General features: G+C 50.4%; 1 protein-coding gene, 1 long non-coding RNA gene and 1 pseudogene across 3 annotated transcripts; 1 reads left to right on the top strand and 2 right to left on the bottom strand.

The window, feature by feature from the left end:
- The first annotated feature begins 10,634 nt into the window (after window positions 1–10,634).
- On the top strand, window positions 10,635–10,698 carry LOC134486899 (U4 spliceosomal RNA; annotated as a pseudogene).
- A 24,955-nt stretch (window positions 10,699–35,653) lies between these two features.
- LOC147994968 (uncharacterized) lies at window positions 35,654–49,678 on the bottom strand. The gene is made up of 4 exons (XR_015687251.1): window positions 49,396–49,678; window positions 47,287–49,257; window positions 47,085–47,204; window positions 35,654–36,247 (listed from the first exon to the last, which is right to left on the bottom strand). It is a non-coding gene; the product is annotated as an uncharacterized LOC147994968 (long non-coding RNA).
- Window positions 49,679–72,020: 22,342 nt separating this feature from the next.
- Window positions 72,021–131,208, bottom strand: Fbln2 (fibulin 2). 2 transcript variants are annotated; one of them, NM_001100490.1, is given in 18 exon segments: window positions 72,021–72,937; window positions 74,472–74,595; window positions 75,627–75,755; window positions 76,155–76,271; window positions 78,202–78,327; window positions 78,556–78,684; window positions 78,797–78,940; window positions 79,865–80,002; window positions 80,667–80,801; window positions 84,355–84,495; window positions 86,395–86,496; window positions 87,042–87,155; window positions 87,644–87,853; window positions 89,654–89,834; window positions 92,013–92,142; window positions 93,712–93,823; window positions 110,035–111,326; window positions 131,131–131,208. In NM_001100490.1, coding segments are annotated over 17 exon segments (3,666 nt in total). In that variant the 5' UTR covers window positions 111,311–111,326; window positions 131,131–131,208; the 3' UTR covers window positions 72,021–72,579.
- Window positions 131,209–143,598: the final 12,390 nt, after the last annotated feature.

The raw sequence follows: 143,598 nt of genomic DNA, 5'->3' as shown, positions 1-143,598 counted from the left end.
CAGGATCCTAAAGACAAGGGAGATAATGAACCAGCTAACTGGGGGAAGAGTTCCCAGACAGAGGAACAGCCTAAGTCAGCAGCTAAAGCACCATGACCAAGAGAAGAGGCCAGAGACACACTGACCAGTCAGCTCTGCAGCCATTGGAGAAACCTTGGCTCTTCCTGAGAGGATGTTAACAGGTAGCAAGGCCCCAGCCTGGCTTGGGTTTTAAGGAAAGTGCACATTGTCACAGCATAGACATTTATTCTAGACTGTAGTAGTATTCTTGAGTGTGTAGCCTTAATTTTGCTATTCACCTGGTGTGACTTTAAGGACAACAGTAATTTACACAACCATGTCATGTCTACCACAGAACACATGGTCAGCCTCTTAAATGAAAGTTAACCAATGGAAATTGGGCAGCACCTAAGACAGGCCAGTGTAGGACTGCATGGGCTGTCCCAGGGCAGCCAGAGAAGGAAGAGAGGTAATAGAGGGAGGGGAGAGAGAAGGAAGGGAGGGAGGTAGGGGGGAGGGAAGGAGGGGACTCACCTGTCACAGCCTAGTGCCAAGTCCTGGTTTCTCTGCTGTGGAGAATGGGTTGCTGCCTTCTGCTACTGGTGGTTTCTCACCACCCTCTAGCTTGGACCTCTCTCTCCACATTCCACAGATAGCTGCAGGAGATGGATAGCCCCATAGAGGTTGCCTTCAGGCATCTTACTTGGCAGTTTCCACTTCCCTTGACCATGCAAGGAGTGCTGCTGGGAGGGGCCTTCTGACCCTACTAGGAAGCCCTCGGCCAGGCAATCTGCCCCCACTTGAGTCCCATACCAGCCCGGCCTCTCATATGGGACCATGTGCAAGGCTTCCTGCTCTCTATCCATAGTTCTCCTTCTCCCTCTGAATGTACTCACTCAGCCATTCAGCAAACATGTAGATGAAGTTGTCTTCCCCTCTGGGGCCATTTCCAATTTGGTGACAGGGGAAACTTAGTATCCCTCAAGGCCTTATTTTGTGGGTTATCCAGAACTTGTCTTCTGAGAGGATGCCAGGGAAGAACCTGTTTTCTACCCTCAGGATGGCAGTGGCTCAGGACTTCTACCCACTTTGGAGGGCGTGGCCTATCGTGAACCTCATTACAAAAAAGGGATTTGTGCTAAAGTCAGGGAGAACTTACCGATCTCTTGTGAAGGATAAACTCTGAAACTGGAAAAGATAGAAAATACTCTGTTATTAAGAATAAGAAAGGAGGAAAGGCGGAGGGAGATTGATGTGATAGGCAGCCCCATTTGGGAACAGCCTTACATCTTGGGGAAGGGGTGGAACCACGTAATAATGTTTTTTTGTTGCTCAGCCTACGAGTAAGTGCCACACACGTAAGGCTTTGGAAAGGAAAAGTCAAAAAGGGCTACACTCCCCTCTCACATTTTAAAACCTGGCACCCCTCAGAAGTCCCTGGTGAGTAGAGACTGCCCTAAAGTTGGGATGGTGACCAAAGGAGGGAGTTGAGTTTATGGGAAGAGAAAGCCCACGAGATAGAGCAGTCTGCAGAGGGGGCAAGGCCAGCAGCCCAGGGCTTCAGCTGGTCTTCAGGCACAGGGGTAACACTGCTGGTGAGAGGAATGGGGTACGGTTTGGAAATGACATTGAGGTATCTCCAGAGTACCCTCTCACTCTCCTTTATGACAGGAAGACATTATGGCAGGACAAGTCTTTGCTGCCTGGGAATCCTCAGTCTTCTCTTAAAGGTAGGATGGCTCAGTAGCTGCAGACGAGAGCCCACCAGTCCAGGTATAGACCCAGCTCTAAACCATGCCAGTGATACACGGATGCTCGGGCCCATCCTAAAACTGAACTTGGTCATAAAAGACTGCCTCAGGTGGTTGAGAGCACCGACTGGGTTAACTGTCGAGTGTCTGAAACACAGCAAGTGCACAGCACATGGTAGCTTTGCCTCCACCCCTGCCAGCACGTTTAATGCCCTGGATTAACTTCACACCTCCTCAGGAGTATAGACAGCTTGGACCTTGCCTGCTGAACAGATGCTGCCAGTCTGTAATCCCAAGGAGTAAACAGTGAGCCATTTCGGCTCCCCATAGGGGACAGATCCACAACGCCTCAACCACCTTACGCCAGGCCTTGCACAGAGTCATGAGCAACCCCATGACAGAGCTACACCATCGCTGCCTCTACCTGTCCTTTCCCCTCTTCAGAAGCCCTGGCAGCAGCTGCTACTTCCGTTTCACAGAGCCAAGAGCCTGGCTCAGACCAAGCTAGCCATCTGAGCTAGGCTCAAACCTAGCATGGCCATTCTGTCAAAGGACCCTACAGTGTCTCTCAAGGCCGATCAATCTTTCTAGGCAAAAGAGATCCAACTAAAGAGTGTAGGGCCCAAGTTGGAATGAGAGAGAGGGAGAGCGAGAGCTCTAGTTTCCCTGGATGCTGCAGCTGAGGAGCAGTAGAGATGGGGCACCCTGGCAGAAGCCCAACCCCCTCCCCCTCCCCCTTCAGTGGGGGGCCCATGAGTGCTCACCTGGAGCCATAAACAAGATGGTTCTGAGCCCCACCTGTTGCCTGGCATGTATGCCAAGACCTGCGGGGGTGGGGTCCCCAAAAAGGAAGCATCATCCCTCCTGATGTGCCTATGCCAAACTTTTGAAGCCCTGTGAAAGCTTCCAGACCATAGCTCTGCCAAACCTCACCTGCATGCCAGGCAGCTACCCTCCTCCAGCCCAGCTGGGGCTGAAGCAGAAAGCCCAGCTAGCTCTCAGCAAGCCAAAGCCAGCTTCTGCAGCTTCGGTTTCTGCCTCGGGCAAGGGCAGGGGGCATTCTGGGGCACCTCAAAGGATAGCCTGGGGATCTGAGGAGAAGCCTCTGAGCCACCATGCGGTCTCCCTGGGGCCTGGTGATAAGCACAAGGACTTTCTTAGGGTGCGGGAAGTTGGCATGCTCTCCACCCAAGGCTCTCAGCTGTTCTGAGGCTCTGAGCAGGAGTTTGCCCTGAAGCAGCAGGCAGCCTGATTGGGTGGTCCCCAGGGAGGCAGCTGAGTTCCCAGACCCAGACTCCAGGCCTGCCTCCACCTGAGCTGTGAGGACTGTCTACTCTGTCCATGGTGGAAGGAAAGGCTGTGAGCTTTGCCTGTTCATACATTCTGCTGAGACACTGGCTGCATGACTGGGCTGTAGCCAAGGGTTTCTAGCTAGACCCTCAGGTAGGTCTGAGGACCAAGGCCAGCACAAGAGGGGTCCCTTTTCTATAGGAGGCCAACAGACAGGACACAAATACCCTGTTTTTGAACAGTAGACAGAGGGCCTGGCTTCCAGAAGTTGGTTTTATTAGGTACCAGCTATGAGGTAGGATGGGTGTAGACTGTGCCCTGGAAAGGAAAGAAATGAAGGCTTGGATATTGACCTCCCCAGGAAAGGGCAAGCAAGCATTTTTTCTTCTCTACTTCCCTTCTCACAACCACTCCCTTTTTCTTTTTCTTTTTCTTTTTTTAAATCTTCAAAGTGATTTGAAGAACCCAGCTAATTAATTTCCCAAAGTGGTGGGGCCATCACCTGTCTCCCTCCTGAGTCCCGCCCCAGCCCCCAAGCATCTGGGGTAGGAGATGGCAGAGGGGATAACTCAGCTGGCAGAGGAGAGGGGAGGGCGGGCCGGCCTGCAGCAGCCCAGATGCAGGGAGAGGAGATTAGAGAAGGCAGGAGGCCAGTGGGCAGGCCTCCACCTGCCCTCCCAGGAGCAAGCTACAGCCCAGCTCTGCAGTCAGCACTGTCCCTGCAGCAGCCACTGCGCCAGCATCACCAGGACCATGCTCTCCATGGAGAGAGCCTCCTGGCCTCCTCTGCCCAGGGTTCGGTATGTGAGCACATGTGTTCATCCACCTACTCGTCCACACCCCCTCTCATTTAACTATCCAAGACCAAGGTTAACCTTGCTCTCAGCCCTCTATCCCTGGATTAGGAACAAGAGATGAGACACAGGCCTCGGATTAAAGAACCCGATGGCTGACATGACAGACTACCAGACACTGGGATGAGTCATGGGCAGGACCAGAGACGCACAACTTCCCTGCACAGGCATTTGGTCTCACGCTGTGGTTTGGTGGTAAAAAAGTGTTGGCCAGGGAGGAATGTGTTAGTAGACAGGACAGAGAGGATGCCAATCACAGAACAAATAGGTAGAGGAGTCTAGGGAATTGAGTTCCTGATGACTAAGGGAAGGCAATGAAAATTCAAGACTGTACACAGGAAAGACATGGGCTTGTAGGGTCTCAGGAAGTTCCCTGGCCTTTATTCACCCCTTCCTGGTGTACAGAGATGACGGTAGAGTGGGCTCCTGTGGGAAACAGAAGGGACTGAGTGAACTAGAGGCTATCTACCAGGGGTCCAGCCACCTGGTCCTTCTAGCTGTCTGAGGGGATTAATGCTCAGGACCTGGAAACTGGGTTTCATTGGCATATAGGAGATTTTGCCTAAAACATTAGGGTTGCTGCTCTAATTTCACCTCTGTTGCCATGATAAAACACCCTGATTAACATCAGCTCTGGGGAGAAAAGGGTTTATTTCAGTCTACATACAGGTCAGGAAACCACACAGGAGCCTGAAACAAAAATCATAGAGGAATGTTGCTGCTGGCCTACCTCAGGCTCACACTTGGCCAGCTTTTTTATACCTGCCTAGGGATTGGTGCCACCCACAGTGGACTGTACTATCATACATCCATTAAAAAAAATCAAGATAATTCCCCACAGACATGTCTATAGGCCAATCTGATCTAGGCAATCCCTCAATTGAAACTCCTTTCTCAGGTGACTCAGGCTATTGTCACGTTGACAATGAAAGTTAACTAGCAACAGAACAAGAAGTTTGGAGGTCATGTAGGTAATACTTTGAGCTGGCTGAAAGGCTCAGACATGTCACTCTTCACATGCTGTAATCTCTCCCTTCACAGTCACAGACAGCTATCCTCATTCCAATACCATACCCAGTCATGGTAACAGTCGAGCAAAGATAAAGGGAAGGTCTTGCTCAGCGAATATCCCTTTCTAGGGAGAACCACACCCAGGAGCCCCCAGCAGTCTTTCCCTTAAATCCTCTAGGCCAAATGAAGTCACACATCCTTCCCTGGGCCAGGCCTGGTCAAGGAGAGTAAGGCTACTTAAATTAGCCAAGTTCAATCCAAACCTATCTCCTGAATTAAACACCACACTCTCTGTCACACTGAGGAGTCTGGGTTCTTTAAATAGGAAAGACCAAACAGAATCTATCTAGTGTTAACATTCTAAATGCATTTAAAAAAAAAAAAAAACACCAACCCCCCTTCCTCACATTGTATTGCTGACCTTGAGGCATTTTTCTTAGCAGCTCTGAACCGCAGCAGTCAGCTTGTTTTCAAGAGAATTAGCTAGATGGAACCAAGCCACTCCACTCAGGCATGTGTATATGAGCCCCATCTGTACAGCTGGGTATCTGGCAGGTGACCCCAGGGAGGGATGGGTGGGGATTGTCACCCTGAACCCATAGTCGGTGGTTCTAAGTCACCAAAGGCCATAGCCCCATCAGGAGGCAGGTACCATCATAGCCTCCACAGGGACTGGACCAGCAAGGTGGAGGAAGAGCTGGGGACCATTTTCTCTTGGCAAAAGAGAAGGTTGCTTTGGAAGGTAACTTGTAGCAGTGGGCCTCAGAGAGGCCAGACCCTGCCTCAGACAGCATCATGGAGAAGAGCCATCCTTCTAGACCAAGCAGCAGCGCTCAGAAACAGAGCGTGAGCTCAGACAACACCAGAGTGATAAGCGAGGCAGGTGGTGCTGTGCTAGACCCCTCACTGCAGATTCTCAATTCTGAGGTGAAGAAGCAAGAAAGCACATGATACACACGTGCCCACACACAGAGGCTGAGAGGCTGGCTTTGGAGAATAGGCTCAAGTTCAATTCTGGCTCAGCTGCCTGCTGCCTGTGCCATGACCTGAAACACGGAGACAGGCTGTCTACCCCTTAGTCCCTGTCTCTAGGTTGGGAGCCCTAGAAGTAGACGCACGAGGATCGTGGTGAGGTTTATATGTTTGTGGCATTTCACACACAAGGACTCTTGATGCAGGGCAACAGGCGTCAATTGGTCTTCAATCCTAGTCAAATGTCCTCAGATGCATCCATGTGCTAAGTCCTGTGCCAGGGCTGTGAGGTCAGAGAGAAATCTCTCTCTTCCCTTAAGCCTCTACACATCACACCTTTGTCCAGGTACTAGGAGCTCCTTGATATGAGCCTGAGCCAAACAAGTGTAATGAAGCGATTTATTGGAAAAAAATCAAGAAGTGCTAAGAAGCTAGAAGGAGCCAGGACCTGGACATCTTAAGGGAACCCAAGCAGAATACCTTCCCTCTTTCTTTGTCTTGCTTGGAGCAGAGGCACTCAGGGCTTAAGTTCCCGGATCTGCCCCGGTTCTGCCGCTGGCTGCTGGGTGTCTGAATAGCTCATCTGTCTCTCCTGGCTTCAGAGTCCTTCCTAAGCACCCAATGGGACCACAGTGAAAATGCAAAGACCACAGGAGAATGGAATGAGCCCTGGGGTGGTGTAAGAATGATGGGGTCGAGCGGAGGACCAGGAGTTCTGCAAGGCATAGCCCCGCCCTCCTCCTGTCAGGCGCTAGCTCTTGATTGGTAGTTTTGTTTCTTGCCTAGGATAGAAGGTTATGTCTCCCCACTCCGTCGAGCAGGCCTGTAGATCTGCAGCCCCTAAAATCTAAGCATTAAGCGCTTCAAAATCCTCAGGATGGAGTCTGTCTCAAGTGAAAACACAAAGCCGCGCCCTCCAACAGTGCATGGCAGCGGCTCACCAGTAACTGTCCCCAACAACCATTACTGGGAGAAACGAGTGTCTTACAGCATACCTGCTGCCTAGCACGCTACAGTCCCACCTCTGCCCCAGTAAAGACGAGCTTTGGCAGCTACTAAACTCAATCCTGCTGATGAGGGTCAGCGGACACAGAAGAGGACGTTGCAGGCCACAGCAGAGAATCTGGAGATGAGAGTGCAGGTGATCTCACAGGCAGGCATGCATCTTACTTAACTGGTATTTCCTTTGGCCCTCTTCCTTCTCCCTGCCTCCAAATTCACAGAATCAGAGGAATTTTAACCCTTGGTTGTATCCCCTCTGGGGATACAAATAAAATAAAATAAATAAATGACTTGCAGATACATTACTAAACTCAACCCAAGAAATGAGAAAAATTACTGACAAGATGCTGATTATAGACAATCACATTACACTGTATGTGAACAAAGGCCACCCTGAAAGATTATCTTCTAAGACCATCATAATGCCAAGAAAATATGAAAATACAGATTACCTAGGAATTCACAGACAATGTCAGCCCCAGAGAACTAAGTATACTGTCAGATCAGAAACGTTAACAATGGCCCAGTGTGGAAACAGTTCATAGTCATGGGTAGGGACATTTAAAGTAGCAAAAGAATGTGTTCAATCCTAAACACAATTTAAAACAAAATCCCAACGAATTTACCTGGTGATTCTGATGGATTAATTTTAAATTCTATTTGTTTTTTTTTTTAAGAATAAGAAAATTAGAGCTAATATAGTTAAGGAAAGCTATTTTGAAAAAAAGCTCAGCACATAATACTCAGCCGTGCTCTTACACACAGCAGCAAGCAACAGGAGCTCTGGGGCTCCAGCACTGGACACCAACCACACTTTCCTAGAACACTCCAGAGTTGGATTCCAAGCCCAAACTTTCCCCTCCCCTTCAAAAACACAGGCAGTCTAGAGACAATTCCACTTATAAAAACCAAAAAGAGTAAGCCACAAAAGGAATAAGTCATGCAGGATACCAGGAACAGAAGGTGTTGAAGCTTACATCTGGGAACTGCAAACCACTGTCAAACAGGACTAGGAAAAGACAGCCCGTGGCCATAATGCAACAATGGTGCAGTCACCATGGCAACAAAGCCAGCTGCTCTATACTTTCAATGCAATCCAGATAAAAATATCTAGTTGCGTCTTTTGCAGAAATTGACGAGCTGGTTCTAAAATGTATCCGGAAACGCAAGGGACCGAGTGCCTAGTGCGATCATGAAATGGAACTGGTCTGCAAAGTTTCAAGACATATCCGCAGTGATAGGTGCACATGGGCCAGCACAGTGGTGCAGGGCAGAATAGGAAAGTTCTGCACAATGGGCTTCTAACAAGGACACCAAGATAGTCTGGTGACAAAGGAGCTTACCCACAGCTGCTATCCACACTGAAAAAGGACAGATGTGGAACCAACTTCTTATAACATTTGAAAAGGAACTAACTCAGAATGGGGCAAAGCCATAAATGTGCAGGTTATATAAAAACCCTAAGAACATTCAAGAGAAGGGTTGTAGTCTTGGGTTAGGCAACAGTTCCTTTAGCACAGGTTACCCAAAGGAGATGCCAATGAATTAGACTTGATCAAAATTACAAACGTGTACCTCAAAGGCTATTTGAGTCACAGCATTTACCTGATGGAGGGCTAGCATCCAAAAACTCTCACAGCAAAACAAAACAAAAAGCAAACAAACAAAAGCAAAAATAAAATGTAAAAACAGTTTGAATAAGACTTCTCAAAAAAAAAAGACCCCATAAACAAAAGATTCGAAACATCAACCAGAAGAGAACCATTAGTTCAAAGCACAGCACACTCACAAGGGTGATTGTCATCCCTGGACAGACAGTAACATGTGCTGGCAAGGATGCAGGTGTTAGAGCCTCACACACTCCCTGTAGCAACATGACCCACATGGAAAGCTCATGCAGTTCTTCAAAGCATAAGAGTTAAAGTTGTCACATGACCTAGCAAATTCCCCTCCTTGCTGTTCACTTGAGAGAACTGAAGACCTTGGTTTACACAAAGGCTTGTACATACATGGTCAGCACACCATTATCCTCAGTACCCAAAATGTACAAGCAAGTCAAATATCCATCCACTGATGAATGGTTGGGTCACACGATGAAATATTATACAGGCATGAAAAGGCATTAAGTATGGCACATGCCAAAACAAAGAACCTTGGGAACACTAAGCTATATCAAAGTCTGGCACAAAGGCCGTGTGTGTGTGTGTGTGTGTGTGTGTGTGTGTGTGTGTGTGTGTGTGTGTGTATGATTTCATTTGCATGAAATGTTGGCAACAGACAAATTTATCAACACACAAAGAAGATCAGTGGTTGCTAGGGGCAACAAGGAGTACTGCTAATAGCAGGGTTACTTTCAGAGAGAATGTTCTCTGCCATGGCAGAATTGTACAGAAAAGGAACTGTACAATTTAAAGTAAGTTGGATGGAATGTAGAATGAATCATGATTTAAAAAAAGACAGAAAAAGATACAAACTATCTATGAATGAATGGAAGCCAAGGGCCAAGACATGCCAGAAGAGAAGCTAGGCTTGCCTTGCCAGCTGCCAACATGCCCTCTCTCACTCTAATCTCAAGATGGGACACCTGGCTCCTTGCTGGCTTGGTGCTGCTACAATGCTACTGTGTATATCTACATAGTTAGTGAGGGGCCCCCTTAAAAACACCACTGGTAACATTCCGTAGATGTTTGCAGGTATCTCCATCCCCTGACCTACAAGGTGATAAATCATTCTGTCAGAGCCACAGCAACATTAAAGCCCTGCCCCCCAGACATTTAACAGGCTAAGGACACCCAACATGCAAGGAAATAGGCTGGAGCTAGCTGGTCCCAGATCTGTCTCTCAGAAAGTGGTCCTTGGGCTTTCTGGGAGACACAGGGCACAGAGCAGTGCCCCAGCCCACTCTGAGTCCCTGTGACTTGGATCCCCCCTACGCGTTTCTGAAAAGTGCTAAGAAGCATTGCTGCAAAGGTTATCACGGGTGATTGGATAGTCAGGGCCACCCTAGATAGTACAGTTGACTCTTCTAGGGGAACCACTTAAGAAGAGGGGTGTACCTGGATGTCTTTAAGATGCAGAGCTCTTCATCCCGATAACATACTGAAGCCATGAGGGTTTACTCAACCTTCCCAATTATAAGAGAAGCTTACACTGACAGCCATGGGATAGGTACCCAGAGAAGAGGCCACTGAGGTTCTGCTGGAGTTGGTGACTGTCCCTAAGGGATGCCACCTTCCTGTCTGGAGGGAGTAAGAGAAACGCTGTTTTAATTCACTTCACACCTGACCAAATTGTCTGAAGGTTCTTGAATCAACAGATTCTGTCTGTCATCTGGGCCTGCTGGGGTGAGGTTCCTGTGGTTGATTTCCAGGATACTTTACACAGTGCATGCTGTTACAGAGACAACAGTGAGAATGCGGTGTTGTACTTTTACCGCTATCATAGTCACTCTGATGGCCCAATGGACCTTTCAGAGCAATTAAAACCCAGAGTGGCTCTGGCTAGCGACCCACTAGTCAGATGGTTTAGGCCTGGGGTTGGGGATTTAGCTCAGTGGTAGAGTGCTTGCCTAGCAAGCGCAAGGCCCTGGGTTTGGTCCCCAGCTCTGAAAAAAAAATTAAATTAAATTAAAGATGGTTTAGGCCTGATAAGTTGAACCCATGAAGAGCCTTGCGGCTGTGGTGCTCTATTGCATGACTTCATGGTCTTTGGCTGTCTGTGGAGTCCTTCTTTCGCTGTCCAGAAAGCCAGACGGGGCTCTGTGCAGTGGCAGTATCATAGCCAATGAGGTTTATCTGAGGCATGATTATTGCCAATTATTGCTGGTTACTGCTAATTGAAACAGAAAGCCAGATGGTCATAGGTTCTGACACCAGGACCGTGTGAAGGCAGAAGCCACCCCACTCCACTTCAGGTCAAGGCCCTAGGCACACATTTAGCAAGCTGCTTGGTGCCATTTTGTTCTGATCTTTCCTTTCTGACCCAAACTTAAGGTCATAGAAGAAATATGTCACGTATACTCAAACCACCAAGACTCAGAATGGTGTTGACAACAACCATCCTGCCAATCAGACCTCTCTGGGGCTGACCTCAGCTTTCAGCCTCAGACATGCCCCACCTGTCACCCTCCCCTGCACACCATGGGGATGGCTCTGGGCACAGGAATCATCTGCTCACTTTCTTTATACTGTTCACCCAGTGGACAGAGGCCTCAGCTCCTGGCATACGTCAGCCCTGGCAGGTGGCGGGGGTCTGCCTGGTGACAAGCTTGCTGGCCGGGCTTCCTCAGTGGCCACTTGCAGCAATGAGGGACCCAGGCTATGCTCTCATTGGCTGTTCTGCAGAGCCCTGAGCACTCAGGGTGACTGCTGCACCTGGCGAAACTCACCGCATCCCTCTGGCTCACTGACCTGAAATGATTCCACCAGTTCAGTGGCTGGGGTACAGCCTGGTGGCAGAACTTGTGCCTGGCATGTATAAAAGCCTCTGTTCAGGTCCTTGTGCCACAGGAAAAGAAATGAAAGGGAAAGAGAAAGGGAATGGCCTCTTCACCCATTGTAGAGGTGGCCATAGCACCTTGGTCTTGTAGATTGTCTCATCACGGCTGGTGACATTTGATTGCAGGCAGACCACTGATGACTTCTCACCTGACAGTCTACTTTCCCCATGCCTGAGCCATAAATATCCCCGGCCACCCTCAGGGGCTTCTGAGACCTGTTTTCCTACCTCCACACTCAGCCTTGCGACTACATTTTCCTTTTTGTGATGGGCTAACATCCTCACCCACACTTCACAAATGAGAAACCTATAGCTCAGAGCGATGTAGCAACTTCCTCAAGGACACACAGTTAGGGAAGACAAGGCAGCCCTCATCCACAGCTCCTGCCCTCACCTCAGTACCTGGGACATCAGCTCCCTGAGCACTGAGCCTCAGGAAAGGGATGTCAGTCCCAGAGTCTGTCAGGGATGTCACTGTGTGGAGGACCAACACATACGAATGCCCTTGTATTTCTCCTGTCCGTATATTCCATATACCCTACAAAGATAGATCTGCAGTGTTTATCACTGAGAAAGTAAATACGAACAAATTTTACAAATATAAACTAAAACTGTAGATGCTCTAAAAAAATGAATTGATTTCAGGAAGTGAAATTACATCTTAGCCGAGCATCTGTTGCTATGGCAAAGCACCGGAAGTGGGGTAATTTATAAAGGAGCTCACAGTTCTGAGGGTTGCAAGTCCTCTTGGTGTACGTGGCCACACCTGGTGGTGACCCTGTGCTATGTCATAACACAGCGAAAGCAGAAAAACAAACACCCTGAAAGGGGCAAAGCCCAATGGGCAGCCTCCTTTTAACACAATCCCCGATTGCAGGTACCAACCAAGTCCCATGAGAATGTCATTAATCTCTCCTAAGGGCCACCTCTCGAAGTCCCAACACCTCTCAACCGGCTTATGGCTGACTTCAAAGGGACAGATCACATTCAACCCAAGTATGCTACCAAGTTTTGGACCTCACTGGTTAAAGGAACTGCTGTGTGGAGTACAGTAGGGAAGCTGAGAGCAGTGCCTCTTGGGTCATTTGCAGATAGGCAGACTGGTGTGTGGGAGCTCAGCACGTGTCCTGGCCACCAGGCATTCTGGATTAAATTCAGGGCCTACTATTTATTGTCTTACCGCATTGCTCCTCAACACACCCTAGCCCTTTGCTTCCCCCTCATTTTCCTACTGGCACCCTAAGCCCAGGCAGTTCTTAGAGACCCAGAGGAGGACCACCCAGCCCCAGAGGAGTCCATGGTGACAGAGTCAGACATAGATGTATCTAGAAAAAGAAACTGTCTCCAACACAGCCTGTCAGGTGCACTGGATGGAGTCCTGGCTGGCTTCCTGGAGGCAAGGGCCTGGCAAGAGCCTTCTTTTTTTTTTTTTTTTTTTTTTTTTTTTTTTTTTTTTTAATTAACTTGAGTATTTCTTATATACATTTCGAGTGTTATTCCCTTTCCCGGTTTCCGGGCAAACATCTCCCTCCCCCCTCCCCTTCCTTATGGGTGTTCCCCTCCCAACCCTCCCCCCATTGCCGCCCTCCCCCCATAGTCTAGTTCACTGGGGGTTCAGTCTTAGCAGGACCCAGGGCTTCCCCTTCCACTGGTGCTCTTACTAGGATATTCATTGCTACCCATGGGGTCAGAGTCCAGGGTCAGTCCATGTATAGTCTTTAGGTAGTGGCTTAGTCCCTGGAAGCTCTGGTTGCTTGACATTGTTGTACATATGGGGTCTCGAGCCCCTTCAAGCTCTTCCAGTTCTTTCTCTGATTCCTTCAACAGGGGACCTATTCTCAGTTCAGTGGTTTGCTGCTGGCATTCGCCTCTGTATTTGCTGTATTCTGGCTGTGTCTCTCAGGAGCGATCTACATCCGGCTCCTGTTGGTCTGCACTTCTTTGCTTCATCCATCTTGTCTAATTGGGTGGCTGTATATGTATGGGCCACATGTGGGGCAGGCTCTGAATGGGTGTTCCTTCAGTCTCTGTTTTAATCTTTGCCTCTCCCTTCCCTGCCAAGGGTATTCTTTTTCCTCATTTAAAGAAGGAGTGAAGCATTCACATTTTGATCATCCGTCTTGAGTTTCGTTTGTTCTAGGGATCTAGGGTAATTCAAGCATTTGGGCTAATAGCCACTTATCAATGAGTGCATACCATGTATGTCTTTCTGTGATTGGGTTAGCTCACTCAGGATGATATTTTCCAGTTCCAACCATTTGCCTACGAATTTCATAAACTCGTTGTTTTTGATAGCTGAGTAATATTCCATTGTGTAGATGTACCACATTTTCTGTATCCATTCCTCTGTTGAAGGGCATCTGGGTTCTTTCCAGTTTCTGGCTATTATAAATAAGGCTGCAATGAACATAGTGGAGCACGTGTCTCTTTTATATGTTGAGGCATCTTTTGGGTATATGCCCAAGAGAGGTATAGCTGGATCCTCAGGCAGTTCAATGTCCAATTTTCTGAGGAACCTCCAGACTGATTTCCAGAATGGTTGTACCAGTCTGCAATCCCACCAACAATGGAGGAGTGTTCCTCTTTCTCCACATCCTCGCCAGCATCTGCTGTCACCTGAGTTTTTGATCTTAGCCATTCTCACTGGTGTGAGGTGAAATCTCAGGGTTGTTTTGATTTGCATTTCCCTTATGACTAAAGATGTTGAACATTTCTTTAGGTGTTTCTCAGCCATTCGGCATTCCTCAGCTGTGAATTCTTTGTTTAGCTCTGAACCCCATTTTTTAATAGGGTTATTTGTTTCCCTGCGGTCTAACTTCTTGAGTTCTTTGTATATTTTGGATATAAGGCCTCTATCTGTTGTAGGATTGGTAAAGATCTTTTCCCAATCTGTTGGTTGCCGTTTTGTCCTAACCACAGTGTCCTTTGCCTTACAGAAGCTTTGCAGTTTTATGAGATCCCATTTGTCGATTCTTGATCTTAGAGCGTAAGCCATTGGTGTTTTGTTCAGGAAATTTTTTCCAGTGCCCATGTGTTCCAGATGGTTCCCTAGTTTTTCTTCTATTTTTTGAGTGTGTCTGGTTTGATGTGGAGGTCCTTGATCCACTTGGACTTAAGCTTTGTACAGGGTGATAAGCATGGATCGAGCTGCATTCTTCTACATGTTGACCTCCAGTTGAACCAGCACCATTTGCTGAAAATGCTATCTTTTTTCCATTGGATGGTTTTGGCTCCTTTGTCAAAAATCAAGTGACCATAGGTGTGTGGGTTCATTTCTGGGTCTTCAATTCTATTCCCTTGGTCTATCTGTCTGTCTCTGTACCAATACCATGCAGTTTTTATCACTATTGCTCTGTAATACTGCTTGAGTTCAGGGATAGTGATTCCCCCTGAAGTCCTTTTATTGATGAGGATAGCTTTAGCTATCCTGGGTTTTTTGTCATTCCAGATGAATTTGCAAATTGTTCTGTCTAACTCTTTGAAGAATTGGATTGGTATTTTGATGGGGATTGCATTGAATCTGTAGATTGCTTTTGGTAAAATGGCCATTTTTACTATATTAATCCTGCCAATCCATGAGCATGGGAGATCTTTCCATCTTCTGAGGTCTTCTTCAATTTCTTTCCTCAGTGTCTTGAAGTTCTTATTGTACAGATCTTTTACTTGCTTGGTTAAAGTCACACCAAGGTACTTTATATTATTTGGGTCTATTATGAAGGGTGTCGTTTCCCTAATTTCTTTCTCGGCTTGTTTCTCTTTTGTATAGAGGAAGGCAACTGATTTATTTGAGTTAATTTTATACCCAGCCACTTTGCTGAAGTTGTTTATCAGCTTTAGTAGTTCTCTGGTGGAACTTTTGGGATCACTTAAATATACTATCATATCATCTGCAAATAGTGATATTTTGACCTCTTCTTTTCCGATCTGTATCCCCTTGATCTCCTTTTGTTGTCTGATTGCTCTGGCTAGAACTTCAAGAACTATATTGAATAAGTAGGGAGAGAGTGGGCAGCCTTGTCTAGTCCCTGATTTTAGTGGGATTGCTTCAAGTTTCTCTCCATTTAGTTTAATGTTAGCAACTGGTTTGCTGTATATGGCTTTTACTATGTTTAGGTATGGGCCTTGAATTCCTATTCTTTCCAGGACTTTTATCATGAAGGGGTGTTGAATTTTGTCAAATGCTTTCTCAGCATCTAATGAAATGATCATGTGTTTCTGTTCTTTCAGTTTGTTTATATAATGGATCACGTTGATGGTTTTCCGTATATTAAACCATCCCTGCATGCCTGGGATGAAGCCTACTTGATCATGGTGGATGATTGTTTTGATGTGCTCTTGAATTCGGTTTGCCAGAATTTTGTTGAGTATTTTTGCGTCGATATTCATAAGGGAAATTGGTCTGAAGTTCTCTTTCTTTGTTGTGTCTTTGTGTGGTTTAGGTATAAGAGTAATTGTGGCTTCGTAGAAGGTATTCGGTAGTGATCCATCTGTTTCAATTTTGTGGAATAGTTTGGATAATATTGGTATGAGGTCTTCTATGAAGGTTTGATAGAATTCTGCACTAAACCCGTCTGGACCTGGGCTCTTTTTGGTTGGGAGACCTTTAATGACTGCTTCTATTTCCTTAGGAGTTATGGGGTTGTTTAACTGGTTTATCTGTTCCTGATTTAACTTCGATACCTGGTATCTGTCTAGGAAATTGTCCATTTTCTGAAGATTTTCAAGTTTTGTTGAATATAGGTTTTTATAGTAAGATCTGATGATTTTTTGAATTTCCTCTGAATCTGTTGTTATGTCTCCCTTTTCATTTCTGATTTTGTTAATTTGGACGCACTCTCTGTGTCCTCTCGTTAGTCTGGCTAAGGGTTTATCTATCTTGTTGATTTTCTCAAAGAACCAACTTTTGGTTCTGTTGATTCTTTCTATGGTCCTTTTTGTTTCCACTTGGTTGATTTCAGCTCTGAGTTTGATTATTTCCTGCCTTCTACTCCTCCTGCGTGTATTTGCTTCTTTTTGTTCTAGAGCTTTTAGGTGTGCTGTCAAGCTGCTGACATATGCTCTTTCCTGTTTCTTTCTACAGGCACTCAGTGCTATGAGTTTTCCTCTTAGCACAGCTTTCATTGTGTCCCATAAGTTTGGGTATGTTGTACCTTCATTTTCATTAAATTCTAAAAAGTTTTTAATTTCTTTCTTTATTTCTTCCTTGACCAGGTTATCATTGAGTAGAGCATTGTTCAATTTCCACGTATATGTGGGCATTCTTCCCTTATTGTTATTGAAGACCAGTTTTAGGCCGTGGTGGTCCGATAGCACGCATGGGATTATTTCTATCTTTCTGTACCTGTTGAGGCCCGTTTTTTGACCAATTATATGGTCAATTTTGGAGAAAGTATCATGAGGAGCTGAGAAGAAGGTATATCCTTTTGCTTTCGGATAGAATGTTCTATAAATATCCGTTAAGTCCATTTGGCTCATGACTTCTCTTAGTCTGTCGACATCACTGTTTAATTTCTGTTTCCATGATCTGTCCATTGATGAGAGTGGGGTGTTGAAATCTCCCACTATTATTGTGTGAGGTGCAATGTGTGTTTTGAGCTTTAGTAAGGTTTCCTTTACGTATGTAGGTGCCCTTGTATTTGGGGCATAGATATTTAGGATTGAGAGTTCATCTTGGTGGATTTTTCCTTTGATGAATATGAAGTGTCCTTCCTTATCTTTTTTGATGACTTTCAGTCGGAGCAGGGAACCAGCAAGCGGTGAGGCAAGCCAGCTAGGTCACCAGTGTGTACCTACTGTGTGATGACCACTGTTTGAGGTAGTAGGGATACAAGCAGTGAACCAGCCAGAAGACACAGACTCTGGACTCATGAAGCTGAAAGCCTTGTAGGGTGGGGGAGACAGTAATTAGTAAAATATATGGTGGTTGAGAAGATGATGAGCTAACAAGGAAAACAAGATAAAGCAGGACAGGTGGGCAGCCAGCGCTGGGGGCTTTGGAGCGCATTCCCGAGAAGGGAGCGTCCACAGCAGGACTTAGGAGGCCAGGAAGTGGAGATACCAGGCAGAGTCACAGCCAGAGGGTGGGGTGGGACAGCATTCGTGCAAAGATCCTGGGTGAACATAGGGAAACAGAGGGAGGCCAGCAGGCGGGAGGACTCTTACAGGTCAAAGCTGAGGACGCTGGCCTGCGGGCTATCCTGAGTGCTTGTCTTGTCTCTCACAGAAGTGGGAGCAGTGGGGACGTAAAGCAAAGGAGGGGACACAATTCCAGTCTAGCTGCGTGTTTTCTGAATGTAAGGGACGGAGCAGGGAAGGTGGACGAAGAAGCCGTGTCAAATCTCAGGCAGAGCTGCAGGCTCAGACCAGAACAAGCCTCACCTCTTATGAGGCTCCTGTAGCTTGCCTCACCCTTCTCCAACCTTCCCTGCACCTGGGCCCAGGCAGCATTAACTCAACCCTGCCAGCTCCCCCCAGGAAAGGCCCAGGTTAGCGGAAAGAGACATTCAGAGCCTGCCCGCCAACCCTGCAATTAGTGATAAGATGGATTCTTCCCCCTGACAGGCATAGGAGAAGCAGGACCTGTTATTACCCAGTGTAATTACAGCGTCTAGGCTGAGGAGCACCCTGCGAGAGGAACAACCTCGGCCTGTGTAGTTCGTGTCCTCCTCCCTCCTGCTCTTCCGCAGAGGCAGAAGCATCCAATGGGCCTGGGGTCAGGACTCAGAATCTTCCAAGGGCTCCAAGGCTGTCTTAGCTTTATCCAGGGCTGGATTCAACTCCCTGCATCTGAAGTGGCACTGTGGGAAGGCTGAGTGGCTCTGTTTGTCCTTGCTGGGCCTCTGTCCCCCTGTTCCAAGCCAAGACTGAGTCCCTGTGACACCTAGTGCCAGTGAAAAACTGCCAGTTTATTGGCTCTCCCAAGCATACCTTGGTACTTGAGTGGATGGCATACATGCAGCCTCAGTTTCCCTGAGCTAAATGGGAATTCCCCAGGTAGGCAAAATGAAGAACCTGCCCACCTACTGTGTGTTGGTGCTGAGAAAAGACTAAACCCATGAACTGAGTGACTACTGTGTGTTTCATTCATGATAGGCACATGAATATCTTCTTATAACCCACCTGAGAAAGAGAACAGTGCTTGCCCTGTGTGTGTGTGTGTGTGTGTGTGTGTGTGTGTGTGTGTGTGTGTGTGTGTGCATGTGGTGTGACTCAGGTGTTAAATAATTTTGACACTACAGATAATCCTCTCTTCTGTCCTGATTATTACAAAGGAAATCACCCTTTAGTACTTGTCCATCTATGGTGCTCTCCATACTGGTCCTGTCACCCACCCACTAACCAAGAAGACAGAGGTGAGGCCCAGAAACAGAGGAACTGAGATCTGTTAGTGTTACCCCTCACTCACTGTACAGGTTGATGGGCATTAGCATGCAATTTCCCTGGGTGTGGTTTAAGATAGTTTATCAAATTTCCATTCGCTAAGAGGCAGATGTGCTTAGAAGACTAATTCCAAGGCAAGGAAGGATCAGTGCAGGCTAAGGACACATGGGTGGTGACACTCAGGCGATCTCCACAGCTCACAGCCTGATGATTTTTCCCCTGAACTGTCACCTGCTCCAGTTTCTGCCACTTAGGCTCATCGTGTCCCCTGGAGGCCCCCTCCTCTGCAAAGAGGAAAGCACTGGCCATAGTGGATGACTGTGGACCTGGGTCCTTGCCAGGTGTCATGCTGAGTGAGATGTCAGTGTGCTGTGGCTTCTGAGAGGCTGATGGGCTAATGAGGGGGCACCTGACAGCCCTGAAGACCTGACATGTCTATTCTCAGGGAGCACAACATCTGGTTCTTAGCCCGGCCTTCTCTGAACCATCTGCCCGCCCCCTCGATGGCCTAGCAGCGTCCACCTGACAGATCTCCCTCCTGATATCTTTATTATGGCTTTGAAAAGTCTCTGTGGGGGCTCCTGACCCCATCCCCTCCTAGAGAAATGCTCCCCAGGGCATTGAGATGTAGGTCGAGTTAGGGACTAGATACCACCTATGCTTCCTGGGTAGACTGCTCCCCTGTCACTGGGACTGCTCCATAAATAACAGCAGCCTCCCGGAGAGGTCCCGCTGGGCCAGGGAGGTGCAGATGCTCACAGGACATGCTCAAGGCGGCATTTCTACATTTCCTGACAGAGGTCAGCCTGAGATGAGCTTCAGGAAGTAACGACTTCCGAAAACAAGCCCTAAGTGAATTCGTGCCGCCTGGGCTGGGCCTACAGAGGTCTTCAGTAGTCTCTGACTCCATGTACTCATATTCTCAGAATGACCACATACAAGCTACCACACACTCGCTCCTTCATTCCTTGAGCATACATTGGTTTCTGGAAAAATAATCCCATTTGTTCAAGAAAACTACATCTTGAAAACAAGACTGGAGATGCATGTGTTAGAGAAAGGACAAGTGTTGGCTCTGTACCTGGATCAGGACGACAGCTGGCCTCAGCGAGAGCCACCCTTGCTACACAGGCACACCTGAGTGAGCACAGCATGGACCAAGGACTGGCATTTCTGTCACATTTTAAATGCCCTCATCTATAAAGTCCAGAATTACCCTGGCAAGATTCCAGCCTCTCCCCTGCTCCACACACCCAAAAGCACGAGTGTCCAACTGCCGTCGCTAGGAGAGAGGTGTGGACCATCATGGACTGGAGTGGCTGCACCAGCCCTGGCTATAAAACTTTGAGCATAGGGTACCCTACATATTCCAGGGTTTCCTGAGCAGTCATGGATGGAAAAGAAGCCTGAGAGAGCATGCGGATGCGCATGTGCATTATAAGCCCGCACTGAGCATGTGTGGACGTTTCTCCGTGTCATTATCTACACAATGCAGCATAACAGCTATTTAGCAGCATTTCTCCGTGTCATTATCGCTACACAATACCGGGAGCAGCATTCACCCTAGCGTGTATACTGCCGTGGCATTGTGAGCAGTCTGGCATGAACAAAGGGGCTGTGGGTACAAGCCCAAGCCATGCTATTTCACAGAAGTTGCAGTGTGGTAACTGGGCTTCATGGTGTGGTGGTAAAAACCCATTGACACCCAAAAGGTGCTCATTAACTGTCACTTCCTCAGCCCTCGGCATGCGGTCACCCCACAGCTTGCCTCTCCTTTGTGCAGATGAGGAGCCGAGTCCCAGAGGCACAGTGATGGTCTCAGGACCGGAGCCAGAGATAAGCTTCATCTTAGTCTTAGCAATTAAAGACCCCTCCCATATCCCACAGGAAGCTGGCACTCACCCTCCTACTGAAGGTTAGAAGGTCACAGGAGTAGCAGACTGGGCGTATGCCACAACATACTGCAGGTAGCTTGCTACAGGTAACTGCTATCCCCTTCACACTGCTCGTTATCATAGGCTAGACTTACAGGTTGTCATCCAATGGCACATCGAGCACACTCTGTGCACGCTAAGTTATATGATGCTATGTGACCCCGGTTCTGTATCTGCAACTCACCCACCTGCAGGTGAAACACTGTTTCAAAAACTGGTATCAGCTCTGAGCCTGTGAACCTCTTGTCAGCACTCCCTGAACAGAGAGTCACAATCTGCAAGCCCTTTACCTCACATTGCATGCTCCAAGCCAACTCTGGTTGCTTACAAGTGTGTGGGAGAACATTTAGAGTTTCTGTGCAAATACCTTACATTAGATGAGAAACGTGAGCAGCTACGGTGTTTGGAATCCATGGAGGATCCTGAAACCAACCCCTCACCGGTAGGGAGGAAAGATTATGTAATAAAAATGTAGAAGGGGAGCTGGAGAGGGTGCTCAGCAGTTAAGAGTGCTTGCTATTCTTCTAGAGAACCTGAGTCCAGTTCCTTATTGGGTAACTCACAACTGCCTGTAACCCCAGCTCCCAGCAATCAGATGCCCTCTCCTGGCCTCTGAGGGTACCCACATACATGCACACACACACACACACACACACACACACACACACACACACACACACCGAGAGAGAGAGAGAGAGAGAGAGAGAGAGAGAGAGAGAGAGAGAATTGAGAAATGGCTCAGCATTAAAAGCACTTGCTGTTCTCTACAGAGGACCCAGCTTCAGTTCCCAGCACCTACATGGTGGCTTTCACCTATCTATAGTTCCAATCCCAGGGACTCTGACACCCTCTCCTGACCTCTGCAGGGACCAGGCCCAGGTGTATGTGGCATACTTACACACAGGCAGGCAAAACAGTCAAACATTTTTTTAAAACTTTTTAAATTATTAAATAAAACAGCGTTTTTTAAATGAAGCAGGCTTTTATTTCTGTAATGTCAGAATGAATGAATGAATGAGTGAGTGAATGAATGAGTGAGTGACTATGATGCACACCATGTTATATTCATGTATTTGTATTACCTCAGGAGACACACCATTATTTTAAGCAACAGCTGCTGAACTTTTAGCCTGTCCCTGTGCGGTTCCTGCCTGAAGGAGCTGTTGGACTACATAAGATATTAAATTATATTCTATAATAGATCTGATAGAATGTAATTGAATAGCCTGCACAATCCAACAGGTGTGTATAGGATGTATAGTTTGTTGTACTAATTATTTAATCTTAATCGGGGGCTTCCGTCCCTCCCTACATCACTCAGTCCCCAGATGAAAGACACAAGCTTTTATATTTAAGATAAGCCTTAAAGCACTAGAGCTGGGAGATATCTACCCTCCGTGCTGTTAATAACCCCCAGATATGACTTGTATGATTTGTCTGGGCTGCACTTACTCCCACTGGGCAGCCCTTATGGCCAGTTCTCATGATCGATCGTTTACCCCATGATGTCTTCTCTCTCCACCTTCTCTTCTCCTCTCCCTCCTTGTTCTCCTCAGACCCCAAGCCCAGGAACCAAAACTCTGCCCACCTCTCTTCTGCCCAGCTATAGGCTATCAGCATCTTTATTCAACCAATAGTTTTAAATTAAGGAGCAAGATCACATAGCACTTTGTGTATGTGAGGATCTTGTCCCTGAGGCAACCAGGGCCTATATTCAGCATTGTTGTACATAGCAACAGACAAAGATTCAACAAGAGTTTAACCAAATCAGTAGAGAATTCAGTCAGGCTTGCTCACTCCTGGCTCATAAAACAAAACAAAACAAGCAAACGAGCAAGCACGCAAACAAACAAAAAACAGAATAGGGAGTTAGACAGGTCTGACTCTGCCCACACAATGTCCCTATCTGTCCCATCCTGGTCCTCAAGCTTCCATAAAGGCACTATGTGAAGGTGCTCTGAGGTGGTAGGCCTCCACACTCACTCATGGCTCCATCTGTGCTGTGTCCATGTGCTGTGGCATCATAGTACCTGTCCCACACGCCCCACGTGGTGAGAAGAGCACACTTTTCCTACACTGGCAGTCTCCTCTCACGGAGCATCAACATCACCAACAATCCAGAGGCAGGTGTGATGCAGAGCCAGGCAGACTCCTCTTAGACGGGGTGGTGGGGAAGACATCCTGAGCAGTTGGGGTGGGATGTGCTGTGTTTTGCATCTGAGTGTTCACAAAGGTCATGTGTTGAAAGTTTCATCCCCACCTTGGCACCACTGGAAAGTGGTCAGACTGTAAGAGGGACCCTAGTAGGAGAAGGTGAGGTCATAGGCTGTGCCCTTGCCCAGGAATAGGAGAACACTGGTGTCTTCCTCTCCTCTCCCCCCAATCCTATCCATCAGACAAATAACTTCCCCACCATACACTGTCACCACACTGTTAGATTAAAAGCAACTGGACCAACTGACCAGAAACTGGAAACTCTAAAATTGCCAACCAAAAGAATTTTCATCTTTTAAAATCGATTGCTTCAGGTATTTTTTATATTAATGGATAGCTAATTAATACAAGACTGTGACAGCCTATTAGAAAAGCATCCCAGGGGAAAGGCACTTGCTAAGGTCCCAAGAGAGACTGATATGGGAAGGGCTGAGTACAGAAGTGCCCGGGTGGGTGGGTGTTGGGATGGTGGGCATTGCTGGTCACTGAATGGCAAGTCAAGGTCCCTGTTTTGTGCTTTCCGTTCAAAAACTTTCTTTCTTACCTTATGTCTCCTCCTGCAGATCTCTTCCCAACTTCCAAGAAATCTCCCCGGCACCCTCAGGAGAGTGAGTCTTTTTTCATACCAAACTGGAAACCCTCTCTCTCTCTCTCTCTCTCTCTCTCTCTCTCTCTCTCTCTCTCTCTCTCTCTCTGTCTCTCTCTGTCTCTCTCTGTTTGTGTGTGTGTGTGTGTGTTTGTGTGTGTGTGTGTGTGTGTGTGTGTGTGTGTGTGTGTGTGTGCTCCTTAGGATTCATTCACCCAACACATCCTGGGCCTTCGCTTTCTTCTAAAGTGATACCACTGCCTGTTGAGTGCCACACAGCCCTACCCAACTTCTACAGTGTCACACAGTACTACCTCTGTTCTATGGTGTCACATAGCACTGTCTCTAAGCCTAAAGTACTACTGCCTTAGCTGTGTCTTTGGAAGAGAGACATGTGATGGCTTAGGCCATCCTTGCATCTTGACCAACTCCCAACCACCCCCCATCCTGACCCTCACCTCCACCCCTACCCTTGTCTAAGTGCAGTGTGTAAAAGACAAGAAAATAAACATTAGAAAGTAGTCAACGCTGAGGCCAACCTGAAGCATTCTGACTCCAAGTGCATTCTCTGCAGCCACTAACAGCAATAGCAGAATACAGTGTTCTGTACTCCAGAAAAACCTACACAATTACTGGACGAGAGGCTTTATTTACTAGTTATCCATTTATTTTTGAGACAGCCTTGCTATATAGCACAGGCTGGCCTCAAACTCATAACTTTCCTGTCTCAGCCTCCCAAATGCTGAGGCCAGAGCCTGTGTCATCACGCTTGCTTTTGCTGGATGACTTTTATGCCAACTGGACACAAGGATGATATCGCCATGACAAAGTGAACTGCTTTGCCTACCATGGGCCCCACTGTGATGTGCTAGCAAAAGTGAGGCACGGTGGGTGAGGCTGCAACTCGCAAAGCTTGAATTGTAAGGTGATATGCTCGGGAATCTTCTTTAATGACCTAAGCTGAATGGCTACACAAAGTTACTATATTATTTAAAATGTTTACCAACCTATAGGGCATGAAAAAATGATAACGTACAGTCCAGGTTCAGGAAGAAAAACAAACAAACAAACAAAAAAACAACTCAATAAAAATTGCTGGGTGCTTCTTGAATTCACTTACCTGAAAAAAAACTTCAAAGAAAAAAATAGAAACATATTCAAATACAGGATACTTAAAGAACTAAAAGGGGTATGACAATAATGAATCAATAGAAATAGATATTGATTAGGAGATATGAATTACTTCAAAAAAGAAACAAAATGAAGTTCTTAAGTGAGAAAATGCAATTACTGAAATAAAACAAAAGTTACTGGATGAGCTCACCAGCTGATCTGAGACCACAGGTAAAAGAATCAGCAAACATAGAGAGAAGCCAGGCAAGCCCTCCAGCTGAGGAACTGAACATGTATAAACTGAGGAGAAACGAGCAGCAACTCAACTCAACGACCAGCAAGGGTGTAACTAGAGGTCCAAACAACATAGACAAAAGATCAGAGAAAGGGAGGGCAAATGGCCCAAACACTCCAGATAACAGATACATTGTATATCCAAGGAGCTCAGCATCCCGGAAACATCCAAAGCAACACACAGAGAAATATCATGAAATTCTTGTGACATAGAGAAAAAAGAAGAAAATCTTAATGCAAGCAGAGGGGAGAAGAAAAGTCCTGTTCTGTAGTATGACAATGACTGGCTTCTCCTCAGAAACAGGAGGCCATGAGGAGAGGACCACAGCCAAGTGATGAAGGCAGAATCTCTCCAGTTAAGACTTCTATATCCAGCAAAACTATCCTCCAAATTTCAAGTCAAAATAGAAACATTCCCAAGTAAACAAAAATCGAGAGAGCACTTTGCTGGCTGTTTTGCCTTAAAATGTAACAAGTCTTTCAGGCTAAAAGGAAGTGACTCCAGAAGTTACTAAAACCCCCAGGAAGCAATAAGAAAACAGCAAAAATGGTAAACAAATGACTTACTCTAAAAATGTATTTCTCATTTTTTTTCAGCGCTGAGGGTAGAACCTGGGGTTTCTGCATGCTAGATGAGCACTGCCCGCATGTTAGTACTCAATTCCTCTTTAAGCACTGTCGAAGCATATACGACTGTATAAAGCAACACTAGGGCCAGTGAGACAGTGCTATGGGTAAGTGCCTACGTGCCACACGAGCCTGATGGCCTAGAACAGTGGAAGGAGAAAACCATCTTTACAAAGGTGGTCTCTGATCTCCACACACATGTGCTTATGCTCACACAAGTGCAACACACACACACACACACACACACACACACGCTGCTGCTGCTGCTGCTGCTGCTGCTGCTGCTGCTGCTGCTGCTGCTGCTGCTTATATAACGCTGTATTGTTTGGTTTAGAGGATACACCAAATTGTGAGTATAAAATGTAAAATATAGAGAAATCTTTACACAAATTATATGGAAATAATAATACAAAGGAGAGAGAAGAAACCAGCCTCCACCAGAACAATGTCTTATTAGTTTTAAGTCAGTCAATTGCATTGAAGTGAATTGTAGTTGTTTAAGAGGCATACTGAAATCCATTGAGCAACAATTAAGAAAATACTTTAAAGGGACTGGGGAGGTGATTCACTGGATACAATGTTTCTTACATGGACAATGACTGGAGTTTAGCTCCCTAGAACCCACATACAAACCAGGCAGGCATGTTAGCTACCGTAATCCTCAGGCTGGTTAGAGTAGCTGGAATTGGCCAGCTGTGGGGTCAGTAAGAGACCCAGGCTCAGTGGAAAGCAATGGAGCATGACACCTGACATCAGCTTCAGGCCTCCACACACGTGCTCCCATATACATGCAGATATGCAAACACACCAGACACACATCTGCATGCAAGAAAAGAAAAAAAGCTTAAAATAGGAAAACTTGATAGAGAAATTAAAATGGTGAACCAACAAAGCCAAATAAAATAAACTGCCTAACACAAATTAAAGCTGTCAAGAGAAAACAAGCAAAGGAAGACAGATGGGCCTGGAGAGACATCTCAGTGGGGAAGAACACTTATTCCTCTTGCAGAGGCTTGCAGCTTGGACGCTCAGCACTTACGAGGTGGCTCACAACCACTGGTCAACTCCACTTCCAGGGTCTCCAATGGCCTCTGCAGCTACTGTGTGTATGTGGCACATAGCTGCACATGCAGGCAAAATATTTGCAGACATAAAACATTTTTAACCCTGGGTTTGGTCCCCAGCTTCCGAAAAAAAGAACCAAAAAAAAAAACATTTTTAAAGTGGCAAACTTAACCCCAGATACACTGGTAATTACACAGAATGAGTGGTCTGAACACCCAGATACAAAGTATGTCAGACTGACAGAAAAGAAGAAGGCCAACGGAAGACAAACAGGCTTTGGGGAACAGAGAAAGGACCACACTGTAAGAGCTGGAACTACAAAGCAGAGAAGTCCCATCATTGTATCTGAAACAAACAAACAAACAAACAAACAAACTATGTCAAGAAATATTCCCAGAGCCAATGGTAGATGTATCAGGATTATACAATGCTCAACTACAGAAATTGCAAATGCATAGACACTAAGAAAATGCTTCAAGATACAAAAAGTAAAAAATTGCAGTCAGAAGAACAATAGACAACTTTACTATGATAGCTGGAGATGAGAACTTAGCTTTAGAAGCAAATAAGAACATTTTGTAGAGACAGATGAGTCCCTCTACCAGGAAGATGTAACAATTATAAACATAGTTGCTTCTAAGAGACCTAAATGGGAAATGGACACAAAAAGAGAAGGACAATTCAGTCATGGTATAAGAGAATAACACCATAAACAGAGACATACAGGGAGGGGCAGAAGACTCATCCAAACCCCAATGGAAGACTCATCTCAAGCTCAGAGGGAACATCCCTTAGGACAGAATTCCGCCAGGCTGTAAAACAAATCTCAAAACATTCTGAAAACTGAAGTCATTTCTTCTCTAACTGTGAAGAAATTAAATTGGAAATTAACAACAGAGAATTGAATTTGGGGAATCTCCAACCACTTGGAAATTAAGCAACATACTTCTCTATTTAGGGTCCGAAGACACATCTTTACGTCTCTCTATGAAAAGTCCAGCAGAGTGACCATCACAACGGTCAATGAAGTATGTGATTTAGAGGAAATATATGAATTACCATCGAAAAACAGTTACATAATGAAACTGGAGTAGCATACACCAAGCAACATCTGAGTCAATGTTACTAATGACTCAAGCAGGCACATCTAGCCCTTGACTAGATGTCAGCAATGTGATATCAGCAGTGCAATATTGTTGTCTACATCTATCTACAAAGTTAGCCTCAGGAACCCAGAAACTGAGTTACAGAAAAAAACAAAACAACAACAAACCCCAAAACAAAACAAAATCAAACAGACAAACAAAAACACCTCACAATGTTTTAAGTACTTTGCTGTGTTTCATTGAGACCAGCTTAGAGCTACCTTGGGGCATGTACAGCCCACAATCTATAGCTGGTAGGAGCTGTGGCTGTCCTGGTGTGCATAAACACCCACTATTACATCTGCATGATGAAGTTGAATGCAACTCTTGGCAAGGCTCCATCCTTGCAGGACAGAAATGAGCAGCAAAGGAACCAAGGAAGAGTAAAACTATTCACACAAAACAAAATGGAGAAAAATCATGGTCCATTCTACTCTCAAAGTGCAGGTGAACTGCTGCTTCATATATAAAACAGCATAAAGAGAGTGAAAGGTGAGAGAAAACACCCCAACTACAAACCTTATGATCCAAGAGACAGCATACCCCTGTGCTCTGTGGGTTTTCTTGTTGCTTCACCAATCTCAGGCTGATCCTGTTTTCTGTTGCTATGTTAAAACGTTCTGACAAAAAGCAACCTGCCAGGGGTGGGGGTGGGGGTACAGTTCATTTCAGCGTAAAGTTTACAGTTTATAATAGAGGAGAGCCAAGGCAAGAACTCAATGCCAGAGCCTAAAGCAGAAACACAGAAGAACCCTACTTGCTGGTTCATTTGTTGGCTCATTCAGCTTTCTTACATGTTTCAGGACCACATGCCCATCAATGATGCTGCCCATAGTGGGCCCTCTAGCATCAGTCAGCCTTACTTTAGAGGTAAGGTATAGAAGAAAACTATAATATTGTAGGATGACAGTTCTCAGTGAATAGGGATATTTAAGATGATTATTAGATAAACAATGGAGAATAGAAGAATTTTAAGAGGGACTAGAGAGTTGTCTCAGCAGCTAAGAGCACTTGATGCTCTTGCAGAGGACCTGGGTTCCGTTCCCAGCACTCACATGATGCTCACAAGTGTCTGCAATTCCAGGTCCAGGGGATTTGATATGCTTTTCTTCGCAGGCACCAGGCACATAGGTGATACACATACATACATACATACATACATACATACATACATACATACAGCAAAACATTCACATACATAAAAATAAGTGAATAAATAAAAATTTAAAAGAGTACAAAGAGATAAGATTTCAACATTAGTCAAAATACTCTTATATATTTGGTTGTGAGCCTAGCCTTTAACAACTGAGCCATCTCTCCAGGCCCAAAATACTCAAAATGGGAAGCATGAATACTAGCAGACTGCTAAGTTTTGTATGTACTTACTAGTACTTCACATCCTAGAGCAACCACATACACACAAAGTTCATATATATATATATATGTATATATATATATGTGTGTGTGTGTGTGCGTGTATGTATATATATGTGTATATATGTATATACGCATAATATACATATTAGATACAGAAAAACATATGCAAAGAAATAAAAATGGAATTCTAATAATTGTTCCATTGACCCAAAGGAATATAGGTTAAAAGAAATGAAAAAACAAACAAACAATGGAATAGACAGAAAATGAGATAGCAGATTGAGCCCTTTTCTATCAGTAAAATATTAACTTTAAATCATTTCATTAGATGTAAATAAAAAGACAGATTCCCACAATAGTTGCAAACACAGCACAACTGTATGCTTTCTACAAGAAACTCACTTCAACAGTAAGAGCACAGGTTGGCTTAATGTAAGAGAATGAGGGAAGTCCAGTACACAAACACTGATGGAAAGAAAGTATCAGGTAAATACTTACTACTAAGCTCTGCTAACTGAGACAATGATAGCCTGGTGACACACAGCATGCAGAACAAAGGAAGGAACAAAACAGAGCACTCCAAAATAACTCTGATTATGGATAACTTATCTTTGAGGAAAATGTAGATACATCACCCTGCCAACTAAATGCTAGACAGGACAAACTAGAGCTAATTTTGCCTCTTATACAAAACTCAATGCAAAGCAGGCTTAGGTTTTTTTTTAATATGTTATTTCAATTTTAGGAGATCCAAACTGGATAGCTTCTCTGATGAATTTTAGCAAACATCAGTCACTCTCCACCTTACTCTTTGAGACAGGGTCTCTCACTGAGCCTGGAGTTCACCTTTCAGCAAAACCATGTGTCCATTGAGCTCCAGGGATCTCCTGTCTCTGCTTCCCCACCGTAGGGATTACAGATGTGTCTCATCAAACCCAGTTTCTTATGTGAGTGCTAGGCGTTCAAACTGAGCTCCCTGTACTACTACTTTACTGGCAGAACCATAATCTAGACCCTCAACAAATCTTTAAAGGACTAATATGATGGTTCTCAGAGTATTCTGCAAACCTATTGTGTGAGGACAGTTAACTCTATTACCCAAACTGGAGGGCATAAAAAATTAACTAAAAAAACAAAGCTATAGACCAATATCCCTGATGAACAAAGACACAGAAATCCCCAGCAAAATACCAGTGGGTTAAACTCAGTGGCTCACCCAGAGGATCACCAATGATCCAGTGGGTTTCTTCTCAGGGATCAAACAGTGTTTCAACACAGCATGCCATCTTAACAGGAAGAATGACAAAAATGACTTGATCATCTGAACAAATATAGAAAGAGCATCTGGTGCATTCAGTATCCCTCTGTGGTAAAAGTCCTGAGCAGAGTAGATGTAGGTGGAACAGGCCTCAGCATAGCAAGGGGAGGCAAACCCACTGTAGTCCTCATGAGGTGCCTCAGCATAGCAAGACAAAAGCAAGACAGAGCCACTGCCATCACTGTGAGGGAAATGTTCAAGTGTTTCCTCCCACACCAGGAACAAGAGCAGAGTGGGCTTGCCCTGTTCTTCTGCAGAGTACTGCCCAGGGCAGTGAGACAAGGCTTACAAACCAGAGGGAGCAACCAAATTGCCCATGGCAGATCAGAAAACAGAGAGTAAGACTCAGGCAAGAAACCAAGCCTGGCTAGAATCTATAGGTCTGTTCTCCAGCAAACCACTTCCTCCAGAGCGGCCCCTCCTTCTAAGGGTTCCATGTCAATGCAGTGCCATCAGCTGGGAGCAAAGTGTTCAAACACTTGAGTCTGTTGTGAACATTTGACACCCCAGTCCTAACAGTAGGGTTTAGAAGAAGGGCTGGGGATGATGCAGAGAGATGGCTCAGTGGTTAAGAGCACTTGCTGCTCTTGCCATGGATCTGAGTTCAATTCCAAGTGCCCACATGAGACAGCTTACAACTGCTCATGACTCCACCTACAGGGGAATCCCATGCCGCTGGCCTCCATGGGCACCAGGATTTATGTATACATTCCCAGACACAAACACCACACATACACAGAGCTACAAAATATGATTCAAAAATTAAAAACAAAAAAAATTTATGGAGGTTAAAAATAAGTGTGTGTATGGGGGGGGGGAGTCAATTGATCCAATAATTGTGTGCTCACCTGAGCCCCAACTACATGACAGAAAAGCTGACAGACCTGAAGATGAGAGTGTGCAATTGAACCAAAACAACTGTAAATTACAACTTCCTGCTTTCGGTAATGTCTACAGCAACCAAGCCAAGGATCAAAAGGGAATCAGTGGGGTGGAGAGGGCTGCAAATCAAGTAGAACCCCATAACTCCGCAGAGCCCCACCCACTGGCGGAATGCACAGGGGACACTCTTCTAGAAAGGCTGTTTGTGGCAGGCCACAAGGCCTGCTCAAGACATCCGAACACAGAGAAACAAGGGTACGCTCTCCAGGAGCACGGGGTGAGCTTGCATTTCAGTGACAGAAGCTTTGGAAAGTCTCGGATGCGTGGCTCTTAAACAACACTTGCTGCGGAGAATCAGAGGGGAAATCGGACAATACTTTGAATGAGTGAAAACAGAGGTGTGATAGCCCAAAACTTCTTCTGGGATTCAGGACTAAAAAAAAGTACAAACTTGTTACACTCAGAAAACAGGAAAAGGAGGGGTACTACAAGCAGCTATGCAGCATCAAACTAGACAAGGTAGTCTGAGTGAGAATTTGAGCCAAGGAAGAAGCTGATCAGGCTTAGAGAGAGGAAAAAAGGCCATTTTTTTCTGTCCCCTGACTACAGACAAGTGCCAGGGAAACTAGGGCTTATCCAGGACCTGTCGCAGATAGATCATTTTAAGACATCTCTCCCTTTGAGCATCAGGTATCCCTTTAAATGCTGGGATGGTTGGATGATGGCTGGCTGTGCTGGTGGCCGAGCTTTGAGGACAGAAGCTCCTTCTTCCCCCAAGTCTATTCAGTACCCATGGTCTTCTCCCATCAATTCTTCCTGCAGTGCTTAGATCCTCCTAACATCCAGGAGATCTCCAAATGGGGAAGGACAAGCCTTGAGCTCAGGGCCAAGAGACCCCAGAGCAAGCTGGAAGCAGCAGCCGCACCTTGTCCCGGGTGCTATCACCCTCCCCGCCCCCACCCCCATTGAAAGGAAGTGGTGATATATTGTTCTCAGTTACACTTAGATGGAAAGCTGGCTAGGAGCAAGGTTAAGTGACAGAAGCCTGCTAGGTATGTTTACCACAACCAAGGGCCTTTACCTGGAACAAGATAGCCCCTACCTAAGGCTGTTACTTGCCGTTGTACAGTAAGTTGCCACGGCTCCGGAGAGCAGCCAGGTGGCAGGACACCAGCTGGAAGTGGACTTTACCCACACCTATTACACTTTTGATTTCTGAACCATGTGTTCATAGCTCAGATGCAAAAAAAAAAAAAAGAAATTAAATGAAAAATAAATTGAAAATTAAGACAAGCATGAAATAAATTAGAGCAGCGCCCACTCCTCCGGTAGAAGTCTCAGTTGTGGCGCCGGAGGGACGGAGGCTGAGCAATGGCCAGCCACCGACCTGACGCACTGGCTGTGGCAATGGACTGGATTCCTGGGCACTCAGCCCACTCCCCACCCTCCGCCACCAGCCTGTTCCCAGCAGGTGCCAGGTACAGCTCACTTAGTCCATGGGGTTCCCATCAGTGCACAAATTCCTTGCCCAGCCAAGTTATGTCTGCCCATTGTCAGATACACCTCCCAAGCCCCAGGGCCCATACCTGCTAGCTGACCACAGGTTTGAGCTAAGACTTAGGCTGGCTGGCTGGAGAGCTCACCCTGGTGATGAAGATTAGGGAGGATGGGGGGTTGACCAACTCAGCTGCCACCATGCCCAGACCCAGGGCTCTGAGTTGGCCTACCTCAAAATCTACATTATCAGTGAATGATAGGGACTCATTCTGTTAATCCCAAAACACAGGATCTCCATGACACAGGGCAGCAACTGTATGACAGAAAGGAGTCCCAGTGAGGATCCAATATTGATGCTGACACAGAAGCCAGAAACTTCGAACCAGACCAATGACTCATTGCAATGAACATTTGCAAGTGTGGACAGAGGGGTGTACTTCAGGACATACTGTGACACACTACAGCCTCCATGATGAGACATTCTCTATGCTTTGTCTTGTGTGTGTGTGTGTGTGTGTGTGTGTGTGTGTGTGTGTGTGTGTGCGTTTTATATTGATGGGAAGGTTGTAAGAGCAAGAGGCACATATAAGGGGACAGGGAGATAAGCTGAACAGGATTTGAATGCATGATATGAAACACAAAAGAATCAATAATAATCAATAAAAAGTTAAAAAAAAAACCCTTAGGCCTCAGGTACAGAGCTGCCTGAAGTTGGTAGACCCCATTGAAGGCTGACTGCCTCTCCCCTGGGAGTGTGTTCTCATAGTTACCCCTAAAAAGAATGGTGAACACCCACCATCCTCCTCTTGCCTGCACAGTCACAGACCTCTGCACACACCATGTCGGCTTCGTCTGCACAACAGCCCAGCGATGGGTTGAGCGCTTCACCTCCCATTCTGCCTCCTGGATGAACGCACTCAGAGGCAGGTGAAGCTGCTTGCCTCTAGAACACACTTGAGATGACTCCAGGCCCCACAGTGCAGAAGCCAGAGTTCCTCACTACATAGTCAGCTAAAGGGCCGGTGCCCCAAGGGGTCTTAGGCCTCAGCCCTGAAGCCCAGAGAAGACCTGTATGAATTCCCATGAGAGCACCAGGTGAGGGGGTCCTCAGAAAAGAACCTGCCTGCCAACTTGGCATCTTCCCTGCTGACTCTCTACCCAACCCCAGCCACTGCCTCTGTCCCAGCCACCAGGCCTTAAATGTTTCCCATTTCACCTAGAACATACGCATTCTTCTGTTGGAGACCTGCTTCTCTCCCTACAGACTCTCTCATGGATAGCGACTGCTGGAGACTGCTACAGATGTCGGATCTGGAATGTCTACTGTAAACCCCAAGTGTTGAAGACTTTGTTCCCAAACTAATAACACTCTGAGGTGGGAATGTAGGAAAGAGATTGGTTCATTTCTCTAACCTTCTCTAACTGATTAATCCCCAGATGGGCTCATCACCAGATGGGCTATTTACTGGGAGGTGGCAGATTCTGTAGGATCCAGGGCCTAGTTGGAAGAAGTTGGCACCAGAGAGAGGTTATATGTCTCTGACTCTGAAGCCCTACTCACCACATCTGTCTCTGCCCTTGCAATGGAGACAAGATGCTAACCAGCTCCTTCATCCAAGGATCTCTCGTTCCTTCTGTGCATCCCTAAAATATACCTCAGGGTCACACCTCTTTTCCTCTTCCTCTGCAGGCAGGGGTGGGGCAGATGTAGCTGTGCACAGAAAGACCTCCAGGAAGCACAGGGCTGGTAGCCAAGCCAGCCCCAGATGCTGTGTCACACACAAGCCCAGCAGCAGCACCCAGTAGTCTCATTTGCTTGTCTTACCAATTGGTAAGTTCAGTCCTGGCTCAGATGTGTCCTCTGCTTACCTCACTTGACTCAGGACATCCTTGGCCCAGGCTGTGATTAGTAAAGACTCTAGTGGTAATGGTGCACCAGGAGAAACCAGAGCTTCATGGGAGCACAGTGAGAAAACATGGAGGCATAAGCTAAGGAAGGGCCCAGTTTCAGAAAGGGAGCCCACAGCTATGTGAAGAGACAAGGAAGCCAGGCCAGAGGGGCCAGGACAGCATCAGGACACAGAATCTAAAGCCAGGAGCAAGGCAAGAGGTATGATGGAAAGGCATCCTAGAGGAAGAAGGCACAAACTTCCAAGAGTGTGTTAACCTGAGACAGGGAGGGAGAGTACCTATGATCCCAAGGTGCTCTGTCCTGACCCCCACCAGACAGACCATATGAGAGCAAGCAACGGTCAGCACAGCAGCCGGGAGCAACCATCACAGGCTCAGGAACTGTGTTCAAATCCTTCCCATTGACTCTCTACCTATGGGCACTGTCCTCTGCCTCAGTTTCTTCACCCACAAAAATGGAGCTAAAAGGAGGTAAAATATTAACATGGCACAGCACTGGGTCTGATACACACAGTTGGCTTCCAGGAAGTACATGTTGCTTCTTATTTGTGGAGTTCCATGTTCTAAGATTGAATGAACAATGTGGGATGGCTGGATGGGCTGAGACAAACCCCTCAGCAGATGGGGGGGGGCAGATTCCTGGGATTTCCTCAGGAATGGCCATTATAGTTGAATACCAAGCCCTCACCATATCCAATGAGGCATTGGGCCCACCCAAGCCTAGTGTAGATGATTCGGCTCGCGTTTGAACATGAAAAAGCAAAAAGGGAGTATGGTGGCATGTAAGCCAATGAGGCTAGGCCCTGTGCAGACACACATAGTGTGTGTATAGACCAGAATACAGAGATGTACATGAACATGGAATGCGTGCGCACGCACACAGACACACAGACACACACACACACACACACAAATTCCACCTTGCCTTCATGATTGTAGAGCCATATCCTTTAATATTTCAAATTACATAAATTTGGTCTGCCAGTTGGACATATGAAAATCTTTCCCCAAGCACTCTCAAGGCTAAGCCCTAACACCTCCCCTTATACTCCAGGAAGTGTTATCTGGAACACTGCTGTCTGGCTAGCTTCAGAGACTACATTTCCCAGACTCCCTTGCAGCTAATTAAGTTGCCCGAGGAAGGCAGGGAGGGCTAATGGGAAGAGAGTCAGAAATGAGTGCCACTTGCATTCCATGAGGGATGGGCATTCTCCCCTCTTGCCAATCTTCATTTACAGCTGGCTGGGGGAAGATGAGCCTGAACGCACAGGGCACTTCTGAGGACGCAGACTCACCTCCAAGTCCTAAAACACCTTAACGGATCATAAACTGGAAAAACTGTCAGTGCTCCCAAGTGCACTCAGTCTGTCTTGTTTAAGCTTCTGTATTTGGAGGACTCTTCGTTATAGCAGCCAAGCCCAGGTTCTGTAGGAGCCAGGAGATGAACAGGCCTCTGAGGAATGCAGCCTGAGGAGGGAAGGAACAGACTCTGTTCTGTCTCCATTCAGACACGAGCACTTGGAGCACCTGAGATGGTAGAGGAAGGAAGGCACCGATCAAAGCGGCCCCGCCCAGATCTCTTCATCCCAATGCCTGTGTGCTCCTCCCCACAACAACAACTCGTGCTCAGACTGCACCTCAGTCTTCACAGACCCTCCTTCTACCACAGCACTCCCATCCCAGCGCATGGCATTATAGCCACACGGGCACCAGGGCCATCCTACGTGATCACCCCGCTGTCCTGCATCTCCTCTGGTTCTCAAACCGCACCAAACTCTTCCTATCTCTAGTCTCAGCCACTCAGCAGCAAAAGGCATCGTTTAGACACATCAGAGGACATCTGCCCCAGGCTCCTTGCTTACACCTGGTAGCCTATGCTGCTCCTAGTCTCTCTCGCTGCTGGCTGCCTATCACATGACAGCTCTATTTTGCACACATTTCCACGATCTATGTGCAGTGGTGTGACCCAGCCAGTGGGCCTTTCAAAAGCTGGCACCAGGCTGTTTGAACTTACCCTCCAGAAGTATGACCTAGATAAATCTCCTTTCTTTATAAAGCATCCAAACTCTGATATTTCGTTATAGTAACAGATAATAGACTGATAGTATAGGGGATTTTTCCAATAGAAGGAACAGAATTGTGGGAGAAAACAGAAGGGGATAGCTTGAGAACAGGAAGCAAGCCAGTGTGATGCAAAAACAGAGACAAGAGACAAGAGAGAGGACCAGAGGCTAGCAGACAGAAGGCAGCCGTGTCAGTCCTACACATGCTCTTAGTCAAAACCAAGCAGCGATGCATGTCGGTCCTAACAGAAGGGTTTAGGACAGCGTTGCGAGAGATGGAATTAGCCACAAGTTTTCCTCAGAAAGCTAAAAATCTTTCAAATGCCATGATCCCTTGATGCTATGGCAAAGAAAACCCAGCAAAGCTTTGCTACAGTTCTGTGTAGCTGAATTTGAGTGCTGAAAAGAAATCAGTAACAACAATAAAATCTTTCTGAACACACAACTGCCAAAATTCAATTCAAAATCCAAAGCTTAACAAAGCCAAATGCTTCTGCTAGTGCTCACTGGGCCGCACAGCCTCTCCACAGCCTTGGTTCTGAGCACACATGCACACACCTCACTAGGCATCTGTTATTCTGACAACACTACCCAGCACTATCTGGAACCAGGGACATCACAGCTTCTCTGCACAAGGAAGCTCTCTGCTCTGACAGGAGCATAATGTCTGAATTACAGAAAACAAAGGCTCTGTATTTCCCTACTGTCATCCCTCAGAATATAAATGACAAAAAAGTTTGGACTGTATCATGAAATATTTTACTTTTAAAATTGAGCTGCTGACTTGAGTGCCCTTAAATGACTTTTTTTGGCTTGGAATTAGAGCAGAATTACCAACAACTTCTGAAATGACCCTAAACACACATGTGTGTTGTGTTGTTCTCAGCATTGATGACCATAAAATAAAAATATTGATCAACTCTGAAGACACTGAAGATGCCCTACATTTTTCCAGTATAAAAACATTCAGTCAATATTTAATCTTGATGCAAAGATTAAAAATCACAGCATCTCATTAGTGATCAAACCTGTTTTTTTCTTTAATATTTGGTAAAATCTTGTGTATCCTGAAGAAACATTTAAATTATCTTTATGATTTACTATCCGTAGATGCTTATCTGTTTTGTTTTTGTTTGTTTTGTTTGTTTGTTTGTTTGTTTTTGAGGCAGGGTTTCTCTATGTAACCCTGGCTGTCCTAGAACTCACTACATAGACCATGTTGTCCTCAAACTCATAGAGATCTGCCTGCCTCTGCCTCTCAAGTGCTAGGATTAAAGGCGTGTACCACCACCTCCCAGCTATTTTTATATCTCTATATACCTGAGGCCATGTGTGCAGTGTGTGGTGGCCCAGTTTCCCATGCTGTGTCACCACACACCAAAGCTTTCTTGAGAGAAAAGGATTACCAAGCAGAAAAGTTTAAGCATCCCCGTATTAAGGGAGCTAAGGGTTTTCTCTCTCCTGTCACTGCCTAGTGAAGCTTGTATGAGGTGGTCACATGCAGCATTCAGGAGACCAGGCTCCTCTCATCCCCCACGTTACACAGATGGCCACCAAGTTCTTGCCAACATCCAGCAGAATATGGAGAGGAGAATATAAGACCCCAAGCCGAGCCTGGAGCCAGTGTGAAGCATTCCTCTGCCCACACTCCTGTGGCCATGATTCATTCAGCTGATAAAGAACGGCCGGTGACACAGACATCACCATACGCTACTGTCTCCACAGTCCACCCCTCAGGCACCAAATATCTACAAGTGCCATCCATCCAGACACAGATAAGACAAAACCAGGCCACAGAGACAGACAGAGAACCCAAAGCCCCATGTGCATATGACATAGTCTGATGCCCTAGGTTATAGAGGCTATGTGTTTGTGGCCCCTTATACACATGGACGCTCTCTCTCTCTCTCTCTCTCTCTCTCTCTCTCTCTCTCTCTCACACACACACACACACACACACACACACACACACAGAGGGTGACAGAGGGGCAGGAGCAAGAAGCCCAGAGAAATACCCATTCAAGAAGCAAGTGGTCCACAGTACAGGGTGACCTCATGGGTACACCCTGGCAGCAAAGGCCACCCTCATGCTCTGATCTCTTGGAAAACTACAAGTACCTTTGAGTCTGCATCCATGGCTCTGTCTGTAAGGTTTTCTTTGTTATCTGTCACTCCATGGCCATGGCCAATGGAGTAGGGAATGCTGCTCTCGTGGGAGCTGTGGATTTCCTGCTGCCTGTCTTGGAGAATTGTGGGCCGACAGGATAGACAGTCTAAACTTGGGTCAGCGATTCTCTTTAGAGCAAAATCTCCATTTCTTTTCTGATACAACTCACAACTCATCTAAGTTTCCCGACTACTTGCCTCTGGTCCACTCTGTAAAACATATATGAACTTACTAGTCTTTCCTTGACTCTCAAGCCCTGCCTGTTTCTTTCCCACGTCCTTGCCTCCCTACCTCTTCCTCTCAACTTCTTCGTGACATTCATAAGGCCACATCGTGGAGGGAGATGTCACTTCTTCACTGCACACTGAGATTCTTCAACCTTACCTCAGATCCAGAAACAGCAAGTTTTTCTGTCCCTGCGAACCCCTTCCCTGCCCATTTTGATTTGACTTCAGACCAGCTGTTGCCATCCCTGGCTCTGCTCTTCCTGACACAGACAACAGCTCACTCCCCATCGGCCTTCCCTAGTGTGCAGGCTCCCTGCTCTGTGTTCTGCCTCCAGCCCTCTGAGGCAACACTCATCCCAGACTTGTTGCCACCTCCTAACACAGGCACAGCATTTCAAAGACTTTCGGTTTCCACACGGCCACTACATACCAAAGCTACCTTACACAGAGGCTCATGGGAGCTCTCACTTCTGCATAAACGAGAGGTAACAAACAGCTCCACATCTCACAGTCCTCACCACACAGGTCTAGTTCTTAATCTTGTCAGTTGGCAGAGGTTTGGCCAAAGAGTGCATTGGCATCAGCTCCATCCAATTGCCCTGGTTCCTCTTGCTTAGGTTACCTCAGCAACATCCAGCCAGCGATGGAGTCAGGCCACAGATGTGTGGGAGGACACCTTTCCAGGATGGACCCAGGAGCAGCTGGCAGAAGCACTGTTGTCTATGGTCATGCGGCTAGAGTTCTGTCCCTACCGTTTATGTTCCTAAGGGATACATCTCTCCAGAGAGGAGTTCAGATCTCAGGTTTAGGTCTAACCTCTGTCTCAGGAAACCTGCACACAGAGGATGAGAGTCCAGGCAAAACCAGCCTCCAAGGCTCTCTAGCCCATGTTTTTCTTCAACCAAGGCAGAAGTGACAAGTCTCTGGCCTGTGCCTGGTGCTGCCTCTTCCCAATGTTCCTCAGCTAGGACCAAGCATATCAGACCCATAGCCATGTGCCCAGTCTGATACAGCTCAGGGCAGAGTGTAGAAGAGGCTTTGACAGGAGTCTGTTCAGAGTGTGTGCTCGCCAGAACTTGGAGTTCCTGAAGCTAGCGGCTGTTTTTACACTTCTTACCTGCTTGGAAGATGTCCCAGGATCCACTTGTCTCCTATTTCTTATCCTTGCTTCAGCTATGACTCTCACAACCAACTCTATAATCGTAGAACCTAGAGTATCTCACACGACACTCCAACGTTGCCTCGTGGATGTGACACAGCAGACCTGAGCCATGCTGACTAGGACATGGGCAAATCTGAAAGGACTAAAAAGGTTGTTCAGTCTATGAACACTTACCCCAGGAGAAACGGGGTCCCTTCTGTTCTTGAGAAACAATCCTGAGTCATTCACCACACTTTTCTGAGGGACCCCAGAAGATACAAGTTCCCCACTTCACACAGTAGTGACTGGCTCAGGAGTACTCTCCTGGATTAGCCTCTTCCCCAGCCCTGCCTCACACTTATCTTCTACTTCTGGTCCCTGGGATTGTACCTCGAACAAATAGGCAGGTCTTAAGCACTTGCTGCAGGTGACACTTCCCAGAGTAGAAGCCTTGGGGGTCTCCTGAATTTGACCTGCTCACGAGAACTCACATGCAAGTCAAGCATCACTGCAAAGATCGTGGGGCTGCGGGTCCACAAAGCCTATGACCTGCTCCATCCTAACTTGATCTAGAGTCGTGGTTTGACATGTCCTTCCCATCCTGAAGCTGTTAACACTGGGCACGGGTCACATGTGACTACCAGATCCTCATCATTCAGTGCTCCAGACCCCAGCTCAGTCTCTACTTCCTCCTCCCCTCAGTGCCCCCACCAACACTCTAAGACAAGTTATACTAAGGTAGGCTGTGACAATCTAGCCTTCAAAGCCTTAGCTAAGACTAAGACTTTACTGGACTTATTTGAAGACAGGGGACTTTGAAGAGTGACTAAGTTAAGACAAGGTCATAGCATAGACCCTCATATGCCATTCAGTTGGTGTCTGAAGACACGGGAAGACAGCAGCCTCAAGCCATAGTGAGAAGCCGCAGAAGAACTGTCTTTGAGGGCATCTTGGTTTTCAACTCCTACCCTGTGGATCTACGAGGAGTGGGTCTCTGTGCTGTGATGTCATGATTGCCTGAGGAAATACCACACTCATCCCTTTGTCCCTACCTCTGGGCCAGGCACGCAGGCCCTGCCAAGCTCAGAAGCTCATCTCTCACGCCCCCAACCTGTGTGCCAGCTGTAAATCAAGTGCCCATCTCCTGTCCATAGATGAGAAGTACCACACTTCTTCACAGGAGAAGGTGAGGTAACATAGAGCCCACAATGGGCCAAAAAACAAAGGAATCCATCCTGACAACCCTGAATCCCAAAGAATGTTCTGACTGATGGAACTGGAATCCGCCCTCCCTGGCTGCCCAACCCCACATATCCAAACCTATGCAGGGCTTCTCAGAGACACCCCAGGCCAGCCTGTGCTCAGCAGCTGTGCTGCCCACACCTCACCAGTGTGGCTCAACTCAGACCCCTTTTTATCCTGTCTTGCAGATTAAGAGACAAGGCGCTCACTGTGTCAGCAGGCCTATTCTGGGAGAACCCAGAGAAACTTAATGAATATGCAAATTGATGCAAATGAGCCAGTGTGAAGCAAAGAGCTGTTCCCTTGACGCCTTTTGAGAGCTGTGCTAGTGAATAGGGGAAAATGCCTGTGAGTGGCAAGGCAATGGTCGGCATGGAAACAGGGCTGCCAAGGTGCCTAGGAGACTTCAGTCAACCCCAGAACCAACTATGTTAAGCATCCCCCTCAGCAATCCTGCTCACACTTGAGTCCCCACTTGAGCTGGAGAGTGCTCTGGACACCGGAGATAAGCTTCAACCCTGAGTCCAGAGAGTAGACTCAGGACATGTGAACCCCAGAAAGCAAAGCTAGGAGTCCTGTAGGTTGTGTCCTTCCCAGTCTGTAGAATGTCTAAATCACAGGGATTCAGCCCAAAGGCACTGACTGTCCTACCCATCCCTGGATGGGAACTGCAGGGCCAGAGACCCGATCCAAAAGAGCCCAGGTTAAGGCCAGCACAGAATAAATTCTCAACAAACATTCTGCACTTCCTGAGGAAGGACTCCCCTCCCGACTCAAACCGTGTAGCGTGGTGGGCTATTTTTATTTGTGTTCCGGGTGAAATAAAACAAGTTAAAGCAGAACATGAAACCTGAAGATTCCACCTTAAGGGGAAAAAAATTCCCCCTTTGCAGTAACAAATCCCTAGAGCTGGAGCACTGCAGAGTGGAGCCCTCCCCTCTGAGACAAGTCCCAACTCTTCAGCGTTAGGAAAACTCGGAGGGTTGCTATGCCACCGAAAATTTATGACCCCCAAATCATTCCTAAGAGACTGTGCACATTCCCCACCGAGGGCCACCCTCTGGTACAACCAGCTCCTCTCTCAGTGAGAGAACAGGGCCACAGCTGCCACGTCAGACACATTTGGGCCGCCTGAGGCATCTGTTCTATGGGGCCAAGAACATTTTGTCTGTGTGCATCTGCCTGGAGACAGCACCACAGCATCCTGAAAGGTCCCCTTCCGGCCCCTAGAAATGGCATTCTTCTCTACCCTCAAAGAAACAGAGAATCTCAGTTCTTCCCCACCTTCCAGTGAGGAGTTGAGGTGACTACCCTCACACCCTCCTCTGGGAACTGCTTTCACCTTTGAAGATGATGAGCTGGGACACACATAGGCTGAACTTCTAAGGCAGATGGCTCCTGAGCTTTGGGGATGATGTGGAAAGCAAATGGGGGTGGCAGTGCAGGAAAACCCCTTGGCCCACACAGGAGTGGAACCCTAGTCTTTGGGAATCCAGAGCCATGGCTCTCACACAGCAGGTATAGTAAGGCATGCTGGGAGGAGACAGGAATTTGAATCTACAGACTCAGGTCCAACCTCCTCTAGCACTGGATTGCCCCTGACCAGGAACATATTTGAGATGACATTTCTGCCAACCCAATGCCATTACAGCAAGTGTGTCCTTTTGTGCCATAGTAGCTTCAGAGACCCAGTTTTCCTGCCCTCTGTCCCTATACCCCTACCTCATCCCCCTCCCGGATCAGCAGTGGGCTGACGATGCTTCTCTTTCTCTCCCTTTGGAAGGGACCGTTGTCACGCTGCCCCTGTTTCTGGTCCCAGCAGGTCCTCTTAGGGTCAAGTTATCCCTTCATATTTCCCCAAAGTAATAGCTACACACCAGACACTTCCCTGCAGGAGCTTCCAAGACGCCACAATCACCTGTCATGAGGCTTAAAGTAGTAATACCCAACAAAAACAGTGTCAGAGAGGTCACACAGCCGAGTGGCAAAGTGCCAACATTAGGAATCTCCCCTGGCTCTGTCTGACTTACCGGCAGCAGCAGCCGCCCTCCCCCTGTCCCCTGCCTCCATTTGGCAAGCATGAGGGTAGGTCCTGAGCTTACCAGGCTCAGATGCAGATAACTGTGGCATTCCCTAACAGACAGTATGCCAAGGCCTGTGCAAAGCCCTCTCCATTCACACTCTCTAATCCACTCTAAGGCTCAGAGATGCTACATAACTTGCCCGAGGCCACACAGTAGGTAAGAAAAGGACTCTGATGCTGGTTAGTTCAGGTGAATTAGAGGTCACAATCTAGGCAACTCAGAGGCCTGTGGAGGGCCCCAGCAGGGGAACGGGTGCACAGAATGTGTCCTCTATGTAAGAGGACCACTCCTCTCTCAAGTCTACAGATAGAGACACTGGGATGATCGCACTTTCTGATTCTTCAAGAGAAGGTAGAGAGGTTGGGGCACGGCTCTGTGATTGAGCGCTTCCGGTAGCCAGGAAGTTCCAGGCTCCAGCACCAGTATCAAAACAGAAGGTCTAAAGCTAGACCTTTGTGTGGAAAGCCACATACAGGAAAGAAAAAAACAAGTCATCAGGTTGACTGGGCACTAAGCTGCCTGCTACATGGGACTTGGGACTCTTCCAGTGTGAGAGGGTGAGTGTGCAGGCCCCCACAGATGAGGAAACTGAGGCCTGGATGGGACTGTCGTAGTATTTATACCATTCCTGGCAGAGCCTGGGCCAGCTGGACCCTCAGAAAAAGCACATGAAAATGGCAAATGCACCTGACATTGTCCCTAGCCCAGGTACACAGGCTGCGGGGTAGCTCCAGAGGAAGAGCAAAGGCTCAGGCTGCAGCCCTCTCAGGGTGGCTGAGACACACTAATGTTTCAATGTCTCCATTTGCAACATGAAGAAGAGCAGAAATGTGAAGGGCTCCTTGTGGAGGCAATGAAGGATGATGGGTGTGAAGCAATAAACACCCCTAAAAGTATGAGAGTGTCTCTCCTTTACTGAACAGAGCTGGCTGGGCTGCAGAGCTGTAAGGGACCCCTTGTCACAGCCCTCAACTCTCAAATGTGCCACAGGGCTTGATCATGTATGATCCTTTCAGGGGCTGGCACTGGGAACACTTGCTACAGGTGAGAGGGTAGAGCTAAACAGGCTTCACCAGTGGCCGGAGACCCAGGGCCAGTGGCATCTCAGACTGTACACTGCCAGCCCCCAAGTCTCTGGGCTGTCACCGCAGCACAAGCTCACTCCCTGTCCCTTTGAAGTTCAAAGAATAGGCCTCACCCCTCCAAAGCAGGCAGTAAATCAAACAGGAGAAAGGAACCCATCCATCCCGACTGAGTTATGGCAGCCACGGCGAGACAGCCCTCACCCTCTAGGCTGGGCAGCTCCACCCTCACCTGCCCCTTCTGCCCCTTTCCTGGACCTGACTAGCTTCTCCATCTCCTGCCAGCCCAGGACCCCAGAGCACCTGACTAACGGCCCCACAGGGCCCTTTCTCTGACCCCATCTTTTACCCGATGGGTTGTGGGCCTCTTTATTTTCTATCAAGGGGTAGTAAGTCAGCACTTGAATGCACACCACTGGTGTTTGGGGGCTCACTCCTATACCCAGCTAGTTCTGTGAGAGAACTTACAAACGACTTCCTGTGGCTTTCCCATTTCCCTCTGGGTCACAGGTTCTCCATCCCAAGATGGCTGTGTAGAGATAGGGAGAGGGCAGCAATTGTGACCTCTGGGCAGCTCTCTGTGTCTCAGGGATACCTAAGGAGGTAAAAGGCACCCTGCCACCGGGATGGAAGGGTTTACTGGTGTGGATGCACACGTGTGGTTTATACATAGGAACAGTGAGCAGGTCTGGAACATGAGTGTGTGAACCAGGGGAGATGAGGAGTATGTTTGCCTGTGATCTCAGGGCAGAGGCAGAACTTTTGAGCAGCCTGTGAGGGGGTGGAGGGAGGGAAGGGAGCAACTAGGGGTACACACACATGTGGATGGTGTTAGTGTGTGGGAGGTTGGAGACTATGATGGCTCAGGGTGTTGGGGTTATAGGTGTGCTACAGAAAGGAGGCAGAAATGTAAGAGAGTGAGGAATGGGGAGAAAGTCAAAGTACTTACTTGCTATACAAACAGTAAGCCCTGAGGTCAGATCCCCAGCATCTACCTCAGGCATGGGGTGCAAACCTGCAACCCTAGTGCTATGGTGGGGTGAAGGGGACAGGTCTCCAGAGCTTGCTGTCCACCAGTCTAGCCAACTGATGAGCTCTGAGTTCAGTAATAGACTCAAAAATGGTAAGGTTTAAAAAGTCAATAGAAGAAGACACAGGACCTCAACCTTTGGTCTCCATGTGCAAACACACACACACACATACACACACACACACACACACACATTGCATGTACACACTCAAACAGGACACACAGAGAGCATGAGATGAAATGAGGGTTGTGAGAGTGTAGGTGTATCAAGAGCTGTAAGATAGTGTGACAGTGTGTGAGGGTGTGTATGCACGAGCTGTGTGAGGGTGAGCGTCTCTTGAGATCCTGACTGTGAGGCCATTTTGTGTCAGGGCGTGAGCGCACGTACATATGTGTGTGTGTGTGTGTGTGTGTGTGTGTGTGTGTGTGTGTGTGTGGCAAGAGTTGCCAAAAAATAGGGAAGAAGGGTGACGGATAGGCCAGCAGCATGTCCCGTGTCTGTCTAGTGTTCCTTCTGAAGGAGGCAACTGCCTAGGTGCTGTTTCTAGACCTCCACCCCAATGCCCAGAACCCAGACTCTGGTGACCCCGTAAGCCCTGGATTGAACTGGGTGGCATGGGTTCCATGGCAAATGGCTCTGGATAGGCCAAATCACCAATTGTCCCTCGTTCTTAGCTGAGTGATTTTCAAGAGATGATGGGCAGATGAATAGTTTCCCTGCCCAGCCAATCTCTTCCCAAGGCAGGAATTGCATCTCAGGCCAGGATGTGGCAAACTGAAGCCATCAACCTGTCTGCTGCCCACTGCTTGTTGCCTGCAACCTGAGACCCATCCCACTATCCCCAGGCAAGAGGTATTTAAATTGGAAACCAGTCCTTTTGGTACTCACCAGATACCAACTGCTCAGAGGCCACTCTGAGGAGACCCAGGGGAACCCCCTGCAGGGCAGTCCCTCTCCATCTGTCCATCCCTGCCCCAAACCTATTCTTACTCTGTAAATAAAATGATAGTCCTACTTTCAGATGGGGGTGAGAACACAGGATGATGGTTGAGAAATGCTGATCCCGGGCCCATGGTGACTACAGCACGGTCTGGGGTCAGGCTCTATTCCCTCTAGGGAGAGGATGTTCTAGCAGATATCACACCAGTAATCTGGCTAGTGTCCATGCGTCTCACCACTAACAGGACTCTCATATTTCATCCCAGAGACCCAGGGGATGCCAGACATTGGGTACGCACAAATAAGGATGCTCCCCTCGTAACCATCTGTGAGGCCAAGGAGTGGCCATGAGGGATTCTGCCGGAGGCTTCTGGGAACAGGTGTTTACCTTGATAATGGAAGTGTATGCTGAGAAAACTCCTTTGTACCCTCATTCTTGCACTTCCTAATTTGAGTCTTAGGTGATGGCTGCTCCTTGGACATCTTCTTGAGAGCACAAAGTAGAACCCTAAAAAGGATCAGTGAACACACTGTGGACACTCCAGGAGGACAGGAAGGACTGAGCCCTCAAGTCCTCGTGGCCCACTCACCTCCTGACCTTGTAAGGTAGAAGTCAATGGCCTTGGAGAGTGGGTTCTCACAGCATTCTAAGCAACTCAAGGACACACCAGCATCCACCAGGTGTGCGGGGCACAGAAATGCCTTCTGAGCAAAGAAACCAGTGTGCCAATAATGGGAGTAAGGGTGGCCCTGTACCCTGACATGGGACAGGAGCAGGCGAGGCTGAGGATGCAAAAGGGGTTGGAGCAGGAACCGCCCAGCCAGTGTAGAGTCTGGATGTTGAAGAATGGCTGAAACAGAGGGTAAAGTTGAGTAGGAGACAGGCTAGCAGGAGAGACTGGAGGTGAAGAGGCCAGAGAGACTAAGAGGAGAGCCTCTGAGGCCAGATGGGGAGAAGTACAGAGGAGCACAGAGATGTGGAACCACAGAGGAAGATGGACAAAGATGCCGAAAGAAGACTGATGGGGCAGGGAGAAGCCATCATCCCAGCCTTCCATGTCTACCTAGCCCCCATCCTCCATTCCTGCAACCTATTTTCTAGGAGGTCAGAGAAACTTCAACTAGATCCCACTACTCCCCCATCACTCTCTGAGCAAGTTGCAAACCTTCAAGGCTATCTTTGGTACTCTGACTTTCTGTCAGCTCCCTAAGGCCATCACCTCCTTCCTTCATCAGTCCCTGCTGAGGCTCAGCCATTTGGTCCTCCCACGCCAAGTCCACCTGAGTGTCTTTCCACTGGTTGTTCCCACTGTTTGGGATACATCCCTTCAGGGGGTCCCCAAGTTCCATTCCTCATCCCTGTTGGTGAGGTCTTCTTGACTACTTTCCAGGACACAGTCCCTCACTCTGCCATCTGTGTCTCCTGCCCCATTGTTTTTCCCCACAGTTCAGACATGAAGTGTACCATGCACATGCATCTGCATATCTCCCCAGCTACTCCATGAAGGTAGGACTCTGCCTGGACACCGCTGTATCCAGCAGCCTAATGTAAGTGACCAGTGCCCAAGGATGAATGGATGCTTGAATGCATGTATGCATGATGGCCCGAGGGCTGTAAGAACTGTTGACAGTCCTTCTGGGTCTCGAAATGAATCCAGACTATGGAAGACTCAGAGGGGGCAGTAGCCACGTATGACTAGGTTGTCAGAAGTTTGTCAATGAATAGAAAAAAGAAACAGGATGGAGTTTAAGCTTTGCTCTCAGGTGCAAGTCACCTAAGCATGTCTGAGTTTCAAGATCCAGGAGAAGGAACTAACAGAATGACCCAGAGGAGATGGATGGAGAAAGGGATCCAACCCTTGAATTTGGGGTGGATTGAAGAATTTACAAAAGGTGTCCCTGCCATGGGTGACACTCTCAGGCACAAGGGCAAGGGAATTGCATGCAGATATGGGTCATTCCAAGAGGACTAAGGGGAAATAGTCTTCACGAGCAGGAGCAACAACACTGCTGTCCACCAACATGCATCAAATGCCCACTTTATACCAAGAACTGGGGAAATTTTCACTTGCAGCACAGTCAAAAAATCGGTGCCATAAAACCTATGACTGTCTCTGGGAATAATGGCAATTATGCCAGCTCTGGTTTGTCTTCTTTTAATAATCTGTGGACGCTTCAAAGGTCAAGGCCAAAGCTGCAGGTGGAGTTCCAATGCTGTGCCCTACAGGGCTCTGTAGCCGTGTGGGTGTGAGCATTCTCGTGCACATCTCATTTACTGTCGGTCTTTTTTAAAACTCCACTGTGCCCATGTTTTTGTTTGTCTCTGTGGTTATCTGTGGGGCTAGCAAACTGCACAGAACACCTAAACAGCACCGACTCAAAAGAGGAGGATGGTTTTCCTTTCTCACAACGAAAAGCCAGGATCCACATAAGCTGGACCTTCTCCGTTGCTCCAGCACATGGTCTGGGCTGTGGGTTCCACTGCCTTGGGCTCTGCCTCTTCCAGGTGCCCCACGTTCCAAGAAAGCCACAGAGTTCCAGTCACCACATCTACATTCAAACTAGAAAGAAGAGCAAATAAGGCAACAGGCAACAAACAGGGTCTCCAAGAAGTCCTTCCAGCAACTTCTGCCTAGAACTCCCTGGGCAGCACTGGTCTGCCACACCTGCAAGAAAGGCTGAGAAATGCAATCCTTTACCTGAGTATATAGCAGCTCAGACCCAAATCTGAGTCCCAGTCCTCAGATGCAGGAAATAGACCATGTTGCCCCCACCTTTCTTCTTCTGCCTCTGCAAGGAACACAGATTTCAAAGCGCTGATGTATGCTGCAAGGCCAGGCAGCCTTAAGGAGAGTGTCCATTTGACCTGTGCTGCTTGGACTTCAGTTTCCAGAGCAGGGCTGGGCACAGAGCTGCCTCAACAAATATTGATTGGCTCAAAAGGACCTATGCTCCTCTTGGATGGAACGGGTGTCGTCATCCCTGTTTGTGTGAGGAAAAAAAAATTAGCACAGAGCCACCTTGCTTATCATGGTCCCTCCCAGAGCAGTGAAAGGACCTGCCTGCCGAGGTGGCATTGAAGATCATGCAAGATGAGAACCTGGGTGTTTAGAGGTACATTTCAGGGAAAACATGATGGGCCCCAAAGTTGTCTCTGGCAGGGCCATGGTTTCTCAAGACACCGAGATCTCACCACTGCCCATGGACTTGGCCCTGAGTCACAGTGCTACTGCAAAGCCAGGTAGATGGGGAAAATAATTAATAGCTTTCGATCAGATTCAGGGCGAAACCAGCGAACAATGAACTTCAGGCGGGAGGGGCTTGTTTTCCATCTCCGTGGGTCATAGCATTGTCAGCGGCGAGGCTTTCCAGTAGACCATGAAGACCTGCACATGCCCAAAATATGTAATCCCTTAATAAGTGCCCAAGAAACCCCGTGCTGGCGCCCTGACAAGTTGCCACCCGAATCCCAAGAAGTGTTCCAGCCCCCAGAGTGGAATCAAAGTCCCCGTTATTAAAATGGGTTATTTATGGCTTACGGCAAGTCCTCCAGACCCCTGACAGCTCCGGAATGAGCTCTGAAATGAACTCTTTGATATTATCACGGTCAATCCATCTCCCGGGTTCCTTTACTTCTTGTGCATGGTTTCTGTGTTTTTATTCCCCCAAAAGGCATGTAGGGAAGAGGAATTTCATTCAAAACACAAAAAACATAGTGGGGACTGCATTAGTGTCTTCCCCAAGCTGCCCTCTGATCCTTTTATGAAGGCACAGATGACTCCCTTTGGTGAAGGTGGCCAGGGGACAGAGCACACCCAGGGGCAGCTGGACAGCTCCAGGAGACCATCACAGAGGCATGGCAAGATAGGATACCTGCCACTACCCAGCAGTCAGCCTCAGCTGAGTTCCCTCCCAGAAGCCTTTGGTCTCAGTGTCCCCTCTGCAGAGGGCTGCATCAAGAACACAGTGTCTAGTTCACTTCTTTTGGTGTCCGAACCCTTGTGTGCTTCTTCCTGGTCTGCTGATGACAGGAGACAATTTGAGATGTCAGGAACTTCTTGAGGCCAGAATGAGATTAGAGAGGGAGCTTCAGCAGGGAAATTCCTGCCTTAGGAGGTGAACTGAGGACCTGGGCTACCTTGAGGCCTTACAAGCACTGTGGGATGATGGACACCTCTCTGCTCTCTGGCTGTCCCCACAGGTTGTGAATACTGACCAAGTCAAGCAAGAGATTTGAGCCAATCACATGGCCTCAGTTTCCCCACAGGATTGTTTGGGTGGTAAAGGGCTCCAACTTGGAAAGTATGCAGACACTTGCAGTTACCCAGCAGCCTGTGCCTTTTGCCTCTGAGTCTCCTCATTCTTCTCAACCTGTGGAAAGCAAGATGGCCACCAGGTGCAGCACTCTCAGGAGGCCCCTCACTGGCCTGTTTTAGTCATGTAATCACCCCCAAGTATCCCATCGCTATGCCCAAGCACGCTCTATTCTAATTGACCATGTTGATCCCATGGGCCCTGAAACATGGAGTGATAATTCTCTTGTCTTCCCTCACTAAACAGTGATCTTCCTTCAGAAGGCAAAGTGGGAGGTCATGGTGGGCTGTAGGATCTCAGCATGGGGGTGGGGGATCAGGGAGGGGTATATGACTTCCAGGCTAGCCTGGGTTAGAGAGTAAGACCTTTATGTTGTGCAGAAAAACAGAAGGGAGGGAGGAAGAGAAGGAAGGGGTGGAGGAAGGGGAGAGAGAGGAGAAAGAGGGAAGACATGAGGGAGAGGGAGGCAAAGTAGGTGCTGATAAAGTTCCCTAGAGGCCCAGAACTTTCCACATGTTAGCATGTACATTTGCCTGTGCCTGATGTGAGGGATGTCACCTACTTTGAGGGACTAAGGCAGACCAACCCAACTCACTTGCTGCCTTTCCACCCTCTTACAATAGCATGCTGGGCTCTTCACTCAGGACTCCTGTCTAGCTATGCTATCCCCAATGCCAAAAAGATGGTAAACCAATCTGACCCCATTATGAGTTGCTCTACTCCCTCTTCCAAGGTCAGGGACTGCCCTGCCCTTTCCTGACCCACAGTCATCAAAATCATCCTATCTGAGGTCTAGGTCCCATCTCCACCAGCAGGATGTCCATCTTGCTCTCCATCCCCCTGGGTGGCTGTTTATGCGTGCTCCCACTTGGTGGGTGATTCATGCAATAGCAATAGTGTCTGCTTCTACCACAGTCGCCAGCCTACTATTAAACGTCTGGATGCATGCATACATATACCTATATGGGCAGATGAATGGACAAATGGATGCATGAGAAGCATGGGCAGGATGAAGGTATGGATGCATGCATGAATGCATGAGTGGGTGTGTTTGAAGGTAAATGGGTGGCTGGCAGACCCTACGGATGTGTGGGTGGATTCTCCAGTAGATTCATGCATAGGTAGATGGGTGGGTGGGAAAGTGTCAGAGAGATAGGAATGGGTGTGTGAATGCAGAAATAGAAGATTTTCCAAGGTAGTCTACCCCTTTCTGAGAAACTAGAGCTTGGGAAAAGCCCTTACTCAGCCAGGGCTACCTTCCTCCTCCAGTCAGACTACAGGCAGAGAAAGTCCCAGCCCACAGACTTGCCTGTCTCTCCCAGTCACAAGCATTTTGGTGTAGCCCTGCGAATGTTTGTGGGAAGTAATGCCTGGGGCTCTGAAGCCAAGAAACCCAATTCCTTCCATTGCTCCTCATTCACAGAGATGTCTCTCACCTGACTGACCGCTCTAAAGCACACCTGATGACATCTGCATTGTCTCAAAGGTCTTAACTGCAGACTCAAGGGTGGAGGTAACAATCTCCTCTCTCTCCCAGGGGGCTCTACACCTTAGGTAATAAAACCCAAGGGCATGTTTGTTTTTTGTAAAACAAGGTCTGAGCTCCTGAGTGCCCAGTACCCAGTGATGTCTTCCCCCTCTAACCATGTGAAGCTTGTGATGTCATAACTGACTTTATGTCCAGTTCCTTCCCCTTCACAGGTTTCCTACCAGTGACAAGGCCACTCCATGGCTTCAGACCATCTCCATCTTAGCTTAGTTGTTATCTCCCAGTCTTAAATACAGAGGCAGTTTGACCTTTCCTGGGACGGGGACAGCCCAGTGACAGCCTCAGTGCCAGAGTGGGGCCCCAGATCTCCTCTTCCCCAAGGTGCCTTACCAGCCTGGGCTTTAGTCCCCTACCTACCAGAAGTTTCCAAAGACTCAATCCTATGCCTCATCCTCCATCCCCAGTGGATCACTGACAGAACCACATGTGTATAATGTTTTAGAGTGAGACTGAGGTCTGTAGACGGGCTTGCCCCAGGCTCTCCCAGCACACCAAAAGAAGACTAATTGCAGTCATCAGTACACCCCTGTGTTCCTGGGCAGAATACAGTAGATTCTACGTGAGGACTCCCACTCTAACCCATGAGTCACGTGGCCTCTGTTTATGGCCTCTCAGGAGGGCTGAGTTTACCTAGACATAAATGGGGGAAAGTAAAAGGACTCAGAGTCATGCAAGTATCATGAAAACAAAATGAGGTCACCCGTGTGGGGCTCAAAAGATAGCAGCACCCCAACCTCTGCTGAGCACCTGCCCCATATCCCTCTTAAATTTCTTCCCGTTATACAGCTGGGGAAACTGAGACTCAGAGAGAGACATGCTGCTCTCCTGCCCTCAAACTGTCATCATGAGTTCTGTTGAGTAAGAGTGCCCACCTGCTGACCTACTCCTAAGCCCACACTCATCCCCCCATCCTTCTTCCTAGGAACCAGTCCTGCCTGCAAGCAGCCATAGGGGAGGCGGGCTTCCCTGCTTTCTCTGCGTGAGAGATGACAGGCAATGCCCACTCTGATCTTTCCTTGTTACTCAGATTCTCAATGGTATTGTGCCATGATGACTACCTCCTGGGGGCAGGACAGGGACTCTAAAGCTGGGTCACATGGCAGACCTGGGATGTCTATGCTGAAAGAACCAAGTTGCCTAGCTTAGAGAGGAGGGTAGGAAGCTGGATTTGGGTGGAGGACTCAAGGCCGTAAATAAGGAGAGCGGGTATACTGATTTCCATGGACTTCTTGCTGTGCAGAAGCTAGCCTGTGGGTCGATGTGCTGGGATGTGGGGCAGGAAGACACAGGGACTTGGTTGCTGCCAAGAGGTATTGATTCCAGGCACTAGGCACTGTGCTGGGACCCAGCCAAGAGATGAGGTCATGAAGGACAGGACGGTGACTCCGGGGGCGGTGGTGTCCCAGCCGATGACGTGATTGCCAGCCATAAGGAGTCTGCCTGGAAGACAGCCTCTCTCCTTTCTTCTCCTTGGTGGCCTCCTCATGCCAGCATGGGAGGAGGCCCATTGGGTCTGATGTGCCTTCCAATGTGCTGCATGACCCTGGGCTGGTCATTACCTCTGTGAGTTTCTAGGGGTAACTCACAGCTCCAAAAATACCTCTGGTATTGATTTTGAGCAGTTGCCACCTATGGCTATCGACAGTGCCCAACTGCCACACATAGCTGCCTCAGTTTCCCCACCTGGTAACTTAGGTACTGGGGGGCAGCCTTCCTCCAATCTCCATCTTGACTGTCTCCGTGTGGACGGTTAGAGTCTGGCTGTGCCACAGAGGGGCTATGAGGTATGAGGTTAGTTGCTTTTCTGCTCTGTGCCTAGCTTCCCACCACCATGAGGCCAGTTCAGAACTTCTCTGCAGCACAGGGCCTGACACTGGGCAGAACCTGAGAGAGAGGAGTGGGTGGCTGAGTATACTGGGATACCGTCCTGTCCTGTGTCCTGTAGGCTCCAATTTGTCCTTCTAAGTCCAAGCTTTAAGGCTCCATTTCCTGAGCCTAAGTTTCAAGTGGGGACAGTATTGCTGGGAAACTGAAGGGAGGCTGCTCAGGGTAAAGTTTGATGCTGGGGTGTGGCACACAAGGGCGCTGTTTTCTTAGTTGTTGTGAGCATCCAGGCAGACCCCTTGCTCTGCTAAATCAGAGCAATGTGGTTCCCATCCTCAAGAGTGTGGGTACCGCATCAATACAGGAAAGCACTGGAGACCAACTCTAGGGCCACGTGACTAGAGCAATGGGCCAGCAACCGTGAGCTCCAGGCCCTCTCTCAGCTACAAAACCACAAAGCCATGAGCCTCCTTAACTCCCTGTCTAACTTCACTCAGGGACGAAAGTCGGCATCTGTCTATGATGCAGGATTTGGTCTGTTTTCCAAGGCATCTACGCGCCAGAGCGTTGCGTCTACGTTGCAGCACCAAGTACCCACATTTTGGGGATGGTATCTACAATACCATATACTGTATTACTGTATCGCTAGCTGGCATTTGCAATGATTTTTGGAGGTCTACAGTGCAGTGCTGGATCTCTACCATCTAAGCCAATGATTTTTGGAGGTCTTTGAGGCAAGAACAAAATCAACTGGGAAAAGATGAAGCCTGAATGGGAAATGTGGCTGCGAGGAAGCCAGTGGGCCTCAGGAGAGAGATGGGTGGCCTGGGAGGTCCATAGTGGCACTTCCACGGCCTTATGTCCCAGCAGCTCTCCTTTCTCCCAGTGTGTTCCCCCTTCTCAGCCTGCCTATAACTGACACATCAGGCTCAGCTGCTACAGGGTCTTTGCATGGCTGGGCTCTGGAACACTTTGATCAGAGGCTTGGTTGCCCCCTTTCATCTCACAGGTCTCTGATCAGGTGGTGCTTTCCCAGAAACTCTCTGGCCATGGCACCAGTGAGTCACTGACAAGCACCCTCTGCCATCACCCTACTTTATTTCCTGCTTGGGTTTGTGCCTAGAACCCACCCCAGTGTCTTACACGGAACCTGAATATAAGATTGGGAGCTGAACTCCCAGGCAGATAGCTATCCCCTCCCGTTCTCCCTGTTGACCCCATGGCAGCTGCTTCCTGACTCCAGGCAGAGCCTGCCCTCTGGAGTCTGTGTAGAGCAAGGCTCCATCCAAAGAGCAGGCATTCCTGGGCACCCCTCCTGTGCCCCTGGCAGGCTGCACATCAGGCATGTGTGAAGGCAAGTGGATTCCACGAGCAGAAGGAGAAGCCCATGGTGAGGGAGGAGGCTATCCAAGAGGATTGCCATCCCCAAAGGGGAGTCTCAAGGGTGCACAGGGCTCTGTTCCTCAGTCTGCATAGCTTGTTGTAGGGACCCTGGGACATGGAAGCTTGTCTGGGTCCATTCCTCAGGCCCTAAGACTGTGCTCCAACACAGTCAGCTGCAGGCTCCATTCCTGACCTCCACTTCAGAGAGCATTAGACCTTCAGTCTGGCATCCTGGAATGGTCTGTGATCGGCCCTCCACATACATGGATGTAAGCAAAAGCTGTATACCAGCTTCAGGAGCCTTTCTAAGGACATAACGGATACCTCCACTTGGCTCCTTTCCCTTCTGTCCTCCTTTGGCCTGCTAGATAGAATTAAGATACTCTGGCCAGGAACCTGGCAGCCATATTAGGTATCCCCCTTGGTTTGGTAGAACCAGGAGCTAGAAGGAAGCTGGTCCCTTTTTCCAGCCTATATTACCAACTAGAAGATTTACATATGAAAAAGTTAGACTTCCCTGTCATGTTTAAGCCAATGGGGTTTCTTTCACAGCCTAACAATCCATTGCATGGAGGGTTCCAAGTTAGATGTTGTATTGTATGTTAGACTCAGGGCAGAGCCAGCCACCTTATCCTACCTTATCCTGTTCTGTCCAATTACAAGGACCTGTCCTCCAAGGTTTCCTTGGCCAGTCCCTCCTCCTTCCTGCTCATCATGTCCCTGTGGCCATCACAAGGCCTAGGGTCAGCTACAGGAATGGTAAGCCTGAGCAAGGCTCTGTCTGCCCCTCCCCTTTGTCCTCTGTGTCTCATTGGCTAAGTCACCGACTCAGATTCTATCAAGGATGGACTCTCCTGGCTCCTGATCCACTCTCCAGTAGAATTTCAGGACAAGGACCATCAGGGTGCCCTCTTCTTACCAAATGGTCACCTAGTGGCTGCTTGGACACCACAGGGGATCAGTTACTTGCTGTGATTTAGTCATTGCTACTGAGCTGGAACAAGGAAGCTGATTTGTAGTCCAGGGCTGGAATCAGCCTCCTGCCCTGGGGTCTGGGTCCAGATCTGGCCCCATTCCATCACCATCCCAGACCAAGATCAGAATCCCTTAAGGCTGGACCGCTCTTCTCTAGGCTCTGGACACCTGCTACTGTGACTTCTGCATCCCAGAAGTGAGGTCCATCTCCATTTGAGGAGTTCTAAAGCTGGGGGATGATTTCAGAGGCTCCTTTGCTCCCCCCAAACAAAGAAGAGGATTAAATCAGAAGCCTGGCTATGCCCACACACAACATGGCAGGCTCCTCACCACTCGCCTGCTTTATTTCCTCACCAGGCTCTCACGGACTCCAGCTGGTTTACAGGGAAGGACACCAAAGCCTGGGAAAGCATAGAGGGGCAGCTGCCCAGCCTGGCTCTTCCTCCATCCCACCCCTGCACCTCGGCCTGCCCAGTGCTGTCCTGGTCGGTCGGGACAAGACTCCGACTTGCAGAAGAGATTAGGACTAAGGAGAAAGAACGCTGTCCTGGCCCCGCGCATGCCCTGAGTATTTAAATTCTTTTTCATAATTATCTCAGATAGTAATTACTGCAGAAGCAGATGTGCTTATCGCAGACAAGAAGCCACCTGCCTTCCCATTTTTGTCAAAAGTGGAAACTGACATTATTTTTGCGATTTGCTTCAATGGCTGTTTTCACTGTAAATAGCACCTTCACAAGGAGAGCAACCCTGGAGAGGTAGGGGGTGCCCAAGACTCAGGGCCATTACACCAATCCAGCTGTGGGCATTGCTCAAGGGCTTGAGGAGAGAGGAATATACTGCCACAAAAAGTACAGCTGAGGTTCACTCCCAGGGAGAGGCAGGCACCCCTCCCCCACTGCACTTCCCTCCCCCCACTGCACCTCCCCTCCCCCACCCCAGGGCTTCAACCCTCTGGATTCACCCACCCACCGCAAGCATCAGTGTCCTAGACCTTGAAAGAATAGGCTCCCATGAGAAGTTCTCATGACCTCTCAGGAGGACGCCCGTCCAAGGACTAGGCACTCAAAGTTCTCTCCTCTCTCATAGCCTAACTCAGGGGCCTTCAGTATCGAGAACAAGGGACAACCTGAGAACCCTCCATCCAGAAAAGGTCCTGCAACCGAGCAGAGTAATTGACCTTCAAGAATCAGATGGGAATCCCAGGCCTGGATCTGCCTCTCTGGTCCCCAGTGTCCCCTCTGTCAAACGGACAGTCCCAGAGGATCTTGACCACCTCTTTCCTAAGAAGAACCAGGCGAATAAACCATCCTTCCTGGAAAACTTTTGGCATGTACACCTGAACACGGGTCTCTTTCCCTCTCAGCCCCAAGTCACAAATGGCTTTGCTATTGTAGTTGTTGAGAACTACAATTTACCGTGCTGGGTACCTGGCAGGCATTGCTCATTGGGTCATGTATCTTGCCCCCAAATCCCACACTATGGGTCCATTCTCGGTCCTCCTTTTCACTTGGGGAAGCAGACTTGGGGTGTGCGAGTTGTCCACAGCCTCACTCGGATCTGCTAAAGCACTTAATATTCTGTTCCTGAAGATGGACATCTGATTCCCAGGCGGAGGCACCGAGGTTCCGAGAGATAAACCCCGGGTTGAAGGGTGTAGAGACCCAAGCTTGAGCGCAGAGGAACTGGAAGGAAGCCCTGAGAGGTTCTGCCTGGCTTCTGGGCGTGCCACCTGCCCCTCCTTACAGCTGCGTTCTGCTGCCCCCGTGTGGCCAGAAAGGTCGACCAGGCTTTGAGCTGTGAAACCTCAGGATTTGTTTGCAGGAGTGTTGGTGGAAAAGCCAGACGTGGTCAGAAGGCAGGAGTGTATGGGTAAAGAGTGAAAGCACAGCCCGCCCGGGAGTCCTTCTCAGTTGCCATTGACTCCCTGTAGGCAAGCCACTTCCTATCCTTTGTCATAGCAGATCTGTCTGGGACCGTCTTCCCTGGCTTTATCTCTTTCCAGCAGGGTCCCCCAGCCCTACCCATTGTTCCTCTTCATAGCTGTCACCATTTAAAGTCATGATGTGGATGTATTGATTGTCCTTGTGCAGAAATCTTCAAGCCTGTTTTCCTAGGGTCAGGCAACGAGTCACAAGCCCCGCATTATAAGCCCTCGCCTGCCGCGGGATACTGCCCGCTACTAGGCCTGTACTCTGGTGGGCAGCCTTCGCAGACGCAGGAGGACAACCTCGTGCACAAGGACCGAGGGTCTGCTGGGATGAAGAGGATGACCTGGCTCTGACTTTGCCTCCCAAATCAACCTGGTGAAGCCTCTCATTGGTCTTGTCTTCCCACAAGGAGAAAAGCTTAGTCTAAATGACTTCTGGGTCTCACAAGCGCCTCCTTACGGTGTCACCTGCTTCTCAGCGACCTGTGTCTCCATTGAGGCCCCACATCGCCCAACCCACTAGTCAATCTCACTGTGATAGTCAGGGAACTGTGCACATCTGGGAGTGCTCCAGGTTTCCCTGTCGCAACCCGGTGAATCGCAGTAATCTCATCTCACAAGGCAGGAAACCCAGACACGGAGAAGTCAAGGGACTCGCCTAGGTCTCACAGCTGGGAAAGGGAAGAACCGAGATCCGACCCCTGCGGGGCGGGCTATGGCGGTGGGCTGCAGGGTCTCTGTCCTGCTCTGTACTCAAACCCTTAGCGCTCCAGTCCTGCGTTCTAGAGCGAAGACCGGCAGTCAGCAGGGCTCAGAGTTTGTGACCTCCGGATAAAAAGGCCTGCACCTGCACTCTCCGCGGACCAGCACCTAGCGTCCGGGCGCTGCACTGACGGACCGCGACGCTCGCAGCGCCTCCTGGTGGCGTCCCGCACCTTCGGCGGCGGCGGCTTTGGCATACTCCCTAGCTGCGCTGGCCAAAGGCGGCTGGTCACGCTATGGACCGGCTCGCACCAGCTGAGCTTCACCACCTGCCTCTGGAGGCCCGGCTCTTCCTAAGAGTCCCGGCGTGCCTGCCCCGTGGCTCCGAGCCAGGCTGAAAGTCAGAGCCGGGCGTCCCCGGCGCTACTGCACCTCGACCTCCCAACTCGCCCTGAGCAGCGGTCTCGTCCTGGGTATATATGGACCCTGAGGAGGGACCCGGGTATGTACACATGTGGCCACGCTGACTGCGATGAGCACCCGCCAGTCCCACATCCTGCCCCTGTGGGCGCGAGCAGGCAGCGACGCCCACCCAGCAAAGCGGAGCGCGGGAAATGCCAGGGCCCGGGGCACGGAAAAGGGCGGAGAGCTGGGCCCTAAAGTCACGTGGGTTGGGAATACCTCTGGGTCAAGTGCCCAGGGACCTGATCTTCCGGCTACACTGCCCTGTCATCGAGAGCTTCACGAGCTGGTGACGCAAATAGCAATTTGGGGAGGACAGGAGGGGGGAGAGTACAGCCAAAATAATGCCCCCTCCCTCCGCGGCCCCGCCTTAGCCACTGGTCTCTTCACAGCTAGACCTCAGGCAACGGAGGAGGGGGTAGCTGAAGGCAGGCCCAGATCTAACAAAGGACTGGATGCTCCCTAAGCCGGAGCCAAGACTGTTTCCATGGTAACCCTCTTCAAGGATAAAGCAAAGGCTTGGTTCCCCCCAACATGATGCTACTGGCTGTGAAAAGGGGAGCTGAGCCTTAGAACACAGGTGGGGAAACTGAGTTTTGGGGAAGGATCGGGACATGTTGCAAGCTTCCCTACTAGCTCAGACACCCAGGTTTCCCACCAAAAGCACATCACGTTTCTTAGAGCCCCTGTTTCCTAGAGCTCCTGAGAACAGGAATAATATCTATAAGGGAACAAGCTCTGAGCAAACTACACTTTCTAAGAAGGTGAAGTGCAAGGTGGTGGGGAGAGTTATCATGGAAAGACCTGGTGGTCAACGAGGGCATACCTGAGAAAACACATGGGGAAGTGGTGCCTTCTGGGAAAGAGGAAAGGAAAGGAAAGAGGCCTTCTGAGCACCAGGAAGCAACGTCTGGGGCAGAGGAAATGGTCACAGGCCAAGCAGCGAGTTTAGCCTACAGAACATCAGGGTGATGTGGAGGCAAAGGGAAAGTGACTCTGAGAGGTAGGCTCCAGAGAACCACAGAACCGCAAGGTGGACAGGGGTAGGTTAGCCCAGGTGGCCAGGCACTCTGCAGAGAAAGGGCTGTGTCCACAGAAGCATCCTGCAGAAACACAGTAGAAGTGCACACTGGGCCCTGGAGGCTAGCAGCAAGAGAGGCAGGGTAGTGGTCAGGCCAGAGCAGCTAGGACTGTACACAAGGATGACCCTCAGTTGGATGGTCTGGAATAGAGAAGCTTACAGAGGGAAGGCATCAAGATTGGAATGTCCTAAGAGTTCATTTTGCAGGACTCACCAGTGGTGCAAATATTGGGAACAGAGAGGGAGGGGAGGTCAGGTTCTAGAATGTTCTGGGGTCCAATAGATAGGATATGGGAGAGTGAAAGAGAAGTCATATTTCCAGCCCAAGGCAACAGAGTTGCCAACAGGCTGTCTCTCCTCCCTCCTGTTCCAGATTGGACTATCCTATGCACATCTTTCTCGCTCACCCTTTTCATGATCACCCAGCCCACCCCTGCATTTTGCTCTGGCCCTAGCCCAAACATTTTGACAAACATACCTGTCTAACTAGCTGGAAAAGATCCGCCTTTTCCCTGGGCTGTGTATGCAAGGTTGTTTATGTTCTGCTTTATGCCATACCTGGTGCCAGTTACTGGGACTCAGTTTACTATCAGCATAGGCCAACACCTCACTCCCTCTTCTCTTCCATGCAGAACCACATCTTACCCCTACCTATTTAGAAACTTCATCTCTAGCACCCATGCCTGGAGGCACAAGTGGGATATTGCACAAAGGCCATGTAGTCTGGAGGAGACTCACCAAGAGGACACAAATTACATTGTGCAGGGTGAGCAGGCCAGAATATGGCTACCAACACTGTGCTGCTCGCAGTGAAAAAGCTGAAGCCTCCCAGCCTGACCCACAGAAAGAATGGCCCAGACCTGGGTCATGGCATACTTTGTCTTCTTGGTGCTGGTGGGTTTCTCCCAGGAGTTCTTGTCCCCAAGCCGTGACAAGACGATCCTTATTCTCTTTGGGCCTGACCTTTGGAGGCAGGATGGTGCTTAGAAAGCCTCAATCCCAGCTACCGTCTCTCGACTCTGCCAACCTCTCACAGGGATGGCTCAGCTGACCCAAGGGCGTTGACCTGATGACTCGGCTCTGGATGGGAACTTCAGGCATAAACCCTGACCCTGATGCCAAAGCCCTGGAGCCAGCACAGCCCTACTGTCCCTTCCTGTCCCCACCCTTCCTGAGCTTCAAAGGTCAAAGTCCTAGAACAGGGAGGACAGAAACCTTAGTGTCAGCCAAGCAGAACTGGCCTTGAGCTCCCTATCTGATAAAATGGACAGAAAGAAGGATGAGGCTAACTCTGACTAACCTACCAGGACACAGACAGTCTCAGAGGTTGAGCCCCGTACCTGACACCAGAGCTGAAGCTATCAGCAACCCCTGCCAAGGAGAAGCCAGGAGCATGTGCTTCAGGGGTAGAAAGAGGATACCTGGGCTATTCCAACTGTTACATCAACCTGCCCCTTCCCCCAGCCCTGGCCTGCTCTGGATCTTTTGGCAAACTCCGAATAGTGGAAAAAGAGTCACCACTTTCCTCCCAGCTAGTCTGCATTCCAGCAAGAGCGCGCCTGTGCTGTTGATTCACTCAGCATTTATCTGTGCCTGCTTTGTTCTGTGCCTGGTGCTGGGTGCTGGGGACTTAGAAGGGAGGCTCATTTGCATATGACCTGAGAAGTGCTACTAGCAGGCAACTAGAAGGCAGTTGGGGAAGCACCTACTCTGTGGAGGATGGTCAGAGCTGGGTGTTGCAGGATGAATAGGAGTTTCCAGGCTCTCCAAGCAAAAGGTACAGAGTTGGAAGAGGAGGCTACAAGGATCTCGGAAAGAAGAGTGGCTAAGGTGATTGGTACACAGGGTTCAGCAGGGAGTAATGACTATAAGACTGAAGAGGGTGGAGCCAGGATGGTGGGCTCTGAAACTTGAACTTTGTATTGCAAGCAATGGGGAGCCATGGTGAGATTTACATAGAACATGGGAGCTAAGGCATGCCCTGCTAGCTCCTGACAACCGCCTCCTGAGGCAGCAGGCTTAGGCAGATAGGATCAGACAGACCAGCCTCACCCTAGCCTCTCATCAGCCCTAGCTGGGGACCCTGTGTGATTCTAAGGAGAATATGCAACCTCTCTGGGCTTATAAAGTGAAGACAGGCATGGAAGGGAGGATGATTCAGGCGAGGTGTAAGATCACATGCAGCCTCCTGTCCCTCTCAGAGCAGGCAAGGTAAGTAGGCCAAGCTGGATTGCTTCCTACCCCTGAGAATGGCTGGACAAGCGCCTGGGAACCACAAGACCAAACTGCACAGAGCTGGAGGTTGGGTGTCACTGACCAAGCTCCCCACAATCACATGTGTTTACCGAGAGACACAGACACCTGGTGTCCAGACATCTGGTGTAGGACAAGCCCCATTTACAGTCACTGCCCCAGCACAGCTGTCAGAACTGCCTGCTCTCACATGGGTGGGCAGACCAACTCTCAGCAAATGCTATAGCACCCTATACTGGTCACACACAGGAGTCACCTTTCCAGAGGGCCTCTCCCCCAGCATGTACACACCTGTGCCCATGTCTGCACATGTGGGCTGGCAGCTAGGCACACCTAGCATTTCTAAAATGCCAATTACATAGAAGTTACAGTTATCAGAATACCAAGAAGGTCATGGTGGGGCTCCAGTGGGCCTCTTAACCCCTATGGCGCTCTCCAGCAGCAGGTCTCAAACCAGTACAATTTCTATATACAGAGAGAAAATAGGACGTGGGGCCCCTGAAGAGCCAGGCAACCACATCCAAAGCAACAGGGATTCCTGGCCTGTGGCAGGGGTGACAGGGAAGGCAGCATGTCCATTAGAGTTTGGAATCAGGTAAAAAGGCGTCATCCGGGCTCCGCACATCCTTGCTTATGTGCTCCTGGGCTACTGCCCAGTCCTACACTGATTAGAACGACGCTTTCCCTATCTACACCAACTGCTAACAATTCCTCTCTTGGCCGCCAGGTGTCACCACACACTGCCTATGGCCTGGCGAGGTCGCAGCCATGGAGATATCAGATTCCAAGCTAGATGAATGATGTTGTTGAAGCTCTGTGGCAGTCCCCAGAATCTTGCTGTTACTGATCAGCCAATAGGGTTCTTCTCTACCCAGATATGGGTCAGAGAAGACAAAGAGAAGTCTTCCAGTTTGAGCAGTCCTAGTCCTTGAGTGCCGAGGTGCTGGAAGCTGAACTGACAGATGTTAGAACCAGAGGCTGCAGCTACAGCCCTGGAATACAGACTTAGGAGCTGGAAGCTCAGAGCTGTAGGGGTTCCTGCTGGAAGTCCATCACCTTGCGCTTTAACCCCCAGAGGCCCTGGCACTCAGCTAACTGGGGCAGCAAGCAGCTACCTTCTGGTGGTGTAGCTCCCAGGTTGTTCTAAGTTACTGGGCCCCTCAGCTCCTATAAGGACTAATGTTACAGCTCTCAAGCATTGGATAGCCCTGTGATAACCTCAGCAGTGGCAAATGTAAGGGTGTGTAAGACCCTTGGCCCTGGAGGCTCAGTAGTACCCTGGACTCTTCCTGTGATAGAGGCCACAGGTTCTGCCTCTACCTGGGGTCTCTACTTTCTCCCTCCTTTTCTTTCCACTCCACCTCATCCCTAGTTGTTTTAACCCCAGCCATTCTTTGAACTCTTCAACAACCTGTATGGCCATACTCCTTAGGGCTGTGACAGTCTCCCTTGGTGAATTCACTCAGACCTCACTCCAAGATCCTCGCTAAGCACCTAAAACTGCGGATGACCCTGGGTTCCATGGCTCTTGAGTCCCATGGCTCTTGAGCCCCATGGGTCTTGTGCTTTTGTTTTATATGCATGTCTGTGAGCATTCATTTTATTAATGGAACATGGTTAGAGAGTATGGCAGAAGCAGTACAAGGCAGTAGCAACACCATGGAGCAAATGCTATGCTGTGCTGTAATAAAAGCGATGTGACTGCTCTCTCCCCTCCCGCCACGGTCATTTGGAGAAAGCGCTTCTTTCCTCACACGGAAGCATTCACGTGAAAGGAGCCCTTGTGGATTCTCTTTGCCTGAAGGGAGCACATCTGGTTCCTATTCCCTTGAGGAGAGCACTCCCAGGTCCTCTTCCCATGAGGAGTTGTATCAGTCACTACTCTGTTGCTGTGATGAACACCATAACCAAGACAGCTTATAGAAGGAAGAGGGGTTTGGGCTTATGGTTTCCGAGTGACAAGATTCTATTAGGGTGTGTATGGCAGCACTCAACAGACATGGTGACAGGAGTGGGAAGCTGAGTGGTCTTATTGTCAAGAACAAGTACAAAGGGGAGAGAGAGAGAGAGAGAGAGAGAGAGAGAGAGAGAGAGAGAGAGAGAGAGAGAGAGAGAGTAGAAGCAGGGAAAGGCTGTGGGCTCTCAAATCTCTCCACAGTGTAGCTCCTCCCACAAGGCCGTACTATCTAAGCCTCCCTAGACAGAGTCACCAGCTAGGGACCTAGTGTTTAAATGTTTGAGCCTATGGGGGTGTTTCCTATCAAACCATTACAGGGGAGCACTCCTAACCCCTCTTCAAACTGAGGGGAATACTCCTGGCTTCAGTACATCTGGGTTCCCGGTGTCACTACCCTTGCCCTCTGGAGCCATCTAAGAGAAACAAGGGGCCCCTGGTTGGGTATGGAGGCCATGCCTGTAACCCCAGTGCTTGGGAGGTGGAGGCAGGAGGGTCGAGACAGTCTCAGCTACCCAGCGAGTTCAAGGTTAGCCTGAGTCACATGAGACCCTATCTCAAAACAACAGGAAATTGAAATTAAACAACAAGGACAAAAATAAAAATTCCTTTGAATGCCAGGACTGGGATAACGTAGTAGATTCCACAGTCAAGATGTCAAATGTCACCTGCCTGGGATGTCATGGCAACCTACATTCCAAACATGACCGAGGGTGGAAGAACGACATTATGCCACTCTGTCTGGAAGAGGTCAAAGCCAGAAAATTATGAATTTCCTCTTTTAATTTTTTAAATTTTTTAAATCAATTTTCATTTCATGGGTATGGGTGTTTTGCTTACACATATGTCTGTACACCACATGTGTGCCTGCTACCCACGGAAGCCAGAAAACCCCTGGAAGCAGAGTTGTGAGCTACTGCGTGGGTACTGGGAACTAGACCATCTTCACTTGAAGGAGCACTCCAAGCTCCTCTTCCAACGAAGGGAGCACTTCCAGATTCTCTCCACCTGAAAGGCAAGTGCAGCAAGCGCTCTTACCCACTGAGCGGTCTCAACTTCTTATCATTACTTCGTGTGTGTGCACGTGTGCTGTGCGCAAATGTGTGCCACCTGTGTAGGTCGGAGGTTAACCTGGTAAAGTCAGTTCTCTCCTTCTACCCAGTACTTTTACCGTTCCATCAATTCCTGGATTACTTGTTTCTGGAACTTTCTCTTTAATGTTCTGGGTTGGCTGTCGATCAAGGAGGACTGACAGGGAAGGGGAGATCTCAGTGAGGGTACTGTGGCAGCTGGGTCTCGCTGGCAGTTCCCGGATGACAGAGCAGGGTCTTTTCACATGCATATCAGCCATCTGCACGCACGCTTGCTGAAGCGTCCGCTCAGCTTTTTCTTTTTGCCCGTGTTGTAATTGTGTCATTTTCTATTGTTACATTTTAAGAGTCCATTGTATGCGTTGGACAATAGTCCTCTATCAGCTATGTCATTTGCAGTTACTTTTCTGCCAGCCTGTGGCCTCTCTTATTCTCCTGGCTTTGCCCGCCCTCATAGAATTTGAATCCTTATATGACCCTTGGAAAGCCAGTACCCACTCTGCCCATCTCTGGGAAATAGGGGCCGAGCCCTCCACTAGGTTGTGGTGGGTAACATAAGACTTGAGCCTCCAGCAAGAGCTTGCAGCATGGGGCTGCTGGGAGTCCTTGGTGAATCTGCATCTCCTCGATTCACTAGGCAGACTGTGTTGTCCACAGACCAGGAAAGCCCCGTGTCTTCACAAGGGCTTGTCTACCAGGAAGACTCTCACATGTAGATATCCGTTAGCCCTAGGTGGAGTAGACAAGTAGGCCTAAAGGTGACTATGGGTCCAGATACATGGTTTAAGTAAGGACTGTTCGTTTGTTCCAAACCAGCACTGTGGGTTCCCTCACACACTTAACCTATAACTGTCCTCACAGACCTCTGTCCTTGGTTCACACTAAACCTGCCCCCAAGCCCCTCCAGGTCACAATGTGAGGCTTCAAACCCTCCCATGCCACTGAAAACACCTTTTCCCCAAACCTACGGGCCAAAATTCATCTTGGCTATTTTTGGAGGATTGCCTGAAATGGAATTCAGCCACAAGGGGGCGCTCTTGCTCCCCTGCGCACTAGAACTCTTCAGGACAGAAACAGCAGCCTCAATTTCAGGCCCCAGACCTCCTGTGAGCTCCACTCACCACCCCCAGAGCAGGGGCTGCCCTGCTCACATCAGGACGGTTCTGTATGTGCACAAAGAGCTTTGTAATGGCACCAGGCTATCCTGCAAAAATAGTGAGACTTTAAGAGGCACCAAATCAGAAACTCTCAAGAAACTTAGGAAACTCTGGAGAAAGAGGTCTGGGGCTTCCAGAGAAGTCCAAGGCCTAGAAACATGTAAATTTTCTCATAATTTACATGTTGCTCCAAACTTCTCTAAATGTCATGTCATGAAGCCAGGAGTCACCTGCTACCTCTGCTGCAGGGAACGAACCCTGGTTAATAGCGTATCTGAGTGGCTTAGGTAAAACACCCCAAGTATCTGTGTTAGGAACACCACCACCCCTCTGCCCACCACAGGATAACAGCAAGTTAGCTCTGTGCCCCTCAGCCCGCCATTTTAGGAAACACATTTGCAAGCTGCAGGGAAGTCCTATACGAGGACAGGTCAGAGCTTAGATACCTGCAGACAACATGCATTCCTGCTTATGTGTCCTCTAAGAAGAACCCTCACACAAGCCTATGCCCATGGTCATGCCTCTCAGGACCCCACAGCCTCAGTCCAATCTGGAGGACAACCCCTGGCAAACCCAAATCCTGTAATTTATTCTCAGTCCTCAAAGTTGCTGGAGATCCAGCCAAGCTCATGCAGGATAGACTGTGGTACCCGGGAGGTGTCTGTGAAGTTCTGAAACAGGCATATGGTTCTCATCAATGTTCCTTAGCATAAGAGAGCCAAGCTAGCCTTGAGCTTACTCTAGCTGACAATGACTTTGATCCTATTCCTTCTGCCTTCATCTCCCAAGTACTGAGGTTATTGTGGGCATCACCCAACCACCATTCCCAGTGGAGTTAGGGACTAGTCCAGTTCCCAAGGAGTTGGCTCCATGGAGTGGAAAAAAAAAACCAGGAAGAAATGAAAATGAAACGCAAAGCCTTCTGACAGGGTTTGGGGCAGTGTAGGCTAAGCCCCCAGCCTCCAACTGCTTCCACCAAAGGAGAACAGCTTTGCCCTTGGAGCCTCCTCCTCCCCCAGAGAAACTGCTGCCATGAGCACAACGAAGGCCACCATCAGAGTGGACAAACTCAAAGGTGAGAGAGAGAAGAGCAAAGGGGTCATAATCCAATAGGGGACATTTCTAAATCAGTGCAGCGGGGACAGACTGGACGGCACAGTACAGCGTTCTCTGAAACGAGTGAACCAATTGAGTTCCAGCTGCTCCCCAACACTGAGGGGTCCCAAACAGTTCCACTTTACTCCAAATGCAGAGGACGGTCAAGTCAGGCATGGGAAGACGAGCAATGTGTGATCTGTCACGTAAGTGGAGCCCTTGAAAGTTGATCTCACAGAAACTGAGAGCAAGATTTGGGGAAGGCAGAGAAAGAGCATTCAATGAGGGATACAGTGTGGTTGAGGGGAAATTTTTCTAGTGTGCCCCGCATAGCATGCGGGAATCGGGTGTAACTAATTTAGTATCTCAAAGGAGCCAGAAGAGTTAGAATGTAGTGAGCTTAGAGAAACAATGAAAACCTAAGGTTGTATACACTGTAACAGCCCTGTATCCTAACTCCTGTGGTAGTTTGAGTGAGATGGTGGCCAGTCTCAGCATTTGAACACTTGGTCCCCAGTTGGTGGCGCTGTTTGGGCAGACTTAGGAGGTGTGGCCTTGCTGGAGGCGGTATCGCCAGGAGCTTAAAGACAGGTGCTGTTTTCTGGTTCCCCGTCTCTGCTTTGTGCTCACAGTGCAAAATGTGGGCTCCCAGCTTGCTGCTCAAGCCATTCTGCTTGCTGTTTGCTGCCATACTTCCCGCCACGATGAACTGCTGCTCTCTGGAACTGTAATCCCAAAGAAACCTTCCTTTTTTTAAAAGTTGCATTTCTCATGTTTTATCACAGCAACAGAAAAGTAACAAGTACACAACCCAATAGACACACGAACTAAATGACCATTCCGTTGTCTGGGGATGGAGTTCAGAGGAGGAGGACTGGCCAGCACGTACAGGGCTTCTCCATTCTCAGCACTGAAAAGAGCAACTCATGTACATGACAATATTACGTGTTCATCAAAAATTATTTTTAAGTCAGGCCTGGTAATACAGGCATCTAATCCTAGTTACTCAGTAGGCTGAGACAGAAGGATGTCAAGTTCAAAGCCCATCAAGGCAACTTAGAAAGGCCTGATCTGAGGTTTAAAAAGAAAAAAAAAAAAAAAAACGGAAATAGCTTAATAGTGGAATACTCGCCTTGCATGAACAAGACACTAAATTCAACCCCACTTCTGTTTACATAAATAAAAGATATATATGTATGTATGTATGTATGTATGTATGTATGTATGTATGTAAGTACCCCCTCTCCCAAGCTAGAGGCCTTACGATGACCATAAGAAGTCTGACCTGAGTTTCCTGAAGCCATGGTCATACTGGTCACACAGTTTCATAAAGATATGACTGAGAACTCAAAGCCACACTTATGAGGATATGACCAGGGGCTGGAAAAGAGTCTCCTCACAACCTGTATGAAGGGCAAGGTGTCCTCATGGGGCTCTACTGGACCAGGGGGACTCAGTCATACCTGACAGATGGGAGTCGGGGGAACAATTCAGTGGTGACTAGACAGTTTGAACCACTATGAAGGGTGGAAATCTTGCATCTCCTGGAATGTAATGGGGGAGGGAGGGATGACCAGTAAACTGGAGACTGCTTCAGCAACTGGAGCTGTGGAGTGGGAGCCACAGAGACTGCCTGGAAGCATGACTTGAGAAAATTGCTGACCAGCTTGCGGTCAAGCGTTCCTAGGGTGCATGTTCCCCATGGGAAACACTACTGGAGGTAGCCAAGACAAAGCTCCAAAGGAACCCTGGAGGCCTAATGGAGGAGATGCAGGGGAAGTAACCATGATCTGGAAGGATAGCCCAGGCTGTGAGGGAACAGGGGCAACTGCTCCCAGCCAGAGAGTGACCTATGACTTCAATGGAGCTCCATCTAGCCCTGCAGAACAACAGAACTGCTAGCTCTGGGAATCTGAAGGCCAGAGAAATGAGGGGTAAGGGGTAGGCCAGCAGCAAGGAAGCAACTTCTGCTATACGCCTGGGAAGTGAGGACAGTGAGGAGAAGGGAGGGCAGAGAAAAAGCCACTGGTGATGACCCTCCATGATAGCTATGACAGCAGGGTTTGCTCCGTGTGTGCCCATTTTGTTTCCTTAAGGTTTATTTATTCTTTCCTACATGTGTATGTTCTACCTGCATGTGTGCATGTGCCCCACATGTGTGTCTGGGGCCCACAGGGTCTCAGTTCCCCTGGGACTGGAGTTACAGATGTTTATAAGCTGCCTCATGGGTCCCGGTAACCAAACCTGGGTCCTCTGTAAGAGCAGTGAACTAGACCACGACTTATGGTAAAGGGTTACAAAGTCATCTCTCCAGCTCCAATGCTTGCTGTTTTTTAAAAATTTTGTTTAGAAAGTGTGTGTGTGTGTGTGTACGTGTGTGTGTGTGCACATGTTTGCGTGCACTTCTGTGTGTTGTGTAGCAGAACACATGTGGTGCAGAGGAATGTCAGAGAACAACCTGTGGGAACCCATTCTCTCATTCCACCATGTGAGACCTGGGGAAACTGAAGTCAGGTTATCAGACTCAGTAGCAGGCCCCTTTACCCACTGAGCCATCTTGCTGGCCCTCATGCCTGACTTTTGTTCGTTTGTTTGCTTGCTTATTTTTAAAGTTTCAATCACAGCTTAAAACCAGGGGAAATTACATCCAAATGTGGTTTGCAAATGTGTCTTGAGGAATGCCCAGCCACTGAGGGCTATGTGCCACCATAGCCAGCAGGCCACTCCTTGGGTTCTGCCTATCACTCACAGTAAGAAAGAAAACTCTATTCCCATCCAGAGCTGGAGGCACCGACACATGTGTGCACAGACACCTACAATGTGTGAAGCATTCAACTGTGTCTACTCTGTCCCCATCATTTGGTTTTGCTGGGTGGTAATGGGAATTGAACCTTGAACCTCACACATACCAACCAAACCCTCTACCATTAAGCTACACTCTCAGTTCCCCACCCCTTGTCTTTTTCAACTTTTTGGGACAGAGTGCTATTAACTCTCAATCTTCCTGCCTCAGTCTCCCAAGTAGTTGGGATTACAGACCTGCTTGATCCAGCTCAGATTCCTACCATAGTTAATATACTAGCTGCTGCTTGCCATACGTAACTGTTCCAGACTGCTCACAGGAATCTGTCTCTGAGGACACAGAGGGTAGCCATGTGAGCATGCCCACTCTGACCCTCACAGTAGGCCTTCTGCTCTCAGGGCCTCAGTTTCCCACATTCTTAAAGCTACCTCCTTAGCTGAAACCCAACAGAGCTGAAATTCACACAGGCTCAAAGAAAACACGTCTCCTTCAGGTATCCCCACATCCACTGCAGACCTGCCATCACCACACCCAAGGTGAACAAGCAGCTCGAGTCCACATCTGGGAGAAGGAGGCAGAGGGCAGAGCCAGTGTGGGCAGGAGAAGAGGCAGGAATTATAATAGGAAAGGCCAACTAGCTGACCTGTGGCTCCCACTCTGAGCTTATCTGTTAGGCTGGGGACCCTGTAACATTCCAGGACTGATGTTAATCTTCAGTGTCTTACGAAAGAAAGGAGACAAAGAGGCTGAATGACCTTTCGTGCTATTTGATCATTTTTAATAATGTATGTGCACTATTCTTATCATTAAACAACAACGGCAAAAAAAACTTTTAAAATTATTTTTTTTCTTTTTTCCTTTTTGAGACAGGGTCTATATAGCTCTGGCCGGTTAGAACTCCCAGTGTAGACCAGGTTAGCCCGGAACTCCCAGAAATCTACCTACCTCTGCCTCTCCAGTACTGGGATTAAAGGTCTGTGCTACCATGCACAGCTGATTTTTTTTAATTGAAGAACACAGTGGAAGCAGGAATGGAGTGTCAGCTTTAGCCATAGGTGAGGAGTGGCATTCAGAAGCCCCCTATGGCTGTTTCCAGTTTGCCAGCCATCATCCCGCCTCAGGAGACCTTGGCCTGTACTCAGTGCCTGTTGGGGTGCATTTCCCTCCCTCCAAGGTGGAGAGACTCAAGACCAATCAGGTCAGCATGATTAAGTTAAGTTACAGAGTCACAGCAAAAAGCCACTTAGGAGTGGCACGGCTGCCCACAGCCCAGACGCCCACCACTTGGAGGGATTGCCTGACATGTCACCTTACGGGGCAACAGTGGTGAAGAAGATGTACATCTTGGCCAGGAAGGTGGTGACAGAGCCCTGGCGCCACAGTTTCATCTCTACGTCCAGGGCAAAGTCCCGTGGCTCCAGAACAGACCGCTGCAGGGATACCACACCAGTGTAGGCGTTGAGTCTGCGCGTGACAAAGTAACCCTCTTCGTTACCCTTGGTGATGGTCAGTGAGATGGTGTCCCCAGCAAAGGCGGGAGCAGGGCCGATGCGGAAGATATGGGCAGGTACCAGTAGGCCTGTCTGGAAATTGAGCTGGTAGTGCGTGATACGAGCTGGTGAGGTTTGACACTCCGAGATATCCTGGCACGTGGTGCGCTCGCACTTCCTGTGAGGGAAGGATGCTTGGTCAATGGCTGGGGACCCTCCTTCCCACCCCAGATGTGGGACAGACCCCAGCAGCTGGCTCAGGCACCAGTAGACCGGGGGTGGGGTGGAGCAAATGTAAGCTCTACCCAGAGGAATCCAGCAGGCACGAGTAAGTCACTTTACCCCTCTGGGCCTCAGATCCCACAGCTGTGAGATGGTCTCCTGTGAGGGTGTGGTTGGTCTGCCTGGCACAAGATCCCGGCAGGCTGTCAGCAGCTCTTTTCATCCATATTTGTTCCTTCCTTTCTTCCCCTTCCTTCTTCCCCACAGCCCCCTGCCCAGCGCAGCCGCTGGCAACCACACCCAACCTGTGTCCTGTTGCAGCGCTGGCTGCTCTCACTTCTGAGTTAAGTCCCTTTAAGTACCAGCTCACACATCTGGTATCCCGCACTAGGGAGGCCACAGCCCAGGCAGCCCTTGGAGAGGCTGAGGAGTGAGCTGGACGAGGGGTCACACTAAGGCGTCAGTCTACAACCTGATGACTGGTCGCCTGGCCAGACCTCGCAAATGCAGGCCAGTTTCATAATGGGCTCAGGAGGCCCAGACATGGCTGCTGTCCCATGAAGCTGCACTGATGAGGCTGCTCTGGCTGCTGGTTCCCAGAAACCCCCAGGAGGTGATGAGCATATATGGTAAGGGGTCAAATGCTGGGAGTTTGTTACACAGTAGGTAATGCTGTGTGGTGAGTGTGTGTGTGTGTGTGTGTGTGTGTGTGTGTGTGTGTGTGTGTGTGTGTGTGTGTGGAGTTCCCAGCAAATACTACGTCTGTGTTAAAGATTCTATGAGGCTGATTAACTAACTGGTTATGACTCTGGAGAGTTGGAATGTTACAGATCCTGTAGTCAGATTATCGTCAGCTCCCTTAATGGACACCACTGCCCCTCTCTGTGTGTGACCTGCATCTGTCATTAGGTAAATCCTTTGGGAATGCATAAATAGACTCCTAGCTTCCACCAACCGGAAGGTTACCAAACAATACCCAAGAGATTTCCCCAGTTTGTGTAACCTGCATGTGTCCACCAGTGTTTTTTTAATAAAAGTGTGTTCATTTATTATTTTTTTTGTGTGTGTTTTTTCCCGGAGCTGGGGACCGAACCCAGGGCCTTGCGCTTCCTAGGCAAGGGCTCTACCACTGAGCTAAATCCCCAACCCCAAGTGTGTTCATTTATAAACCTTTGTTTTGTTACCCTAGAAACTTCATAAAACTGTTTTCATGAACAGGCTGTTTTTTGTTTTTTGTTTTTTGTTTTGTTTTGTTTTTTTTTTTTTTTGAGTCAGCCTGAATCCATGTTCCTGGGCTGTGGTCATTGATATCTGGCTGTAGTTCAAACTTTCTCCCTTTGAGGTGACAGCCCTCTTTATAGCATGGGCAGTTCTCTATTTCTTTTCAAAGTGCTTTATGGGGGAGGTGCCCTGGCAGGGACCACCTGCCTCAGCCTGTGGCACAGAGGCAGTACAGGGCCCTGGGTCACACCAGGGCTGAGGGCACTCACGTTTCTGAGACACGGACATAGTTTGGTGGACAATCGAAGCGCAGACAGCGGAAACTACCCTGGATGTTGTGACAGGTCTCAGCCTCAGAGCAGTTGTGGGTGCCCAGTGCACACTCATCCAGGTCTGGGAAGGAAGAGTAGGGCTGTTAGAAGAATCCTCAAGGCCTAGGAACCCAGGCTGGACCACTCCCACCAACACTGGAAGCCTGGGTCCTGGGCAGCTGTGTAGCCTAGGAGCACAGCTCACGACTATACAGAGACATCTGCTCCATCTCATGGTGCACAGCAGCAGGGAGCTCTGCTGGCTTCTCAGAATAAAGTTCACAGCCTGGGGTGCTGAGCTAACTGCCAGCCACCACAGCCACCAACCTGAATGCAGAGCTGCCTACCTGCCCTACCCAGGCCCAAAACACTTTTCCTTCAAGACACATGGGGGCAGGGAGAGCTCCCCACCAAGACTCACAGACCAGCTTGCTGCATACGGTCACCCAGGCTCCAAGTCCCAAGGCTCTCCTGAGGAGGAATCGAGGCCCCTCTCACAGCCACCTTGCCTTGCTGGCTGGCCAGGTCCCTTAGAATCATAGCTTAGAATCCAGTTCAGAGGAACAATGAAAGTCACAGATCTTGTTGTTTCATCCTGGGGATGTCACCTCTAGCAAATCTGACAAGTTACCGAAGCTAGGGCTTGTGTCCCCAGTGCCAGGAGCCACCTCCCCCACTTCCTGACCTACACAGCTGTGGCAGGGGAATATCGACCTGAACCAGACTAGTGTTGGCCTCCCTAGGACTCCTTCCCTATACCAGGGCCTCTGGACAGCACACTTTTCTGTCCCAATAGGCCCCTGTCAGTTTGGCAGAGATTTAAAGACAACAGCTCAGATCTCTGAGGCTCTCCTTCCAGTATGTTCATAGACAGTCCCCTGCCTCCTCACACCAGGGTAGGGTGCAGATTCAAGGCCAAGCCTGGAAGATTCTATGCTGGCTTGAGTGGCAGGAAATCCATAGCCTTCCTCATCCCAGGCTGGACACAGGGACCATTGCCCTGAACACAGTTGTTTTGAGCACATGGGTTGTGGGCTTAGTGCTAAAGCTCTAAGCCTGAGGCATACACAGAGCTGCCTGACTGTATCTGGCAGAGTGGAGGCTGTCACTCACCCTTGCAGGACCTTCCGTTGGCCATCATAGTGTACCCCTGCTCTGGGCATGCACACTGGTAGCTCCCGGGCACGTTGACACAGCGGAAGGTACAGAGAATGCCAGCGCCCTGTGCACACTCATCGATGTCTGTCAGAGAGGGGCAGCTGGTGAGCCTCACCCTTCCACAGGCACAGCCAGGAAGCCCAGGGACCGTTAACCAGGGAAGACAAGAAGGCTCCTGAGGTAGTAGGAGCAAATCACATAGAAGATGGGGAGTAGAACTGGAATGTGCCTCACAGGACTGTGCACCACTAAGGGACAGTGGCATCCAAGGGCTATTTAGGCGCCAGCCCTACTTGGGCGATGTACTCCTATTGAGATCAGGGTTATCATCTCATTTTGCAGAGAAGGAACCTGAGGTCAGAGTGGAGAGACTCAAGGTCCCACAGCAGGAAAAACGTGGACTGGGATATGAACTCAGACCCCACACTAAATTCCCTGGGATCCTGGCATATAGGGAAGGGATGAGTCCTGGGAGGGGCTCACCTGTGCAGGTGTGCCCATCCTCTGCCAACTGGTAGCCCTGGCGGCAGTAGCACTGATAGGAGCCGTAGATGTTGGCACACTCCTGGCTGCAGCGCCGAGTCTCGCATTCATTCACATCTGTGGGGACAGTGTCCTCATCATAGTGAGCCCTCCCAGACTATATAACAGACTAGGCTGACTCACAAGAATCTTTATTTGGAGATCCTTTTGGCTACCCTTTGAGGAAGGTGGGGCTAGGCAGGACACTCAGCAAGGACAAATTTTCTGGCCCCAAGACAAGCCAAGGCAAAGCCTGGCACTACCCTGTTGGGAATACACAACTCCTGGAACACTTGAGTCACCCAGGAACAAAATGGGCCACCAAGAGCTGACACTGTGCTGAGGTGGGGGCGGGTGCAGGATGAAAATGAGAGCTAGTTTCATGGCTTCCTCAGAGCATCTGCCCACTTAGCCAGTCCGATTAGACTGGACTTGGGGAAATGGCCATGAAGAAAGCAGACAATGTCTTCACCTGTAAGAGGGGAGGAGAGGGGCTGGCGAACAAGGTGGTCAGCATGCCCAAGTACGCCAAGAGGCATGGGGAAAGCACCTCAGAACAATGGGAAGGGGTGTCTCACAGCAGTCGCATGTGCGATGAAGCCTTAGGTAAAATGGTCAGGGAGGATGTAACCGGAGGGACAGGGCCACGTGGCCATCTAGGAAAGGAGGCTGCAGGTGGTGGGCACAACGTGTGCAAAGGTCCTGAGGTGGGAGCTTGCTGAGGGTTTTTAAGGAACATCAGTGGCTGAGGCAGAGAACCCAAGGGGCATGCAAAAGGAGGCAAGCCACAGCCAACTGTGTCTAACTCTTGAACTTCATATCATTCACAAAGACGAGCCATGTGTCAATGTGTGGCTGGCTGGCAGAATCCATGCTAAATTCGTCTCTGAGTCTCCAACACACAGCCAGTGGGAGCACAGAGGTGAACTTAAGAGTGGTGCCTAGGCAGAATGCTGGGGAGGCAGAGGTCCTGTCTGCTCCGAGCTGCCCACACCCAATCTGGTTATGAGGCATGCCCACAGTATAATGACACTAGTGGGTCTGAGTGACTATCCTAGTGTCTTGCTATAGCCAACACCCCACACACACATACCCCAGGACAGAAGGACTGGGGGTTCCACAGAGGTATCAGCAGACTTGTCCCACACTATAGCCAACCCCCCCCACATACACACCCTAGGATCAAAAGACTGGGAGTCCCACAGGGATCTCAGCAGACTGGTCCCACACTATAGCCAATCCCCCGCATACATACCCTAGGACCAAAGGACTGGGGGTCCCACAGAGGTCTCAGCAGACTTGTCCCACACTATAGCCAACCCCCCCACATACATACCCTAGGACCAAAGGACTGGGGGTCCCACAGAGGTATCAGCAGACTGGTCCCACACTATAGCCAACCCCCCCCCACATACACACCCTAGGATCAAAGGACTGGGGGTCTCACAGGGGTCTCAGCAGACTGGTCCCACATGCAGGAGAACAAGGAAGACTATGTTAAGAAAATGGGGCAGAGATGTCCTGCTTTCTCGGTTGAAGCTCAGCTTCTCACTGAGCCACCTCAGAGCTTTCTGCCCTAGTGGACCTGAGCCAGCTGCACTAGGGAACTAGCATCTGAGGGAACACTGTGATGTCACCTCCCCAGCTACAAGCTCCTCACAGACTTGAACCACAGCCTGTGCCCACACTTGGTGTATCTCAGTGTGTACTCCAAGGCTTACGCCATCGACCATGTATACACAGCCGCTGATTTTACATACATAGTGAAATTCCTTGTTTCCGAAAAGCCAGAAAATTAGACTGCTCTGGGCCTTACTGCCCAGAGGTATCATCCTTGGGAACCATGTGGCCCTTGTTTCCTCACAGCTCCTGAGCTCTCCTGGTTGCCCTGTGCCATCTTGGCAACTAACTCCCCATGATCACAGCAGGAATCAGGGGCTGTCCTTCTAAGCGGGAGCTAGGTGCATGGGGTCAGAAGCCAGGGGTCAGAAGTCAGGGTGGGCAGTACCTTCACAATGCTTGCCATCTGCAGCCAAAAGGAAGCCAGCAGCACAGGAGCAGCGGTAGGAGCCCGGTGTGTTCTCACATGTGTGCTGGCACAGGCGACCCGGCGAGATCCAGCATTCATTCACATCTGCAGGGGAGACAATGAGCAGCAGGCACAGAGTGGGCAGGCAGCAGGGAATGTAGCAGAGTGCAGAGGCACAGGAGGACAAGGCAGTAAGGGGGCTACAGCATGGAATCAGAGGAGAGGGGGTAACTTGGGGACAGCCATCTGTGGAGGTCCAGGCCAGAGAGCTGGAGAGGTCCAGGCGGGTAGACTCTTTGTTCCCAGGGGATCCCAGACTCCAGTATCCCATACCAATGCAGGTCCTGCCAAATGCATCCCTCTGGAAGCCGGGCTTGCAGTCACAGCGGTAGGATCCAGGGAGGTTGTAACACAATTGGCCCTCACCACAGCGGTGCACACCTGTCTCACACTCATTCACATCTGTGAGGTAGGCAAGCAAGACATCCTGAGGTCCAGATGACCCCTCTATAGGGCCTCTTGGACAGAGAGGAAATGGGGAGGCTGTGAGGATGCAGGGAGGCTCCAACCTTACCCACGCATTCAGAGCCCTCCTCGTTAGCATGGTAACCACGCCTGCAGACCAGTGGGTTCCTCTGACACGTGTAGGAGCCCACCGTGTTGATGCAGCTGAATCCTGAGCGGCAAGGCTCCAGTAACGATGTGCACTCATTGATGTCTGCAGAAGCGACAAGGTAATGGGAAGCCTGGCTTGCCCCTCCTCCGCTCATCTGACCAGCTCTGGGCTTTAGGCCTAGACTGTATCACCCCTGAACCCTGGCACTTGACAGTCCCAAAAGCCACAGACACTGGATTGACTATAGTCTCTACACATCTGTCCAATGGAATAGCTAAAGCAAGGGGAAGGCAAGGCTGGTCATGGTTTTTTATTGTTGTTGTTGTTGTTGTTTTATTATTATTTATCAAAGTATAAATGAATTCCTGGTGTTTTTATGAACATGGCTACCTATTTGATCTCCTTCCCACTAAACAGTTCAGCAGACGGTATGGCTGCCCCCATAGAATCCTGGAGCATAGTAGGTACTCAGGAAATGGTGCCAGCTCTGTCTCTCTCTGTGCCACTGTCCCCTCTGCCACCTGTGTTCTGGGGACATGGTATGCCCTGGCTGTTTGGAAGGAGTGAGTGACATTTCAGATGTTCCAAGGACAATGAGGCCAGCATCTGTCACACACTTATTTCAACAGAGGCATGGAGCTAATTTAGAGAGTCTCAGAGTGGTCTTGGACAGTGATGGCAACTGTGGGTTTCAGTTCAGTCAGGAACCCTGTAACATTGTATCCCAGCAACTGTAGGTTTCACTTCAGTCGGGAACTCTGTAACATTGTATCCCAGACAGTTCTTTCTGTCAGCTGGGTCAAAACACATGATCTGCAACCTTCCAGTTTGGCCCCACAAGTAGGTAAACTGAGTCCCTGAAAGAAACAGCTCCAAGGTGAGCAGAGCAGCTACCCTTTTGCACATGCCCCACATACCCTCTCAATGGGTGGAGACGTTGAGGGTGGGAGAAGGGAGCAACAAGATATACCCACCAGGGCTGTGAAGCCTGCAGGACCCGAGGAGCCACAGGCGCAGCCTGCTTACCTACGCAATTGCCCTCGGGATCCTGCAAGAAGCCATCCATGCAGCGCTGCCGGGCCTGGCAGTAGAAGGAACCCTTGGTGTTCTGGCATGAGAAGCCTGCCTGGCAGTTGTGCGTGCCTGTCACGCACTCGTCCACGTCTGCCACACAGAAGCTGGGCATCAGGGACAGGAGGCAGGAGGCCCCACCCTCACAGCCAGCAGCCCTGCCACACTTCCCAGCCTCACACCCTTGTAACCTCATCAGCCACAAAGGTCTGCATCCCAGTAAGGTGGCAGAGTGGAGTCACTGGGAAGGCCCATGTCCCAGGAGTAAAAATGTCATAACTTACACACACCCCAAACTTCTCCACGATCCCTGTCACTATTCAAAGCACATGGAGAAATTAAATTTACCCCATCCTCACAGCAACACAAGAAGTACATCCTGTGACTGGCCCCCACTTTATGGAGGAGAAAACTGAGACACAGGCAAGCTTCCATTGCTACAGAATGCCAGGCAGTCTGGCTCCTTATCACCCATCACACCACATTGGTGAGAAGCAGACAGAAATGTATGAGACTGTATCCCAAGGTCAAGTCACACACACCACTGGAGCACAGAGGCTCACACCTGGGGCCTTTGCCACGATCTTTCCTTCATGCCATGGGCCTCTGTGCTTGCTGTTCCCTATGCCCACCTTTCTAGGTAGCCTCCTATCTCCCATTGTCTCTACACCGTCACCTTTCTGAGAGCCTTTCTAGATGCACATCCCTGTGGTGCAGTTAGCCTAGGGAGCAGACGTGGGGTTCAGCACTTTCTTACCGGTGCACTCGCCATCTGTGAGAACGTATCCTGGCTCACAGGTAAGAGCCTTGTAGCATTGGAAGGAGCCTGGCGTGTTCACGCAGTGCTCGGCCCGGGTGCACGTGTGCAGGTCCGTCACACACTCATTGATGTCTGTGTGGAGATTGAGGCAGCTGTCAGGGCCTGCAGGGGCTCCAGGTACATGGGTCTAGCACAACCAGGCACCAGGAAACAGGAAGCACCAGGCTCTGACCTCAGGTACTCACCATGCAGGGAGAAGCATGAAGCTGATGTCCCCTTATCCAAGTATCCCTTCATTCAACAAAGATTTATCACACCCCTCTATGTGCCAAGCAGGGCTCTTGGCAAGAGGGATGGGTAAGTGAACAAGTCAGAAATGCCTGCCCTTGGAGCAGATGCTTGGAGATGCTTGCATATGCAATGAGGTTGCTCAGAAGGGACTACGGGGACCACAGCAGGAGGAAGGTGGGCTGAGGTGGAGACAGGGCAAGCAAGTTTAAGGCAGGGGCGAGGAGCACTGTCAGAAGACGGACATCTGAGTAGGAAGGTGAAGAGGTGACAGCAGGAGTCGCTCTGACAGTCCAGGCAGAAGGAACAGTTATATGACAGCCCAGGCAGGTTCAGGACCAACCCAGAGGCAGGTGTGGCTGTAGAGGAGAGAAGAAAATGTGAGCGGATGAGGTTACATCAAGGAGAGGACGGGAACCATAGACGGCTCCTGGTGTACGAGTGAGGGCAGGCACCCTACTTGGAGCTGGTGAACAGACTAGGAGGAGATGTAGTTTAGCCACTGAGGGATGGTGGCTGGTACACTGAGTGGAAGCAGATGCAGCCAGACCCACAGAGGGCAGAGAGGAAGGTAAGGATACCAGGAGATCAGGAAAGCTTTGGGCTGAGCAGCTGGATAGATGCCAGCACCTGGGGTGGGTGGCCTGGCGAGCAGGTGTTTTGAGGAAGGTCCTGGAGTTTTTGGGGGCTAGGATATAGCTAGTGACCTCCCTCTGGGCTCACAGGGCTAGCCCCCCCCCCCACTTCTGGCTCTCTGAAGCAGCCAAAAAGAGCAGTCGGGTGGCTTGAGGGAATAAGTACGTGAAAAAGAGGCCAAGGACAGACATTGGGGCACTCTAGGGATGAGCAACTGGGAATGGGGAGATTAAGGCAAAAGGCAGCAGAGGTCACAACCCGTAATTGCCTCTGGGCTAGGGCTAAGGACCCTTCAAAGCTCCACCCAGCCCTGCCTCTTCTGCCTGTAACTGGCAGGTAATAGCACTAGGCACAGCTTACTTGGTCAGTGCTTATTCTCCGCCATGCCCCTGTGCCACACAGTGGGCCAGCATAGGCTCTGACAAGGTGGCCGCTTCAAGGCAGGCAGGTGGAGACACAGATGAAGAGGGGTCCCTGGGGTTCAGATCCTAGTGCTATCTGCCCGGGTCCTGCAATGCCAGCTGCTTCTCAGCTCATAGATTCATTTGAATTGAATCTATGAGAATGACCGAGGACCAGGTAAGAAAGTGGGGGTAGAGAAGAGACCCTTCCAGCCAGAGGTGGCATAGACAGGAATGGGGATAGGGAAGGGACAGTTTTGAGTCAAGCTTGCCATGGAGGTCACCACAAAGACATCTGATGTACCGCTAGATAGGCACAGGGAGGCAGGCAGCAAGGACCCCAGAGTTTCCCACAGCTAAGAGGCCTCAGAGTATTAAATGACCAGACCCACCACTCACAGAGGATCTCTGGGGGTCAGAAAGCTGTAAGAACTGATCAGACTCACTGCCATGTAAAACAGGGATGGCCATTTCACAGATGAGGAGATCTCTCTCCCCAGAGGGATTCACTGAATGGAATTATGCAGCCAGCAAAGACAGAATCCAGGGTGCTTGCTCTGAGCTACGGCCTTCTCTCACTGCCAGCTTCCCTTTGTAGAGAGGCCCCAGAGCTGAGGCTGTGCCATCCCCACTCCCTGCAGTCCAGCTCAGATGGGGAACTTTCTTAAGAATAAAACACACAAGGGGCCCTGGCAGAGGCCACAGTCAGTGCTGTCCCCAGCTTCTAGGCCTGAGTAGCTCAGGAGACCCTGCCAGAGTTGCTCACAGGGACTAATGCACCTGACCTCCACAGTGGCCTTCTGGGGCAAATGTCATCATCTTCCTCTTTCATGGAGGGGAAACTAAGGCTCGGGGGGTTATGGACTTCAGTGAAGCCAAACTTCATCCCAGCCTAATCCTGTTCCTCCCCTGTCTGGGTTACCATACCTGAGTGGAGCAACTGGGGAACCCCCAAGTCCCCGAGTGATGTTTGCTTGAAGCAGGAGGAGAGTGGCTGATAGCTTGTGCAGAATAAAGAGGGAAGAAACACAGAGTGTGTTCATAAATCTTGCTGAATGGAATGTGTCTTGGCTTTCTCATCCTCAGGCTCATCTTTCAGCTGCTAAGGAACCTGCGGCATAGGTCTTAGCTGCCAAGCCAGGGAGTGGCAAGTGGGGGGACATCCTGAGAAGGGGCGCACATGCCTCCCAACACGCACACACAGACCCAGCCCACACAGGAGGAGCTGCCACCACCGGCAAGCACGTCAGGAGGGCCATGTTGTACCGTGGGTGCAGCTAGGCAAACATGTAGGCCAGCGCTGCTGTCCAGCAGGGTAGGAAGAGGGCATGTCCAGGCTGGACATGGTCCCCAAGCAAAGGCAAGACAGACAGGACTCTGGCTGCAAGCCCTGAGCACTGTGTACCCTGTTCCCACCTCCACACCTTTGTCCCTGCTGTCTCCTTTCTGCTTTGTGCCTTTCCCCATCTCCAAGTCCTGCCCATCCTTGGGAAAAGGTGGAGATATTCCTCCTCCCCTGGGTGCCATTGGGAAGAGTGAGATCACCCTTTGCGTCTGTCCCTATCACTGTACCAACCAATCTGCCCAACTTCTCCTCTACTGTGTTATCTCTGAGGTGCAGGAAGCCAGGGATATTTTTTCCCCTTCAAAATACCAAGTAACCTAGACACAAGGCAGTATGGGGTCCTTCCTTGTCCCCAGAACTCCAGAATCCCAGCACCAGCCTATATAGGCATAGATAGACAAGAGACCCAGCCATGTGCAGGTTGACGGGGCTCACATCTTCCCTGTTCATTGAGGGAAGACTCAGAGGGGAAAGTGCCATTTGCTCAGCAGATGGACGCTGAACTGGGTGTGCTGGATCAGTACGATCTACTTGCCTCTCAGGAGATTCCAGATAAGTCCACAGGCAATCTAAGTGGCCGAGGTAACAGGCTGCATGATCCAGACTATGTGCACATTGCACATACACCACAACCCTCATAGCTGTCACCAGCTTCCAATAGCTAAGAAAAGACAAGGTCCAGAGCCACTGGGGACCTGCTTCCCATCCAGGCCTCCCTGCCTCCACATTGCTGCATGACCCTGCCGTCCACATCTGGCCTTCCCGTTTCTGACCCATCACTGAGATATCTATCCCTTTAGCTTTCTGAGTCACGAGCATATCTGGGAACACAGCCACGGAGAACAAGCGGGACAAGACACCAGGACACGAGGGCGTGACACAGAGCTCAGCAGGCTGCTGTGTGGAAACTCACATGCAAAGGGTTGGCCCTTTAGCATGTGGCACTATGTGGTGGGTTGGCGTGGAGCAGAGCAGACAGCCGTGACGTGGGCGGCAGACAGGGGCTCCAGCTTACCCACACACTTCCTATGTGCGTTGAGGATATAACCCTCTGCACACAGCACTGTGTGGTTGACACAGTAGAAGGATCCCAGGGTGTTCACACAGAACTGTTTCCAGCTACAATCGTGAGTGCCCATCAAACACTCGTCTTGGTCTAATGACAACCACGGAAGGAAAAACAGAAGGCTGTTAGAGAGGTGTGGCTGCCAGGGGCAGCTGGGGATAGGTAAAGAACCCGTGTGTGCTGGAAGAGGGGTAAAGAGCCTGTGTGTGCATGTCAGGGGACAGCTGGACCTTGAACCCAAGTTGAGTTTGTAAAAGTCAAAAAGATATTAGAGCTGCCCCTGCTGCCCAGTAAGGGCAGAGGAGAGAGACTCAGAGAGGACAAGCAGCCAGCCCCCAGTAATACCACGGGCAGCAAGCTGCCTCAGGCCATCTCTGTAATGCCCAAGTCTGCAGTAACCAAGGAAACAGCAACAGAAGGCTCTCAAGCTTCGTTTCGAGGGCTCTGGGGTACAGGCCAGTAGCATTCACAGAGGGGATGAGGAGACCCCGAGGCAGCCAGGCTAAGGGCTATACAAAAGGGCCTCCATGAGAAGCTGTATGAAGTTTCTCCAGAGACTCAAATCTGGAAATATTTTTAAAAATCCTCAGGCTGTCCCAGCTGGGAATTCCTGTGATTATTCCTGAGAACAAAGAGAGGCAGGCCTCCTCCTGTGTGGGAGCTGTCTACTCCCTCACAGGTGTGCCTTTGTAACCTCTGGCTTGCGCCCCTCAGATCTTCCTGCTGGAGTGCTGCAGGGGTGGCAGGCAGAGGCAGTATACTGGGCCTCTGGCAGCAGGTCCCTGAGAGGGGTTAGATCTGAAGACTTTTGAACCAAGATACTTTTCTCAGTCTCCAGAGCCCTGGGAAGAATCAGAGCCCAGAGAACAACTTGTCCCCTGGGCCTGTTGTCTCCGCCATCAGACAGAGAGAAAGGCCAGCCAGTTGTCACTGTGCTATGTGCTTTAGTGCCTTCTCTGGACTCACTAGAGGGTATCACTCATGTACAAACTGAGTCTCTAGTGATTAGACTTGGAATTTGAGGTTCAGAGAAGAATGTGGGCATCCTTTTGGACAGACTCGATCATTATACACAGATATTCAGACCATGTCTTCTGAGCCTGGGCCATACATATCGTGGACTTGACTATCAGCTTCTGACAAGACAGGAGGGAAAAGGTCCTAGGACCCTTCAAACTGGTTCAAACCAAACTCACTGAGGAAGCCAACTGGTAGGTGCCAGAGCCACTGTTCCCACTGTATACTGTGTACTGAGAGGTCCTAACCCATGGTGGCCCCACTGAGACATACCCTCACCTATGCTGGTCACTGGGGTAAAGGGGAAGGGCTATGTGACCATCACTCCTGATGTGTTTGTGAAGGGCAGAGAAGCTCACTGTCACTAATGTCAACTCTCCCTCCTTGACCGAGACCCTTCTCCCCACTGCAGGCACGTGAGGTAGGAGTGGGGAAGGAAAGATCATTTCTGGATACTGTCCCTGACACTGTGACACATTGCTCCCTTCTCTCTTTCTCCACCTTGGGCTGGAGCATGGATGAACTCAGAGATCACAAAGCAAGCTCAGTCTTGCAGATCACACCATCCCTCAGGGAGCAGTGAGTTGAGAATGGTCCTTATCTGGCATGGGTCCTGGTTAGAACACAAGTTCAAAGCTTATCCGGACCCCTAATCAGGTTGTCTGAGAGGCCAGCAGAATTCCCAGGAATCTGTGTCCAATGGGCCTTCAGGTGACGTGGGCACACATTCAGTTCTGGGAAGCATTCAGTCCTTAGAAAGCACCAAAGCAGCCAGACAGGAGCCCAGAGCTCTGGAGCAGCATGGAGGGCCAATACCAAGGGTTCAGTGACACCAGAGGGAACCACCTACTGAAACCAACAGCTGAAGCTCATGAACGGGGTGAGTTTGAAGTCCTGGTCTCCCCTGCCCTAAGCTCTCACCACAGGCCAACCAGATCTTCAAAGCTTAGAGGGTAACCCCACAGTACTCACCTTCACAGGACACACCATCTGCCATGATGGCGTAGCCAGGGAAGCAGGAGCACATGGCTGTGTCGCCAATAACGCGACACACCTGCCGGCAGGGCCCATTGTCTGAGGAAAAATTCCCGGAATCAGAATACATAAATCCTGGCCACACTGCTCACCCCCCATCTCTGAGGTATGGGTTGGGGTTTCCATAGAGGCCCAGGGAGGCAGAGGTGTGAAAAGATGAGAGCCCCATGCCTGTGCCTTTTCACAGGGTCCCCAGTAAATGACGCTAGTCCCTGCTGGCACAGGGGACAATATTTTGGGTTCCTCCCACACACCACTCAGATGTCGATCCATCCCTCCAGTGCCAGCGAGGACACTGAGGACAAAGCAGAAGGAGGAAGGGAAGACTTCCCAGCATTCCTGAGTGAAGACTTGGTTTTATAGGAAGGAGACAGCAGGTGATCCTCCTTGACCAGGGTCACCTAGAGTCCCAGAATCCCCTGATGCCACCTCCTCCTCAGTGATCACCAGGCAGGCCCTTTCACAAAGCAGAGGCACCAGATAGCCTGGACCAACTTGCACCCACCCAGCCTTAGAGCCTACCACACCACACGGTCCAGATCCCTGCAGCTCAGGCCCTGCAGAAGGGCCACCTTTCCACTCACCTTTGCAGGTATTGGGCTGTGGCACTGGCAGGGGGATGGTGTTGGGAGATACCTGGGCAGACTCAGACCTCGGTGCAGACTCTCGTGCAGTGTCCAACTGTGGGGCACCTCCATCTGTTGTAGATAGAGCATACGGCAGGGCTCATATCTTCTGTAAGGGCTTGAATACTCACAGGCAACCACACCAAGCAGTGACTGATGCCCTCACTGACACTCCCTTTGCTCATTCATAAGGGAGAATACTGAGGCTTAGGGTATGGACACACATTAGGGAAGAGCTATCTCACAGATATTAGGAAAAGGCAAAAGAGTGAAGGAAGAAATGGGGGTTGTCTAGATTAGAAAACAGTTCCCCCATACAGCTGACATAGAGAAAGCCCTAGTGCTGGGGCTATAGCTAGGCCTGCTGAGGGTCTCTGAAGCCTGAGCCTGCTCCAGGCCTGTCTTCAAAGGGAGCTCCAGGCAGTCTTCAGAATTCCCAGAGCTAGGAGCCTACTCTGGCTTCTGCCAGCATCAACCCAGGGGCAGCAGGAAGAGAGGTAGCCCGGGAAGGCCACCTCCATTGGCAGGACAAGTCTGTCCCTGGGCTGCCTACAGCTTACCTGGGCGGCAGGTGCGGCCATCACCCTGCAGCTCGAATCCAGGGAAGCAGGCACAGCGGTAGGAGCCAACAGTGTTGATGCAAAGATGCTGGCAAAGCTCCCCAGGGAGCATCAGGCACTCATCCTGGTCATCTCCCGGCAAGCTATTGGGCAGTTCAGCCTCTGTGCCCAGTGACAAGGCCTCCCGGCTTCCCATCTCCGTCTCTGAAACTGGGGTGGTTGGTCAGCACTTGGAACTAAGCCAACACGGCCAATGGGTGGCTGAGCCCACTGGATCCAGGAAAGCAACAGGGGCTCAAAAGATGATAAAGATGGAGAAGTAAAGGAGGGAGAGAGGGAGGAATGGATGAATGACAGGATGGGGGGGCACGTGGGGTATAGATGAATGGATGGATGGCCAGATGGGTGGGGAGTGGAGGGGGTGGGGCAGATGAATGAATGAGTCTGAGTCTTCATCACCTGGGTGCCCTTCAGTGGGACAGGACCATGCCTAATGGGGGCTTCTTACTAATCTGGAGCCATAGAAAGTGCTAGCCTAGGTTGAGATAGATGAGGCTGTGTCATCTGATTGCAGTGTCCTTAGCTGTGTCAGCACCATCTCTTTGGGTCTCCTGGCCCTGGGATGCACTGTCTGCTCCGCAGAGGTTAGCCAGTGAGTGACAGAGAGGGCTGCTCTGCACTGGCCAGATGCAACGAGAGAACATAATGTTGGCATGAAGCTGCATCCAAGAGCATGACATAGGGACGGTGGGCGCATTGAGCTCCCTCCTGGGGAGCCCTAGCCTGGTGATCACAGCTCTGTCCTGAGGACCTGGAACTGTGAGAGACAGATGCAAGGCCCAGGGCCAAAGACAAAGGCTCAGGCATCCCTGAGCCCACCAGCAGGTACCTCCATGGGCCAAGCCCAGCTCATTGTCATCTGCCTGCCCTTCTGACCATCTTCCCCACAGAAGGGAAAAGAGGGTGTGCCTGAGGCTATTTCAAATAGGTCTTGAAGCAGAACAATCTGCATCTCCCATACCCAAGCTACTCAGAAGCTTTACACGTGAAGAGACACAATGTTACCGTGGGTGGTTAAGTGAGGGGATGGATGGACCCTGCCCAGCCGTGTGGTCCACATGGTCCCCCATGCCTTATTCTGACCTCTGATGCTGGGTTTCCTCCTGAACTCTACCCTAAACCACTCTCTTCTTCATATTCTTCATAAATTGTTTTTAGCAAGCATCTTGGATGAGCTGGTAGATGGGTATGTGGTGGGGGTTAAGAGAAAAATAGGTGAATGCGTAGGGGAGGTGAATGAGTGATGAGTGGAAGTGAATGAGAGAAGATCTGGGGGGTGAATGAGGAAGTGAAGTGATGAATGGATGGACAGATAGGCATGTGGATAGATGAAGGTGTTTAGATGGATGAGTGGATGGATAAGTGGATAGATGGATGAATGAATGGATGAATGGAAGGATGGATGGGTAGATGGATGGATGGATGGATGGATGGATGGATGGATGGATGGATGGATGGATGGGTAAGTGGATGGACAGATGGATGGATAGATAGATGGGTGGGTGGATGGACGAATGGATGGATGGATGGATGGATGGATGGATGGATGGATGGATGGATGAGTGGATGGACAAATCGACAGACAGACAGACAGATGGATGGTCTGGATAGATAATGACATAAGCAGAACATGGTGACCAGCTAGGGAAACAATGGAAGGGTGTGGAGATGGTCAAAGGAGTCAGGGTAGTGAAGGGAGGGTAGAAGGACAGATTGTCACTGGTGATTGGTGAGTGGTACAGAGAACTGTGGGACCATCAGGCCAGCACAAACAGGATTAGAGTCCAGGCAGCAGCCACAGAATTCTATAGGGCAGAGCTCAAACCTCAAACCACATACAATAATGGACCAGGGTCCCCACTGTGACTGGCCCGAGGCCACCTAGCCCAACCACCCTTGGAGCCCATCTCTCTTCCTTCAACTGCGTCTACCTGGAAGGAAAGCACCCACCTCTGCGAGGAGTGGCCCCAGGCTCTGGTGGCCGGCGGACCTCAGGCACTATGAGAGGCTCCTCGCCTTCACAGCAGGAGAGCATGACGTGGCTGCAGGGATAGCCCAGGTTGGGGTTGGACTCACACGACTGGCCCTCAGCCCGCACACGGAGTCCCAGGCCACAGCAGTCACAGCATTGCTGAGGGAGACAGACCATCACCACCAGGCCCTCAGAGCAGCGTGGCTTCCCACGGCCTATGTGCCTGTGACTCATTCAGGGTCCGTGGGCACAGCCTGGGGCAGGCTCTGTGGTGAATTAATGTTGTCTAGTTCCTCTGTCTGCCTGTGTGCTCTCCCAGGGTGGAAGGTGGCCCACCCCTGCATCCTGAGTCTGGAGAAGGGTAAGACTAATGTTAATTTTCTTTAATGGATGAATAAATGGCCCTTGGAAAGAACCACAAATGAAGACCAGGCATGCCCACCATGCCCCACCATGCCCCACCCTCAGAAGCAGATGCCGATCCTGTCAGCTCAGCGTAAGGACAGCATTTCCCAAGGGCCCTTGCAGTCCGTGTGACTTCATAAAGTGTTCAGGACAGAATATACTTGGAAGTGTACCTATCTCACTGTCCCTGGTTCTCCTCCTCAAAGTGTATGTGTTAGAGCTCCTGGTGTTGCATCAGGTTCAGTAGAGATTTGAAGCTCACACTGCACACTGACCATTCAACAAAAAGACAGAGGTTGGGTTCCTAAGGATATGCAGACCCACCCAGTCCAGGCTGCCAACTGCCATGGGGAAATATGGTTTGTATTGTCATACTGTTGCAGTAGACTGGGGCAGCAAAAGCCCAGCTGACCAGCCTCCTGGGTATACTCAGTCTGAAGCTAAACAGCCCAGCGACTCAGAGGGCAGCTTCGACCTGAAGTGCTCAGTCCCTTGCTTTGGTCACTAGCATGAGACAGAAATGATCATGTGTCCATTTGAACCTAGGCTTTTGAAAGTCTTGTATGCCACTGTAGCTTGGGTTTAGCATACCCCTACTCCAGAGCCCCGAGTGGGTCTAATGTCAGATCCTAGGTCACTGAAGACATGCCCTTAAGGGGGACTTCGGGACACTGGTCTCTTCAATGTTCCATGAGAAACTGGTTCTCCCGTGCACACCATGCCATGCCGTGACACCTCACCGAAAGCCCAAAGGCAGCAGGGCCAAGTGAGAGCAAATGGAACCAAAACCTTTTACTCGCAAAAGGGGTTGCCTCGGGCGTGTCGTCAGAGTGAGGAAAGCTGAGCAATGTGTGTGCTTTCACTCTCTTTCCTAGGGCCCTATCTGAACCAGGCTCAGCCAGCCCCCTGTAGGAGAGACGGCAGGGAACAGGGACAGTTCAGCTGGGCCACCTGACTCCAGAGCAGCCACCAGCCAAAGACAGCTACACAGGCCTGGCCAAACAAACCAGCCACAGGCACAGCTACAATGGGTGATGCCCAAGTCCTTTGCCTGATGCTTCAATACCTACTTCCCCAAAGTCACATGAACACAAGCTCCAGGTGCTGGCACTAGGCCAGGATGGGGATTCCTTGCCCATGTTTTATGCATGGAGAAACTGAAGCTGAGAGAAGAGGTCTGGACCTGGGGTAACCACAGTTAGCAGGACTCTACACCGCCTGCAGTAAGGTCCTCTCCTAATACTATACCTTCTCCTCTTCCTCCTATGTCCCCTGCCCCTGATACAGCTTGATCCTCCAGCCTCCTGCCTCCAACCTCCTACCTCCTGCCTCCAGCCCCCTACCTCCTGCCTCCTGCCTCCTACCTTCAGCCTCCTGCCTCCTGCCTCCTGCCTCCTACCTCCAGCCTCCAGCCTCCTGCCTCCTGCCTCCTGCCTCCTGCCTCCTACCTCCAGCCTCCTGCCTCCTGCCTCCTGCCTCCTGCCTCCTGCTTCCTGCCTCCTGCCTCCTGCCTCCTACCTCCAGCCTCCTGCCTCCTGCCTCCTGCCTCCTACCTCCAGCCTCCTGCCTCCTGCCTCCTGCCTCTAGTCCCCAGCCTCCAGCCTCCAGCGCACATTCAAAGAAAGCCAGCATCCTAGGACTTTCTATTGCTGGCCACCTCACTGCTCCTGGAACCGTTGTACACTCCAGCACAGCCTCCACCCACAGACTTCTTCAGCCACTCCCTCAGGCACACCACACCGGCCACCCTCACCTACTCTGCCTCAGAGAGAGCAAGATGTCGCCTGGGTCATTGAGGTGGGTCAATACATACTTTGTTGACCATTGCCATGACTGTTAACATTGTCTGGACAAGTGGTGAGTCTGCCCCTAGCCCCACCCCAGGATGTGGTGTCACCCGTCTCAGCCATGGTTGCAGCAGGCGGGACTTGCCTTGTACAGGGAGACCCCACAGGTATCATTGTCCTCGGCTCCACAGGTCTCACCCTCCTTGGCCCCCATGACGCCGGCCACACAGCTCTTCTCTTTCAAGTAGGAGATGCAGCAGTGCCTCTGGGCTATCCTGAAACAGGGGAATACCTCAGTACCTAATTGGTGGGTCCCTCTCAAGGAAGGTGACAGTCCTCACCCCACAGTTGGGAGATGGAATGAAATGTAGATAGGAGCTCCAGTTGAGATCGACAACAAGTGGGGCCAGGGCTGACAGCAAAGCAGACACAACACCCACCAAGCCACATAGGTTTGATCTGGGCCCAGAACCCACTGGCCTCAGAGCTGTGTCCTTGACCTCGGGAGGAAGGTGTTGGTTCCATTACCAACCCTCAGAAAGTGAGAGAGACCCAACCTCAGAAAAGATGGGGTAGATCTGCTGGAGGAGAGTAGTACCTGCATCCCTGGTCACCGCCTGCCCCTCTCCTGATGAATAATCTGTCAAGGGGGGGGGGCTGGGGAGCCAGCAAAGCATGGGCCATGGGAGGCAGGACTCAGTGCTACTTGGGAGGAGCATGTGCAGGGTCAGCTGCCCAGTGACGGAGTTGTGCTCCACGTGGTGGCGAGCTCTATCTCCAGAGGGATGTGAGCATTTATACAGGCTGCAAAGCTCAGAACTTATGGGGCATGAATGGTGTGCATGCTCTAGTCATTCGGTAACCTCAAACAGGAGTGGCAAAAAGGAAAGAGAAGGGACAAGGTTAGAATGTAAAGTACTTTTTAAAAAGTCAGAGTGAGGGGTTGGGGGTTTAGCTCAGTGGTAGAGCGCTTGCCTAGCAAGCACAAGGCCCTGGGCTCGGTCCCCAGCTCTGAAAAAAAAAAAAGAAAAAAAAGGCAGAGTGAAGCCAGGCATGGTGGTGCATGCCTTTAATCCCAGCACATGGGAGGCAAAGGCAGGCCTGTGTGAGCTTGAGGCCAGCCTGGTCTACATAGAGAGTTTTAGGTCATAGGGCTATATGGTGAGACCCTATCTCAGAACTGGAAGAGAAGAAGGAGGAGGAAGAGGAGGAGGAAAGAAGGAAAAAAGAAGGAAGAAGAGGAGGAGAAAGAGAAAGAGAAAAGAAGAAAAGGAGGGAAGAGGAGGATAGGGAAGAAACGAAGGAAGAAGAAGAGGAGGAAGAACAGGGGTAGGGAAAGGGGGGAGAGAGGAGGAGAATGAGCAGAGACAGAACACAGTGGACATTAGAAAATATGGGTTCTAATTTTGGTCATAGTGGTGAGCTGTGCAGCTCTGGGTGCATCGCACTGCCTCTCTGAACTTCATGAGTAGGCCATGAAGGTTGAGAATGGGAGGGCCAGTCCTGACAAGGGAAGCACAGCACAAGTGTCTGAGCCAAAGCAGAGGTGGCAGAGGAGAGTAGAAAGGGCCCAACTGCAGGGCATTGGGGTGGCTGAGCTGAGGGGGTAGCTGCTGTGAGTGGGGAGCCCCAGAAACCCCAAGGTGATAATGGTCGTTTGGACTCACTCTAAATGGCACAACATGTACTCACCAAGCTGGCTATAGATCCATGTGGTCAGCTGACCCTCAGGACTGGTCAGTCGCCCCACATCCACCTGGCTTACTGCGTTCCCTTTTGGTCACCCTCACACACTGGGGGCCCAGGGAAGGCAAGAGCAGTTCTGCCCACCCCAGGCCTCTTACCTGCAGACGTCGCTCTGCGCGCCATTCTCAGGGATCTCCTGGCACTCATCATTGTCGATGGCCCACTGCTGGCCCGCTGCACAGCATGTCTCGACCAGGTCCTTGGTGGAGCCTGTGGATTGCAATGAGGAGCTGTGGCTGGGTTTCCAGGCCACCAAACGCAGGACCACTGCAGGCTCCGTGCAGGAGAACCTCTTACCCCCAATCCCACATATCCCTGACCTGCACTCCAGCCCTTCCCCTGTAAGGAAGCACGGGGAGCCTTGGTCCTCCTGCAGAGTATAGAGCAATAGGTAGCAAATGACAGGCTCCAAGTGTGTGTGTGTGTGTGTGTGTGTGTGTGTGTGTGTGTGTGTGTATGTGTGTGTATGTGTGTGTATGTGTGTGTATGTGTGTGTATGTGTGTATGTGTGTGTATGTGTGTGTGTATGTGTGTGTATGTGTGTGTATGTGGGTGTGTGTATGTGTGTGTGTGTATGTGTATGTGTGTGTATGTGTGTGTATGTGTGTGTGTATGTGTGTGTGTATGTGTGTGTGTATGTGTGTGTATGTGTGTGTATGTGTGTGTATGTGTGTATGTGTGTGTATGTGTGTGTGTATGTGTGTGTGTATGTGTGTGTATGTGTGTGTATGTGTGTGTGTATGTGTGTGTGTGTGTGTGTGTGTGTGTGTGTGTGTGTGTGTGTGTGTGTAGGAAGTGCTCACTCCACAGACAGCACGGGCAACAGCTGACATGTGATTTGTCTAGCTCCTCCCCAGCCCCTGAACTGTTTCTGCCAGGACATGTCCCTAAATGAACTGTTGCAGACACAAGAAGCCCTGAGTTGGGTTCTTCTGATCTAAGTAGCCCAGATGGGGCAGAAAAGAGCCTCGGAGAGCTTATGGGATTCCATTTAAAGTCATCTTAATTTGCTTTTTCTCAGAGATTTGGTTGAAATGAAGTCTAATTAATAAAAATTAATATTAATTAAAAATATTATAACACAATGACCAAAACCAAAATAGATATATTCAAATAGTGCTTATTCTTAATATAGTAGTAGAAAAACATGCCATTTAAAAGAGAAAGCCAGAAATAAATAAGTCAGCAGTAAGCATGTTGACCAACAAGAAGGGAATCTCCTCCTCCTCCTCCTCCTCCTCAACTCCTCCTCCTCCACCCCTCCTCCTCCTTCCCCTCCTCCTCCTCCACTCCTCCTCTCCCTTCTACTCCCCCCTCCTCCTCTTCCTCCTCCTCTTCCTACTCTTCCTTCTCCTTCTTCTCCTTCTTTTGATTTGTTACTTTGCTTACATTTGTGTATGCACACCACATGAATGCAGAACCCAAGAAGCCCACAAGGTGGCATCAGGTCCCCTGGAACTGTAGTTACTGGTAATTGTGAGCTGCTGTGTGGATGAACCTGGGTCCTCTGCTAGAGCAGTAAGTGCTTTTAACCACTTTATTTGAAGCACACACCATGAATGCATGTTTGAGAAGAGGGTCAATGTACTCAAGATGTGCACTCTACTGTATGTGAGATACAACTTTCATCAAAGACCCAATCTGTTTATAGGATTTGTCAAGGCGATTCTCAAATTCACATAAATAGCCAGGTCTGGTAGAAACGGCCTGTAATCCACTACTCAGAAGGCTGTGCAGCAGGATCCTAGTTCAAGACCAGAATGGGCATCCTCATGAGACACTATCTCAAAATGAAGACTTAAAAACAAAGAGGAGACTTATGGTTCTCAAACAGGCTGGCTTCTTCCTTTTCTCTTTTCAGGGATCAAATCTCCTCAGAGAAGATATCCCTGGCACCCATGTACCCCAACCCTATCACATCACCCCACTCAGCCTCCATTTACAACAATAACTATCTAAAAGTATACAAGCCAGGAGTGGAGGTACATACCTATAACACGAGCACTCTGTAGCTGAGGAAGGAAGATTACAAATTTGAGACCAGGTTTCATAAAGAGATTCTGTCACCAAAAGAAGGAGGAGGAGGAAGAGGAGGAGGAGGAGGAGGAAGAGGAGGAGGAAGAGGAGGAAGAGGAGGAGAAAGGAGGAAGAGAAAGAGGAAGATGAGGAGGAAGAGGAGGAAGAGGAGGAAGAGGGGGAGGAGGAGGAGGAATGTAATGCAGATGTGGCTGAGATGAAGAGGTGCTCCACTGTCTGAGGACCCAGGCTTTAAGACATACTGAGCCTTTGGTAGGACATTTCATATCTAAACGCTAACACTTGGTCTTCCTCCACAGGCTGGATCTTCCCTCCTTAAGGCTTTTCTAAGAAAGCCTTTTGGGATTACCACATTGTGCCAGATCCTGGGGTCCTGGCCAGGCAATATATGATAGATGCCCTGAGAGATAACGATGACAGCCTCAACAACATTCATTAACTACAATCATTAACAACCCAGGCACAAGGCCAAACACTCCATGTTCCCTCTGCCCAAGAGGACACGGAGGATTAAACAGCCCAGCCACATTTTCGCCTCATCCCTTTCCCTCTACAGGCACAGGCAACTTGATCCAGCCAGTACAAGAGAGCTCACTGGAACTGAGCCTCCAGCAGGCCAGGGTGCCGCCTTCACGTGGACTCAATGGTTGTCTCTCCCAGTCTTTTGATCTCGGGCCAGATTTCAGCCTGCACTTGGTAGACTTCCACTATTCTAGCTTCTCCCACCCTCGCTCTCTCACTTCAAAGGCATCTGGAGCTGATCTGATGCTGGAAGACCGACCTACCTGGAGCATGAGGGCTAATGTGGACTCAACATCCAAGACACGGGAGGCAAGGTCACAAGGAGGTTTCCACCCCACAATCCCCAAGATGCTCCTGAGGCAGCTCCCGCAGGCCTGCCTGCATCCCTCCCTGACCCCTGACACTCTAGCCCCTCTCTCTGGGGATTTCTTGACCTCTGACTTCTGACCTGTGACATGAACCCCAAGGCCTGTCATCCTCCTCACACTCTGACGGTAGTGATAGGCTCCAATCTCTGGGCGTCCCGTGTCACCTTGTCTTGGCCACTCCTACAGTTCTACCTAATCTGGTCACAGGACTTTGCACCCCACCAGCAGCAGACTTGCTTCAGGCTGCCCCTGGCTTCCCCAAGCTAGGGTGGGTATTTGCCTCCTTTTGATCCCTAAGCTGCTTCTTGTGCCAGTGAAGTCCTTCCCAGGCTGTTCTGAGGACAGACCTCCCAGGGCCACCTCTGAGGCATCCCCGACCCACCCACCTGTCTCCTCAGATCCTGACCCTCCCCGCTCCATCTGTCCTCCAGTCACTTCCAGGATGGTACCCAGGTGACTGTCCACACACAGCAATCAGATGAGGACTCCTCTGTGCCCATGCAGCTCCGTGAAGTGCTCCTGTCTCCTCTTTCCCCACTTGTTCCTTCTCTGTGCTCGTGCTGTCTCCCCTCCCTCCCTCCCTCCCTCCCTCCCTCCCTCCCTCCCTCCCCCCCTCTCTCCCCCTCCCTCTCTCATTCCTTAGAGTTCCAGGCTCATTTCCTGCCCAGCGCTATTGCACTTGCTATAATGTCTCCCCAGAACCTTCCACCCCCACCTGCCCCCATCTCTACTCTCAACCAGGCCTATTTCTTTCCCCTTTTCAGGGATCACTTTTTCTCCGAGAGGGTCTCCCCGACCTCTGTGTACCCTAACTCTCCCATATCACCTCTTTTAGCCTTTGTCATACAGCACTGGCCTTGGGTAGCTCTGAGTCATTTTGGGGAGCCTTGGAGTTGCATAAAAAGCCATTACAGGACAAAGTACCACCCCCTGGTGTGACAATCAAGGCCTTCAAGGCAGTTCATGCCCCTCTACCTATCACTTGGGCCTCTGCTTACTGCTGCCTTTGTTGGTGATGGTCGGTGCTGGAAGCATCCTCCTCCCTCTCCGCCTGGGGACTGTCCATTCGTCAGGCCTGAAGAAGCCCATCCAATATGACCTCCCTACCTCTCCATCTGGCCAGCACCCACCTGCCTCTGGGCAGGCCAGTCGGCTCCTGTGTCTAGCTACACACACACACACACACACGTACACATGCATACATGCACCAATGATATCCCTGCCATGTGACACACTTATGCCAACGCCATCCTTGGAAGGTCTTGTGTCCAAAAGTGGGCCTAAGTCACCTAAGATCTCTAGTGAGCAGCACAGGGCCCGGCACTAAGAACATCACGGATTCTGCTTCTAGGAGGAGCGTTCAGGATCTCAGCATCCATCATCATTCTAAGTTCTCAGTAGCCCGTGATGCCTGTATGTGCAGTAAAGGAGTTGCCCTTGTCCTTCAGCACACAAGGTAATGGTGCATTGTACCTTTCTGAAAGAACTAAACCATCACAGGAACAGAATCCATCACTGGGTGGAGGACTGGGCCACTGTCCATTGAATGATGCCCATCCGCTCTTCTGCTCACTCTGGGTCGGCTGGGCCTCCCTATTCCTCCCAAGGAAGACTGAGGTTCCTCGCCTCCTGCGGAGCAGTAACATGGCCTGGTACTGTCCCATCTCAGGACCACTCTGCCATGGTTTCAGAGTATCAGGCTTCAGGGTCCTGCCAGCCAGGCAATGTGAGAGAGCCTTGATCTACTTGGTCAATCTGCACCTCTCACACCCACCAGAGGGAGAGATTGATAGTGTGGAAAACTCGCCCTGCCGCCTGCTGAAAGGGAAGCTGTGCTGATTCACATTGTAGAGATTTTGTTACCAGAAAAAACAGAAATGGATGCCCCAAGGGCCCCATGCTAGAAATGTCTTACTAGGCATGGTCCCTATGAGTCAATGAGTCTTGCCAATGACAGCCACAACCACTGTGCGACACGATCACATCCCACAGGCATGACATCGGGAAAGACACTGGCCACAGGAAGAGACAAAAACAGAGATGGCTAAGGTAACAGGACTAGAAATTTTCATAATGAAGACAGGCCTAAGACTCATCTGATAGGGCAGCAAGCCCAACACAGACTGTAGACAGCGCATGATTCCACGCAGATTCAGAGCAGAAAGTAGTGTGGCAGGCACTAGGGGCTGGGGCTGAGTGCTTGACAGGGACAGTTCTAGCTTGGGAAAATGGGAAATCTCGCTCTACTACGACTGCATTTAATGTGGTTGAGCTGCAGACTCAATAGCTGTAGATTTCATGATGTTTTTTTAAAATGTATTGCAGTCCAATAGAAGGAACTGTGAGCTGACACTTCCCACTCCAGGAATCTGAGATACTGACACACACACCCGTGAACCCAGACAGGAGGTCCCAGAAGCATGATGTATTGGTGACAGCATAGATTCCAGAAATACCTAACGATCAGAAATGAAACAGTGAAGCTGATCCCAGCCAATTGCACACAGGTGTTAAGGGGCCGGGGGCGTTTGTGTGCTCGAAAGGAAATCATTGCTAAAGGCATTTCAGGCAGAGTTCAGGAGCTATATAAACTGACATTTGTCTTTTAAAAGGATTACATGGATACGACCCAGCCACAGATGGTGTCTTGGGAGGAGCCCAGCCTTCTGTATACTGCAGGCAGGTAGTAGCTATTCCAGAGCCTGCTCCTTGTAAATGGATTCAGAGGTCCGGAGACTATAGCCTCCTTTGATCACAGAACAATGGATGTCCCAAACAATCCAGCCCAGACATCAAAACTCCCTGGACAGCCCCCTCCATGCCTTGAAAGCCCTGAAGAATTCTGGCATTTTCTCTCCTGGCAGGAGGGCAGTGGGGGTGGGGGGGTGTCTCTGATGAACAGAATGTTTGCTTTGTGGCCTCAGCACAAAGGCAGAGGATGACAAGGCATTGTGGGTCCCACAGACTTGAGAGACAAGAAAGCATTTACAACAGAGTCCAGGATGAGCCCTTACAGGCCACCCAAGAGCCTTGGGTATCTTTCTGAGGCCTGTGAAGTAGGCGGACCAGCAAGGGTCCTGGCCTGCACTCTGCCTTCTGCCCCAGGTTCACAGGATGGGGCAGATGAGTTGCTGGGATGGGGGGCCACCTGAGCCCACCTTGCTTCTCTTTGTGTAGGTCTCCATCCCCTCGGTTCTTTCCCAACATGTTAGCATACACATGCTATGAGCCTGCCTTCCCTGAGGCTCACTTAAACCTAGTCAGTCCTACTGTGTGCTGAGCTGAGCCTGAGTCCAGCAGTGACAGCCAAACTGCAGCCTGCACATATGGCCCCATCCCCAGGGCTCTCAGTAGAGGGTTCTGACAGTGCCTTTTATGGATGGCCAGACAGAGGCCTGGCCTATGATGTACCACATATACTCACAGACGAATGAGAACAAAAAGATCAGCTACAAGGAAAGGTCCTTGCTGACACCATTCTCAGGAATGTGACTTAATGCTGTACACTGGCCAAGGATGAAAGGTGTCAGCAACAAAGATGAAACAAGGGTGGTGGGAACACACACACACACACACACACACGTACATGTAAACTTTGGGGTAATGGGAAACATCAACCAATGACATAAACGCTCCAGTCAGCAGATCCCCGCCTAAGTATGCAATTGACACTTAGGGACTCCTCCCGCTTTCCAAAGACACAGAGGCATGCTGCCAGCAGCACAGCCCCCGACTGTCCATCAGCATCAGAGCAGATCAACAAGCTATGATTCACCCCCACAGCAGAATACTACTGAGACATTACCACTGCCATTGAAGTGTGTGTGTGTGTGTGTGTGTGTGTGTGTGTGTGTGTGTGTAACTAACTGCTCCATACAGGAATGTGGATAGCACCCAAAGTGTTTCCTTCCTCCAAAAGAGTCGAGCGCAAATCATTTCCATCTACAAAATAAATTCAAGAATAGGCAAGGGCATTGGCAAGCCAGAACAATGGCTTTAATGGGACCAGGCGAGTAAGAGCTGACAAGCGGGAGGTAGCACCTGGGGACACTGTTCTATCTGCGGGGTGGAACTCAGGCATTAACTCCCTGAGCTGTCCACCGAGACCCAAAGCACTGCCATCTGCAAATTAAGTTCCTATAGGACACTTGGCAAAGGCCCTTCCTTCTATTACACTACCTCAAAAGACACTCAAGAGTAGTGTCAGGGGAGTGTCAGAAAAACAAACCCAAGGGATGTAACCACCAAGGTAAACCAAACGCAGGCTAATCACCCTTGATTAGATATCAGCTTCACAAAGCAAGCCACAGCCCACCTGGGGAACAACTGGAGAACGCAGAGCATTATACAGCATTCGGGAACTAACTGGGTTAGAGAGAGTATCTGCTTGTTAGAGTTTTAAGATACAGGGCCAAGACTGGAGATGTTTCCAGCTTGCATGTGTCATAGGCCGGCCTTCCCTATCCACTGACTCTGCAGCTGTCGACTCATCGAACTCAATATAGGAAAATATTTCTAGAAGACTTCTTGTGTCTGTATTGAGCAAAGGTACACAGACATCCTTGAGCCTGTTCCCTCAGACAGTGCAGTACAGCAGCACTCTGTGTACTATGTATTAACACATCGTGTTCTCCCTGTCTCAGCGATCTGCAGGTGTTTGAAGTAGGATTCACAAAGGTTCTGTGCACGGGTTTTAAAAGATATGAGCATCCTCCAACTTTGGTATCCAAGGCGGGGGATATGGGGGTGGGGGGTTGTTCCTGGAGTCAATTCCATGAAGAGACCGATTGTTGACTCTCTGTTAAGTGTGTGACTTAGTCAGGGCTTCTATTGCTTCATTGAAGCACTGAGACCAAAAGCAAGTTGGGGAGGAAAGGATTTATTTAGCTTATAATTCCACAACACTGTTCATGGCAAGATCCTGGAAGCAGGAGCTGATGCAGAGGCCATGGAAGAGCACTGTTCACTTTCCACAGCCTGCTCAGCCTGCTTTCTTGTAGAACCCAGGACCACCAGCCCAGGAATGGCACCACCCACAATGGGCAGGGCCCGCCCCCAATAATAACTGACAAGGAAAATACCCTACAGCTGGATTGTATGGCATCATTTCCCCCAACTGAGACTCTCTCCTCTCTAATGACTCTAGCTTGTGTCAAGAGGACATAAACTTATCAGGATGCTCTCTCTCTCTCTCTCTCTCTCTCTCTCTCTCTCTCTCTCTCTGTGTGTGTGTGTCTGTATCTGTCTCTCTGTCTCTCTCTCTGTGTGTCTCTCTCTGTATCTGTCTCTCTGTCTCTCTCTCTGTGTGTCTCTCTCTGTATCTGTCTCTCTGTCTCTCTCTGTCTCTGTCTCCCCCCCCTCTGTGTGTGTGTGTGTGTGTGTGTGTGTGTGTGTGTACGTGCATGTGCATTGGTGATGCTATCTCTATGTATGACAACACTATTGCTACCTTGACATCAAAGCTGCAGTGACTGTGCACACAATGCATTCTGAGGGGTGGGCCTCCTAACATTCCTTTGTGGAAGTGAGGCCTGAGCCTTGCCCATTCCCCAAGGATGTGCCAGCAGTTTAACACTTGCTGCTGGGACACACACCCTGTTAAGCTGTTGATGTTCTTGTAACCCCAACTAAACCCAAGGTAGACTTGGGTGGAATCATTCAGTCTGTTGTAGTCTTAACTTGGCATGAACATTTGTTCATGCCCCACCCCCAGGAACTGTTAACACAAATGTAAGTGTATGTGCACTCATGTGTCTCCATGAGTATCAAATGGGTCTCCACTGGATGGTAACAGCTCCACAAACAGTGCTAGCTGCCCACCATGGGTTAAATGAGGAAAAAACCTGCATCCCACGGTCAAGACATCCCACTAGGCTCCACTTCTTAAAGGTTCCACCTCTCATAGCACTGAGCTGGGACCAAATCTCTCCATGTGAGGTTCAGCAACAGATCTAAACCGTCGGGTGCCCCAACTTCAAACTCCCACTGGTCACGTGGCCTCTCTCCAGGTGTCCACACCTCACACCATGAGCAGCCAGCTCATAGCCAGTATAGATCAGGAAGTGTGCTGCTATGCCCATACCTGGGAAGTGGCACAAGAGGGCCCCTTATCCCTTGCCAAATGTGCCTACATGACTATCCTCCCCAAAGCCTGCTGCCTTCTCCTCTTTCTTCCAAACCAGCCTTCAACCCTGTTCATTTCTGTTCATTGCTCAGCAGGGAGGTGGCCTGGAGGGGCGAAACCTGGAATGTTGGTGACACAAAACCTGGAATGTCGGTGATGTGCTGGTCTGACTGCGTCTGCTCCTTAAGTCAGAGCTGATGCTCTAGTGAACTGCCACCAATCCCTAAACTACAGGATTCTATTTGTTCCCTCAGACCCAATCAGGCCCTTCATGAAACTGCTTCCCAAGGGCTTTTTTTTGTTGTTGTTGTTGTTTTTGCTTAGCTGGAAAGGGTCATCCCAGGGAAGGAAGCACTGGCTAGGGTCAGGACTCCTGGTTCCACCTCACAACACGCACAGCAGCAAGACTGGGCCCACTGCATGCTTTCTTGGTGCTTTAAACTGTTTGAATGAACTGCCAATATTTACATGTTGGGAGCTTCCAGATGAAATCCCAGATCCCAGGCTTCTGAAGAAAACCCAGAGCAATCATGCTTAGCTTTTCCAGCCCAAGAAGCAACAGACCTGGAAGTTTCCGTACAATGAGATCTGACTCCCACTAGCACAGCATCTCTACTGCCTCCCGGTCAGGAACCTCCCAGTCAGGAGCCTTGCTAAGGTCTGCAGACCCCTAGCACTGAGCCACAGTTGATCCCATCCCAGCAGGGTAAGCCCTCACCTCTGCTCCCAGTGACCCTAAGGTACCCAACACCATGTCAGTGAATGAATGGAGAAGACGAGGGATAGGGGCTGAAAGCAAACTGGAGACCCATCTCCAACTCAGTGACTCTCTAAGCATGAGTGGACAGTCAGACTCTGTGCTCAGCTTCCCGCACTTTACCACATGCACCCCCTAGAATCTGGATTTCTGGATCCTCGACTGCATCTGTAAAGTCACCCAGGTCTGCCACAGTCTGCCAGTGATGTACCAGCCCTGCTCTTCCCAGTGCTGCCAGTGCCCTTTAACAGTTCCAGAGCCTCCATCTGGACAATAGGGGCACATTTGCTTGCACAGTATATCTGGGCACTCAGAAAGGTGGCAAACAGGGCAAGGAAGTGCCAGGGCAAAAAGGCCAAGTGGGTAGTCAGCACATTTCTCTATTTCATTAGCCTTGGGACCTTGGACAGTTCCCTTAACCTCTCTAGGTCTCATTCACCCATTTATAAAATGGGTATAAAGAGAGCCAACCCCCGAGAATGCCCCCTAAAATGAATAGTTTTATGTATAGCCACTATATTATAGTTCCAGTAGCTGACACAGAATCTTCCCTCCTGCCCTTGCTAATGGAATGTCACCTCGCAGCCACTGTAGGTAGAAAGGACTGGAGGTTGGGCATCTGCACACAGTTGCCAACATGATGCCAGGGGAGTACAGTGAGGGACAGGCAGGGAGAGCACTCAGCTGAAAGGGAAGCACAGAATAAGAAGGATCAGGCAGGGAGGAGCACTCAGCTGCACATCTGGAAACAGCTGGAATGACAAACACACGGGTAGGGCAGGAAGTGTTTAGCTAAACACCCCAGCACAACCCCAGCAGGCCTGGCCCTTAGCTCTGTAGCCAGAGGAACAGGCTTCTGACCAGCAGCAACGGACACAGATGTGTTCAAACAAAAGCACAAACCCATCTTTCTTGTACTCCAAGAGCATAGCAACCCTGCTGCAGGGAACACACCACACAGCTCTTGGCAGCCACTCTGAGCTGGCCGTTGTATCGGTAGCCCTAATAGGACTTCCTACATCTTCCAGATACAGAACTGAGGCTCAGAGAGGGTGAGTCCCTTGCCTGAGGTCACACAGCCAGGAGAAGCAAGAGCTGCAATCCACTCTCTGAGAGTCAAACTGAGCTCTTTCTCAGTGTAATGCAGCACCAAGCTGGGAAGCATTAAGTAGTCATGGGGGTAATGGGTCTTAATCAATGCTGCCTTCCAGAGGCAGATGAAGGAGGCAGTAAGGCCACTGTAAACCCTTCTTACAGGGCAGCCTAGTGATTTTCCTGAAGAAAAAATCAGTGAGAGAGAGCAGAGTTACCCAAGCTGGGGAGACTCTAGCAGGACTAGAGGGTAAGAGCTCAGTGCATACTCTGCCCTTGTGGGGATCATGAGGAAAACACTTTTGTTGTGGGGAGAAAATATGATGGGGGCCCCTGAAGCCCCTCCCACAGGGCTGAGGGCTGACACTTAGGTCTAGGGAGACTCTTCACCCAATCTCCCACCGTTGCTCATCCCTCAAGGTCTGTCAAGGACTGTGAAGCACCTCTCATCGGGTCCCTGGACCTGGCCAGCCTCCTGACAGGGCTGGCTATGGACAGCAACAAAAGCAGCGGTGCTCTGTGTCTGCACACAAGGGCCACCTTGAACTTCTCAGCTGTGGGTTAGGATAGGCTGGAGCAAACCAATCAAGCATGAGAAACCGTGCAGCACAACCAGTCAATGTGGGTCAAAGACAAGGCAACAGGGAGCAGGGACAAGACAATAGAGCAGAGACGAGACCACGGGGATCAAAAACAAGACCAGGCAGAGCAGAAACAAGACCATGTAGAGAGGAGACAAGACTAGGTGGGGCAAGCAGAGAGGACATTTGTGAAGAATACCAGAGAACCAGCAGTGCTAAGGCTTGGGAGAGTGGCAGAGAGGCAACCCCACAGCCCTGGGGCTGGCTCGTGGCCTGGAAACCCTGGTAGAGAGGTTTCTGAGTTTTCTAGACCGTTTGGAATCCACACTTCCAATGGGGAAGAAGGGAGGTGAGTAGCAGCCAGAGGCTGTGAATGCTGGGGCAGGACATGGTGTCTCTACCACGATGGGAATATCCTGGAATTAGATTTAAATGATTCTTACATAACTGGGAAAGTATTAAAAGTCACTGAACTATGCCTTCAAATAATGGGGACTTCATGGTTGTGAATAAGATCTCAATGAATCTGCTTTTGAAGAAACAAAATTTAATGAAACCTGGTCCTGGTGGAGAGACAGCCCTAGGAGACACCATGGGGACATCCCAGTTATGGAAATGACAGAAACTTTAGAGAAACTTTGATCCCCATGTCTTGATCCCTCAGACATGGTGGGGTGCACCTGTACTGGGTAGTTTGCACTGTCAACCTGACAAAAACCTAGAGTCACCTGGGAAGAGAGAATTTCAGCTGATCAGACTGACCTGAGGCCACATCAGCCCTCTGTGGGCAGCACCATCCCTAGGAAGGTGGGTCTGGTCTACATAAGAAAGCTACCTGAGCATGTGTCCGAGTTTGACCACAGACAGTGTTCCTTTGTGGTTTCTGCATATGTTCCTGCCCTGACTTCCCACAGTAAGGCACTGTGATCTGGAAGTATAAGCAAAATAAACCCTCCTTCCCTCTCCAAGGTGTTTTTGATCTTACCACAGAGAGCATTTGGATAATACCTATAATCCCAGAACTTGGGAAACTGAGACAGGAGAATGGCAAAGTTTAGAACCAGACTGGGTTACAGAGTAAAAGTCTGTCTCAAAGCAAAGCAAACAAATTAAAGAAACCCAACAAAGGCCCAGCCCTGGCTTCAGACTCTCACTGTAGGGACAACTGTAAAATAGAACCAGTGCCTACAGGGAGGATAGAGTCTAGGAAACCCAGATGAGCTACCTGTGAGTCCTCCATGGGATCTAGAGCCACAGGGAGGCAGGGTCTACCTGCCACCATCTCTGCTATGACCCCTAGAAAAGCCCTCTGACCTGGGATGACAGTTCCCAGTCTATAGACGGAATATCCTCATGCTGTCTTCCTGAGATGTCTCCTCATGCTTCAAACAGGGTCTCAGAGTAACAGGCCCGAGTCCAATTACAACCACTGCCAGCAACACCAAAGCTGAGACAGAGGGTCAGCAGCCACCAGTCTGTCCAGTGGGAAGGACAGCCTCTCCTTGCCTGCCCAGGAGCTGACCTATGGTGTGTGGGCCCAGCATGGCCATTCTTGCCTATCAGTCAACAAGGCCAAGCAGAAGTAGATCTGCTGACATCCTGAATGTCTTCTCATTTCCAGTATCTGCAATCCATGGTGATCACAAGGATGTTTGGTAGAAACGCTGACAGGTAGACCAATGAAGGCAAGGATGTCAGGTCAGCAAAACAGAGGTGGGGCACCAGGATGCTGCCCAATCATCCCTCAGGATCCTCAGGGCACTGGATCCAAGAAACCCCAGCAAGGCCCACAAATATCAGGTGCTCCAGTCCCATTCATGGGCCCACCTGGACTCTACACAGCCATTGTATGCTCTAAATCATCTCTAGACTACAGTAACATATAAGACCACAGTAACATAACTATGCAGTGTGAACATCACGTTGTTGTTTAGGCATAAGGACCAAACTATATGGTCCATACAGTTCCAGTCCTTTTCTCAATGTCTTGTATCCAAAATTGAGATCCTCTCTGTCTCCAAGGCTCGGACAGGAAGCTCAGCACATTCCCTGGAGCTGGTAAGCTCCAGTCAGGGCCTTGCTGAGAACAGGAGAGGCTACAGAAGCTGGAGAAGCCCCAGACTGCCACCTCATCCCCAGGCCCCCCTCACTGAAGCCTTCACACCCATGACTACTGATCCTGGGACAGCAACCAGGACTCCTAGAGCTCTCCCAGGGCAGAGATGTGGATTTTGCTCAGCACTTTTTTTTCCAGCATCTCAGAAGCTGGGTCACAGGACAGAGCAATGCAGACTTCAAGATGACCCCGATTCTGCCATTTCCTAGACCCCGTGCCCATGAGCCAGAAGGCAGAGCTCTCTGGAACCCTCTGGACTTTGGTGGGGATGAAAGGGTTTAATAATCACTGAGTGCTCAGAAGATGGTGCCTATGACAGAGAGAAGCTGGCATCTGAACTTGAGCACCCCTGTATAGACAGACATCTGCCCTGCAGAGAGAGACACCCAAGGAAGGGACTCCTTTCTGCTTGGCTTTCTCTTCAAGGTCAGGGCCACCTCCTGTTTCTGTGTCTTCCTCTGCTATACCAGCACAGCAGAGACAGCACCCTCCCAAAGTCTCTTGAATGACAGCAGAAACAGACGTCAGAGCCCTTCTCCCCGGCCCAGAGAGGCAAGCATGTGGCTTCCATTTAGGCCACATCTGGACATGCTCAGAGGCAGGGACAGCCCAGCTGAGGCAATGGGGATCCCTGGTACAATTCTGACTCCCAGGACTGCAGGGTCCCCACCCTTTGGGCCTGGATGATGGATGGAAGCCACCTTCTCCAGGCCCCAGGGCTGCCATGGCAACTGGGCTGGGGTCATTTCTGGCCTGCCTCTCAGTAAGCCCAGAGGGTCTTATAGGGCAAAGCTTTCTCTCCAGCCCCTCCCCCACCCATGTCCCCCAAACTCCTGTCTGAGAGCAGCCTGAAGACCCTAGTTCCAGACTCCACTTTCCTCAAACACTTGGAAGGCCATCAAGAGCCCCACCCCCATAAGGCCTGCTGTCACCCACCCTCACCAGCTGCATGCCCTGCAGGCTGCACCTTTATCTGTTTAATGCACTCCTCTCTTCTAGGCCCCTGAAGGAATGGCTGAGTCTGCCTTGTTCTCTAGCTCAGCCCCTGGCATAGTCAGGGCCCCACAAATGCCTGATTACAGCGAGAGCTGTGGCTGAAGAACAGATGGAAATAAAATCAGTACCATATCTCATTATCCTCGGTGAGCGCTCAGCTCATGCCAACCACGGCCGCAAACGAGCTCACTGCAGCCTCAAAGCAGGATGCCTACAATGTCTGCAGATGGAGAAACTGAGGTATAAAGGGCCAAGACATTTGGCCATGGTATGGAGTCAGCAGCACATGAAGTGCTAGCCATGGTGAGCTCAACCAAAGGCTAAGTGAGAGGACAGTAGCTGAGAACCCTCTCCAGTTGTGGCTGCAATGCCAGCCTGGCCCTGTTCACTATAGCTTTCCTGGCCTTTGCATAAGCTGGGTCCCCACTAGGATGGCCCTGAAATTGATGAAGATATTCCAGGCCTAGCTTCCACCAGCCTTCATCAACACCATAGCCTGAGCACAGCAGAGAAAAGCAGTCACAAAGATTCCCCAGGTGAACAAGGCTGGTCCCAGGTCCCACAGAGCCAAGGCTATTCTGGAAACCCAGAGGCTGTAGGCCAGGAGCACTAGCGCGCGCGCGCACACACACACACACACACACACACACACGCACACACGCATGCACTCCATTAGACCCTCCCTGCTTCAGGGCTAAGTGAGGAACAACTGGAACCCCAGTCCCAGTCGCAGGCCTCTCCTACAGCCACGCCTCTCCAGCAGTGGGCAGGGAGTCACCGGAAGGAAAGCAGGCTAGAAGCAGAGGTACTGGTATGGACCACAGGAGCCAACTGGTGTGAAGAAGAATGAGGAAGAGAGGGGGTAGACGGGGTCTCCCACCAGTTCTGTCATGCATCATCCAACATTTATAGAGCACCAACTGTGTGCGAGAGGTGCTGGAGCCCTTGGGGTCAGCACGAAATCTGGTGTGTGTAATGCTAAATATCAGAAAACAATAACCAAGGACCCAAGTAATTCCGTCTATGATGTAAGCTGTGACAGAGATCAAAGCTGCAAGAAGGAAGGAAGGTCGCAGGGGTGACCTGGCACAGAGCAAAGCACCAAGTCATCGGACACCTCCAAGAGCATCTCAGGCAAAAGCTGTGGCAAGTGCAAAGGCCCCTGGGACAGAGGCTGCCTGGCCAAGAACCCAGTGGCCTGGGCTGACTGTGGGAGCATGAGGGTCCAGGAGAGGAAGTGAGGAAGCCACTGAGTGGATGAGAAGGACATGTGGTCGCCACAGGGACCTTAGCTTCCACTTTGTATAAGGTGCGAGCCACTGAAGTAGCATTGAGGAGAGAGGAGTGAGGTTTTAACCAGACTCCTGCTAGAAGGAGCAGCAGAGTTAGAACTACAGCAGAACAAGTCTCTGCTGCCACCCCACAGCTGGGCCTCTGGGCTTTCATGGGCAGTTGGTCATTGTGATCTGCAGAGCCCCGTGATTACTGCTAAGACACCCTTGGACTGCAATAGACAGGATTGGGCTATATTCTCATGAAGAAAACCTTCTGTGCCTTCAGCCAGAGCCCACCAGGGGCCCTGGACCTCCTAGAACAAGGACCTCTCTGTGCCTCTGTCTCAGACCTATGAGAGGGCAGCTGCTGAGACCTCCCCTGGCCCACGCCACTCTGTTTTAGGCCTGCAAGAGAGCAGCCGTGGGAACCTCTATCAACTCGTAACACTTTGTCTCCAGCCTGAGAGATGGCAGCTGTGAAGAGCCCATAGGATAGCCGGCGACAGTTCCTTCCAGGTTCAACGGCCCTGCAGGAACACGGGAAGGGGTCTTACCATCAGGATCACCTCTGGGGACAGAATGTACTGAGTTGGGGTCTGTGTCTTCTTCTGCTCGGGATCGAGGTAGCAACTGCGGACGCTGGGGTATTTCTTCAGGCGTCTCTGGAGAGGGTGAGACCTGGGCTCGGTCAGGTGGCAGTGTAGATAGAGTGGGCTGACTGCTGGACTTCAGTGCATCCTCTGAAGAGCTGTCAGTGGCCAGAGACGGACTGAGACCAGCCAGGCCTGACTTAGGCAGAGGTGCAGCACCCTCCTGTGTGACACTTCGAGAAGTGGCCTGGGCCTCAGGAATGAGGTTTTCCTCAGGCCCTGCCTTGGCTTCAGCCTCCTTCTCCTGGACAGGGAGACCAGGTCTGGCTGGGGATGTTGTGGGCAAGCTGTCCAGCCTTCCGGGACTACCTGCTACTGGCGGTTCGGTGGCTAGTATCTCCTCCACTTCTTCCTCCTCTTCCTCATCAATGTCCAATGTCACTCTCCTGGCTTTGGCCTGCACAGGTGCTGGAGGACCCAGGGCAGCAGCTGCCGTGGGTCTGGGGAGGGCAACTGGCCAGGGGGTTACTCGGATGGAGGATGGTGGCAGATTTCCACCTCCCAGAGCAGCTGGGGGGCCTTCTGCACCTGCCTGGACCTCGTTCACAATGGCCACAGTAGCTTCTGCCTCAGCCACCTCCTGGTCATAGCTGTAAGGGTCTTCATATTGCCTCTCAGAGTCACCTTCCTCAGCATCTGAGAAGTTACCATGGCAACCAGGAAGCTGGTAGCAAATGAGCTCACCACCAGCGTCGGGACAGTGGCAGGCCCGGCAGGATGAGAGGTGGACAGTGTGGCCAGCAGCGTACTTACGGCCACTGTGGACACAGCCCACCTGACCGCACTGCGGGCAGCTGTCAGCTACTACCACAGCCTCAATGCAGTTGGGTGGTAGCTCAGGGCACAGCATAAACTGGCAGCTGATCTTACCACCACCCGGTGGGCAGGAGCACTCGGTGCTGCCAAAGTCCACAAAGTAGGACTGGCCGGAGGGTACACGGCCATCCACAAAACCTCCCTGTACACAGTCGTAGTACTGGTAGCCCTCACAGGCACAGCCCTGCTGCACACAGGTAGCACAGCAGGCTCCTGGCTCCAACGCCTCCTCAATGCAGTTCTCCAGCGGTGGACACTCGGCCCCTGTGCAGTCCTGCCACGGGACGCCCATGCTTGGGCTCAGAGTCAGAGCTGTGACCAGAGCCAATGCCAGCCACACTCCTGCAGATTCCTGGAGCAGCATCGTGTCTCAAGAGGCCCTAGGAGAGAGAGGAAGCCTGTCACACACAAGGACACACACAGAGAGACAAGGTGCATGCCCCGACATTGCTGCACACAGCACACAGCCATCTCCACCTCTAGGCATGCCCTCGGAGTCCACACTCATGCATCCCTCAGCCCTGTTCTCTCTCTCTCACACACACCCAGACAGACACATACAGGGAAGACACGGGAACAGGAGGGTGTGTCACTCAGGTGCTGAGGCAATGTGGCTTCACATCTGTGTGCTCGGGGTGACTTGAGCCTTCTCAGTCATCTAGCCTACAGTCTCACACACTGAGTACACATGAGGGCTTGCTCACTCCGTCTATCACTGTGGCCTCTCCCTGTGCACTCACCCAGATATACTAACGGGTCACCCTGCATGCACGCATGCATGCACACATGCACACATGCACACATGCACGCACGCTCCCAAGTCCATGTCTGCACTTGGTTGCCAGAACAGTTTTCCTCCTCCAGACACTTGACTGCTAGTCAGGGGGTGAAGTGGAGGGTACTGGGTAGGAACAGACCCCCCTGTAGCAGGGTGGCACAGACGTCCAACTTTATGTATCCTGCACCCCCAGCCCTCAGACTCCAGAGCTCAAGATCATCTATCCCATGAGACCCTGGGACTTCAAGGTCAACCTGGGATGCTCCTGCCACCTCCTCTTAGCATCTTACTGTCTCTGTCCTGTCCATTGCCAAGGCGAGTCCTCACTGCTCTGCTGCTCCATGCAACACCTCCCACATCCCCTGCCTGGTGCCCCGCTTGTCCATCTCCCCGTCATGCCTCCCTGCCTCCCTGGGACACCAGAGTGGTCTAGGAGCCTTCCATAGATACGGCCTGTCTGGCTTCCAGAAGCCTCTCATTCCATGCTCTCCTCAAAGTCCTCAACCACTCAAATACCATCCTCCCTCCTGCAAAAGTTACAGGTCCCCACAGTCAGGGAGTGACTCAGCACCAGGGTAGGCCCTGGACAGCACAATCCCCCTGAAATCACAAACGGGGGCTCTCACACCATCAGTTCTTTCTGATGGTACCTGTTCAGTGTGTGTTTGTGTGTGTGTGTGTGTGTGTGTGTGTGTGCATATGTGCACATCTGGGGGGACACCCATGTGTGCACACGTGTATATGTGTAAGCATGACGGTTGCACATGTGTGTGATTACAAAGGACAACCTCAGATTTTATCCTCAGAAATGCTGTCAGTGTGGCCTGAGCCCTGAAGGCAGCAATGGAATAGTGCCAAGCTGGTCCCTACCAGCTGGAGGCACCAGGAATCTGTGCTAGGCACATCCAGAGACTGGGATTTGTCAGCTAGTAAGATGGGCCTCCTGGCTGACCTCCTCTGGGGCAAGTGGACCGTGCCACCAGACAGCAGGACTGGTAAGGTTGAGCAGCTCAAACCCCGGGGACTCTCAGAATTGAGAACAGCAGGCATGGAGCCAGGTCTCAGACAAACTACCTGATCTGCCACACGTAACCAGGACACCCCACTGAGAAGACCATGATAATTGGTCACATAGCATAAAAACCTGGAGTTCTCCATGCTATGAGGTATCTTCCTGAGTATTCCTTTCCACAAAAGATATTTAATCCGTGATTTACCCTTAGTAAGGTGTCTGCATTTACATCCTCCATCAAATAAAAGTTTGGATGAGCAAGGACCGTCTCCAACATCAAGGATCATGGCGGGGGTGGGGGTGTTCATTGTAAAGAGCCACACCTAAATCTCCTGGAGGCTTTCTCTCTCCTACCACTAAGAACCAAAGCAGATTTGGCCCCCATCCCAGGCTCAGCCAAGCCCTTCCTGCCTAGCAGGTAGACCCCCTGCCGGGAAGCTCAGACCACAGACACCCTCACCCCCACCCCTGGTCCCAACTCCCGGCAGTACCCCAGCAGCATCTGGGCACACAGGCGACTGAACCAGAACATCCAACTCAGCCTCTGTTCTTTCTCATCTGAGGAAAGACAGCCTGAGACCCCTACTAGGGACTGTGTTGTGCCTCCCTGAGCAGCTTGCTGGTGGCACTCAGGCACCCCACCAGCAAGGTAGACAGGAAGCCTGGTAAACTCCCAGAGCTGATGGTCCCCAGGGTAGGTGCTATGCACCCATCTGTGTCAGAGAGAAATTGGGAAGGGTCAGGTTGTGAAGCCTGCTATCTCAGGGGGCCAGGGAAGGTTTCTGAAGGTTTCAGGGGGTGGCATCTGACTGAGGCTTGCTGGAGGCAAAGTGCTACAGGTTCTGGACTGCAAGTCCACAGGCTAAAGGCAGGAGCAGCGGGAAGCAGATGAGGAACTTAGATGGGAGGGGGAGCCTTGGGGGTGCCTGGAAACAGGCAAGTTGGGAAAGAGTGGCAAAAGCAGGCCAGGATTCTGCTGCTGAGGGACATGTGGGGTGCCAGCAGCCCAGGGGCCTGACAACTGTGTGGATGCTCTGGTGAGTGCAGCACAGAGCAGGACAGAGCAGGAAGTGTGGAATGGCAGAGAGAACAACAAAGACTGAGGGGGGGATGGGAGGTGCAGGGTCAGGGTGGAGGGCTGCGACTGTGAAGATTGAGTCCAAGGAGTCTGTGAACAGACAGGATTTAGTCAGGCAGGGAAAGGAGCAAGGGTCCTGGAGCCAAGAAGACATATGGAGGTCCACAGATATACTGGGGGACCTGAGGGACTGGGCCAGGCAGGATTTGGGATGTCAGGAAGCACACATCCCATAAAAATAACACAGGAGGAAGGAGCCTGTGCCCATGCCACCTACAGAATCTGAAGGATCTTTGGTGTCCTGAGGGCTCATCCCAACTAAGTCCTGAACCCCCCCCCAAAAAAAACAGAGGTCAGAGGAGGAAGGGAAAGGGAGAGCCAAGCAGCCTCCACAAAACTCCAGTGAACTCCGGGGCCTTCACACGCCTTCTCAGCTGGCTCTTACCTCATGGATGAATGCTCCAGAGTAAGGTCTCAACCATACATAGCTGGGGTGTCCCAGTTTCCCTGTGAGCCCCACCCTCCAGAGGTGAAGTGCACATAGGACTTATGCTGGAACAGCATCCTGTGAGGACAGCTCCATCCAGTGTACCCTGGCGCCTCCATGCTACATGGCACCATATGTAGCTGGCACACGCTCCACACCCAGGGAGCACCGGGCTGGTCTGTGGGATGATGGTACCACTGTGCGAGGTGAGTCACTGTCTGGCTGTCTACCCTGAGCTGTGCTGCTCTGCACCAGGAAAACTGGACTCGGCTGCAACCCCATCTTGGTTCTCCAACTTTCTGTCCTGTCAGAGGGAGGAACAGAGAGGCTGGGTGTGTCCACTCCTTACCTTTTCCCCTCCTTCTCTCAGGGATATTATAGCAGTGGTTCTTTCTCCATGGCCACAACTCCTGCTCCCCAACTCTCCCTCCTCCTTCATAGCTATTGTTGGTTCCTCTTGGCTGCCCCTTGTCCTCCAGACCCAAGTGGCCACAGCTCCATTTTTGTCCTGCCTGCAGCCTAAGAGCTACACCCCTTGATGTACCCCACAACATGGAAAGCAGGGACCCAGGGTACCTTCAAAATGAACCGCAAAGTGGGAAGGGAAGGAAAAAGAACAGAAACACAGTCACTGCGGCAGGCCAACATGTACAAAGCAAACGTGTTCCTGAGACAGAAAGACACATGTTCGGAGAGCTGGGGGTTGGGCCAGCCTTACATGATTCCCAAGCTCAAGGGCCTCAGTTTGATCCCCAGGTCCCATCTAAGAATCTGGGTGCAGCCACACATGCCTGTGACCCCAGCACTGGGGACCAAGAGACAGAAGCATCCCTGGGGCTTTCTGGTCAGCCATCCCAGCTGAATCAGTGAGCTCCAGGTTCAGTAGGAAACTGTGACTCAAAAAGTAACGTGGAGAGAGAAAAAGGAAGACACTGTCACTGACCTCTGACCTCCATACACATGCACACTTACAAATGTGTAAATACATATACTATATACACACATTTTTTAAATTTTTAGACAACACATGCCTTGACTTCACCATGCACAGGGCCTTATGGGTAGGGCCCCACTCAGCAAAGTTCTCTCTTCAGTGATACCCAATAGAGACACTCTCCACACCCTTCTCACACAGGCCCCTGGGTGAGAAGGATGCTGAAGAGAAACAGGTCTCTGACATACCAGTCACTAGTGTTCCCAGACATTGATTAGACTTCTGCTGGTCTCTGTAACTGGGCACAACTCCTCCTCAAGTCCTCACTGTTCCCTGACCCTCTACAAACCACAGTCCTCCAGTGAAGTGATTGACAAGTGCCTATTAACCTATGCCCTTGAGCTTTGGAATCATGTACAAGCTGTTGTCTGAGCTGGCAAGGACATTGAAAAGTCAGAGGGTTCCCAAGAGGACACACTATTCCTACCATTGTAAAAGTGGGATCTGCCCCCAATGAGAGCAATGGCCGATCTATGGCAGTCCCCAGCAATCCCCTTATTCTCTGGGAAAGCATCTCTGCATCCGCAGGGGGTGCTTGAGACCTCAAACATCTCCATGTTTGTTGTGACTGCATGTTATGACTTAACAGAAGCACTTTCAGCAGCAAGCAACCTTCCTCCTTTATTGCAATCGTCACTCCTGTCCCTTCAACAAGCACCCCATCTGGTTGGCATATCGACTACCACTGTCAGCTCCTGTTTCAACACTTCTGTGCTTTGGGACTATGATTAAGTGACATGGGACCCCTTAAAGACAAGCTCCATAACAATGCCACAGCCTATTCAGTGACTATGGAGAGGGTAGTGAACACTGTGTGGATCCGCTGGACAGAATGGCTCAGGTCCCAGGCTGGAGGGCACTAGATGACATCACTTGCCCCAAGAATTCACACCATTTCTAACCTGTGACGTTCATTGCTGAGATTTTCTACTTTATATTTTGGACCAAGGCTGGCTGCAGATAATCAGACTATGGGAGTTGAAACTGTCACCAAGGGAGCATTTCTGCATGTGACTTGGGTTATACAGTAAGCTGAGTCCTTTGCTTCTCCAGTTCTGATAACTTCTGATTCTGACAAGACAAGGCCTGCTAGAACTAGGATATAAAAACCCAGAGCCTGCAGTCCTGCTGGCATTTCAAACAGCAATGCACACTAGTCTAGGGTAAGTACACCCCTTGCGATATTTAGGACATATTTGCTGTGTATCTGAAATCCTGTTTTAACTGGTAGCCTGCACTGGATGAAAACCTCAGCCTGGTGCTGTATGCCTGAAAACTTCCCAAGCATTAGGAGGGAATCTCCTTTAAATGATAGGCGGCTACAGAAAACCCTGGGGCTTGCAAACAGCTGGGCTGACAGCTGGGAAATAAACCTGCAAACCCCTTTCGTTGGCTAGTCAGAACAAGAGGAATCAGTTTGACTAGGCCAGGGGGCCACCCCCAAGGCTGCCAGACCCATCCCCACATCCATCCAGAGGACAACAAGCCAGCAGCAAGCCCATTTGTGCACAGTTCCACCCATGGGACCCTGTATTATGACACCAAACTGTCCACACTCTCTCTGCTGCTCTGGTTGAACTTAGCCTTGCTATCTCTCTGTGAGATCTGAGAGCTCCAATCTTGACTCCATAAAGACTTGGGCTTCTCCTTTGTTTGCAATACAATCTGCCATGTAGTCCCAGATAGCCTGAAACTCACTGTGTAGACCACGATAGCCTTAAACTTCAGGGTCATTCTTCCTCTGTTTTGCCTTCTGTACCCTCTCCTAAGTGGGCCACTATGTCTAGCCTCTAGTCACCCTCAATGTGTCAGCCTCTTCAAATTCAACCAAGAGCCTACAGTTCCTCAAGACCCTCAATGGTGAGAAATGTGTCCTGAGTTCCCATTGGTCTCGGGTCTGGAATATGGAGGCGTATGCACTGCGTGCCTCGGCAGGCCATAGCTCCTGGGTAACCAGGGTCCCAGCTTCAGTGCAGCACCATGCTATCAACGGATCCTGAAGGGTACAGGCGCCAGAGCTCAGCCCTCACCCTACCAAAGACCAGGAAGAGCTATGCTAAGGTGAGGAGACAGCTTCCAGTCAAGAGCAAGCAGCTGGAGAAGCTACAGGTGTGAGTCATCGGTGACCAACACTTGAACACTTGATAACTGAGGAGACAACAGGTGAAGAGAACTGGAGCCATGCATAACTGTGTCTAGTGCACACACAGGCACATAAAGAGACAAAAGCAAACACATGCCCTGCACAGACCCACACATACAAAGACATACAGAACACATACATACACACAGACAAACACACAGTCAGACACACATACAAAGAGAGAGAGAGAGAAATATGCACAGACATACAAGTGCACCCACAGAAAGACAAAGACACACACACACACACACACACACACACACACACACACACCAGAGAGGGAGGGGAAGGGACTTGGTTCCAAAATTGTCCATAACTTACTTTAAATGCACAGATTATCCTGGGGTCACCTAAGGCCCAGAAGGATAAGACCATGTCTTTGAGAACTAATCCCAAATGCCCACACTCACCACTGCATGTGCTCACTGACAGAGAGGCCAGCAAAGACAAACCGTTTATCCTGTCAGTGGAATAACAGCCTCGGCAAGGATACTCTGGCACAGGCCCCCATGTAGATGCCCCTTGAGGACATGATGTCCAGTGACAAGCTGGTCAAAATGGACACTCACTAAAAAGTCAGCTTACAAAACTACATAGAGCAAATGGACTCAGACAGAATACAGAATGGCGGGTGCCAGGACACACAGAGGGAGCTCGTATTGAATGGCCAGAGTTTCTGTTCAGGATTAAAGGGTCTAGAGACAGAAATGGTGACATAACAGTGTGGCTGCTCTTAGTGACACTGAGCCACACACTCAAAAATGATTAAAAAAAAAAGCCAAAAGAGAGTGGCTAATTCACAGACAGGGGACAGGGAAGACCTGACAGGAAGCAGCCACTGCTCCCGAAGCCTGACTTTAGTAGTAAGCTTCCTGGCAGCCGGTGCCAAAAGGGAAATTAGAGGGTGACCCGGCACTCCTCGTCTGATAAGAGGAAGTCATTAGTTCACTGAGAAAATAAGCTTGTTCTTGGCACAAGCCATTAGTCCGGAGCTTCGAGGTTCATACTCAGTGCCAGATATCAGGCTGCGAGGGCCTGGGTGTGGTTATTTCATTTAACTATATTCGCTGATGAGAGCCACAATCGGAAAGGGAAGTTAAGGGATATGAGCTCAGACCTGAGTGGCAATAGGAGCCCAAGTCCTTCAGTCCAGCAAGCACCTCTCCACCTCATTCTCATCAGCCCTGTCCAGATGCCGAGATGGGACAGTGGGCAAGAACAACATAAGTCCTCCTGCTAGGGCATAACTGTCATCCTAGCACTTTGGAAACTGTGACACAGGATCATGAGTTCAAGGTTAGCCTGGGCTACATAGCTGGACTACTACTACCAACAATAACAACCAGAAAGCAAACAAACAAATATAGAAAGAATGTGCACGAGATAGATAGAGAGAGGGGGGGGGGGCTCGGACTTGTATGGGACCAATTGCCTAAAGTAGATGAAAAAAGCAGGAAAGAAATCAGTAAGACAATTGGGGCATTGTGACAGAGAACTAGACACCCTTGGTAAAAGAGGACAAAGGAGCTGAGGAGGTAACATTTCAACTGAAACCCAGCCCTTCCCCCAAAAAAGTGCATCCATCCAAAGGTCTGGGGCATGGCAATGGGCAGAAGAAATAAATGCATGTGCAAAGGCCCTGGGTCATGAATCAGTCTGAATCACTGTGGGTAACTGCAAGAGAGATGACAGGAGATGAGAAGTGGACAACGAGAAAGTAGGTGGTCAGGGGGCAAGGGAGAAGCGGTACGAATGACCTTAGTCACACACGTCTGGTATACAAGGAGCTGGGCAGAGCACAGGGCACACACTCTTTTTACATAAGGTCACTGGGTAACAACATGCTTGGAATTCAAAGAGAAGCTGCACACATCCCCTTCCAAGATCTGAGGACAACCCCAATCCTAGAAAGCAGGAAATCTAGAAAAACCCAGTCTGTCAAGTGGGTATGTCCAGCCTCCAGCCTACAGGCCATATGATTCCCGCAGATCTGTGAATGTAGCCCACACAACTGTAGGTGACAATGGTAAAAGGCTGGACACCCTTTTTATAGGATGCCATGCCTCCCCGTGGCCGAGTCTCCTGGAGGAAAGACCCACAGAGCCACTGTGTCTTCCAGGGATAGCCTCTTGATTCATGATGGCGGTACCACCGAGGGTCTGCTCTCCTGCTCTACCCGAACAACACCGAAGCACATTCTGCACATGTGCTTTTCCCCCTAAGATGCTTTACACAAGAAATAACCAAGTCATTCAGAAAAAGGCAACAAAAGAGGGCAGGGTGCTGGGGAATGGACAGTTGGGAAGGCACAGGAGACACACAGTCCAACTGTCCTCAAGTCTGCCTTCTCTCTAAAGCTCTACTTCCTTCTTTTCCTGTGACCCAAAGTCACACAACACAGTATGGTGTGATTGGTCACAGACCAAGCCTGACTGTGCTTGGAAGGAGTCAGCAGGGACTCGGGGAAGAGTCTGGGGTCCTCTGGAGCACAGAACTTGAGCAAAGGGGTAGGCCAGGAAGTATTGTGGAAGCTGAAGACGGTGAGTGAAATGTTATGAGACACCCAACCCACAATACCCTGGGAAGAGAAGGAGGGACATGCTGGGTCCAAATGCAAGTCGTGGATTAAGTGATGCCCCAGAGTCAGGCATGGCGGCATATACATATGGTCCGAGCTATTTGAGAGGCTGAGGCAGAAGAAATGCTGGAGCTCAGGTGTTTGGGGCCAGCCTGGGCTACAAAATAATAAGTTAAGTCTTTTTTTTTAAAGGCAAAAACTGGATAAGCTTGCTTGGCTCCACGTGAGATTTAGGGTGCCAGGCAGCTCCTCACCCACTCTCCAGCCCCTGGGCTTTCCTTCAAAGGGGTGAGCTCATGAGAATGATGGAAAAACAAACTCTCATTGGAACAGCCAGGCTTCACCCTCCCTTTCCACTCCTCCCTAAGAAAGAAAAGAGTAAAAGTCTGCCAAGTGTCGGGTGAGGTCTGACCCTTGGATTCATAGGCATGAACTGCTAATCTCATAACCAGGACAAGAGGTGAAAAATTATACAGCTTAATGCCCAGCACCCTTCATTAACCTTCCAGAAAAGAAAATGTTGCTTTTGGCTTGGGGGTGCTCCAGCCATGCCTTCCCCTGTTACTAAACCCTACAAAGCGGAAGCAGTCCCAGGGTGGAGCAGTGAGAAGAGCTTGCCCGGGCCAAGACTGATCTCAGCATTCCTACCTGGGGCTCCATCCAGCCTACAACTGTGCACCCTTGACCTCCCTGTAGCTAGCTCCAAGTCCCGCCTGCCTGGGCTGCCTCCACTGATCCCACTCAGTGCGCTCTGTCAACACTGAAGCTCTGTGGGGCACAAAGGATGGATGTGACTATCAGCACACCCCTTTGTAAGAACAGCCCCCTAGATTACCCTCTGGGGCCCACTGCATTCAACTCAGCACTTCCCACGCAACAGTGCTCAGTGGTGGACACCAAGTCAATCAGAGCCTACAGGACCCAGCTCAGGGGAGACAGGGAGAACAACCAGTGTCCATCTTCCTGTATGAGGAATCAAGAATCCCTGAAGTCATCCTGTCCTCAGAAGGAAACTGAAGACACTGCAGCCAGTTCAGCTGGAAGGAAGAAAGGAAGAGAGGGAGGGAGGGAGAGAGGGAGGGAAGAAGGAAGAGAGGGAGGGAAGGAGGGAGGAATAGAGGGAGGGAAGGAGAGAGGGGGAAAGAGAGGGAGGGAAGGAGGGAGGAATAGAGGGAGGGAAGGAGAGAGGGGGAAAGAGAGGGAGGGAAGGAGGGAGGGAGGGAGGAAGGAGAGAGAAACAGAACAAGGCACACCCACAGCTGCACCCAAAGCTAATTGAAAAGCCAAACCTTGCAATGAGCTAACCCAAGCTAACTCCAACCGGTCTATCACTGGCTCACTTGTAAGTCTTAATAGACATACAGGCATATTCTGGGGAGACAGGGACTTGTCCTGGCCTCCCAGCTGACGTGAAAACTCCAAGAACCACCCTCCAAGCTTTTTCCTTATTGCGAGCCACCCATCTTACCCAAGCTGCCTCCCTCTGGAGCCCTCCAAAGAACTGATTCCTATCAAACCAGAAGACTCTTCCTGGTTCCCAAACCCTCCTCTTATCATTTCTCCAATCTGAGATGCGTTTCCTCTGAAGTTGTAGCCCCTAGTCCCATTCCATGCTTAAAGCCAAACTCAAATGGGTAGGAAGTGGCTAAAGGGGTAGTTAGTAGATAGTAGTGGATGGATAGATGGATGGATGGATGGGTAGATGGACAGATGGATGGACTTATGGATTCGTGGATGGATGCATGCATAGACAGATGCATGGATAGATGCATGGTTGGATGGATGGATGATAGATAGATAGATAGATAGATAGATAGATAGATAGATAGATAGATAGATAGGGAAGTGGGTGAGAGGATGTGGAGGTGGGTAGATGGATGAATGCATAGGTGGATGAAAAAGCTATATACAGGTAGTCGGTAGGTGAATTAGATGTGGGAGTATATGGATATATGGGAGGGTTATTGGGTCGTGGGTAAATGGATAAGAGGATGAGAGGACATGTTGATAGTGAGTGGATGAGTCAACAGATGGTTTGGTGGGGAGTTGAGTGTGTGTGGATAGGTGAGTGGCTAGTTAGCTGAGAGGATCAGAAGAAGGATATATGGGTGGAAAATGTGAGTTAATAGATGGATCCCCAAAAAGGTGGATAAGAAAATGGATACTAGTGAGCATGGGGATCTGAGTAGGTGGGCTGCTGATGAGTGGAGGACACATGGATGGGAAGGTAGACTCGTGGGTGGCTCAGGAAGTTTGTCGGTGGCAGTTGGGTGGATGAGGAGATGGAGAATGAAGATGGGTGGTGACCAGGTACATCAGCAATGCATGAGTGGAGTCATAGGCCAGTGGACATGTGCATGGAGGTAAAGAGCCAGGCTTGCTCATGGATGTTACAGACCAAGGGAAATCCTGAGTCAGCGTTCTTTATTTCCCCAACACAGCCTAAGGCTCCACCACTGGCCAGCACCTCAGACAGCTCCCTGCCCCAGGGACCAGCACCAGAGCTCAGGCCCTCGAGTCAAACTGGCCTTGTTGAGGTCCCAGCACAGTGAGTTCCCCTGCTGTGTGTCCACAGGTGAGAAGCTAGGGCTCTCTGAGCTTAGCCCCTAGCCCAGTCCGGTGCAGGAGAACACCACCATTCTCACGGGAGACCAAGAATGAAATGGAAAGCCTTTTGACAGAGGCCAGCGTGAGACAGCACAGACAGGGCCCCTCAAAATTTCCATCCTATTAAAAGATTGTTTTAAAAATTGCTCCAGGCCTTGAAAATGGAATGTACCTCCCCCTCCTCCCACTATAAAACCAGGAAAATCCTGAAATCTAAAGCAGACACAGACAGTACAACAGAAGACCTCACTGCCCACTCCCCCTAAGGCATCAGACGCCAGAAGCCACACAAGGCTGGAAGTCAGCGTGGCTCTCCATACTGCCAGGCAAGAGCTAAAAGAAAATTCAACACAAACATCCCTAGATGCTGAAATAAGAACAAAACGATCCAACACTGTGGAATCCAAGCCTCTAAGAAGGGCCAGCCCTAGAGAATGAGATGGTTTTGCAAGGATGGGGTTGGAGCCAGCATGGCCACCCATGACACAGCCCCATAGCATCTCGAAGCCCACAGGGGGCTACAGAGAAAACCTACCCCACTCACAAACTGCAGGTCCAGCAAGAGCCCACTGTGTAGCAAGCTACTCACATATTTGTGGGGGAGGGAGAGTCCCTCAGAGCCTGGGTCGGGCTCTCACCTGCCCTGACTCAGTTTTTGTCTTTCCTTCATTCTCAATGCCTTTTTGGGGACAATGAAGATTAATTCTAGGATCATGGGTGCATATGTGGCCACACATGTGATGGGCTCCCATTCACCTGCTCACTTCCCACCTTTTCTCCAGCCCTGGCTGGTGAGCACAGACACTCCCCTCTCCCCAAACCATACAGCCTCCCGGGTCCTTCTGTGACTCACTGGCTCTCTGCACCCATCTTCCTCAGCTGCCAACACAGCTGGACGGAGATGCCAGCCAAAGGAGAGGGCAGCTGTTTTCTCTACAACTCCCAAGGCCTTTGCCAAGTAATAATTATTGACACAGACCTGGAATTTGGGTATTTTGCAAGATTGCCAGAGAAGCAGGTGGTGTGCAAAGCCCAGCAAGATCTGGACCCAGCCCTGGTACAACCATCAGGCTAAGGGTCTGAGAAGCCCTACCCTACCTCCCACCCTGCCAAGAGGCCACCACTGCTGAGGCAGAGAAAAGGGATCAGGACCAAACCGGGTGTTCCTGAAGATGGGACTCAAAATCAAACCCATGGGTTCAAGGCAACTGAGAGCAGGTGGCCCAGGGCTCCAGAAATGCTCCTCCCTGAAACTTCCCTGTGGCCCTGTGATGATTAGGAGGTAGTGTGGAGGCTGAAGAACCCAGTGACTCCCTCCACAGGCAACTACAATCACATGCATGCATACAGGGACACACATAAATAAAATGAAAATAAAAGGAGGGAGTGTTTTCTGTGGGTGCATGTGTCTATGTGTGTGTGTTCCTGTGTTTTCTTGTGTTCATATGCATGTATGCACTCATATGCATGTATGCACTCATATGCATGTATGCACTCATATGCATGTATGCACGTCGGGGACCGGAGTGCATTAGCAGGTTGTGGTGAGACCACCCGCCTCGATGCCCTGATCCTTGGGTCTCAGGAGGACTTCTCCTTTGGCTACCTACCTTTCCACGTGCTCCACACTGTGTTCTCTCTCTCTCTCTCCCCCTCGCCCCCTCTCTCGTTCTCCCTCTCCCTCTCCCTCCACTCCTCCCCCTCCCCCTCACTCTCCTCCCTTTCCTTCCCCCCCCCCGCTTCCATTCCCTCCCCCCACCTCCCCGGTCCATCTCACTGACCTTAGGGTCAGTTCTCACAATATGGGTCAGACCCAAGGGAAATAGCAGGGAGGGTGCTCAGGGGTCCCAAGGGTTTCCGTACTGCAATATCTTTCTGATGTGCTTTTAGGCTGAGACGGCCCTAAAGCCAGAAATTTTTAGATTTCCTGAATGCTTCCTTGGATAAAAGTTAGCGCTGGGCATTCAGGCTGAGGGTCACAGGTAAGGGACAATGGAGTCTGGGGGTACCAAGGACCATGAGGCCAAAGATCAACTTGACAATGACACCTCAGCCACCAGAGGAGTGAACAGAACAAGAGAGAAGCCACCGTTCAGTGCTGCCCATCTGCCTAGAGTGTTTGGAGATGGGGCATGCAGATTATGGCCTTCCTTCTACCTCTATGAATCTCTGGGAGGAGGCTGTCACTCAACCCATTCTCCAGGTGGAGACTCTGAGGCTGGGAGAGATACCATGGGACTAAGGCCAAAGGCAAGTAGCCAGCCCTTTCCACACCTCCCACACACTGCCTGTCCCCCCTCACACCAGAGCCTCTTTCTACATGCAAGCAGTCCTTGAGCCCAAAGGTCAGCAGAGCCGAGAATGTTATTCTCACCTCAGAGATGAACCAGCTTAGGCCCAATGGGATGAGAGACCTTGGGAGAGCAGGTGTGCCTCAGGCAATGTCCTTCTGTGGATGCAGCAAATGGTGCTCAGCGCACCAGGCCCCATCTCCTGAGGCTCCCACCAGCCCCTTGGCCTCTGCCCAGTACCAGTGGGTGGCACCATTTCCTTACCAGCTGGAAGACGTGGGTGGGGACCCTGGCCAGGGACAATACAGTCAGGTTCCCACCCCGAGGAAGGAAGCAACCTTCCCTTAGACCTGCACTTTCTCTGCAACAATCAGTCCACATGCAGAGGCATTTCTGTACCATTTCCAGGTTACAGTAACTTCTAAGACAATGGCTGTAAGTGACGCACAGCCTGACCCTCCAGGGACCCTGGGAATAGGCAAGCCAAACGGAGGCCTGTAGTACCCACCACTGAGGACATGGAGAACAGAGCTGGCTACGGCCCATTCTTCCTCTCTAGTGTGACTGCCAACAGTTATGTCCTCTCAGAACCTTGGTCTACCTACCCTGTCACCTCAGAGTCTGGCCTCCATGTTCAAAGTATTCTCAAATGCCAGTCACTGTCCCTTTGCCCAACATCGGGGTTCTCTATACCCAGGGCTCTATCTACCTCCCCTCTCATGATCAAAGATCTACTCGCCAAGAGAAGCCAGACTCTCTTGGGGCCGCAGTCTCACATTTTTTCTTCCCATTGGAATGGTAGTTGCACCCTGTCCAGGAAGCTCCCCCAGCTCCCTGAGGCTTGTCTGGATGTGGCTGCCTCATGGGTCAGCCTCTGAGACCTCTGAACTCCCTGTACTCTCCTCCACATTGGCTGTGTACCTAGGTAGAGTGTGCTGCAGCCCCCAGCCCTCAAGACGACCATAAGAGATGTCTTCCTCCATTAGAGCAGTGCACTTGCTTTGGCAAGAAAACTTGGTGAGCTAACACATAGCCCCAACTCCAGCAAGCACAAAATGCCCACTAGACTCTCAACCATCTCGAAGTATGACCAATCAGTTGTCACTGCTCCCATTGAGGCCTTCTCCAGTTACCCCACCAGTATGCAAAGCCACCCTGCCACCAACTGTAGTAGGGGTAGGAGATAACCTAGATGTCACCTCCAGCCTGCTCTCCCTGTCACTGCCATGGGGATCTTGCATTTCAAACAGACCTCTCCCTGACCCATCAGAGCTCCCTATCGGTGTGGCATCTCCAGTGGCCAGCCCCACCCACCTCCATAACGCTCGGTCATGGGGTGGGCAGAGGTCTCATCCTGTAGCTGGTTCTGGTCCCTTGTTTTGACAGGCCTTCTGTCTCCTGGGAAGCAGTCTCCCCACACAGGGCGGGGTCCCTAATGTTGAGCCCACTGTCAGTCCCCATCTTGGGCATCCTCCCCACCCATCTGCTCACAGGGATGTATGTACTAATCTGCCTCCCACCTGTGTCTCCCTCCAGATCAAGCTCAGTGTGGAAGAAGGGGCCTGGGTCACTGGGTTATCCTCAGCGCTCGGAAGCATCCCACACATAGTGGGTGCTCAGGAAGCACCTGCTGTATGAAGGCAGCATGTCTTCTCTGACAAAACTGGAAAAGGGCTGCAGTGCCCAGTTTACAGTCAGGAAAACTCAGAAGCTGAGTGAGGCAATGAACCTGAAGAAGCAGAATATTTGGGCAGCAGAGCTGTGAACCTCATCGGAGGCCAAGCAGGAATATATTTCTGCACCAGCTCCTCCCCGATGTAAGAGTGGGGTCTGAGCTGCCCCCTGAGCTGGGCTATATGCCTAGGACCAAGTGAGGACTGGGCTTCCAACCAAATGCCAAATGCCCATTCCAGACAGTCCTCAGGGATTAAACAGGAGTGCACACCCCAGGAAAGGAGGCAAGAGGAAAGGGCGAGGGAAAGAGGGGGGAGAATTTCCTTTTGCTCACTGGCTAGACTTTGCAAAACGTGACTTTGGCACCATACAATGTAATCACCGTGGAAACTCTCACAGGCTGTGCCAGGGAGGAGTCCGTCTGTTCATCGAGGTCACGAACACAGAGATGTGAATAGCAACTCTCACTGGTCTCCCAACACCTCACAGGTCACCTGCTCACTGATGGCTCTCCGCTCGCTTTGTATAATGTATGGAGGTTTGTTTTCTGTGTCACCAGGGGGTGGCTCTCAGGGCCTTATGCACTCTACACAAAGGCTTCGCTAATGGTAATACCAGCCTCTCCTGCATGTTCTGAGCCTACAACACCGATGAGGTCCAAAACCCCAAATATAAGAAGATATACAGTGCGAAGTCTCACCTCCCTAGCACTGCCCCCTCCCGGGTGGGCACAGGCTATACCTCTCCCCTGGGGTAGTGGCTGCTGCCATGTGAATGTGTATTCTGATCTGACAAGAGGCAGCATGGCTACACAAGTGTCAGCTCCTTGTTTTCTTCTTCTAGAAGACCTTCTAGATCTTTCCATAAAGCCTACTCTCTAATTTTTACAGTTACGTAATATGCTGCAAAAGAATATGCTGGCCTCTCTTTGACCAGCTCATGTCACAGGAAGCTTAGTGACCCCTGTCAGGTCTGACTTCCCATTTGCATGCATTTTCTGAAGATGAGGCCTGCCCTGACCCCAGGCCTGGCTCTAAAGCGGGCTCAGTGACCACATGGTACCATTCTGCAGAGGCATGAAGCCTCTGGACCTGTACACGTTCAGAGCATATTTACATGGTCCTGCATATTGGGGCTTCCTGGCACAAAACTTCCAGGAACTTCTAGAGCACGCTGGCACACTCCTTCAACTGGAACCTAAGAAGGTAGAGGAAGGGAGGTCTCTGGGAGTCCGAGGTCAACCTGGACTACATAGTGAGTTGAGGCCAGTCAGAGCTACATAGCAAGATCCTGCCTCAAGAACCAAAATAAAGCAAACAGAAAAACTTCCAGGAAATTTCAAACTCCCAGCTGTACACCCCATACCTTTCTGTTCCTCCTGTCCCCTTCCCACAAAAGCTTCACCTCCTCCCTTTTTCTCCCACACAAGCACTAAGGAGACTCTCATCCTGGGCACTAGCTGCCACTATTGTTCATATCTCAGTTTAGAAATCTCTCCTCAAAGAGCCCCTTAACCCCATACCTAAGCCTAGGCTACAGGATAAGGTCTAGACCAGCCCTGTTCATAGCAAGACTCTGTTTCAAAACAAAACAACCTCTCTCTCTCTCTCTCTCTCTCTCTCTCTCTCTCTCTCTCTCTCTCTCTCTCTCTCTCCTCCCTCCCTCCCTCCCTCCCTCCCCCCCCCCCCTCTCTCAGTTCACCTGGGCATATGCCTGGTTGTCTTTCCCTCTCATGTTTCCATCTGAGTCCCACCCTACTCCACCCTACCTCTTCCAGTTAGAAAATCAGCTGCATAGCAACATGGACAGCATCTGCTTCACCCACCCCCAGCTCCCATGAGTTCTGCATCTGTACCTGGCCAGGACAAAATGCTAGACAGTCATCCCCATCTCTGCCTCCTCACTGCAAGGTCGTGAGCACTGGTAAATGCTAGAAATCTCTACAAAAGAAAAGACTGAGGTCCAAGGAATAGGGTTGGGGCAGAGCAGGGCCCCGCCTCTAGACTACCTCCCTACCAGGAAATCTCCAAGGAGCAGCCAGTGAATGGCTGGCCCTCTCCTCCTGTCCCCTGAGCCATGGACAGGCAGCCACATGTCACAGGGGTGCTTAGCATACCTACAATCAGCCACATGCGGAAGATGAGCATGGGAGACCACAGAAATTTCAGCTTAGAATAACACAGTGACCACCATGCCCTAAGCCACCCATCTAGCAGTTGCCTGCAGGAACATGAGCTTAGCTCGTGTGGTATCCTGAGTTCCTCTCTGTGTGGTGTCCTGTTTGCCAAAGCCAGCTAGGGAAATAAGAAAAAATCATTCACAGCCTAGCTTGTAAGGCACAAGGCCAGCAGATGTCCAAGAGGTCACACCTGAGTGGTGCCATGGGTTTACTTTGTGATCTCCACTTGACCACAGGAGTCATAGAAAGGGAGCTGTCATTCTCATCAGACATCAAAGGGCCATGTGGACCAAGCTATGTGTAATCTTATTCCTGAACCCTGGGCTCTGCTCCGTCATGATCTCAAGGAGCAATCTCCATGCCTTAGTCATGGTAGGAGCATTTATTGAGAACCTACTATGTGTCCGCTATGGACAAGACTCAGGAAACGTCACTGACATCCAGGTCTCCATTTCTCAGGATTCAGTGCTGGAAGGGCAGAGAGCATTGTTCTGGGGTGTGAACATGGTCCTTTGCTTGCTGAATTCTTTCTGAGACTCCCTTCTCCATGTCAGTCAGGATATAGCTTCACAGAGTGGCTCTCAGAATAACAAGATGAAAAATGCCATGTGAGGCCTGTCTCAGGTCCAGCAGGCGCTCTCACCTTCCTCCTACGGGGACACCAGGCTATCACCCCCACAGACCAGCACAAAATGTCTGCCCTATCACTAGGACCCTGGTAAGCCTGAGTCTTCGACACTCCCACCTTTGTAGTGACCAAAGTCCTCAACGGTAGGAGGCTTACTTAAGGCATGGCAGAAGTTAGCCTGGGCTCACCCTTGAGAGAGCAATGGATTTAAAGGGTCACAACCAGAACAGATTTCCAAAGGCCAGACAGGAGCCCAGAAGGAAGGCCTGGTAGAGACTTTAACCAAAGGTGCCCCTGGCCCACCCCTAAGGGAGGCAGGCCAGCAGCGCTGGTTGAAGCACACCACAAAGGCATATGAATCCTGAGCTGCCGGAGCTTGAGTTTTTCAAGAAAAGACGGAAATCCGGACTTTTCTGTGAAAGCTGCCAGTTAGTAAATGCTGGCAGCTAATTAAATTTTTAAAAACAATAATAGCATACTGAGAGCCAAGCAAAACACGCAGAGCTAGTCACAGCCAGGGCTGGCGGGACTGTGCCTCCAGTCAGATGCTTTCTACATACTAGATGGAGGGGTGGGCGGGAAGACAAGGGGGTACCACCCTTGGCAACATCTCTCATTCTGCCTTTCCTCGTGGGGGCCCTGCACGCACGCACACACACACACACACACAAACACACACACACACACACACACACACACATGCTTGGCACCTCCAGAAGGTGAGGCGCAGAGCCCCAGTCATTCCATCACAAATATGCATCAGCTCCATTCAGTGCCAAGCCCAGGAAGCTCACCCGGCCTCCCCTGGGGAGGGCTGGGTTCAGCACCCTCTGAGCAACAAGCCCCTCCAGCACAAATTCCTTTTTGTCTTTCTGACCTGTCATGGAACACCTGCTGGTTCAAACCAACGTCTGACTGGCCCAAGTGCCCATCACCGCAAAGCAGATGGGCAAGATCTCAGGACAGCTGAGGAAGAAGGGATGGCCCCTTGCCTAGGAGGCTGGGGTGAGGGAAGGGAGAAACAAGAGGTGGTGAGGAGCCAAGCCCACCCCTGAAGACTGAGCCCCTCCTGGGCCCCCCAGGCCACTGCGAGAGTGAGCCAAGACTAACATCAGCAGCCACTTTTTTCTCCCTAGGGTGAGGCACCCACTCCTCAGCAGGAGAACCACAGATGCTAGGGACCGTGACACTGTCTGTGCACCTGAATGTGGGGCCCTCTGTGTCTTCAGGTATTGTCCAACACAGGCCTCCTGTGTGGGAGATGCGTGTGAAATAGTGGATGAAGATAAGCGAGGCGTTGAACCAGCCGGCGTTGGTCCAAACTTTCTATGGATGTTGAACGCACGCGTGCTTAACACGGACACATTTGCATGCCTGAAGGATGCCTAATACAGGCAAGTATGTGTAAAAGCACGCACGTGCGGAGGGACATGGGAGAGGTGAGCGTGCATGAGAGATTCTGGACTGGGAGTTGGGGTGGCCTGTGCCTCTGCAGAGCTTGCAGTAACTTCTGCTAGCATGAGTGCATGTGTGGCAGTTTGCGACTGCGGGTGGGGTGGTGCCAGATTGAGAGGCCCAGTCTTCCCTGCTTGAGGGGCGGGGGCGGGGGTGACCCTGGGAGACCCTGAAGGACAAGACTGGGATATGGAAGGCCAGAGAGATGTAGCCAGCGATCAAGAGAAAATGACCGACTTAGAGGGAGCGCGGCGTGGAAACCCAGAGGCTCCATACTCACTCTGTACTCCGTGCTCTGTGTTGAGCTGCGCCGCCGTCAGTCTGTCCTTGCACCCGCCGTCGGTGAATCCAGAGCCCTGGTGGCGCGCGGCGCCGGGTGGAGAAGAGCGGGACAAGCCAGGCCTTGAGACCCCGCCCCACGGGTCCCGCCTTGGGGCGGGGCCTTGGATTGCTAAGACTTCACCCAACCCAAGGCTCAACCCGCCCTGGAGCCTGAGCTCTCCTGTCCTGGTCTCTGAGCCCCCTTTCCACTCCCCCTCTCTAGGCTCTGGCTATACTGAGACTCAGATGTGCCGCCTTTTAGCTTCTCCTCCTAGACCCAGTATCCTGTGATGGCCAGAGGTGCCCAGGCTCAAAGCTGCACAGGGACAGATATGCAGAAACTAGGCATAGGCACACTTCCATCTCAGTTCTCCGCAATCTAGATCACCCTGTCTTTTTTTTTTTTTTCAGCTTAGTTCTGTTGCCTGTACCATGGTGTAGCTTAGCCAATACCCTTGACCTCTGTGGGGAGGGAACTGTGGAGAACCCTGTCATTCACAGCACTGTACCCAAGAGGCAGGCAAAACTCTGTAAGATATAAACTCGAAACATATCATTACTGGGCCCTTGGCTCCCTGCCTGCCAAACGAGGCAGGTATCCTAGTGTCTGGTCACCACTGTCTACTCTCAGCAGGCCCAGGGCCTGTGCATGGTAGAAAGCTGACAATGAGCCTCACTGTCTGACATCCAAGAGTACAAACTACCTCCCATACCTGCCAGAGATGGATGCCCCTACAGCCACTTCCCGTCATCCTAGGAGCAGCTGTGGCCCAAGAGTAAGACCCTGCGGCTCAGAGAACAGGTATGGGGCAGCCAAGAGTAAACAAAAGCACAGAGAAGGGAGGCTATCTGCCCAGGGTTACATAGCTGAAACCAGAAATAGCCAGGGAATCATAGAGGAACCAGGATGGAGACCAGGGATGAATGGAAAAGTCTGACACAGCCTGCCTCCGTGGGCCCTTTCCACAAACCCATCTTTCAGGGCCTTTGTGTGTGCTGCTAACCTCTACCTAAACACCTCTCCCCCATGAGCTTAGGGCTGGCTCATCCTTGCTTTGAGATACAGCTAAAATATCCCCTCTCTGAAACCACAACGCAGAGCCCCTCTATCCTGCCACTTGGCTGCGTTCTCTCCCTGGCGACCTTCTTGAGATGGGTTTATAAATGGTCGTTTGTAGCATTACTTCATAGCAAAGGCTTCTGTCCCCTGTAGTTGTGTGTCCTTGGGCAAGTCACTTCCCTCTGAGTTTTGACTTACTTCCTCAGCTGCAAACTAAACAACAGGCCATCAAAGCCTACATCAGGGGTTGAGCAGAAATCCCAAAGCCCCCAAAAGGGTGTGCCCAGTACATAGTATATGAGAATAAAGACCAGATGAAACCTTTCTCTCTATGGCCAAGAGCAAAGCGTGGACCCTTTCCCCACTGCAAGTCCCGGGTTGAGGGAAAGGAAGGAGGCAAGCGGCCAAGATTCAGGCTTAGGCTGCAGACAAGGAGCCTGGGCCTGGCTGTCCTTCCACCAGATAACACAGAGGCTGTTTCCCACCTCCGTCATCTGAGCCAGAGTTGTGGCTCGCCTAGAGCCTGCCAGGACTCTTATCAAGACAGGGTATACATCACCCACCAGGAATTTGGGGCCGGGGCTTGGCTGACATAGAGTTGAAGGAAGTTATAGGCTGATAAGGTCCAGACAGAGTGCCATAGGGGGCAGAGGTGTTATTCACACCAGTGACGATCTCATGGCCTCCCTTGGGCACTGAGGCGCCAGAGACAGCAGGCGTGGGGCTCACCAACACCACTTGGCCAACTGGACTGGGGAGAAAGGCTCACAGTCTTTGGGGAAGGGAACTGCATCTATACCAGGTAGTTTCGGGAAGACCACCACCCCTCTGTGATAGCACAAGACATCACCTAAGGGCTTGGGGAGGCGGGCCCTGAGGCTAGACAGCCTCTCTGAGTGGCCTCCAGTCTCAGCTCGAGGGTCCCCACGGAGACACTGGAGTTGTGCAGACAATGCTGGAAGTGGTGCTGGACACAGTGAGCCCCTGCCTTCATGTGTGTTGTTATTATATCCAGTACAAACCTCCACCCTGTTCATCTGTGGAAGAAGAGGTGTCATAAATGTCCCTGCAACTCGAACTTGGAGACAAAAGAGCAACCATAGGGACCAAATCTTGCTGTCATACTGGGGTAGGCATCATGGAGCCAGGACTCCTGTTGAGAGGTGTCCTCCAGCCTCTGGAGTCTGATGTGACTCCCAACCTCCAATAGGGCCTTTGATCCTCCCTCCCACTCTGCCTCTTTGTCTCTCCTGCCCTCTCTTTAACACTGCAGCCACAGTGTGGGAGCACCAGTCTGCTCGCTCCTCAGCTGCAGGGAAGAAGAGGCCAGTAGATGCCATAACCACCAAGGCTTCCCAGTGGAGAGCCTGCTGTCTCCCCAACCCAGAGAAGGCTGCTGTGGCTTAAATGCCCTATGAAAGCCCACAGGCTTTTGAGCCCTGAGTGTCTCCAAGGTTCCTGGGGAGGGTAAAATGTTGCAGCGATAGAATCTGCAGGAAGTGGGCCTGGTGGAGCGTGGTTAGGTTGTGGGGGCTCCACCCTCAGATGGGATTAATGAGTCTCTCTCAGTCCCTGCTCAGTGAGACTTTGTTGTAAAGACCCAGCCTGCCTGTCCCCCACCCCCTCTGACTTCCCGTCTCGACATGTGATCTGTCCCTCTCACAGAGTTTCCACCACCGCCATGATGTGGTGCAGCCCAGGGCCCCTCACCAGGATGCTGGCCCAGTAATCTCGGCTCTCCTAGACTCTGAGCTACATAAGACTCTTTTCTTCAGACAACAGCAGAAACTGAATGAAAATAGCTTTCAAAGATGATGGCCAGAGACTTTTAAAGGCCAGTCCACACACCGAGGAGCAGTATGACCCTCCCCAGTCCTGTTGTCCCACAAAGACGCTTGGGCATCACTACCCCCCGACAGCAGTGTACGACGATGAGCTGAACACTCCAGTACTTTATTTACATCTTTATCTGAAATACGAATGTCTATCCTGCCTAAGTTCAGTTCTCTGGTGAGTGGAGTGGAGCATCTGAATTCTTAGTAATCCCCAGACACCTGAGAAGTATAAGCAGTGCTGGGCAGACAAGGCCCTCCCAGCGTTGTCTCCTCCTGAAGAGAGGAGAGTCTGCAGAAAAAAGCCACCTGGAGCCCCTGCGGCTCCCCTCCGTCCTCCAGCCTTCTAGATGATGGTTCACCAGCATCTGGAATTCCTGCCTGTACATGTCCTTCCCATGCCTTGCTTCCTCCCCAGAGTAGCTGCACTACCGGCCTACACATCTCAGGCCTCAGGGTTACCTGGGGCAGGAACTAACATATGACATGTGGAAGGCCTGAATATGGTTGATGGTTAGGGCCGGCTCAGGCACTCTGTGATCTGGATCCCAACGTCTCCAGCCGATCCTCAAGGCTAGAGCTGTGGTCTTCAACAGTAAGAAGCTGTTCTGTCCCCTGGGGAACACCCCCACCTCTCTGCCTTCCAGTTTCACCATGGATCTGGCCCACCACCCAACCCTTTCCACCTGTGACAGGAAAATCCACCCACAGGAAGTTCAGATGGGCACAGGAGCCTGGCTAAGGTCTGCATTTCTGGCTGTCCCAGCCACAAACACTCTGGACCATTGGAGAGGACCAGGAGTGATATGACCAGCTGTAAGGAAGGGCAAGCCTGCCCTTTCCTTTCACTTCCAGGTACCTTGACACAGGTCATGCCCTGCTGGGTCTCACAGGGCCTTACCTGCCCTGGCCCTTCACTTGGAAATGCACCAAAGCATAGGCTCCTTTGTTATAGCAGCCTTCCCTGTACCTAACTAACTAAAGACCTCTGCTAAGAAGCTTAGATGTGCCATGCTGTACACAGGAATATCCCACGGGGTCAGGGAGAGCTAGGTGCAGGGCTTGTGTATACTACACAGTCTGCATTTCAGTTTTCTGCCCAGGTACATCCCCAGGTACTAGGGCCTCTGCAGAACCTTCCTATCTATCCTGGGTCTACATGGATACATGTACATTTGGACCGGGACAATCCCCCACTTCCTGGCTGGGAACCTGGCCCAAGTGTGGCCTGCTAGAGGGGTCTATCCTCAGCTTTAGTGGTTGAATCAGGGAAGGGAAGTAACTAAGAAGGACTCTAGCAAGGAGCCCAAAAAGGACACTTGTACCTGGTGCATTTTGGAGCCCGAGCTTGTGGTCAACGCCTTACATGTGGTGGGCAAGGAATGGGTAGAGAGCAGCTCTGAGCAGCATAGGAACTCAGGAGTGCCTCCTCATAGCAGATGCTGAAGCTCGGCCTAGAGCCACCCAGTCTCAAGCTCCCACCTTAGCGATTGGTACCTACTTGCTTCTGGAAGCCTCTGCCAACCTGAGTTGCAGCATTGAAATAATTGCTTCATTTGAGACTTCGGCCAGTTTAAACAGGAGTTTCCTGTTCACAAATTCTCCTACAAGAATTGTCTGAGAAACTTGATTCGGCGAGAGAAAATGGCCTACCATGTGCAGCTCCTATTCCCCTGCCCCATGCACTCACTCCCCAGACCCCTCTACACACTTCCCAATGTCCAGATTCTCATTACTGTTCCTGCTTTACAGTTGAAGAGGTTGAGGCCCAGCAGTATGGCAGGGTACCATGCAGTCAGCTCATTCTTTGCCCCACTCTATTGTCCCACATTGTGAACAGGGACCAAGTGCCCCTTGGCAAGCTGCACAGAGGGTCTGAAGCACAGAACCCCTGGGGGGCCAGGGAGCTGGGGAGCCATTACTCTTCTATGAGTCCCCCTGAATGTTCCAGGAAGCCAAAGGCCTGACGACTCTGTCTGGGAATGGTAGGCTTCCACCTCTGTGGCCCAACTCATTACTGATTCATCTCACCCTTCCCTCTGTCTGGTGTGATGAAATCTCTGGCACTTCTCTGGTCACCCAGGACACGACTTAGCCTAGCCATTCAGGCCAACTCTCCTGGCTTGGAGAAAAGGGCGGGTGAGGGGGCAGGGTGCTGAACTCAGAGTGAAGATCTCACCGTGGGTTAGAAAGCAAGCTGGGCATACGCCCCCACCACCCCACCCCAACACCGTCCAGAAAAGCCCAGAGAGGGAAGAGACCTGCCAAAGCCCAAATAACACAACCCTCAGGGGCTAACCCGGACAGTTGAGAGGCAAGCCTCTGGCTATTCCGAGCCTTGGTGGTTTGTTTTTTTTTTTGTTTGTTTGTTTGTTTGTTTTGTTTTGCTTTGCTTTTTGTTTTCACCTGTGAAATGTTAAAGGCTAGCTCTAATTTTAATAAATACATTAGAGAATTTGTACCAAACCAGCAGATGATGTCTTCTCAGAAGAATCTGTTTCAGTCCCTTTTGCTTTGTACAAGTGTATCCACCTCTGACCATTTCTAAATGTTCTTATTATCTAAAGAATGATTTGAAGAGAATCTTTGGATTTAGATTTGGGCACCTGTCCAGCTCCAAGAAGTTTTGGTGGCACAGGGCACGTGCATCTCTGGATACTTTCGATGATTGTGTCGCTACATCTCTGGAGCTTGTGTTGACAGCCGCCTAAAGGTAGCATGATTTCCTCTGCCCCACCAAGAGCTGGCGCAGGGTGCCCAGCCTCCAGGCTACCTTTACTCTGGGGTGGGGGGGGTGCCTCAGGATCTGCAACAGACTGTCTTTCCGAAATTCTTTGCATAGAAGGAAGCTCACCGTCTTCTGCAGACCCTCCTATACTTTGGTCATGTGATCTTTTTGTTTGTTTGTTTGTTTTAATGTAGGGATTTTCTTTTCAATTGATATAAATGAACCCACTAATACCTTTCGTTAAGGCAGTAGTTCTCAACCTTCCTAATGCTGCACAGCTCCTCATGTTGTGGTCACCCCAAATCACAAAATTACTTTTGTTGCGACTTCAGAACTGTAAATTTTGCTACTGTTATGAATCATGATGTAAATATCTGATGTACTACCCTTGTAAAGGGTCATTTGACCTCCCAAAAGGGTCTCCATGCACTGTTCTCAGGCTTTGGGCCCTGAGGTTCTGCTTAGAGTGGCTTCTTCCCTCTTATATTCATCCATCCATTAATCAATTGCCCTTAAACCTGGCCCCAGCCCCTCCCGCCTCAATCTACATGCTGGTGTTTGCCCTTTACCATGCTGCCTAAGGATGGGGGGGGGGCCTTCAGGAATATGAGAAAACAGAGATCCTTCTGCAAACAACCCCCATCTGCCCGACAGGCTACCTCATCTACCTCTGGGAGTTCATGAGTTTGGAGCTATGAGCATCTAAGGTTTGTAGGCCACAGGGACACATCTCCTCGGAGGTGACAGACCACCTCCAGCGCCACACTTGCAGCTGCGCTGAGGCCCCTTCAAGCTGCTACCAGCTAATGGCAGCACAGCAGCACAAACACAGGGACACCAGCAAATGTCAGGAAAGTTCCTTGGGCCTGGGTAGTCTGGCCAGAGCTTCTGGAACTGAGCTCCATTCCTGGCCTTCCTCCCTGAGCCTCTGTCTCCTATCCCAGCATGTGTCAGAGCTGGGCGGCTGGCGGCACCTCTCCAGTTCCCCAAGGCTCACATGCTCTGAACAGTCTGATTCACATGGCCATGTCTCTTCGGGCTGCACAAAAAGTCAAACTCTCTCAATGACAGGGCCAGGAGGTCACAGAGACCATGGTGTAGCACAGGCATCTGATGTCTCATTTACCACACTGAAGCTTAAGCACCATACCCCCATTTCACAGATGACAAATAGAGGCTCTATGTCCCAGGACCCTCTGGAATCTCAGACTCCTTGGTCTTAGGTCAACCCAGTAATATTTATCTCCTCAATTCTGACAATCCTGGGAACAGGGGAATACAGGAATGCATGACAGAGGTGCAAAGCCACTTCCCTGGGTGGGGGTGAGGTAGCTAGGCTCCCTACTCAACTTAGCCCAGAGGAAGCAGTCAGATGGAACCAGGAGGGCCTCAGTCTCATATATGCCACAGCAATTCTAGTCCAGTGATGGAAGATGGTTTCTTCACACAGCGAGGTGACTCTGCCTTGGAGTTCAGACCTGTGCTTTGGACCTCTGCCTGCTCCTTCTTAACCTGGGCTCTTATGATTCTTTCCTCCTGGATGGGTCACAATGACCCCAGTCTAGCCTGCCCTGACCCAGGGCTATGCCATGGACTGAGCAGAACAGGGCTCTGGTACAGCCTGCATAGCCATAAAAATCCTCCTTTCGCACCACAACCTTCAGGCTTCGGGCAATAGGACCCGAGCTGGCAGTAGTTATTCGGGGTGACCATGTTAAAGCACCAGACATGCTGGCCTCCTTGACCTTCCAATAAGGGGCTTGGCAATTCATATGGGTCCATATGGGTCCACATATCTGTCCTGGCTGTACTCAGCTTCCTTCTGGTCTATTCCCACTAGCGTCCTCCTGGATGCTGCTTCAACCTGGCCTCTTACTAAAGCCACATTAGGCACCAGGTAAGGACCCATACTCAGGGGCTGACACTGACCAGCTGGCTCCAGCTCCTGAAAGTTAAGGAGCCCCTCGAGAGGTCCTTCAGTTCTTCATCGCCCTCAGTCCAGCATAGGCTGCATGCTTGGGCTCTGATCAGTCTGCTCTACACGTTGCTGTCTCCTCCAGACCCCCCCCAAAGCAGCACAGCCTCAGCATCTGTCCACCATCCATCCCCACAGGGACAGGAGAGCATGGGGGATAAGTCCAGGCTGTGGCCAGACTACCTGGCTGCTGGCTCAGACCTACACTCTGCACTCACCACTCTGTGACCTGGAGACATTGTCTCTCCTTCACAGTGGAGAAATTTAGTGAGTTTTGGTGGGGGAACTGCTAGCTACTGGAGTCCTCCATGGGTATGATATTCAGAAGTCTCTCTCTCTCTCTTTCCCTCCCTCCCTCCCTCCTTCCCTCCCTCCCTCCCTCCCCCCCCCCGTGTGTGTGTGTGTGTGTGTGTGTGTGTGTGTGTGTGTGTTGCTCAGAACACAGCTTGTGCATAGTGAATGCTCCATATCAAGCAATGTTTGGCCATTCTGTGCCTGGCTCTGTGCAGCCCAGTAGGTACCAGCAATAACCAGGACTCATTCCTGTCCATGTGGAGCTCAAGCTGCAATAGGAAGACACAGGCCATGAGAAGTACCCAGAAGCACCAAGGTAGGGCAACCCAGAGGGCCAAATGACTCTCTAGACAGGTCTTTCCTCTCCAGGTTCCCCTGTCCCCTCTAGGAAATAGGGGAAATGATATCCCACGCCCTCCCATGATGAGCTGTCGAGAAGAGTTGTGGAAAGTATCCTAGACAGTGGCTAGGTCCACGGCAAGGGAGATGAAAGCCAGTCATTTGGAGGGAGGATTAAGAAGAGAGGATGAAGGTAGAAAGAGTTTGTGTTTCTTCTGAGAACCAAGGGAACTGTGGGAAGAAGTTGGCTCAAAAAAACAGGTAGAGATGATCTATGAACTTCAGACCATGGCAGCTTCTGGGGAGAAGAAGGATGGGGAAGATGTTGATGAAAGAGATGGTGCACACTGGGGTGATGTTTGGAGCTGGAAAGGGGAGGAACAGAGGTGGAGCTCTCAGTTCAGGAACACAGCCATCATTGACGAGTAGGGAAGGGGTTGGCTGTAAATGTGCAGAGCTTTTCTATGCCTCCTTTGCTCTGAAATAGTGACATGGGGACTGGTATACTTATTACAAGCTTCTTGCACTGCAGCTGGGCAGACGCTGAGCCATTTTCAGTCTTGCTCTGGCTGCTGTTGCTCCATCTTTCCTCTCCTCATAGCGACTCTCTGATCACGACCTCATGACAAATCCTCATGGCAAACTCTTCTCTCTCTCTGGTCTTTACCAGAGACCTCCTTGCTGGGATCAGAAGTCCTGCCTTATTCTCTCTCGGCCAGCTATTGGATGGATGGTCATCTCTTTATTAACCAATCAGAGGTGATGGGATGGATGATTGGCTCTTTATTAACCAATCAGAGGTGATGGGATGGATGATAAACTCTTTATTAACCAATTGGAGGTGATGGAAACTTTTTGTTACACAACATTGAGACCGGAGATGCTTGACTGCAACCAGATCTCTGGGTTCAGTAATCAGCATCTGAACACACAGTTCACAAAACCACCCCTCAACAGCTGGTTAGAACTTTCTACTTCAAATCACAGAGTACTTGACTCAAACACGCTTATGCCAAAATGGAACAACACAGAGCTTCAGTACTGAAAATAGAGGGACGGGCTTCAAGCACAGCTGGATCCGGGTACTCAGATATGTCACCAGAGTGAAGCGCTTTACTCTCATCTCTCATCATCTTTACCTCCTCCAAGGCCATTCCTTCTAGTGACAAAAATCAGCCTGTGGCACCAAGCATAGTCCTAGGCTTAAAGTAGGTACCCAGGCCTGAGCCAGTTACTGCAGTGGGAATGGGCTGTGCTGATTAGCTCACCAGTCCGAGATTATTGCCCTTCCAAAGACCTCAGGCTGAGTGGGAATGAGCCCCCCAGTGCTAGCTGCTTTGCAGGAATCCATGAATGGCCCTGATGGTTCTGGCTTTGAAGTCCATAACCTCTCTGATTCAGACTCAGCAGGACACTAATTACCTAACACATGTCTTTTAGAATTCCTGACAGGCACAAAGGACTTCAGGAGCTTCTCAGTGACTGCTTCCCATCAGAGGAGTTTTACTCACTAGCAAACCAGCCAATCAGAACCCAGGGATCAACTTTCCCATGGCCATCCATCGACCACCTTAGGTTGGACCAGAGCAGAACTTGGTGGGTCTGGTAGTAAAGCCAGTTGCCTGTGGTTGATGACTAATAGACAATCATGTTACACCCATCACAAAAATGTAGCCAGCAGGAGAGAGAATGACTTGGGCTTTGGAAGCTGACTGAAGCTACATGATCATAAAGGAAGGGGTCCTGTGGCTGGCAGGCAGGCATGTCCCACCCAGATCTCCTCTCCTGGGGCATAAGGGTGGCCTCCTGTTTAGTTCCTCTCTGAACGCATTCATAATATGATTTGAGGGTGTTCCTAAACTTGATATGGAGACATGTGGTGTGAATCTCCCTCACAGCACTGAAAACAGGGTGTGTCGATGTGAACACCTGTGGCTTTTGTCTCTTTTCAATACCTAGTAATATTCCACAGTCCAGTTATAGCATGCCGAAGGATTCTCTTGCTGAAAGCAACTAAGTTGTTTTGTTTTCTTGGTCCCCATTACAATCCTGCCTCAACACTTTCTGTAGCTATCTCCCAATGACATCTGTAGGAGTCCTCTTGGGCAGCCATCCAGGACATCGGGGGCTGAGTCACGGAGTTACACTGGATGGAATTCGCTAGCTCAGGCCAGACTGCTGTTTCTGAATGTCCCTACCCATGTGTGACCTCGCTAGCTGCTGCCTCACTTCCCGCCCCTTGCTGACATGCGCCCATGCAGTAGGTGTTAACTGGTGTCTCTGTGTGGTTTTCATTCACATGACCCTCTTAGATGAGCTCAACCATCTGCTTTTCTTCTCTGTCGAAGTTTCTGCCCCTGTCCTTTGACTTGAAATGCTGTTTTCTTTTCTGTGATTGCTCTTTCCTAAGCTCAACCTAGCCATGTGGCTCCTCGCCCTGAAGCCCTCCCATGGTTCCCCTGAGTGCAGAAGCAGGGCCCACGCCCGGCAGCCTGGCCGGCAAGGCCTTGCGGTGGTTTGGCTCCAATTGTGTCTCCATTCCGAGTAGAAGATGCTTTCTGACTCTCTCCCCTTCTCCTCCCCTTTCCAGGTTTTTAGGGTTCCTCCATGTGCCTGTCATATCCTGCTCTCTGCCACCCTCCAGGTTGGGGATCATACTATACCGCTGGCCAGGGACAGCAACCCCACATCCCCACGTGGCTACTCCCTCAGTCTTCAGGTCTCGGCTGGAACATCCCTTATTTTTTGGGAGCCTTCTACTCAGCTCTCCTGTCCCTAGTTCCCAAACACCCCAAGCACCTGGCAGCCACACCTCAGGACACTGTCCCCAGGTTGTATTACCAACAGGCACCTCAGACTTTCCCCATAAGCAGCAAACTTCCTGCAAGCCAAAGTCATGTTTCTGCACAGGGCCACCTCTACACCTTCCCCAAGCCCTCCAAAGATGGCTGTGACAGAGGGAGAAACAGGAAAGCATCGAGCTGGTCAAGAGGGTTAACTCTTCCCACAGAGGCCCCAGGAAGGACTTGGAAGCCACCAGGAGCCCAGAGAAGAGTACAGGAGGAGAAGGCTCTAGGTTTGGACTCAATAAGCTAGGGCTTTCTGGGCAGGTATTTTATCCTGCCTGCCTCAGTTTCCCCTCTGTCTCGGGAGCTCTTAGCCCCTTTCCTATCACAGACAGTGCCTCTAATGGCCTGCTTGAGGCCCAACCCACAATTCTAGGCAGAGGGAACAGGCAGACCCTGGAGCAGACAAAGGGGCCTTGTTTCCCCAGCTCTTTGCCGGAACCTCCCCCACCCCCAAACCCTCCCACCCGCCTCTCAGCTTGGCTCCAGCTGAACAAAACCAGATGCCAACATGTGGGAGGAGGCAGAGGGCGGGCAGCGTCCCAGGACCCCTCTCAAGGTCTGGGCCCCTGCCAGAAACTCCAGATGCCATGGACTCTAAAGAGAGTTCCCCTTCCCCACAGCCCCAGTGGCACCAGGCCCTTGTCTGAACCTCAGTCTGTCTTCCCTAGGCCAGGGGAGCCAGTCAAACCCTGCTCCCTCTGGTCTTATGCAAGGCATGCCCAAACCTCCAGAAAGGTAATACTAGCCGGCTTATTTACAGATGAGAAGCTGGGAGCCTTAGAGGTCATGGTCCCCAGCCCACAAGCTCAGCTCCAATTGACTTGAGGCATCCAGAGGGTACCACCTTATTGCCCACACCACACTCATCCTTGACTTCCTCTGAGAGGATAGCACAAGTGAGCCTCTATCACAGGAGGTCAGCTGGCTGCATTCCTTCCGCCCCACTCCATGGATACAAATCTAAGGAAGCAAAGAGTCAATCGCCAGTGTTACCAGTCCCTGTCCCCTGTCGGAGGCCCAGAGACTGAATTGACACAGTCAGGGGCTGCAGCTCAAACCCTGACAGCCAGTGCCCTATTGCTCCAGACCACAGAAGCCAGAGACTCGGTGCTGTAGGTGGTAGGGCTAGATGCTCATTGCCTGGGCTCGAAGCCCTGCAGCCCAGCACTGGGCTACTGTGGTATCCCTCAGCTCCTAAACGGACAGACCTTGGGTACGGAACCGGGAACCCTCAGCCTTTGCTTGCAGCGTGTCATATGCTCTGGTCCTAGGTATCTGAGACCCTGAATCCTTAAGGCTCAGCAGCCCCCCCCCCGGAAGTTTTAGCTCAGGCAGGCTCTATCCCACTCT

The sequence above is a fragment of the Rattus norvegicus genome, chromosome 4 (genome assembly GCF_021556685.1).
Source record: "Rattus norvegicus strain SHRSP/BbbUtx chromosome 4, alternate assembly SHRSP_T2T, whole genome shotgun sequence".
Taxonomy (NCBI): Eukaryota; Metazoa; Chordata; class Mammalia; order Rodentia; family Muridae; genus Rattus; species Rattus norvegicus.
The sequence above is the reverse complement of the archived record's forward strand: the minus strand, read 5'-3'. Positions and strand labels throughout refer to the sequence as shown.

What these genes read in the sequence shown, in the direction of transcription:
- Fbln2 (XM_087656210.1), bottom strand. Translation starts at nt 111,310, where the DNA reads ATGCTGCTCCAGGAATCTGCAGGAGTGTGGCTGGCATTGGCTCTGGTC. An exon ending in GCGCAGAGCGACGTCTGCAG is followed by an intron (nt 92,143 to 93,711) that starts GTAAGAGGCCTG and finishes CCCCTGTTTCAG; the next exon opens with GATAGCCCAGAGGCACTGCT. An exon ending in ACAGCCCAATACCTGCAAAG is followed by an intron (nt 86,497 to 87,041) that starts GTGAGTGGAAAG and finishes ATTTTTCCTCAG; the next exon opens with ACAATGGGCCCTGCCGGCAG.